General features: G+C 40.5%; 2 protein-coding genes across 15 annotated transcripts in view; one reads left to right on the top strand and one right to left on the bottom strand.

Moving 5' to 3' along the window:
* OTUD4 (OTU deubiquitinase 4) overlaps positions 1-18,735 on the bottom strand; it is a 33,294-nt gene extending 14,559 nt beyond the window's left edge. For 3 of the 11 annotated variants that reach the window (XM_062625717.1, XM_062625719.1, XM_062625724.1), the window contains exons 1-10: positions 15,429-16,222; positions 13,830-13,913; positions 10,991-11,041; positions 9,029-9,075; positions 5,820-5,892; positions 5,337-5,418; positions 4,429-4,573; positions 2,436-2,493; positions 1,947-2,064; positions 1,650-1,714 (exon numbers count right to left, since the gene is read on the bottom strand). In XM_062625717.1, coding sequence (XP_062481701.1) covers positions 1,650-1,714; positions 1,947-2,064; positions 2,436-2,493; positions 4,429-4,573; positions 5,337-5,418; positions 5,820-5,892; positions 9,029-9,075; positions 10,991-11,041; positions 13,830-13,913; positions 15,429-15,593 — 888 coding nt within the window. In that variant the 5' untranslated portion in view covers positions 15,594-16,222. Of the gene's footprint in view, positions 1-1,649; positions 1,715-1,946; positions 2,065-2,435; positions 2,494-4,424; positions 4,574-5,336; positions 5,419-5,819; positions 5,893-9,028; positions 9,076-10,990; positions 11,042-13,829; positions 13,914-14,251; positions 14,693-15,428; positions 16,243-18,439 lie in introns of those variants that run through there. The other 8 variants (XM_062625721.1, XM_062625720.1, XM_062625722.1 and 5 more) reach the window with 5 other exon arrangements.
* Positions 18,736-88,165: 69,430 nt separating this feature from the next.
* Positions 88,166-137,043, top strand: SMAD1 (SMAD family member 1). 4 transcript variants are annotated; one of them, XM_062625737.1, is made up of 7 exons: positions 88,166-88,186; positions 109,188-109,809; positions 122,797-123,054; positions 125,631-125,747; positions 131,141-131,362; positions 133,480-133,736; positions 135,625-137,043. In XM_062625737.1, exons 2-7 carry the CDS (start codon positions 109,410-109,412, stop codon positions 135,766-135,768), a joined length of 1,398 nt encoding a protein of 465 aa, XP_062481721.1. In that variant the 5' UTR covers positions 88,166-88,186; positions 109,188-109,409; the 3' UTR covers positions 135,769-137,043. The 4 variants fall into 4 exon arrangements, with proteins under 4 accessions (XP_062481721.1, XP_062481720.1, XP_062481718.1 ...); XM_062625736.1 differs by lacking the exon at positions 88,166-88,186 and adding an exon at positions 88,254-88,355; XM_062625734.1 differs by lacking the exon at positions 88,166-88,186 and adding an exon at positions 88,441-88,568.
* Positions 137,044-144,179: the final 7,136 nt, after the last annotated feature.

The following is a 144,179-nucleotide window of genomic DNA, read 5'->3' as shown; positions in this document are numbered from 1 at the left end:
TCTTTTAGAATAAAACCCAAGCTGCTTCTTGTCAAAACCCATGTAAAGAAAAGAAAAATTCATTACTAACTTCAGGGAAATTTAGCGTAGTTAAGAACATAAAGAACACCAATTATTTCTGAAGTCACTCTTCAGGAAGTTGCTTTGAAAACAACCAAAAAAAAGTTGTTCAGACACGATCACAGTGTTACTTGTCTGACATTCTATATTCTTAAAAGTCTTCTGCTACACATAAATCTCATAATGTTCTGCTACAATATTTGGCTTTCAAATTGTATTAATTTGGTCAATTTCACTTTTCACCATTTACTTCATCTTTCCTCCTCATGTTTTTATCCCATATATTCACTGACTCGCTACGTACATACAAAATTTGACAGAGTACGTTAGCTACCAGAGATCTTTCTACTAATAATACCTGTACCCTTTAGTAAATACTACACGAAACAGCCTTAGGTTCTTAAATACAAATTTTAAGCCTCTCCCATTAAGCAATAAATAATCAACTCACTCTAGGTTCAGAGATGCATTTTTCCTGAATTTATTCACTATGCTTAATTCCATTACACAAAAAAAAAAAAAAACAACAAAAAACCCACAAACTGAAAGAGCCCCCACGCTGCATAATGAAACTGAGTATTTTCACATTCAGAAGAATAACCTTAAATAGATGGTCAAGTGTCCTAGAAAGCACCATGTTTAGCCAAGCACCAGCAGTTTCGTTAACACACGTAAGGAGATTAATCTAAAATTTGAGCACTCTAGAATTTAATGGTAAATCTTATTTCTTCTTAAGCAGCAATGCATACTCCAAATAGAGTTTAAAGAGCAATTGCATAGCACACTTTGAATACTTCAAGAGGAAGAATCATCCCAAACTTCAGGATCTGCAGTAACTAAAGCAAGCTGTACTCCATTACTTGAAAGTTATGATTTTAGAACAAAGTCAATTTACAAACAGTAATCATTATCTCCAGAGCTGAACACAAATACATGGAACTATGGTGTTGGTTTTGGTCTCTCCAAAGAAAAGCCCAGATGACAGAAAACACTAAAATTTAGTTGTCCATCATGCACATAAATGCATGCAAACACTTCACCATGAAGCAATATAAGAAAGCAAGCGCAGCCACCAGCAAAAGATGCAGGGGAGATTAACAATTAGTTTTATAAAACAGACACACCCCACACTTTCACACATCACAGGAGTAACTACCTAATTTATGGAGCCCATCAGGAGAAAAACAGAGCTTATCTTGAACTGAATAAACCACCCTAAACACACCTGCTTCTCACACACAGGCTAGCATTCTACAAGGCTAAGCAAGGACTCACCCCAGAGGGAAGCCTGAACAAACTTATCTTCATACTTAACATTAAGGTCCTCAGTCATTTTACCAAATATATTCCTGAAGTCAACCTTGTGACTTTTTAATCCAGTAAACTGGCACTGATCATACGTTCTATCACCTGCCTTTTCTAGATGCATGCTGTTAAGTCATGAATACTACCAACAGTTAAATATTGAGCTGAAGACACAAGAATATTTAGAAAGCAGCATATATATATCAAAACAGTAAACGAAGATTTGAAATTGGCATCTTCAGCAAAATGTTAATGTCTTTAACTATAATGCAACTATTACTTACTTTACATTTATCTCCAACTGAGTATTGCATGCCAGCAGCAATAGAAAAATCTTGGTTTTGCTGATCTGTAAATACATGATCAATAACATATCGTTAGTTTAAATACACTGTAAGAGTTACTTTCTTGATGCAGTAGAAGTGCAAACCCCAAGTTCACGCCCTAAACCTGCAGACTGGCCCCTGTGAGAAAGCCCACTGCCTAAACCCAAACCTCCATTTGCACCACTGCTCTTCAAGAGACCTCACTTTACACATCAACATGCAAAAGCTGGAACTTTTAAGTATTTGGTTACTTACCCCATTTGGATTGGAGCCAAACGTCGTATTCAACATTTCTGTAAACTGATGGATTGAGTGCTTTAAGAACTTTTTTAGGTAAGACCAACAAGGCAGGATTCTCATTGCTCTTAAGGTGCTGTAAGAAGCAGAACAAAGTCCTAAATGGTCAAATATATAATGATGTAACAATTCTCCATTTTTCAACCACAATGTTCAGCTTTAAACTAAAATATAAAGCAGCTGAAAATACAAAAAGCATAACATAATTCAATTACCTTTTCAATGCTTTTTCTTCTAACCATATCAGAACAAAAATTAAGAACTAAGTAGTGTTAAAAGGACACTATCCATCTTTTGGCACATGAAAAGCAAAAGTTATTTTTCAAAGTAGTAAGTAGTTTTTTAAGTTATCACATATTAGCAGAACTAGAAACACAAGATTCTCTCAGGAACATTGAACACTGAAAAAATATGGCAGTCAGAAAATAAACCTTAACATATAAATACCTTGTTGTCAGAAAGAGATTTCAATCCATTCGTATCACTAACTGTTGTAGCTTTACTCCTGCAAAAGGACAGAAGTGAACTGTGATACTATAGTATTAACGCCTGAAAAATGGGTAAAGAATTTTCTTGGAAGTGGATAAAAATACCACTTTCTACATAGTTTTTACACAATAAGCATACCACAGAACATCTTTCAAAATGAAAAAGCTGTCTAAAACAAAGAACTACATTTCTGTATCATATAAAGCTAATAATAATATTTTTGGTTTTAAGAACAAGTTTTAGGATGTCTAATTTATGTGTACTGACTTAGCCACCACCTAAATAAAAAAGGTGGGAAGGGAACAGGCAAAGGAAACAAAAAATTCCTCTGAAATTTCTGCAGTTATATAAAGGAAGACATAGCAAAAGCAGACATAAAAAAAATCAAAACCAAAAAACACTCTATTATAGTGAACTGGCATCAGACACTCTAGTTTACTCTTATTTTCTACACCTGACATCAGTGGAAAAATTACTTTCCACAGAGAAAAACCAAGTATTTTTCCCTAAAGCAAGTTGTAAGTATCTGTCAGCATTAACTTCTCCCAAAACCAAAACAAACTACTGGCATTTAATAACAACATAACTGAAAACTTGACATTTATAAAATGCAAAAGACCTTCTGGAAAACTAGGTAATGAAACAAGCTGAAGTCAACTTCAATAAAAGCAGGAAAAATCAAGACTTCATAAACACAGCAAAGTGTTTGTAATTCATGTTAACTAGATCAAGAGTTACACTGGCTCTCGCATCATAAGACATATGGTTTAAATAAAAAATGTTGAGTTTGGTCGTCTCAAGTGAGTTTATGACCTTCATCTACAAAGATTCAATGGAGGTTAGCAGTTTATTTTCTTATGAATCCCAAAGATACAGGATAATGCTACTGCATACAAAGCCCAGGAAAGCTTCAAGAGCAGAAAGGAATGAAGGAGGTTTCCACTGTCTGACATTTAACCACAATAATTGTTCCCCAAGGCAGAAATACTTTGTATTTTAATTGGCAATACTCCCTAGTATTTTTTTTTTCTAAACAAGAAAGGAAGCTAAATCCTTTCCCACAACTTGGTTTTCCTTCTGTGATTTGCATCATCTTTCTGTTGTTTTCCGCTTGAGGTAAAACAAACAAACAATCAGCTTCCAATATCTCAAAGTATTTCTTCTGACACATGCCACACAGACAACAGCAGAGTCCCCAGTAAGGAATTTAATGACATTCAGTGGGAAGAGGGGACATGATGCACTAATGTAACATGATCTCCATGGCTTCAATGGAATTTCACACAGCCAGAGATTTCAGAACAGTATTAAACAGAAGAAAAACTGCCACTATGTAAACGCAAAAATGGCACTGTGGAAGACTTACTGTACAAAAGGAATCAGTAGGTCAAAATCTCAAACCTAGCTAGAGCATTCAGGTCCAGCAAAAAGAATACAAACCCACAAACAGAATCACTTCGTAAAGATCAAAGAACAAAACTGAGCAAGCTATATCTGTATTTCTCCATTTTGATACATCCCAAGCAGGCATTTCAGCCCCCAGATGTGGAAATAACATAAGCTGGAGTAGATTCCTGTAACTGTACTGAGTTGCAAGAGCTGGCCAAGTAACTTTGATGGAGTTTACTATGCCAGACTGACAGCTGTCCCAGGGGATTCTGCTCTTTTAAACAGGGAGAGGGACATGTTGCAATGGCAATATTCCATTATGTAAAGAGATGTGAAGCTAGATACAGGATAAACAGAGGAACGAGAAACCTGTCCTCCGGTACAGGGAAGATGACACATTTCATTCTTTCTAACCTTGTCACTTTGTGTTTCTTTTCTTAGTAATCTGTAAAGGTCTTTCAAACCTAAGTGTTAGAATTCTACTACCCACCAGAAATTCAGAAAACTCATTTAACATGTATTGCTTACAGGAACCTTATATTAACTTTTAAATCCCATTTACCTGTAGCTGTCATCTTCTGAATCTGAAGCAGATACTTCACTGCTACCGTTACTTTCCTCTGTCACACCACCAGCACTAAGTTCCGCTATAATTTTCTTTACATCTGTATCAAATACTTTCTCATAAAGCAACTCATACAGTAGAGCTGGGGAAGAGGAGGAGATAGTGGAAGGGCAAAATCAATTACAAGGCAAATGAGATTTTATACTACCATTACTGATGCATTTCAAATTTCTTCAATGAAAGCAAGCAAGCATTCTGATGCCTTAAACTGTGAAGGCAGAACCAGCTGCAGCTACTATGGGTATACATACTAAAAATTAGGTCAAATTTGCCCTCTGCCATGTAACTCTGCACATAAGCAGAGTTTCCATGAAGAATTAGAATCCTTGTAGAGACTGTCACAGTGACCCATCAAACCTGATTAGGACCTTTGGGCATTCTGCAATCTACTAAAGAAAACAATAATCCATGAAGACAGTTATTTTTCCCACATGCAACCCCTGTAATTTCTGTGACAAGTTACACATGCAAGGATTATTCTAACACAATTAGTTTGCTAACATAGTCTGAAATACAAAATCAACATGAGAATGTTGACCAGACAAAATGCAACAGATCATAAATTAGTACACCAACATTTTCTCTTTACATCAGACCACCCAGATTCAAAGAGGCAGGTAAATATTCTCCTCTTGTCATATAATCTGCTTTGTCAAGAATAAGGACACAGGAAGAATTCGTGCTCTTGCAAAACCATACAGTCATTGACAATTCAAATGGAAAATTAAGCTACTAAAAAAATGACTACAATGAGCTTTCATACAGTGCTTTCCTGAAACCTAAGAGTTATCATTTTAAGATTTTGGTAAAAATACATGCTTTTAGCTAACCAACATAATACTTACACTGGCACAGAGCAGCCTTTTCTGAATACTCTATGGGATAAACAATATCATAGTGGTTTCCATTTGAGAAGCACAGCAATACCTATTAAAAAAACACAGGTATTTTAGGGTTTGCATCTCACTTGACTTTTCATATTAGCACTACCTTTTAAATTCAACTTTATGTACCAACACACACATATCCTTTAAACCAAAAAAGATTTGTCCAAAAGTCAAAAAAACTTTAAGACAGAGGTAGCTATGTGAGTTAGCACTTGTAAATTGCTTTCTTACAGAATTTTAATTACTAGGAAGATATACCCCAAATATCCATTTAAAAATAAGTGCTACATGTATCAACAGAAGCCTTAAATATGTACAAAAAGAAATTGTTAAAATTCTCAGAACATTTCATAGTGTTGAATAATAAAACTCACAAAACTATTTGCTGTTTATATAGTCTTAATTCAGCCTTTCACAATAGCCATCATTAATTTTTTTTACCTTATCAGAAAAGCCATTTTCAGTTACATGTGAAGGAGAAGCATTTGGTTCCCGGTATATTATGAAATCTTTCCTGAGGACAAAAAAATAGCAGTTAAGAATTAATTTAGAAATTAGTATCAATTAAAAAAATGAAATATTCAAATCAAGTTCAAGGAACACACATAACCACAGGAAACACCTACTGGAAAAGAATACTGAAGAAGATGAATACAACTATCACTGATCAAAAAAAAGGCTTTTATGGAAGAATATTCTAGAATAAGAGGTGCTATTACAATGTGGACAGAGCCAATGACAAGTAAAGCATTTTTCCAGACACTGCTTTTTGGAGCAATGTCTAAAAAGATGATGGCTCCCCAGTGCTGGAGAAATTCACTTCACTTTTTGCTATTTGGAAGCCAACCAGAAAAAAAGAGGAGGTTGGTTTTATGAACAGAGACAGGAAACAGTGACCACAGCAATGGTTTAGGCTAAATCTGTTAGCAGACTGATTACATGCACATGACAACCCTCTTGGGCCAGCTAACAGAACAGTCTATGTCTCTTCTCAGAAAATCTTCTCGCCTAACAAACCAAGTTCTTAGGCTCAGAAGGATCCACACAATGTTTCTGCTCCCAAACAGACCACCAGCAGGCATTGCCTGAGGATCATATATTGTAACCAACAAGCACCTCTGCAAATCACGCCCTCTGTGTCTTTTTTTCATGCATTTTAAAAAGCGTAATATGCTAAAAAAAGACATTCAGAGGTTCATTTTCCCTTTTTTAGGGGCTAAGGACTCCACTGAAGTGTGGAGTCTAACACCATTCTGTGTTTGTTAGACTCAAGTTGCTGGATTTGAAGTGTCTCTTCAACTGCTCTCAACAGTAGAGGAAGAAACTTTTTGGGAAACTTGGGCTGAATCAGCAGATAGCATGCCACTGCTGTGTTGGCAGACATTTACCATCAAGGGTGAAAGTCTAGTACAGTCTTTAAACCAGGCTTAGAAAATTGTTATCACTGCAAAGAAAGTTTGGGTATCTCATTACATTTAAAAGGATCGAAAATACCAAAAATGAAGAGTTAAGCTACTACAGTTAAGCAAATTTAGAATTTACATTCCACACTTACAATTCTCTTTTTTGGCTTGTTAGATTAAAAAGCATAAAAAGCTGAACTGGATATAAAGTGACACATACAGGAAAACCCACAACTGATACTGACATGACACGCTGTTTGATTTTCTACTTTCTAAAACCTGAAACAATTGCTACTTTTTTCTTTTTTGCTATCATCAGTCTCTGTCGTGATCTTAATTATTTTCTCTCTCCTTCATCCATAAATCCTCCCCATGAATTCTTTGCTCAGCAACCAATCACTTCCTTGAACTTCTTCCTTGCTCACACAAGCAAAAGCTTTACTAGTCTTGCAAAACAGTGAAATACACTCAGAGATGCTTTTTTTGGATTAAAAAAATCCACAAGATTCTACAACAACTCGGAAAAAGCAATTCTGAGAAGAAAAGAATTTCATAGCTCAGAGACCCACCCGCTTCAGGGCAGCAAGAAAAATTTAATAGATAACCAAATTACACCCGTGATAGATCTGAGGAGTAAAAATGACACAAAACTATTCGTACTGCATTTCTACCCTATGCTTTAAGTCTGAAACTCTCTCATTTCTCTGCTTGACACAGAACAGTAAATTCATACTTCTGCTCCCCCTCAGTCTGCCAGCCTGCAGGAAGAGAAGCAACTATGTCTCCAGCACCATTCCTACTTTTCCAGATCCTCAAAATTGCCTTTTTAATAAAGGCCAGTCTTCCCAAAACAAGTATGGCAGTAGCAATTCTTGCATGTCCGACTCTGCGGCAAAATACTGCCTATAGTTGCAACTATGCCACAATCCTCATGCTTCCAACAGAAATTTTAAAAATGCTATGATCAACCAGAATTTGTCTCTCTATTCATTTAACAGCTGTGGTCCTCGATACCAACATATCACAGCTTCAAAATCAACTGGTTCTATTTCATGACAATACATTTCTCATGACCAGAAATAGAACAAACAGAAGATCACAAACACCCAGGTCCAATGTAAGCAAACATGCAATTTTATTGACTTGAGTTACATCCCTCTTCACCCTGGCTCAATCTAACCATCAGACCTTCTTTCTAAGCCTCTTGAGCCAAACTTTACTCTCCCACCCATGCAGCACATGCAACTCTGAACTGTCCATTAACAAAATGCCAAGATAGTTTCATGCAATTTCCCATCCTTAGCACTCATCTAAGTACCTGAAATATTTTACTAGTTGCTTTCCTCCATCAACTGTCTCATCAAGAGTCAAAGCATAAAAAGTCATTAATTTACAGTAAGCATTTTGAAATACTGACTTCTTCAACAGGTTCACAAACAGCAGAAAGAGAAGATGCTGTACATTGCTCATTCCCTTGCACAGTATATAGACTGTATATATAGTATATAGCTATAAATATTCAGCATATTGTTTCATACTACTTTGTAGAAAGATTAATATAGAGGTTTACATTTAATAAAAAACACATCAACAAAACTGCTCATCACCAAGGAGTGTTTCTATGCACAAATAACAAAACATTTCTGAAGCATAGCTCAAGCTATGGTACTTGACAAACTCGTACTATTTCATCCATACTGATACAGTGGAAAAATTAATGTTTATACAGAAAAGAGACTAAGCAGTACACCAGGTAATCTTATATATATATACCTGGTACACAGAACTTCATAGCAGGGGAGTGGCTTTCTAGCATGCAGTCTACAATACTCATACCACTTTCAAGTTACATCAGAGCATTTGTACAAAGGTAATAAAGAAACAAGTACAGCCCCCAACTTAGCAATACTGTTAATATTAAAGCCTTGTTGAGAAACAGGAAGAAATGCAATTTTAATAGAAACATTAGGATATGAAAATTAACAAGACAAACTATATCACTCTACCCACAATCAGTTGTGCAGGTGAGATGCATGACATTATTGCAAACCTGGATTCAAACCCCCAATTAAATGCCATTTTCAAAGCTCACTTTTCTATTTATTACCTTGAGAGCCATGATTTTCAAAGCATACTTGTAACTTTCTGGAGAGCTACAGTATAACACACAATTACATCTTTGTTATTCCAACTGACTCCCTAACAAAACAACTGATCTCAATAAAACGTATTTAAAAGTTTCCTTACTTGTACATAAGAGAAAGGGCACTTATTTCTACTTGTCCAACCCATTCCTATATTGAAAGAAAAAAGAATAAAATTATCTTCAAACACACAATTATTAAACACAGTTATTATACTTCCTCATGTGTAAGCCAAGAGATGCAAGAAATTACTGTCAAAAAAACAAATATATCAACACGAAGTCTGAAGTTCAGCTGAGACACTTTGATTGTATGTTTTTGTTAATAATAATTATTCCAGTAAGGCAGTTAAGGGGTACAAGCTAGAAGGACATTTCCCCAAACTAGTAATGAATCTATCTGTATGAAAACTGAGAGAATTAAAAATCAATCACAAATTCAAATCTGTCATTAAAGAGTATGATTTTGAAGGGTGATAGAGTTGGGTTGGGGTATTTTTCTGTTAAACAACCAGCAGTCTAGCTTTTCAAAACTGATTTTTGAAAAAAAAACAAGTGTCAGATTTACCAAGTGGGTTTAAAAATGTTACTCTCCACATTCAAAACTGTCTGGGTTTGCGGCCTTGAGCTGTAGTTGAGCAGGAAAAAGAACCCTGAGGCTTAACTCCCCTGCCTAAAACACAGATAACTTCCATACAAATATTTTGACACCATCTTGTGAACTGCTCCAACAAAGTAGACAGTCCACTTCCAAACAGCCAAAATAAACTTGTGATAGCTGCATTTCTCAGACAAGCAGCTATGTATCAACACCTGAAGAAAGATCAAGTCTGTACTTCAAAACTGTTAATCAGTGAAGTGTCAGTAATGCCATAACCCAGACTCAAATCATAAAAAAGTAAAAGCTGTTTCTTCCATTACCAGCCAAAGCAATGTCCTGTGCTCCAGTATGATGGGACCAGACCTTTTTTCTCTCTTTTTGTTGTTGTTGTTGTTGTTCTTACTATATTAAAAAATACTGAAATTGAGTTTGGGGCAGGATTTTGTAGCATTTTTATTTTTTTTTTTAAATTCTCATGACAATTTTCAAATACCGACTAACTTAATACTAACTGCTCTGACCATGTGAAAAAGCTACTGTCTGGTTCATTTTTCCAAAGGATTTCTTTTAAACATTAGTGAACATGTATGAGAAAGAACTTTTCCACAAAGGCAATGCAGGGCTGTAAACTATTCATATTAGCACAGTTTAGGGCAGAATAAGTTCTACTGGGAAACGGCATGGTTTACCATTTAGCAATGCATGTTAACTCAATATCTGACTAACAAAGCTTTGCAGTTAAAAATCCTGGAATGAACAGACAGAAGCAGAGTAGGCCAAACACCCACTTTTTCCCTCCTTACACCATACATTTTGAAAACTGAAAAAGAGAACCATCCGGTTAGCCATTCTAACTAGAGATGCTATAGAAATGTGGGGGGGGGAGAAGTCATGTTTTGATTTTTAGAATCGTAAAATTTAATAAAATTTATGTATGACTGCTTAAAAAAAATTAAAAGATTTTGCAATGTTTTACTAGATAATTCTTTTTCTTTTTTCCCCATCCCCTCAGCTTACACAAATTAACTCCTTAATAAAAATACTAACATTAAATTGGTGGAGAGAAGGGGAATAATAATTTTGTTTTAAATAAGTATCTTCAAAAAAGCCTGTGGCTAGTGTTCATAATATCCCTTATGTAAGTAACTCTCTTTTCATCATGGAAACTTTCAGCCTTTATTCAAGGCTGCCTTCAAGAAAAAAAATAGCTATACTATGTTTCTTGATGTTTTGCAGAAACTAGAAACACCTGGGTACAATCCAAGGACTAACAGGTTTAAATCCAGACCAAAAAAAAAAATCCCCAAATCATTTTACGTTAGAGAGTACACTGATAAAAACATATGTTCACATAATTCAAAAACCTCTTAAATTCAGTCAAAGCATTTGTGAGAGAAAAAAAAATGCAATTATCCATCAACTTCAATACAGTACTGCTTTTTATTATAAGTCAAGTTTAACATACCTGTGGATTTTCCAAACATTTTAAATAGTCTTCAAATGGCCCCTCTATGAACTGTATTTAAAAAAAAAAAAAAAAAGGAAAAATAAAAAAGAAATAATTCGGTTTTATTAGAATAGTGTATGCAATCCCCAGTGTGTGACCCATTCTACCAATGGGAATGTTCCACTAGAAATTTAAGACTACCCTGCTCCCAAAGGGCTTACAATCTAAGTATAAAGTGATGTAAAGATAAGGGAATAAAGGTCAGCATTCCAGAAAATAACCACATAAATAGCCTCTGGAGTCATCATAAAATCCAAACAAAAAAAAAAAAAAAAAAAACTCGAACACCAACAATAAGAAATCCAGCAGCCAAAGGGGGAAATCTGAAAGAAAGCAAAGATGCTGCAAAAGTAGGTGTTTATGGGAAATTCAACCCAGGCATGCAAAACATCACTGGAGAGAGTACGTGTGGGCTTATTCAAGTATCTTGTTAAAAGAAATAGGCAACAATGGACAATCAGAAACAAAAGTCACATTTCTGTAATACCCAAGCAGCAATAAGATATAGTATAGGCAAATCAGAAAGTATTTTAGCTTCATTTCTATATCACTTCAAAAAAACTGCTTTTACTATCAGTGAAATGATGCAAACAAAATGGGCTACCCTGTAAGCACCAGACTAAGAAAGTAACTCTTCAGCTGCACTCTTTAACATGCACATTTCTTAAGACCAGAGAAAGATTCTGCAGTAACAGACATGAGACTCCATTTTTAAAAAATTATATTTAGACACAATCTAATTGCTATTTAGACAATCTGCAGAGTGTGTCTAAAGTAGTAATTCCCATTACGAACTTAAGCTACAAGCTGTACAGCCTTTCTACCCACAGTGATTACAAAACAAGGTGATGAGGAAAACTGATTGAAGTAGTTGAGATTAAAAGTCCTGCTATAGCCATTTTGCACCTGGCTGGACAGTGCTGTTCATGAAAAGAATCAAAAAGTCTAGCCAAACATTTTAATTTAGACAGATGCAATCAGGTATGAATTTAAAAGGTGAATTAGTAAAACATGATCACACATAGCAGGATTTTTGGTGTATCAAAATTAAACGACCTAGAGATAACACACAGCAGAAGAAAGAAAGGGCACCAGAAAGTTCTCATAAGAAACTGAAGAGCTTAAAAAAAAAAAAAACAAAAAAAAAAACATGAAAGTAAAACAGCGGCAATCAAAGATAACACTTCAAGAAAGGATGAGGATAAAAATGAAGACCGTTTCAGTCACCTGAAGCTTTGATTATAGCAGCATCAATGGAATGAGACATAAATCCAGGCTGCAATGGTTACAATAGACAGAAGAGGAACTTCACGGAGTTCTACATGTCAATAGAACACAGCTACTAAGAAGGCAGATAAGTAAATAGTTGAACTAAGAGATCAGGTTGGTTACGCAGTTTGTTTGTATGTTTGGGGTTTTTTTGTTTTAAGAGAGTTACCTTGTTAACAATGCTATGTTACAGACTAAAAACACAAAGCGTAGTAAGAGACATGGGGAGCAAAGGAGATCAGTAGAGCTGAAGTGAGATACCTGAGGGTCTAGGAACACCAGGAAATGAGAACAGATATGAAACCTTGTACATAAAACACCTATTCTGAAAACTGACAAGAAGCTTAAGAGAGACTTTTCAGAAGAACAGCAAAGAGAGGAAACAACACATGTTTAGAGTCAAGAATGTTCAAGTTATTTCCAAAAAGTAAATATTGGAGTAAGTGAAGTAATTCTGGTAAGAAAGGGATTAAAAAGTCAGCAGTGAAAAAATAAGTAAGACGGGAGACAGCTCTAAGAGTTGGTTAAATCCTCAGATGGACAGGAAACAAACAGTCCTGGCAAATGGAAACAGTCAAGTCAGCACTGCATTCTCCCAGGGAGACTCACTGTATTTCATGTCATTCATTCTTGACAACTTCCACACTAACAGTGATCAGCCACATTTGAGCATAGGGCACTTTGAAATTACAGAATACACACACACTTATTCCTGCTTTCCTTCTCTTCCCTTAAGGTGCTAGTGAGCACCTAAACCAGCCTTTTTATTTTGGGTCCAAATAAATTTGGAACAGGAAACAAAAGCTGAAAAATAACCCTCTAGTAACAAATGCTTACACATACTCCTGTTTTGGCTATCTTTGAAGTTTGTTAAACAAGATATACACTAAAACACATACAAACAAACAGGAACACCATTATTTATTATTGTTCTTTTAAAAGGAATGAAAAATAGGATTTTATAACATTAACACTGATGACATTGGTCAAATATAGCTCAACGTCAAAATATTTTATTCCATGGTTGATGGAGAATTTGTGCATGTTTAGAAAAACAACACCACAGTGGTAATGCATAATAGTTTGTAGACCCTGAAAGAAGTTTCACTCTTCTCATCAGTCAATCCCTTATATATTGTAAAAGCAATTAAATAGCACAATAGGAGCATTTTATGACCTTTGTTAAAATAGGCATTATACTAAAATAAAATCCAGATTTTGGTAGCTTCATTACAGACTATTACAGTTTAATTTTAAGTTTGTTTTGTTATTTAATGAGCATTAAAAACAACTCTTCCCACCCCACATGACTCCAGCTCAAGCAGCACACAAGTCTTCCTGCAGGCTTATGAAAATGAGTTACTACCACACATGTGCCAATTATTTTAAAGAGCACTCACTTTAAAAAGCATCAACTGGCATATAGCTGTGATGAATACTGTCACAAACAGCAAAATGTGCTTTAGAAAAGTGGAAGGAACAAAGCAACTTGTTTTTAATTGCTCACGAATAAAACAAAAATACTTACTGCTTCAAATTTCTCCCTATTTTTCCGAAGATAGTCTACACAAGCCATCCTAACATCAATATGCCGAGACTGAGAGTGTAACACCTACAAAGGGAGAAAGAGAAGAAAGTGACATTGGTTCTTAAGAGTTTTAATGACAGGTCACAAATAATTAATGACTGTTGTTTAAATACAGGCTTGGAAATATTCTAATTTTAAGAACATTTAAATACACACTCATTCAGTAACACCTTTATGCAGGTGAAACTTCAGTTACTTAATCAAAAATTAAGTAACTGCAGATTTACGAAATTCAGACATTCAATTTTACAATGATTTACTGAGCAAAATGAATAGCATTTGTTGTTATTCTTTAACCACCTCTTTTGTAAAGGACTTTGAAGAAGTTACTGCACAAGTGAATGAGGAAATTGACTATCAACATGCATTTGTTCAAATGAAATCCAACCAAATCTAAGAGACTGCAGGATTACTTTCTCTTGACTTTAAGAGGTGTATGTCTGTTGCCTGAACACTGATTTGGAAGCCAGGACTTCAGATCCAAATATGACACCTGCATTTTACCTCCTGTTCAAACTTCTACTGGAAAAAAACATTACTTTCATCAGTTATCTCCAACCTCACTTTTTCTGTACCCTCACTACAACGTAGGGAAATTACAGACAATCCAAGCTGCAGCCTCCCTTGCAATCCTTACACACCGCCTTTAATTTAAAACACCTTCAAATTTAGACCAGTGCAGTTTCTCCTGCATGAAGAGCACAGATTAGGCCAAGTTTGTGGATAAACACCTAATAACTTTGAATTAAAGGCCTTCCCTTCAATAAAATACAAATGTGATGTTTTTTAGTTGAAAAAAGTTCTATATACACTGTAGTGTGGGCAAAACCTTATATATATATATGTTAATTAAAAACACCAGAGTATAAATGTATATTCAACATTCCTCTGAAATAAAAAAATACCACCATTCACTTCAGCTCTATAGCTTTTCCTTCCTGAACACAGAAATTGAGAGGGGAAAGTAATGTTTAAAAAGGAAAAAAAAAAGTGAACTGTGTATAATTAGCACAGGAATCTGGGCTCCCACAATCAGAAGCACCAGAGCTCCCACTGCTGTTTGTTTGTGTTTAAAACAAGATGACGCTGTCACTTTTTTTCTTCAATACTGAAATGGGGGAAGGGAATTTAACAGGAAGAACTGAAAATAAATTACTTTCTCTAATTTTATAACAAACTAATTAACAAATCTGAGAGCAAAGTTTTTCCGCTCTTTAAGCCAAATTCCGTTTCCTGAAGAGCCTCATGTGGAAGCAGTTGCACCCAAATGTAGAAATCTTACATTGAAAAAAGCTCTGAGGAGGCGGTGGAAGGCCAAGACAGGTAACAATTTCTTGATGACAGAAAACGGCTGTACACACAGAACTTCTCTCAAGTTGCAAGGCAGAAATTATTCATTCTCACACTCACACACACACAGGCACACGACTGTTAACCTTAACCTATACTTGTCAGCATTTTAACACTAATTATCACCCACTAATGAGATCTACTTCCCATGCTTTCATGAGAGGTAGCTTTGTTTAGGTAGGCAGTTACCTGCTCGGCCACAGCCCTGAAAAGACAAGATCCATCCTTGGCAACTCTCTTTCTGTACAAGCCCTGAGATCGCAGGTAGCAGTCCATAGAAGTGTCCCCAGGGGTGTCCGCGCCGCCGCCTTGATGGCTCTGCTCCCCGCTGTCGGCTCTGCACGCCGCCTCCATGTTTACCGCTTCACCCTGTGGAGAATGGCTGCACCCCTCCTAGCCCCACATGGCAAGGGAAACCCACCGAGCAGCTCCGCGGCCGGGCAAAGGAAACAGCAGCGGCGGGGGCGGGGGGGAGCAGAGTACTGGCCCCCGGCACTCGAGGTAGCAGCAGCGATAAGAAAAGCAGCCGGTCTCACGTTATCAACTTGCATGTGGGAATCGCGGGGAGAAAGAGCCAAGTTTTACTTCGCAGCCTGGACTTCCAGCTCCATAAACCCCGCGGCTTCTATGCTCCTCCGGAGGGCCGGGCAGCAGCTCCCGGGCACCGCTCCGGCGGGATCGCCGTCCCGCTTCTCCCCGCTCAGGGCGGCGAGTCCCGGCCCGGGCGCGCAGCCGGCCTGCCGGGCGGAAAACAAAAGAGAAAGGACATGTGCTACCGCCGCCGGGGAGGGGAAAAGGGAAAAAAAGAGAAGCGTAACCTGGCGTTTATTTTCACTTTCAGCCCGGGCGCTTCTGGGAGCGGTAGTCCCGGAGGAGGGAGCGGCGGGATCCTCCCCCGGCAGGGCGGGAGCGGGGAACAGGGCTCATGTCAGCCAGCGGGAGCTTCTTAGCTTTATAACCAAACATAGTTATAAAACCCAGTCCACAGATAGGTCCGGGTTTAATTTGGTTATGCTTTTTTGTTTTGTTTTCCTCAACACATTAGACTGTAAGATTACTTAACTCCATCCACTTGTAGGAAAGAAGATAGAACAAAAACTGGGACAGAAGAGGAGGCTTACTCAAAAGGAGATTAGAAAAAAAGCCGCAGCCATTAACTACTTTTAATACACTACTTTTTCTGTATACCACTCTTAGTGGTAAGAAGCAGTACACATTTTTATTAGAATTGCATGACTTAGCTTTAGTTTGGCACTGTAAACAGGCTTGACAAGATTTAGGTGCACAAGAAGTGTCAAAAAAAGAAGCTTCCCAAACTTGTAAGGCTTTCTCTTTTTTCTACTGTGGTTGTGCAACTTTCCTAGGAGAAAGAGCTATAAAGCTCTCAGTAGCAATAGTGATAAATAAAATGCTACCAGTTACTTTTTAGCTTAAATGAACAAATTTAGATGCAAGAGACAGAATGAATTAAACCTCTGATTTTTACTTTCAGCCAACATCAGCAAGAACAGGGAGAGCAGTGTCTTGCACTATGACTTGTGTATAACAACAGCAGATTGAATAAGATGAAGTAACAAACCTGGCTAAGCCTAGTGCTCAATCAGCTCTGCACAAGCAGTATCAAACCCTTGTCCCCCAACAGAAGCCCAGGTTCTCTAGAAAGGAGTTAGTCTACTGGAAACAAAAGCCCATTTCCAGGGTTCTCTGTAGGCAAGGAAAATAGAAACTGAAAGAAGTGAATGTAAAGACCTAACAGCATCTGAACCTCCAAGACACATGGAGCTGGTAAGGCAGCACGTGGACAGTTCAGACAAGGAACATGAGGTAAAAATACCAGTGAGGGGCTGGATGAAAAGCTCAGGCTTCTTACTAGAAGATGGGAAAGGTCATCTAACAAGACTGAACTATAAACAGTTGCTGCTTCTGACTCAGCTAACCATGCTCACTTCAGGAACTCAGACTAGTAAAACCCTGCATGGGAGAGGTGCTGCTTCTGCAGCTACAAGCTATTTGGCAATATGTTCCTGAGACTACCAAACTAGTGCCCAGTTACAGAGTTTGAGAATATTCCATTTTTCCTCGCCCTATTTATCACAGCTAAAGACAGAACTATCCTCTAACACGGTCACAAGTCCATCTTCCCTCACATTTCAGCCTTTTTCTCATTGTGATTCTAAAGAATGGTTAGGGGAAGGCCAAATGCCTTTCACCAGATCTGTTAGACTCCAAAATGCCTGTACATACACACGAGGTCATCCGGTATCTGACAGAACGTGAATATACTTCTGACAAGTGAATACACTGAGAAAACTAACAGTCATACACTTGCCAGTTTCCTAAAAGCCTGCTCTTTAGCAGCTAAATCCTGAAGTCAATAAAGCAATGGTGACCCACAGATCTTCCCACGCCCCCCCCCCCATACTGCAAGCAGCAATCTGTTTCTATAAAACAGTGAAGGTCTCATTAAAGAGATCTAGCCTGTACACGCCGAGTATCCAAGGCATTAAGAAACACATCCACCAAAAGACAACTGAAATCACTCAACCCTGTAATAAGTGCTCCATCAAGAACGGCCAAATTGTAACTCATGCGCTGTTACAGATGTTCTAATTAGCAAGTACCTCCACTAACACTTTCAACCAGCTCCTCTACCACAGCAGCTCCAGACACTAGTTCTTCCTCCCCATTAACCTCTATTGCCCACACAAGCGCTTCTGCTGCACATACACTGAATCAGGTCAGGAAGCTGACTCAAGCTAAAAAGAAAGAAAGGGGGAAAAAAAAAAAAACAACAAACAAAAAACAACCCACAAACTCGATGTTTAAACCAAGATTATGTGGTGATTCAGTCTACGGCCTGCCTGTGCCAACACCTGGCCAGCCAAAGCTGGAGGGGGAACAGAACCGGGGGGGGAACAGAACCAGGGGGGGAAGAGAGCCGGGGGGAACCGCCTCTCCTCACCCAACTGCATCCTTGGCCGATGGAGATCCGCTTTCGCCCCGCTCCACGGCCGCCCTTTCTCGCTCCAGTTCAACAGAACCGTCCTCCCAGCCAGCAAACCCAGCATGGGCGACTCAGCACAGGCCGAGCACAGGCAGACGGGCAGGGCGGCGGTCCCCGGGCACGGGAGAGGCCGCCGGGGCCGTCCTCCCCGCCTGAAGGGCTGCGGAGGGGCCCGTACTCGCTGACTGGCACTTACCGGCGGAAGGACGGGCAGCCCCTTCCTCTTTTTCTCCTCCTCCGCCCCCCGCGCAACAGCTGCTGTGGTAGCAGCAGCAGCAGCGGCGGCGGCGGCGGCAGCGCCGCCCCCTCCTCGCCTCACAGCGGCCCCAGCGGTGGCGCAGGCACTTCAATCTCCCGCGGCGGCCTCTCTGCTCGCGTCGCTCCGCGATGATGCGGCCACTGCCAGCTCCAGCCCAGTCCCGGTCTCGCTCTCCCGGTTCGCTGCCTCTCATCACTGTCTGCCGCGCGCGTGAGGAAGGGAAGGAGGGAGAACGCGCCCGCACGGCCACCCCTCTCCCCGCTAGCCGTTGGTTTGTCCCGACGGCCACACCTGCCGCGGCTCGTACCATTTGCCCACAAGGGGAGGCAAAGAAGGGACCGGCCAAAATGGCGAGGTGCGGATGGAGGAAGCGGCGTTTAGAGCGTGGTTGTTTCTCTGAGTTTTGTCTTTCGGCAACTTTAAGCAGCTGGATGGTGCTGAAGCAAGCGGCAGTCGGCTCGCGTCCTCACTCGCAGGGGTACGCAGTGGTACAGCCGGGGAATGTCTTCCTTCCCTTCTAGCGAGCAGGTCCTAGTGCTCGGCCACGTCGCCGCCATGGGCGGGAGCGGTGATCGGGGTTTCTCCCACACCCGCTGCCGTGCAACGCGAAACTTTCAAGAGGTTTTCTGAGAGGTAATTTTGTTTTAATGAGGTTTGCAGCCCTGAAGAACGGGTGTAGGATGGATGAGGGGGGACCCGGCAGTCCCGTCGGCCGGCCTAGCTGCCAGAAGGAAAAAGGTGGCTAAACGATGCCTTCGGTATGTGCCTGCAGATGCAGCTATAGTGTACATTCCCTGTCGCACCACCCTTCCTCAGCAGTGCTGTGACAGACATGGAGAAATACGTAAAATGCCTGTAAGTCATTAGTGGGAAGGCTGTGAGAAGAGCAAGCATGTGTGTAGCAAATTCAGAATTTATTTTTCTTTTCCAAATAATTTTTTTTAAAGGTACTTTTTTTTTCCAAGGGCATACAGCAATAGGACAAGAGAGAATGGCTTTAAAGAAGGGAAGTTCAGGTTAGATACAACTAAGAAGTCCTTCACTGTAATAGTGGTGAGGCCCTGGCATAGGTTGCACAGAGAGGCTGTGGCTGCCCCATCCCTGGCAGTGTTCAAGGCCAGGCTGGATGGGGCTCTGAGCAACCTGGTCTAGTGGAAGGTGCCCCTGCCCGTGGCAGGGGGGTTGGAACTAAATGAGCTTTAAGGTCCCTTCCAACTCAAACCGTTCTGTGATGGTATTGATCAGAAATTATAAAAAGCACATGTTCGTAAAACCTGTTCCTTCTACCTCTGAGGAACACTTCTTCATCAAATGTCTTGACAATACTGGTCTGAAACCGCAGAAACGGACTCAGTCAGAGATCAATGTCAGACAAAAGCCGTTTACTACAAAGCATCTATCCTTTTTATACTATAGTCTGCATCTGCTTACACTAACTTGGTGTATTATGATTGGATACATATTCTTGTAGCACACAGCAACTAGTATGCAATTGGTCAAATAAGAGCATAGGAACCTAACCTTTAAAACTTGCCAACAGTTCACTGTTTTGTATCTTAGCACATTCCCAGTTTCTTCTTATCTTGCTCATACCATAACTCTTGCTGCCTTACCCACGTCCTCCTTCATCCTCAGTTCATGTCGGATTCCGCGTAGGCACTTGCTGACTTGGGAACATGGCCATTCTTTGCTAAAAATCCATCCCCATGAAGTCAGGGTTTATGTAGTTGAGATACTAAGAGGTGAGGCAAGAAAAGTCATTTAAAAGGTTTCAGAAGTCATGAACGGTTATATTCTTAAGCATAGCTCCTGTTGGAGCAACAAACATACTGAACCCTGGTTTCCTACAGTTTTGCATCTTCTGTCTTTACGTCACCTATACCCGTCCTGACACAACAACAGCACAAGCTTCCTGACATGTTTCCTTGTTTCTAGATGCCACACACATTGCTCAGGTACCTCTTGACTCTTTCACGTGCTCTGTAATGCATTCGTCTTCCCTCTGTGATTCCAAAGTGCTAGTCAAAAAAGAGGTAGCAGGTGTCATACCTGATTCTGAAATCTTCTGTGGTTTTGTGCTGAGGCGCTTGATGTGTGCTCAGTTGAAGTACAGGAGACCAAACAGGACAGGTAACTTCAGTGTTGAACAGAGACAGTAATTTGGGTCTTTCTCCTCAACTCGAACATTGATTTTCATTATACTTACAGAATCTTGTCGTCACAGAGACTTCGGTTCCTCTGGCATATTTGTTCACAATTTGTGGTTTGATTCCAAACATGTATGAGGGAGAAGAAGGCAACAGATGATCAAGCAGACAGTATAAACAATCATTTTTTTTCCTTGTTTATGCAAACTAGGGTAAAAGTGTAAGCGGCAAGGAGAAGCAGACAGGCCAACCCAATATGGGTGATAAGCAACTTCTAGTTTATTTGTGACGCAGTTCACACATATATAGGAGTGGTATTCAGCCACTCCTTCTTGGCATAACAGTATTGGTTAGCCCCCACAGCTTCCTCCACATTCTCCTCCCAGGTCCGGTCTCTGCCCACCTGTGGGGGCCACCCCCTGCCTTGCTTGCACAGTCCTCCAGAACTCTATGGTTCTGCTCTTAGAGTCATTCTGCAACAATTCCCCCCTTTTTCTTTGTGCAAGCAAGGCATTATGGGTTATTCTGTTCACCTGTTTTATCACACAACTATAAGCAAGTCTAATAGCTACGATGATTAACCTAACAATGATACATAAGTGCAATACTTCAAACAGCAGTGTTTGACTCAACCTGTAATGCCCCGTGAAGACAACCATCTAGTTATTCTTAGGATATTGCTCATTTACTATGCTGGGTAAGCTGAGCCAGGGTTCTCAGCTGTGCGTGCATCAAATTAGCATAATCAGAGAGACTCATACAACACATTCCATCAAACTCTTCACATCCATGTCCCTGTTCCAACAACAAAAGGTGTTGCATGTCTCACAGAGTCAACATTAAAACAAATCAGAAATTGCCTTCGATGTAGAATTGTCTGCTTAGCAACTCAGCAACCCAGTCTGCTTAGTTGAGCCAAGGCCCCGGCTGAAGCACTTACAGTGATTTGGCATATTATGATTGGATACATGTTTTGAAGACCCTTAGTGACTAACATATAATTGGTTACACACAGGTGTGAGAACTCAACCTTGAAAGCTTGCCAACAGTCCACAGTTCTCATTAACTTGGTGAATTCCAGCCTCTTATCTTGCTTGCTTAAGCTTCTTCAGGCCTCTCATGGCTTTGCTGTATCTTTCAGGACTATTCAAAGTTTATGTACCACTTATGCATTCTCCTGTGAGAACACTGTCTCCACATCTCCCCCCTTTTGTTTTATCCAGTAACAAGTCGCTACTACAGCAAGGCACACACAAATTTACATTAGCAGAGTAACTATTACAGGGTGCAGCAGCATGTTGAAGATGCTGATGGCAGTGAAGGACTAGCCAAAGAAATTTCTTACCAGTGGAATTCTCCCACACTCTTAATTTGTTCCATCACCTGCTTTATAACACTACCATTGTATTAAAATTTTTCTAGCTTTTGCCTTAGCATTTTCTAGCAGCTACTGCAAATTTCCATACTCTAACATCTCTTTTACAAGTGACAAATCTATACAATACAAGGTGCAGTTTCTTATTAGCAACTAGCTAGTAAATACAGGTGGTTTTATACACAAAATCACAACCTCTAATATAGCTACTTTACAAGCACACATATTCAGGATGTTACTTTTCAGTTGCCCCCAAGTGATGTTTTGCAGTTATTTGTTCTTTCTCTTCCTCTATCTCATTCTGCTTGGGGTAATCATGGTCAGCTCCTGTAGCTGAGGCATCAGGTTTATCCATTCGTCTGTCCAGCTCATGGCAGGGCTTCACAAACTTTGCAGGCAGTCGCCATGGACCTGTAGGCAGGAGGGCACAAATATAACCCCTCCCCCAGGTTATCAGTTCTTCAGTTCTTGAGAAGTAGACAGGTTAGGTTAAAGTTAAATGTAACATCATTACTCTCTCTCTCCCCCCTTTTTTTTTTTCTTTTCTTTTTTTTTTCTTTTTGAGTCCCTGCAAAAGCCATCATTACTCCCACTACAGTCCCACGTACAGAACGTGGCACAAGGACCCTGTGGAGACTAACAGCAAACCAGCTCCGAGAAGCATCATTGCAGTGCGAGGTGGCAGGCTCAACCTTAGCAGGCGTCCCCGCAGAGGCTCTGCCTCCCCCACATGGCATGAGGCTTGGGCTTTTATACTGACCAAAATGCACACTCATTCCGACACAGGTGGCCAGCCTGTGCTGGAAGAAGTGGCCAGCAGTATCTACAGAGGTCTCCAAGGGTTGACAGAAACCTGGACATACTTATATTTACCAACTTCTAGTACATGAGTATCACAGAGAAACTGTATGGGCTCCCCCTGTCAATTGCAAGAAAAAATCATATACAGCTTAAGTATAAGAGGATTTTAACGCATACGTGGTCACTGTTTGTCAGGCCTCCTTAACTATTTTTTGAGATCAAGAGCTTCCCACTCTTTAGCCCCCTGCTGTGTAGTAAACACAGGATATGCAGAAATGCCCATTGCAGAAAATTCCCCAGTAATGATCACATCTTTGGTTACCCATTGTTACAACTGAGCGTCTCCAGGGCCAGCAAGTCTGAGCAGACCGACCCGGGAGACAAAGAGTCAGGGTCTGGAAGCAGAGGATATAAATCTGGCTCGGATTCAGGGGATTCGGGGGCTGATCCTGCGCCGAACTCGGGGTCTCCGTTGCTCGCAGCTGTGTCTTTCTTATCAGATGTCTCCCGTTCGGTATGTAGCCATCTGCAGACCTGGCTCCTCCGTGACTGAGTTAAACATTTTTTCACTCTAGGGCGTAGTGGGTTGGAGAGGCTCGCGGTTCCTTTAAATCTCCCGCTAGCGCATGATCCCTATTTTTTACTGCGTGCTTCACAGTGGCGCCGCAATCGATCCGGCGCCGAGGCACCGCCCTCTTTCTTTCGGATTCCTCGACATTTATCATACGTATACGTTCTAATATACTTTCTCTGTCCTTTTCAAAGTCCCTACTTTCGGAACTGGGGTGGTGGGGGAGCACCTCCTCCGCGGCACCTTCTGATGGAGGGGGAGAAAAGGAAGGGGGGGGTGGGGGGGGGTGGGAAACCCTGTGCTCCCGCGAGTTGGGGGGGGGGGGGGGGAGACGAGTTGTAATCTTCCCCCGGTTTCAACCGACCGGAGACGTCTGTTCCTAGTTTCTCCGTTGCTACCGCGGCAGTTTTCTTTTCTGCCTTGTATCTTTTTATACAGTTCATTACTTCCCTCCGTGGTTTACCGAGTTTCTTTGCCTTTTTATAATCATTAAGCACACAGTCAAATAGTTCATCACCAAACTTTTGCCAGTCACTCTTCTCAAATATTGTATTAGGATCTGCAAAAAAAAAAAATCCCTTAGCCTTCCCTAGCCACTAGACCTGCTAGCTGCTTTAGAGTTTCAGGCTTAAGTCCCCGCTTTTATAAAAAGCACTGTAAAAAGTTCAGGGCTCAGTTCCCCGCTTTTATAAAAAGCACTGTAATAAGTCCAGGGCTACCTCTCGGTCCATTTTCATGGCCAGCCTTTTCCGGATCGTCTTCTTCTGGGTCGTCCTGTAATCTCGGTCTCCGGATCGGCCTCCCGACGCAGCAGTGTCTGGTTCACCCCAGCGGCGGACTTTTTCGGCTAGTTGCAGCACCCGGGTCCGTCACGCCACCGCAGCAGCATTGCCCGCGCTGCCCGGCCGCTGCCGCCGGCGCCGCTCTCTCGCCGTTCCGGGTCCCCGTCGACCGGGGCCCTGTATCCCGGGTCCCCGCTAGTCGGAGCCCTGTATCCCGGATCCCCGCTAGTCGGGGCCCTGTATCCCGGGTCCCCGTTAAACCGGGGCCCTGTATCCCGGGTCCCCGTTAAACCGGGTCCCTGTATCCCGGGTCCCCGTCGGCCGGGGCCCTTTATCCGGGTCCCCGTCGACCGGGGCCCTGTATCCCGGGTCCCCGCTAGTTGGGGCCCTTTATCCCGGGTCCCCGTCGACCGGGGCCCTGTATCCCGGGTCCCCGCTAGTCGGGGCCCTATATCCCGGGTCCCCGCTAGTCGGGGCCCTATATCCCGGGTCCCCGTCGGCCGGGGCCCTTTATCCGGGTCCCCGTCGACCGGGGCCCTGTATCCCGGGTCCCCGCTAGTCGGGGCCCTATATCCTGGGTCCCCGCTAGTCGGAGCCCTATAATCCGGGTCCCCAGCGACCAGGGCCCTGTAATCCGCGTCCCTGTTCGGGCGCCATTTGTAAGCGGCGAGGAGAAGCAGACAGGCCAACCCAATATGGGTGATAAGCAACTTCTAGTTTATTTGTGACGCAGTTCACACATATATAGGAGTGGTAGTATTCAGCCACTCCTTGTTGGCATAACAGTATTGGTTAGCCCCCACAGCTTCCTCCACATTCTCCTCCCAGGTCCGGTCTCCGGCCACCTGTGGGGGCCACCCCCTGCCTTGCTTGCACAGTCCTCCAGAACTCTATGGTTCTGCTCTTAGAGTCATTCTGCAACATAAAAGTGATAGTCTTAACATTAAAAATTAATTAAAGAGTTTGTCTTTATGAGTTTAGAATGTCTTTCACATTCAGGTTTTGACTCCAAAGTAGGAATACATGTCTATCTGTAAACCTGCAATTAATTCAAAGTCACATTTGTTACTTGAGGTATTGAGTGATCAGGAAAGAACGTTAGACCACAGGGAGAAATTTGTACGTATGCATTAATATAGGATTCTAGTATAGCCATGGAATTAGATGAGTGGTCCAGAGTGCTGTGTGATATCAAAGTATGCTCTTAGGCCAAGAAAACTGATAAAAAAAGGAAGATGGCAGAGTTACATCCGTTGAAAGAATGTCCTTAGTTGTTTTCTGACTGGACACAAGTGGAAAATTTTTCACAGTGAGAGCAATCAGCCATTGGAATAATCTTCCCAAAGAAGTGGTGGATTCCCCAACACTGGACATATAAGAGCCAGCTGGACAGTCTGGGTCATCCTTTGCCTAGAAAGGCTGGACCAGTTGATCCTTTAAGTCCCTTCCAGCTTGGTATGCTATGAAGATAAAACATGAATAGTTGGGTTCAAATTCCCGTAGGATATGTGAACAGTTGCATTATACCCCAAAAGTGTACTTTTTCCCAGTTTCTTTATAGTAACATAGACTTATGTTGGGTTTGGATGTTTGGTAAAGGGAAGGAGGCTATAGGGGTGGCTTCTGTGAGTAGCTGCTAGAAGTTTCCCCCTTTTCCGATAAAGCCAATGCCAGCTGGCTTCAAGATGGACCCTTCACTGACCAAGGCTGAGCCTATCAGCAGTGGTGATAGCACCTCTGGGATAACATATTTAAGAAGGGGAGGGAAAGGTTACTGCGCAGGAGCAATTGGAGGCGAAGAGTGAGAATATCTGAAGGGGGCTTATAGGGATGCTGGGGAGGGACTCTTCATTAGGGACTGTAATGACAGGACAAGGGCTCACGGGTTAAAACTTAAACAGGGGAAGTTTAGATTGGATATAAGGAGGAAAATCTTTCCTGTTAGGGTGGTGAGGCACTGGAATGGGTTGCCCAGGGAGGTTGTGAATGCTCCGTCCCTGGCAGTGTTCAAGACCAGGTTGGACAGAGCCTTGGGTGATACGGTTTAGTGTCAGGTGTCCCTGCCCGTGGCAGGGGGGTTGGAACTTGATGATCTTAAGGTCCTTTCCAACCCTAACTATTCTATGGTTCTATAATATGTGACAGAAACAACTCTGCAGACACGAGGGTCAGTGAAGGAGGGGAGGAGGTAGTTCAGGTGCCAGAGCAGATTCCAACCCCCCGGCTCATAGTGCAGGCCATGGTGAAGCAGGCTGAGACCCTGCAGCACATGGAGGTCCATGGTGGAGCAGATACTGACTTGCAGCCAGGGGAGGACCCAGCGTCCGAGGATTGGGATGCCTGAAGGCGGATGTGACCCCCTGGGAAGCCTGCATTGGAGCAGGGTCCTGGAAGGACCCGTGGCCCTGTTGAGAGAGAAGCCCGTGTTGGAGCATGTTTGCTGGCTGGACTTGTGACCCATGGGGGACCCACGCTGGAGCCGTCTGTTCCTCTGGAGCTGCACTCCATGAAAGGAACCCATGCTGGAGCAGTTCTTCATGAAGAACAGCATGTGGGAAGCACTCATGCTGGAGAAACTGGTGGAAGACTGCCTGCCATGGGAGGGACCCCATGCTGAAGCAGAGGAAGTGTGAGGAGTCTTCCCCTGTGGAAGGCATGGCAGTGAAAACCGTCATTCCCTGTCCCCTGTCCCCTCCATCATTCCCTGCTGCTGTGGGGGAGGAGATAGAGAATTGAGGACTAAAGTTAAATGTATTAAACTAATTAGTTAATAAATAAAACTAATTTCTGCAAGTTGAGTCTGTTTTGCCCATGATGGTAATTATTGAGTGATCTTGCCCTGTCCTTATCTCAATCCACAAGCCTTTTGTTGTATTTTTTCTCCCTTGTCCAGCTGAGGAAGGGAATGACAGAAGGGCTTTGGTGGGCACCTAGTGTCCAGCCAGGGTCAACCCACCATGAGACTCTTCCAGAGAAAAAGTTGCCTTTTCCACAGGCTCGTTCCAGCTCCTTCCTCTTGTGCTCAGACTGTTCTTCATAAAAAGTAATTCACTGATGTTTTCAACAAGTTTGTTTCATCTGAATCAAGGAACTGATGAAGCTGGCTGCTTGACTGCAAGTACATTGACCTCAGTAAAAGCTGGATAGAGGGAGTCCATGGTTAGGGTTAGGAAGTGAATACTCCCTGGTTGCCCAGGGAGGTTGTGAATGCTCCATCCCTGGCAGTGTTCAGGACCAGGTTGGATGAAGCCTTGGGTGATACGGTTTAGTGTGAGGTGTCCCTGCCCATGGCAGGGGGGTTGGAACTTGATGATCTTAAGGTCCTTTCCAACCCTAACTGATTCAATGATTCTATGAATATAGCATCACTGTTTTCTTTCAAAAGCAGAAAAAATACTTTCTGTAACTCAGAGTGTGTAAGCAGTAGCATATATTAGAGGAGTGGTTCAAATCAACCACCATGAAAATGAATCAAGTCAGTGAACAGAAAACCCCAGTTTAAATGATCGCTTTTCATCTTGAATTACAGTAGTATTTTTTCTCAAAGACTGATTTTTCTCTGATAGGTAACCATTAAAATGTGCTGATTATAGTTGTTATGCATAATTTAGTATTTCTTTTTGCTAACAAAGAAGGCATGATATATCTACATACATCTGAGACATTTCAGACTTTAACATACCGTTTATATAGATTCTTAATTTTTATGTACATTTTGCTATTTTAGAAGATGAGGACTTTAATTTCTTATTTTACTAGATAATTATTTTCTGTTACTTGTGATTCATATCAAACTTCTCTTGAATAAATATGGGAATAAAAAAAACCAACCTCTTTGTAGTTGCTTTTACTTGATTACTATAAGTGTATTTGAACCTTCTTAAGAAGATTGAAGTATGTTTTGCACTGAAATAGGGTTTGCTAAAAAAAATGGAAGTATACTTGTAGGAAGATAGCTCAACTGGCTTTATCCCTCAGTCTGAAGTGTGTGGAACTAGTAGAGGTCATCCTGTCCTTTCTATCTGTTTTTTTTTTTATTTGTGTATGGAAATAATGGGAAAAAAAAACCAGTCCACCTGGGATAATTCATTTAAGTGAGCTAGCAGAATAAACAGAAAAGAAGAAAATACTGCCACCTTGCTTGCAGGAAAAGATGTTTGTCAAAAACTGGTTTAACACCAGCAAACCAAGATGAATTGTTCAGCAGCTTAACTTTCCTTGCAGCTTGAACAGAAAGTTAAGTATTATTGCTTAATAATACTACTTCCAGTATTTGTTTCGTAAAGCAAACATGTTTAAAACTGAATTTTAAATTAACCAACCTGATTGATCTTACTGTTATTTTATTAGAGACTCAGAGGAGTTACCAGGGAAGAATCATATTTTAGCTTTATACTTAAATTGAGCACAAAGTCAGGATCTTCTAGAAACCAGGTACTTTTCTTCATTTTAAAAGGCTGTGCATGATTGGAGGAGCCTGTCTTTTAGCAAAGTTATGAAAAATATCATTCAAATATATAAATCTGTAATATTGCTGCAGAATATTCATTCTTTGACTTGTGTTTTGAAAGGAGCAGCAGTTCACACTATCATCAGCTTTGCTTAAAGTAAGTGCAAGTGCAGTGGAATAATACTCAAAATCAGGGTAAGTCATGTTACTAATAAAGCTATAGTGATAAAAAAGTAATATAAAAGGAGATGGACTTTTGTCTTTTTGGACTTTGTATAACACAATCTTGCTGAGGTTGTTTTTACATTCCAGCTGAAGCCAGTGCTGTCCTCAGCAACAGAACATGTGAAAGTCTGTGACAGATTCAGTGGGGTTCCTTATCTGTTAAGGCTGGTGGCCATATATTGTAGTTCAGTTTCTTAGTCTTTAGATGGCATTAGCTGCTTGAACATTACAGGTTTTAATTTTTCTAATGTGTCCCAAGTGGGAGATGAGGGAACAACACAGCAGTAACTTCTAAACTGATATTTTTGTAAGGGAGACACAGTACACTCAATGTCTGCTGCCTCACCCCTCAGAAAAAAAAAAAAAAAAAGAAAAAAATGGTATTTTGGACTGAAGACATTAAGGATGTGGCCCAGCTCCAGGCCACAGGGCTGAGAAAAGTCTACATCTGAGGTCAGTCTGTCCCCAGGCATTGTACTACAACTCTGAGGGCAAATAAAGCAGCAGGGGGTCTGTCAGGTTGTTTTCCCATCTATTCTGTCTCTGCCAGCTGTATAAAGGCACAGAAATAAACTGTTTTGTTGGCTTGATACCATGAGAGGCTGTTTGTATGCTGCAGTGATCCATTCGTGGCTCCTTGTGCTGTGACTAGGTCTAATTCTGTTGTTGGTGTGTGAAATGACAATACTGCAGTATGTAGTTCTGATTAAGGTTATGAAAAGAAGTATAACCGATAGCACACTGCTTTGCTGAAAGTGCCATTCTATTCCTAGGTTTGGTGATCCACTGCAAGTAAAGTTGTTTGAAATTATAGATTTTCCACATGCTGTGTTGCATTTCTGTAAGACACAGGGCTTCTGTACGTTTTTAAGTACAAAATTAATGCGCATTCTGTGTAACATAGTATTGATTCAGCTGATGGTGACATACAAGGGCAATTAAGGTGTGTATGCCTTTACTGCAGAATGTTTTCAATTATATGCCAAATTAACTGAATGATGCATTAACCAAAAAGGAATTGAGTACTGCTGCTATAGTTAGCAATGTGCAATTCCTCCTTAACTGCAGACTTTTTAAGCCTTGTTTTCATCTCAAAACACAGAACAAGTGCTGCTAGATCCATTTTGTCGATGAGGAAACTAGAACATCAAAATTGGACAATATGCACATGATCATGCAGGAAGTGTCTGACATATCTGGAAATGGAACCTGGGTGGGTTCCTAATCTCTATTCTTGTGCCTTCACTGCCTGATTAATTTCCTATTTGCTGTACATCTTTATATGACAATAGTGTAGCTGTTTTCCACAAGGTAGTCTGAGCTAGCATCCAGGTTAGAACAATGGCTATGACAACTGTTTTCTCTTTGATGGGGTACCATAAAAATGAACAGTGCTTTAAAGTAAGCATATGTGTCAACAAAGAACATGAAGTACTGAATGCTGCCAGTGCCTGCTTCCTTTAGTTAAAGTGTTGTCTTCTGTTTGAGTGTCGTTGTCTGTGTGTGTTTGGACTTAGAAAGGTTGCTAAAGGACTGTCTTGTTTTCATGCCATGTTTGTCTTGCTCTTTTTTGTTATTTATTTACTTTGGAAAACTGACCCAGACTTAAGCATCTGTTTCTCAATTAGTTGGTTTTGTTGTTGTTTTGTTTTTTTTTTTGGGGGGAGGGGGTGGCTTGTATTTTGACCCAGTATTACACATGGTTTCACTAAAGAACATAATAGTTAAGTGATTATCCCAAGGTAATTCAGTGAATGGCTCAGTTTTCCTGAAAATGTTCCTGGCTCCTTGTCTTTTAAACTAACACAGCTGGTAAATCATACTGACTCCCATACAAAATGCAACTTTAAGAACTGGAAGTCACTTTTCTTACTAATTGCCCATCTTACGGAAAAAAAGTCTGTAAAAATCCTGCCTGAGAATCCTACCAACATCATTTTTAATAATGTTTAAGCAAAGCTTTTTGCATCGAATAGTTTATTGTCTGTTGACATTAATTCATGGGGAGCATACATACATAAAGTTGAATCCATGTTTTACCAGAGTAAAGCAAGAGCGCACAGCACCTGTGAGGTGAGTGTATCTGTGATCTGCACAGCAGAAAATAGATGCTATTTAAGAAAAAGATGACAGTTTCTGCTGTAGCCAGTATAAAAAAGAAAGGGAAAAACATTATCTCAGAAAGCATCTTTTCTTGTATAGTGATTTTTAAAAGACAAACATTTCCACTTACTCAATTTTTTTTTCTTCCAAGTGTTTCTTACTTTACTGTTCTCCCTTTCCCATTGTTTTTAATTTTGTTCCAGCCTGGATAGTATTATGATGACCATGACAATTTTAGGCAGTGAGGAAAGATTTGTGAGGTGAAGCTGTTATTAGGAAGTGTGGTAAAAAATGGCCATACTTTAAGGCACAGGTGTGATGTGGGGAAAGACTTCTTTGTTCAGTACCTTATCTGTATTTGTTACTGTGTCTATTGGTTTAATAATGATAATAAAAAAAGACCCTTGGCTCTTATTTTCATTTGCCAGTCCAGTTTCCCCTGTCCATTCCTGTTTCAATTGTGAAAACAATTTGTGAAAACAAAGTGAGCCAAAATATGGAGAAAATTGAATAGAAATGCATGCTAAAAGTTTTTCTTTTTGTCTTTTTTAACTTATTCACAGTGCAGTTTGTTTGCTTTTGGGAGATGGAGATGTCGTCTAGTAGGAAAACATTACTTAAATCAGTAAATGCTACAGTATAAAAAAATTGTGCATATGAATTAGTATAAAACAAAAATTCTTAAGATACACACCGTATTATTTTAGAGTGCAACTTGTATCTTTATATATTTCTAAACATGCAATTTTATTTTGCATATCATCTCTATAAACAAAGTACGTGCATCCTTAAGTTCTGTGGCTAACAATGTCATATTACCTGCTGCTGTAAAGGTGTTTTGCCCACATTAAATCCCAATTTATACTTCTTTTAACATTCTTAAAATACAAATTATTTTATGTAAGTAGTTCTCTACATAAAAATCCATCCTGATGTGCTAATAAGGTGAAGCTGGAGATATATACACCTATGTATACCTAGAATAACATGAACAAAATTGTAGAAGATAAAAATGTTTCCAATCTGGGAGAAATCAATGTTTGAATGTTATGGTTTTACGTATTTTTAGAATTGGATTGGCATAGCTGTTGCATAATCAGATATTCCAGGATGATGCCTTTTGCTTGGATAGGCTCTTCCATAACAAAAATAAGAATTCTTTTCCAAAATAATCAATCTTTTTCCAAAATAGAATTACTCTTCAATGATTGGACTACTGTATGCTGAGATAAAATACTCACCTGAGAAGAGCTCGTTCAACCAAATAGTACTTTGTAACAAATATTTTTGTTAGTTTCTGTGGGGCAGCTAGGGGAAGGTGTTGGTATCTTGAGATTTTCAAACAAGGGGAATTTAGGTAAATTTTCACTGAAACCAGAACCTAGCTCATTGTAAGACTCCTAACTCATGAAGGCATATAGTATGAAATTTCAGAAGAACAATATTTGGGAGCTTTTTCTCTAAACCAAAATGTTATGATTTGGGTGGGTATTACTTGATTTTTCATTGTGTAAGTTAACATTCACATTCAGTTCTCTTCAACACTGTCACCCTTACTCGGGCAACAAACTGAGCTGATGTGTTTGGCTGACAGTGTTCACCTCTGCTCTGAGTTTAGGCCACTGGAATTCTTGACATTTCCAAAAGGGTTTCCATGGGTTGTTATGGATTAAGAGCTCTTTCTGCTGTGATAGCAGACTGTCGTCTCATGCATATACTAGACTAATGATGAGCCAGCAGAGTGGTGACTGAGTGAGACAGATAGCATCTTCTACTAGATTAATCACATAATTGTCTGTCAAATTACTCAACTTTCCTCCATTGGCAGTGGAACTGAGACTGTCTATTCTTACCAAAGCTTTCCCCTATCTTTGGTATATTTTAAGAATTTCCAACTTGTGCAGGCTATCTCTGCCTATTATTTTTCTGACATCATACATTTTGCTGTCAGTAATCCAGCAACACACAAATAATTTGGTTTTTATGTGTCTAATTTATGCTCTAGAGTTGAGTAAATTGCTGCACTTCAGACCCAATCCAAAGTCTAATGAAGTCATTGGAAACATTCCAGTTGACTTCACTAGGCTTTACATCAGGCCCATAAGTAGTACTTGCCTGCCACTGAGTCAGAATTTATAAAAGACAAACAAAGCAGAAAGTTGTTTGCCATCCTTACCTAGTCATGGTAAGGAAAAAATAGCAAACAAGAATCAGAATACAGTTTAAATTGTAACTACATCCGCTGCTAGTCCTAAATAGTGCTTCATTCAAATACGTAATTTGACAATAAAAACTACTTAAGCATCACGGCATTAAAGGATTTGTGAAGAGATTTCTTTTATTTATTTCTGATTTTTTAATTGTATTTTAATTGGTTATTTAGTGGATTCTGCATCATGCTAACATGGGTAGAGCTCTTGTGATTGCTAAGTGTTACTTTTATTTTCAATATCTCCTTTTTATGTGCTATAAGGAGCAAAGTGCTGCTGCTGACACCAAATGTGTGAATCGCTTGGTGGAAAAGAGAAATTAAATGGAGGAGAAAAGTAAAGAGTATTTCTTTTTTCTTCTACTGATAGCTCTGTGAGCAAGGGGGACTTTTTCTCCTCCTAGTAATGCTAAAAACTGCATAAACTGATAAACTTTTCTTGAAGGAACTTGAAATGTTAAAGGGAAAAAGCTCACCACACTATGACTTGCAGCAGGCTTTGCAAGGTAAACAAGCGGTAGCACTGTGCTATGGGAGCAGGTGACTAATTAGTGCTCTTCACCATCCTTAATCCTAGGGGAAGGGAGAAAACCTTTTAAATCTCTCTATCAAAAATGGAGGTAGTCAGGATGCAAAGGAAGCCATGACAAGCTGACTGTGTAGAAGCTGTGTTGACAGTTAATTCAATTAGGTGTTTAATGCAAATATGTTTGGTATATTGTTGTATTTACATATCCCTCAGCAAGGGCTTAAGTCAACATTTTAGTACCTCTATTGAAATTAAATTTGTGAAATATTAAAATTATATTGAAATAAAAGTTGTGAAACTTCAGCAGCTAGAAAACAGCAGATTAAAGTATCATTCATTTACTAAATGAAAAAAGATAAACTGAGTTTTAGGGTGCTAGAGAAGAATCTGGCAGAATCTGAGAATCTGGTGAAACCTGGCAGAATCGCAAGATTGGATTCTCACAATTCTAAACAGGTCATATAAGCTTGGATTCCCAGATTTAATTAGGTATCTTTTTTTTTTTGGCTTCAGTGTTATTAACGATCTGGTCCCTCATTTTGCAGGTCTTGGTTCTGTGGATGTTTCCTTCTCAACAGCGTATCCTCAAAACTAGAAAAAAAAGGGGGGGGAGGAGCACTTTTGAGGTTGGATCAGCTCTCTGTTCTGGTTTGTTATTCAGCTACACAGAGAATCACATTAGAACAAACAGGGTGTAAGCACAGGTGTGGAAATGATCAGCAGTGAGGAAAGGGAGCTGGAAGCACTTAGCTAGCTTTGTTAGTGTGAGAAGTGTCCTTGGAACCAGAAAGCCTCATTTCCCCAGGCCTCATCTACACTACAAAGTTTTCTAAGTTACCTTGTGTTCCCACACAAGTTTGTAAGCTGGCAAAGCATAACCCTTCATTTGAAAGAAACTTGTCCATACCATACCAGCCCTCAGCCACCACACTGCTAATGACATAACAGTACTAGCACCTAGAGGCTTCTACCACCATACATAACAATCTTTTTTTAACCAATAACATTTCATATGTTACGTTTACCAGCTTTAGAGTTTTTAGCAGGGGCTGTTGCAATAGGTTGAGGGGCAATAGTTTTAAACTGCAAGAAAGGAGATTCAGGCTGGATGTGAGGAAGACATTCTTTACAATCAGGGTGGTAAAATACTGGAACTGGTTGCCCGGAGAGGTGGTAGATGCCACATCCGTGGAGATATTCAAGGGCAGGCTGGATGTGGTTCAGGCAACCTGATCTAGTTGAGGAAACCAGACTGTCTTTATTGCACAACTAACTGAATTGTCTTGGTCCCTGCAAACCATTTTCTGAGACTACTGGTCTGCAAGTGTACCTACATTCATGAAATGTAGACTCTTAGGGCATCATCATGCTTTAGATCAGGAAAACTTTACATTTAAAGACAACTTATTAATCATAGTTCTCACACATGGTGAGAGTTTAAAAAAGAGAAAACATTTGCTATTCTATTCATATCTTGGAACCATAGGAATGAGAAGAAAAGGAATTTTGTATTTATGAGCGAGTTTCCAGAATTTCATTTAATTGTATTTGAGATACTTGTCTATTGGTGTTGCAACATTTACACTGCATGGTGACTGACACTGCACTGTCTGGTAAATGTTTAGGCAGGAAAACCAATATAGTGCAAAAGTAGAACCACATGTAATAAACCAGCTTGGTGCACACAACAGCAGGATATCCTTGTGAAGACAAGTGCATGAGGTAGACACCATAGCAAAGAAGCCAAAACCAGGATAAATATTCTGTGATGATTACTTTAAAATACTTGGATCAGTTGTACTCTTGTATGATTCAAACAACGTTTCTTTTAATAGTGACAGTGGCAAGTGATTATGCAAAGAGGTGTATGCCGGTGAAAGCAGCAGAACTGAAACAAAAGTCTGTTCTACAGCTCAGTAGTCAAAAAAATACATTAAATGGAGCAAATGGGTTTATTTTAAAAACTTTATTGTAGCAATTGTCCAAAGAATGTCTGCAACACAAATAGGACTACTGTTTGCATTTTGAAACTGGCATTTCTTTCGGCTAAATTAATTTAGTTCTAAAAATGCTACACAAGATTTGTACATAAACATTCCACATCCTCACAACATCCTTATTTAGTGGAAACTCAGTATGAAAAACTAGGCCGTGATATACAAATGTGTTTTGTCTGTACTAATCTAGTCTAGGCAAAGGCTTTTATGTACTGTTGGTAATAATTCTCATTCTGATGGCAGGTGCTGAGAACATTGTGGAACAGCAGTCTGATATGGGAAAGTAAGACCAAAATATGCATAATTTAGAAATTATGAATGCCACAGTCTCAAAATTAGGAGGGCTTCTGCTGTTGGTTTACATTATTCCCTCTCTTATGCTGTAGTATCTGTAAATACATTTTGTCATGATAAATTCCACCCTAATTATAATGAATGTGGCTTTCTCCTCATCATTGAATACAGGAATATAAACCTTTGTTACCAAAAACCCAGAAAAAGCCAAGAAGTCTTTTTTCATGTTTCTTCATTGACTCTACCCTCATTGAAACATGTTATTGCTGTAATCTGAATATAGATTTCCCTGAGTTTGTAACTTCTAGCAATTTTCTTTTGAGTTTAATATAAACACCTCTTTATACTAATCGGATTGTTCTTATCTTTCAGTCAAAAGCCTGTGAATCTGTGGTTATATAGATTCAAAATATTGTTTAAAATAGCTAGTGTTAGTAGATGTAGGATGTAATACTATGGAGTAACTTTTAAGAAAACAGATACTGAATAAGTAATTCAACACTGCAGCATTAGCTCTTCTTTTAGTTATCAAATGTAACTTAAAGTACATATACTTTCAAATGCCACTTTTATGTAGACTCTGCAAAATTTGAAAAGAATGTAACTTAAAACTGAGAAATGTTTTCCCTGTCAGCTGCAGTGAGAATAATGTACTGGAAAAGGTGATGTAATGATCATATCACTTACATTATTCTCTCCCTAATGAATAATCTTCCACACTAAGGATGAGCTCACTTTCTATTATTGGAGTCACATCTGTAGGCCACAGCGTACTGCTGAATGTTCTGGAGTTTTAATGCTGTACAAACTGCCTGTAGCTAACACTTTTCATTAGCATTGCAAAACCATTACATGTACTACATATGGAGTAAATGTTCCTCATGAGGCATCCAACTGAAAAAAAAGAAACAAAGCTTTTATTTGCAGCAGTTGTGCTTGAGATTCACACCCTTCTGAAGCACAGCTGTATCTTTCTTTGAAAACCAGTCTGGACTATTATTAGTTTGGGACATCTAAAACATGTGATGAATGTTTTCTGTTCTTCTTTCAGCCAGAGCTCACATGATTGATACAGTAGTCTAAGTTTAATTTCAAACTAAGGATAGAAAATCCTCTCCATTTCTATTCCTATTTGTAGCTTCAATGCAGACAGTGTGCTCAGTTGTGAAACCATGTAACTTATGTAATTTGCTTTCTGTAAATGATGAATCATATTCTTATTTAGACCTGGTAAAATGAGTAACGCTGAGAGTCCATTTAGAATTCAAGAAATAACATAATTAGAGCCACTGAGTAATGTAATTCAGTATTATAAATGTCTTGAATACACAAGCTTTGATTAATATCAATGAAGCAAGAATGGACAGAGAAAAATATAGCATGTGTAGAAAGTCTAAAAGAAAGAATCTCTCCCTTAGAATAGGCATGCTCCCTTAGGCTGTTCACTTTCCATGCATCTAATCCAGTAATTGTACTATCCTGGAAAGAATATGAGGAATATTTTAGGCCTCAGTTCAGGAAAGGGTTAAGCATAGGCTTAAAATTACACGTTTCTGTGTGTTTGGCTGAGAGCCGTACTGGGAGCTACATAGCAGACCAGATTCCCTTCTTGTGATAGTGTGTATTTGTAGCAGCGGTGATTCTACGGCTAACTGTAAGATTCTCATTTCAGTAGGAATAAAGTTTTCTCATTTCAGTGCTCTGTCTCTGTATGTATAAAAAGAAATCAATTTTCATAAAAAAATTCTGAACTAAAAAATATCAAGGATTGCAAAAGAAATGTAAAAATCATTCCTTTTCCAGATATGGTCCTAACACTGTAATTTTCACCATTAGCTAAACAACCTGTCATTACAAATCCAAAACTAGATGTGTATATATACCCCCATGTACACAGACATACCCTTATATAAGCAGCAGCTATGCAGTTTCAGATTCAAGACCTTTTCATATTTTACAGACCATTAGGAAGAAAATTATTTCCCTCTCATTCATCAGTCTTCATGCACAGCAAAGGAAGCCCTGTGATTTCTATTCTTTTACTCTTTTCCCACCTTTTTTCCCTTCTGTTTCTGCTCCTCATGTCGCCACATGTTGTTACGCTTAGGTGGGACAGACTGAGAAGTTGGGAGCTCTGCTGCCCAGGCCTTATACACGTCAGACACCTCCTCCATCTCTGCTTCATCTCGGCTGTGCTCTGCATTTCTTTAGCTAGCCAGTAAGTTAACCTGCAGGTGTTACCTGGGTTCCTGCAGAATTCTTGCTCATGTAAATTCAATGTTTTTTTCTGGTTAGTAGGCAGTTCATAGTCGCTCTCAGCTGTGAAGCTACTTTTTTAACTTGTGATTTTTAAAAGAAATGAGTTAATAAAAGCAAGCAAAAGCAAATAGGTTAGCATATGAATGATGCAGACTGAACTTTTGAACACATTAGGTGACATTTCCATACATCCTGGCTATGGGAGTAGGAATGCTCAGTTGTACATGTGGAATAATTGATAAGTTTACCTCCCCAGGTAGTATTTACCCACTCAGGCTCCCCCACGCTGATATTCTGATGCCCATGTGCTTACAATAACTGAGTTACCTCCTAATCCTGCTTTGTCTGCTTCATAGGATTCTGGCTGTCAGTGTCCCACAGCAGAATTAGTCAGTGCTGTCTCTACATATGAAGATGAAGCGGGTGAGTTGGTGGGGTGATCTGTGGTCCAGATATGCTGCTCTGTGGAAAGTTGTTTCCAAGTGACTCTAGCTGTCAGCTGGAACAACTTGTCAAATTTGTGCTGAGGTCTGCATTGGTCCCAGGACCTGCCCAACTGGGCTGTGCAGAAAAGTTTCCAGTTTAGATATAGCCTAAAAGGTACCACATCTCCTTGATGACTGCATGACATCTATGCTTATCGTTGTCTGTAGAAATCAGTATCACCTACAACTGGAAATAGCGGAAGCTCGTCATTTATAGAGATTTTCACTTATTTATTAAGATCTGAAGTGGACTCATTGCAGTGCAGTGACACATTGTCTTCCTCACTTACGCTTGACTGCACATCTTTCTTCCATCCATCTTGAACTTTCATTCTGGGGATTTGTATGTTTCTTCTAGATTCACTAATTAGAGCCTACAGTGCTTGACACATTTTGTGAACATTTAAGTTCTATTTCTACCAGTTGTCTTTCTCCCAGCTGCTACCATACCTTGTCCTTTGAGAGACATCAGGATTGTTCCCTTGCCTCATTTCAAGACCTGAATAATTCTGCAAAATTAATGCATGATGTCACCTATGGGTAGAAATAAGCCATTCTGTCCCTCATCATGATACTAATCACTGAATTATTCAGTTCACTGTCAACCTTCATACAAATATACCATATTTTATAAAGTTTCTGTCAGTTGATATTTTTAGTGGATAAACATCACCCAGCATTTCCATTTCATAGTATGAGATAGAAAGTAGAGAAATATATTCAATTCATCATATTAATTTCAGTTGTCTAAGTATTTTTTCTCAGAGCTTGTGTTTAGTCTTTGCGGGGTAGCCGTATTTCTGTAAAGCCTAGAACAAATCAGTCTTGTTCTGCCCAGTGCAATACCAAGTGAAACCATCAGCTCCTAAACTGACAAGCCAGTGAGTAACTTTCCTCTCTCTCAGACTGCAAAATATTCAGAAGTATACATGTGTATTTTTTAAACTACAAAATATTTCTTCAGGAAGTGTAAATTTTCTCTAATTGCATCATCGGGCACAGAGTAGAGTAAAACAAGAGTACAGATGATTACAGTTTGCACAAAGTGAATGCAAGTTTGTTTCCCCATAGTGCAGCAGGTAAGGAAAATACATAAAACCTCTTTGTTGAAAAGAGACAATGTTTTGCATAAATGCACAGCATTTACTTTTACAAAAAGCTCTTGTGTCATCGATATTCTTATTTAGCTTCACTTAAAAAAACATCAGACACAAGAAGAGTGAAATGAATGGAAAACAGAAATAAAACTGTTTTTGTAAAGAAAACAGTGAAGGAATAGAAGCTTTTCAGAGACACTGATCAGGCTGCCTTTTCACTCCTGCTTCAGCATTTGCTACCATGCTTTGTTTCATATCTCAAAGCTGAATTCTAGTCTACAACAATCCTTGAAAGGGATTTTTTTTTCCTTTATTTGAACATTTTTGAGTCAAGTGGTACCTCACAAGAACCATGTAATGAGAAAGTGCCTCCTTGATAGGAGTATCTGACATCAAAGTATCTGACGTACAACCTGGAGTAACTTGTTTGTTTAGAAGATTGCTTTCCCTTACGGCATATTATAAAGGACAGACCAAATAAGAAGTGAAATCTGTGGAAGTCTGGTATTGCTGAAAGAGAACAAAAGTTGTTTCACGTGTAAGGATTATGGGTTCAGGTATTATTCCAGTAAGAGTCCAGAAGATGGAATCAGTTTCTGAAGTAAATCTAAATGGTTTAGTTCAAAAATCAGATTGAAAACCTCAGCCTTTTGTATGATTTAAGTTTTTTCTTTTTTCATTTGGGTTTGGCATACCACAAGAGTCAGACACTTCTGTGTTCACAGTCAGTGCAAATAGTACCCAGTATAAATTAGTACATACACATGAATTGTCTTCACAGTCAATGTTAAAGGCAGCTCCTTCTGGGTTTAATCATAGTTACTGATTATCAGTGCAGAGCAAAACTATGGGAGAACTACAAGAGAAATGACAGTCAGCTCAATGGAATGCAGTTCTCCATATCAGTATTTCCCTATTCATCTTTCATTTAATCATATGCACTGGATTCCAGTTTTATATCTTGTTCAAGGAATGTCATTTCTAGGAGCACAAAACTTGAGTGTTCATGTGGTGCTACTCACTACATAATCCACTGTATGAGAGCTTAATATTTAGAGTTCTTCTTGGCACCATGTCAAAATTAAAGTTTTCATTTAACAGGTTAGTTTCTTCCTAATAGTTGCTAATAAAGGCATAAAAGCATGACTTAGATGTGCCTCCTCCCATGATATCTGCTTTCCAGACAAAGCAAAACTGCTACAAGATAAATCCAGTGCCAGTATTCTGGGAGTTGTACATAATGTGGGTGAGAATTTTACAAGCAGCTCAGCCTGCAAAGTATGCAGATACATACTTCAGCATTTTCATTAAACAGTAAAAAATCTATGAAGGATTAACTAGTGCTGTTTCCTCTTGCTTTCTATGGGGGTCTGTGGTGTCCTGTCAGCCACTCAAAATGGGAGTAATTCCACACTGGCAAGCAAAACCGTGAAAGCCTCATGTGCTACTGTGCCCAAGACTTTTGACACGTGGAGTCTATCTGTGTAGCCACAATTACATAGTGCTACAAGATTTCTCCTTTCCTAGTGTGGGACCAGTTGTGTCTTGCTTACGTACATGAAATCCACTGGGCCAGAAGACAAGGGATATAGTGTCCAGCTCAATCATGCACTGATACTCACCATAAGAAAATTAAAACTCATCACTGAGACAATATTTTCTTAACAATCTCTCAAAGTTTCCTAAGAATTTTCCAGGTTATGCTGTCTGCTTTTCTCTGTACAAGATAGACTTCTTGACCTGACTTCACTAATATAAATGTACAAGATACGTGTTAAGAAGCAAAATAACAAATAGCTAATGTGATACTTAATAAAACCAAAACAACCCACTGCTTAAAGTACTACAAGCTAAAAAATATTATAGTTTAAATGTTTATTAATTGTGCAATAATACACAAGTAGATTTAGTTTCTAAATGAAGTAGCTTGTTAGAACAGGTGGTTTCACACACACAAGCTGTGAGTGAATATTATCTTTAAGTTCTACGTTTTTCAAGTGCTTTCAGATACATTGTCTCTAATAGATGACTAATATGTGAATTGCAGAAAGCAAGCTTTATAGATTGTATTTAGACTAATGTATAAATTTATGCCAGATTTTTAAGGTCACTACAGGTAAACATTTATTTGCCAACTCTGAGAACATATGTTTCAAGTATTAGAAAATTAGCTGTAATTTTAGCTGTATGGTAAACAGCTAAACCTGATACACCAAAACCAAAACATGATAACTACTGTTAAAATTTTCCTGTATTACAGATAAGTAGTCTGGTGTGCTTTTGTATTTATATTATATATTCTGATTAATGGAAACTTAAATATTTAGATTTCAGTCATCTTTTTCATTTCATATTCCTTTTGTTGTAACTCCTGACCTCTGGCTGAGAAGGGGTTTTTGAAGCTTTCCCCAGCCTCAGCTGATAGGACAGCACTAAAATCCATGCAGCTATTGAAACTGTCCTCCTGTCTCTAGCTGCAGAAGCTAATCCCAGAGAACTAGTAAATCATGTAAAACACAGTTAAGGAACTCCTGGACATTTTAGGAAGCACTGTCAGCCTTTCCCTCTGCCCTTGGGTTCCCTACTGATGTCTGCTCCAGAGGCCTATCTCAAGACTCTCACCAGATGTGATCAGCTGGGTTTCACACTCAGGGCAGTAGTGACACAGAGAGCCTATTCATCGTGCTAGAGAGTGCATGGGCAACTCTAAACCCCCAGGTGGAATCTCCAGGCAGCTCAGAACTCCATCTGGTAGCCATTCAGACTATGTGAACCCAACCTGTGTTTGAAACAACTTTCTTCTTCTTTCTCTATGCCCCATTGTTGTGATGAGACATCATGACTGATCTGAAGCCCAAAGCTTATATCAGGTTATAGCATTAGCAGCAGTTTTATGAACTTCTCCCAGTCTTCTCAGAAGCTTGAAGGATGCTTGAATGTGGAAACTTTTAATCAAAAGTTTAGCTAAATGCATAGATGGATGTGTTTAAGCATCTGTAAGGCAATTTATTTCAAAAACATCTAGGAAAGCAACTGGGTTACTTACCATTAATTTGTTACCATCACTGAATGTAGCTGGCAGTGAAAGGCATCTAAATCATCGTTATGTCCTGGTGTTTGATGATTTATACCAGAATGGGAAAGGAAGAAATATTTCTATCACCATGTAGTAGTATCTTTCAGCTTTCATTTTAAAAGTCAATACTGTATTATAGAATACAACAAATCAGAGGAACTCATGATTTTCTAGATTCTTCTCTTACTGTCATTTCTTGTAAGGTATTTTGCATTATGTAGTATTTAAGCTTATTCATGTGATGCCCAAATTTTAATCAGTTTGTCAATTGGATTGCTATAGAAATAGGTCTCATATCAGGGAAAAATATGATATAATCAGAACAGAAATGAGTCGTATTTACTGCCCTAAGGTCTAGACTGACCTAGTGCATGCCATTGTACACTCAAAGGTCTTAGTATGCACGATGGGCAATGGCATGTGAGTAGATTTGTATTTTGAGAATATTGTGGCAATATGTATTTGTTTTATACATTGTAAAGTGCACGTCTTGTTACACCTGGAGTCTTCCAGCTGTGTGCACAAAAGTATTAGGTCAGTCTAAGTTGGTTGTGAAACCAAAAGGTAAGGTTTTTAACTAAAAAAATTAAAGTTTAACTGAAGTGGCTTGGATAAAAAAAGAGACTTTGTAAATACAGACAAAATTACCACAGTGCTATGTGAAGCTTGAGAAACAAATGCCTTCTTTAAAAAGGTGGAGGACCAGAAACTGGGGTTTACCAGTTCAGAATTTATTTACTTGAAATCTTGTATCTAAACACAGGAAAATCTTCAGAGCCATTGGTCCGTTATGGGACCCATAGGCAATAGTAGTCTCCTTACAGACAAAGAAAGCCTTAGTCTACCTGCATAAATACCAAGAAAAGGTCCTGAAATGTGTAACTTGAAATCAGAGCTGTCACCACCAAGTTTCTTCAGGAAAACACCTGACTTAAATTCATTCCCTGAATACAAGCTTCACAAGTATGCTTTTCACCATGAGGCAGACCTTGAGCTAGAAGTAGTCTGTTATCAGACACAGTTCAGGTATATTTCACTGCAGTAGAAATCCACTAAAGGATGTACAGGGTTTACATAAAAATTAACATAAAAGCTCTTAGGATGATATTCTAGTATAGCCAACTCTTTCCTACCTCAATTTTGATGTCAAATTTCGTTAATTCAACCCTATCCTAATACTAAACTGTATACACCTTCCCATGGTGCCTCAGTAGAGTGTGTGTCATATATGAAACACTCTTGCATATTTAAAGGCCCAAGAGCCAGGAATTAGAACCATTTGGCTCTTAGTCCTTTAAATATACAAGAGTGTTTCAAAGCACTCCGCTGAACTGCTGCAAAACTTCAAGTACAACTAAACCCTGTTATGCTTCACCACTGCTGGTGCACTTAACAATAGGCCACCAGAATCCTCAGGTGTGGTGCAAGCATCATTTACACTAACCTAAGCTCAGGGGCAGTGCAAAAAGGGAAGATCGTACTTGGCCCCAAGGAGTGCTTTTCCACAGCCTCCCTCAGTGGCATTTGGGCAGGCCAGAAGTAAAATTGATATGGCTAAAAACCATGTCACCAGAAGAAAATAATCTATCTCAGAAAAATGGGCTGGGGTAGAGCCCTTTCTTTAAAACTTTAAATCATTTTTAGCACAGTAATGGTCCCCTAGGATGGACCTTCTGTGCTTAATGGATAATCACATCCTGCCTGATTTTTAAGCAGAAGACCTACATATTGAACAAGAGAGCTGTCTAATTACTGCAGGAATGAAAGGGCAGCTACAGTGCACAACATACTATACAGTAAGTATTTTTAAGCTAGTCATGTGCTGGAAATTTGCAAAAGGAAGAGGATTCTCATGTGAAAGAGGATTTAAGATTCATGTGCTGGAAATTTGCAAAAGGAAAAGGATTCTCATGTGAAAGAGGATTTAAGATTTTAATTCAGGTGGTCAAAGCTAATGAATCTTTTTCTCTGGCTACTGGAGTCTCCTAAATGTGTGAAACAATAAGCAATGGCATGTGAGTAGATTCTTCTTTTGAGAATGTTGTTGCAACATAAATTATTTTATATAAAAGGTACTGCCTAGAGAGCTTTTTAGCTATAAATAAAAGAGCATTATGCAGGGGCCTATAAAAACATAATTCACAGGACTAATATTTCATTTGAACTAATGCAAAAAAAAATCTGCTATATTAGGTCATAAATGTAAATGAATATATATAGTCTCTTGTCTCTGACTATTCCCCTCAGCAGAATATGAGATACTTTGGCAGAGGCCTATGCAAAGAATAATCTCTCCTCAAAAAGGCTTTGGATAGTGATAGTGGGAATCTTACAAGCCAACAGTGGGAATAGACTCATCAGTATTTGTGTGGGCACACACAAAGTCTGTCTGTGCTAAGCTTGGCTAAAGCCACTGCGGTGAGTCACTCACAGATTTAAACAAAAAGTGTTGTGGAAGATTAAACAGAGACTGAATAAGGGGTTCTCAGTCTTTACTATGTGTATTTAAGATCCTGTTAATTTTACAACAGATTCACAAAGTTAACAAAACAGTGGAGCATTTAACAGGTGTTGAACTCAAGTGTCTTCAGTGTTCCCAGGTTTTTCCTCATTCTCCCTTCTACTCCCTACAGCAATTTGAAGACATCTAAAATAATTTATTTTAAAAGTACTTTGAATAAGTACTTTCTCACCAAAAGTCTTTTCACCTTTCAGTACAGCTAGCTGAGCTGTGTTGGTGTAGTAGAGATCAAAATTTAAGGTGAGTTGTTTTGAATGTTTATTGACACATGTTTTGAAAATCTCTTTCTGTCTAAGGAAAGCAAAGAATTTTGAGAAGGGATGTCTTTAGATCTGCAGGTGGAAAGACAGCAAGATGGGGCATTTCTGTCAGCTTTACATAAAACAAATAGGTAGAAAGCAATAACAAGTGATATAATAGCTGTGTTACTCTGCTACTCTGCAAGTACTGGTAGTTTTTGAAGGGTGTTGAAAGAAAGGGGTTGATTCTTCACTATACCTGTTTTGGTTTTTTTTTATAGATCTCTCATATTGAAGGCCTAAATATTCATTTCTCAGAAATAAAGGCTTTCTAGAGATCTTAAAAAAATAGACATAGTTTAAGATGCTGTGAAAAAGATCACGTCTAATTTGCCTTTTAGGTGGCTATCTAGCTAAGTCAGTGCTTACACTGTGGATATGTTTGCCAGCTGCCCCTCTGGAAGTAACAAATGCAGAAGAGTGTTCCACTATTTTGTAAATGAAATTACATACTAGTTAGCTGAGGTGCAACACTGCCAGTGTACTGCAGCACATAATTCAATCTGATTTAATTTTTCTCTTCATTCTGTGCCACTCGTACAATCCAGCTCTACTGCCAAGCTCTTCAAACACATTTCCAGCAGCGGCAGGAGCTGAACAAGAGCCTCTCATTCTCTGACAGGCTCCTCGGGCAGCTGTGTGGGTGGCTTTGGAGTTTTTGTGGTCTTTCATGTGGTTGAGTTGCTGATGGGCTGTTTTGTCTGCTTTGCCCTCCTGGGTATCAGTTCCCTTTGATTTTGAGGAATTTACACATCTTTATCCATCTGAGAGTATGGTTCTGTATAAAAATCTCCTGAATTATGCAAAATGCACTTCTTCATAAGAAAAATGTATCTTCTAAATCCATGACCTGGATTCCAGTTGGATTGTGTAAAAAACTCAAAATATGATACTGAACATTTTATTTTTTTTATTTCCCTGTTTATAATACAGGGAGTCCTTAGAAAGCACAACCTGATTATAGTTTATTGACTATCAATAGAGAAACAAAAATACAAGTTATATGTTTTTCTGCAAAATTTCTCAAACTAAATTTTGTGACTTTTGCAGACAAATCATATGCAAAGATACAGTTGAGTAGAAGCAGTGGCACCAAATTGTGGTTTTAAACATAATTTCAAATATTTCAAATGATAGCAAGATTTCAAGAGTCCTCTTGTTCTTCCTTCTCTTTGATCAGCTGCAACGCCAGTCTGTGCTCCCAAGGGTTTACAGGCACTGATCATTTTTACGTGGTTGCAAAATGGTACCATGTATAACCACATTAGCTCTCATATTTGCTTGGAAAGAAAAAGGTATATTACTTCCCTGCAGATAATAGAAAATACAGGGTTAAACTGCATAGCTAATATGTTAATGAAGATCTAAAAAATAGTTCAGATCAGTCCTATGCTCCTGAAAATCTTTATTTTTATCTTTATAATATTGAACTGCCAATGTATGATAAGCTGCTAGATGGAAAAATCTTTGAGGGCTTGTTACCACTTGTTACTGAGCTGCGGACACTGTTTTTCCCTAAGGGTGGCGGTTTGTTAAAGGGAAGCTTTATCGCAGTAGGGTTCCTGACATAACAATGTTTACCATATAGCAAGAACACATAAGTGCTTATGGCATCTGCAGATAAACACAGAGAATGTGGACAGTGATGACAGGAGGAGAATATATTTATGATTGTTCAGCTAATTAGTATGATTAAATTAGAGACAGATGGGATAAACTGCAGCATATAGTAATTTTTTTGACTCAGTTGGTTTAGTTCAAATGGGCTTCTAAGGGGTATGGAAGAAGCCTCTAGACGGAACAAAACACACTGCTGTAGTAAATAGGATGACTTAATAAATCTTTTTACCACTGTCTGACTCCTAGGCTACATTGTTCTAAGTCTTTATGATCTAGGGATTTAGGAAGCTCCCTAACAGTACAAATGGTAGTATTGAGCTTGAGAATATGTTTATTTTTCCCTGACAGACTTGCTCTTGTCTACCAGCAAATCTTAGTTTTGGAGGTCTGTTGAAATTATGATCCCATAAAGTGGTTTATATTCCAAGTATAAATTTTTGACATGCTGTTTAAAAAGGATGAACTCATGGTGAATTAAAAAGTCCTAAAGAACTGAACTTGTAAATGCACGTTTAACAAAGCTCTATCATAGTAATGAGACTCTTCAGAGCTAGTTCTGTCCAGCCATAAACTATGTAAACTGGGATTTGTTAAAAGGGTTGCAGCAAAAAGGTGGGTTTCAGGGCTGCTTTGATATGCCATTGAAACCAACACCTATCCCTCTCCAACCTCTGAAATGTTTGTCTGGTTAAGGTGAGTACAGGTGAGAGCTATCTAAAGGGAAGTTGGAGGTGATGCTAGTCCACTAGAAGCAGACATAAGTAAGGTGAGAATTGTATTTGTTTCTTTTATGGATGGCATATAGCATATAGCTGCCACTTGTGTTCTTCAACTGCATGGTTTTAGTTCCTCAATGGCAGTAAAGCAACGGCATTCATTTCCAAAAAGGCTTCTGTTCTGTCTGTATTTAGTCATAAAATAGGAATCAGCATGGGCCTGTAAATCTTTAACATTATCTACTAATGGATAGATTATTGAAATATACAATACTGGAGCTTATTTAATATATCAACACAGAAAAGAAGAACTGGTACAGAAATTGCTTGCACTGTGTTTGGTTAGGATACCTAAGCCTTTAACTCAGGTCTGAATTAAAGCTACAACAATTATTGAATGCTATTTCTTCTCTGGCTGTCAGCAAGCAGACGAGCAGAGAGGGGAAATAAAATGAATGCCAGTTCTGCCTTCTGACCAGATGCATACCAAATCTGTCAGTGAGAACTGTTAAACTGTGCATGGTTATTCTAACTCGGTGCTTCATAGGCATGGTCTCTTTTCCTTTCATGAAGCAATGAAGAGAACAGGGAGGAAAACTGGGGTCCAGAACTCATATCTCTGAGTGGAAGGGCCTCTCAGTGCTTCCTCTGACAAATAAATCAGTTTCTACTCCTCCCACCCACCTTGTTAAAAGGAGGTGCCTTAAGCCACTTACTGGGCCTAAAATAGGCAAGGCGTGGATGAGAGTAACAAATGCATCAGCTGCTGCATCACAAAATAAGAAGGAATTAGTAGTAATGTTATACTCTAGTAGTTCTGTCTGCATTGATGATAGCTTCACCGTATAACAGACAGACTATAAAGAGAACACTTTTTCAGTAATGGTGCCTGTGCAATTGGATTTAGATCTGTCAAATTATGGCAACATGAGATGTTCAGACACACCATCTGAGGCTGCATTTTTCAGTTTGTTGTGGTATTTTTTTCAGGCAGATGTTATAAATTAACTATCAAAATATTGAAAGCAGGCAAAATCCTTTCTGGTAGTGTTCAAGTGTGATGTGGAATCCACACAGACACTGAAACTGATATGACTCAGCAAAGATCCTGAAGTGACTTCAAATGATTTTCTGCTGCCATTTGCCCATTTCTTGGCATGCATCATCAACCACGCATCTTTTTAGCTTCCCAGAAATCTGTGAAGTGTTGAGCTCTGATGCTTTCCGTCAGCCACAAAGGGATGTGAGTACTTTAACCATTAGTCTCCTTTTGCACAGCCACATAAATACAGTCTAGTGAATGTAACAGGAAACTTGTCAATATAGAGTTGCACCACCATGGCAGCTACAGTTTAGAAGTCAGATTTCTATGATGCTTATCAAGTAACTTTAAGGTAGCCAAACTTTTGCTCCATCTTTTACATAAATATGACTAATTTACCTGGTAATTCACCAGTGAGTTCTCAGGCATTGCTTATTGAATACATAAAAGATTGTCTCCAGTTATGGTAAAATATGCACACTATTTTAATCAATATTGAAAGTAGTTATGGAAAGGTTTTTAACTGTATCTGCTGACAGATAAATGTACATGAATAATGTACACAGGTAAGCTTTTATCTGTTCTGTAAGCATAGATACAAGTAATACCAAGCAGCTTGACCATAAGCAGGTTTTTGCTCCTATTACCCTGAATTGCTTGTCTAGTAACAAAAAACAGTTAATAAGCCCAGTCCAAATCATGGTCTTCTATTCAGAAGCTACATCAGTGTGGCCATGTTGTTAAGCAACTGAGTTTGAGCTCTGTGATAATGTGACAGAAATTTGTTTCAGCCTTTTGCCTTACAGAACATTAAGTGTGTGATAGCTGGTGATATTCTGATATGAACAATTAAATTTCCCTCCCTTCTGTCCTCACAGTAAATTGCTTTCTTAAAAGGCTTTCCTGATGGACTCTTTAAAGTAGGAGAGATGCAAGTATTTTAAAAATACTTATTCTTAAGGGAAAATAGAGTCTGAAAAGCAGGGACTCCATGAGCATAAAGCTACTACTTGAAAGCACTTTGTCTCACCATCTGTGTCAGTCCCCAGAGTGTCAGAAGAGGCAGACTGTTATGTGTAAGCAGTTTGCCTCATCAGAACCCAAATGGTAGTGGCTATTTATTTGCCTTACTTTCAGAGGAGTGATCAGAACATGAGCCTCAGCACTTTTTATGGTTGTGGGTGAAATGACAGAGCTGCTGCTGTGAGGGAAGCCCAGTAAGTATCTCTGAAATACCTTAGTGTCTCTTAAAGTGTCTCTTAAATCTTAAATTTTAATTAAATTGGGACTTTTAAACATTAACACAAATTAATTTAAGTTTTTTTCCTAGCATCAGGGGACAGATTATGTTAGGTTATGCATGTAACTGTGCTCTAGGACAGTGCTAAGTGCTTTTCTCTTTATAATTGAGAACTACTGGTTAGGAGAAAGGAAGTAGTGGTAGTGCTACGAACTAAATGTGGCACCCTCAATGATAATCAGTCAAGTCTCTGTCTTCAAAATTTGCTTGTTTGCTGCTGTATTTATGACACGCTTTCCAGATCTCCTTAACATCACAGACAATTTCCCTGCTTTCCCATTCAAGTGTGATAATTACTGAGATTTAAACATGGCTAGAGATGAAGTTTATTCATTTACTTGGAGCAGATTATCCTTGGAGAAAATGACAATGTTTGAGCTAACTAGCAAGTATGTTATTGTTGCTTGTACCAGACCTGCTTAATGGTCAAACTGTAAACTATACCAGTGTGGGCTACTACATTCCTTATTGTATGTTGCTGCTCTTATAAATGACTGTAAAAATATGTCTTGAAGGAATCCCATAATAAAAGTAAAAATTTGCAAGAAGTCAATTTCAGGAAGAAATCAAAAGCTTACTTTAGTTACTGAGACAACTGGAATTCGTAACACAAGAACCATTTCTGTTAAGCCAGAGTTTGCTGAATATACATGCCACTCAGAAGAGATGCTTAAATAAACTTCCTGACAGTGTTTCTTTCTTCTTCTTACCAAACAGTCTGTTATATATTAAGTGATGTCTATTTAGCCATGAAGGCCTAGCTTAGCATTTACAACATCTAAAAAGCAGGTATTTAGCCCACCAGAATGGCTCAGAATACCCGTGTCAGTCACCCAGACCCTAGGTAGTGTCTGTGGGGAATCAGAACTATTTCTGGACCTAAAGGTTACTTTGGTGATAGTCTAAGCATAGAATCGTAGAATCACAGCAATACAGAATGGTTTGGGTTGGAAGGGACCTTAAAGCTCATCCACTTCCAACACCCAGCCAAGAACAGGGACACCTTCCACTAGAGCAGGTTCCTCCAAGCCCCATCAGCCTGGTCTTGAACACTGCCAGGGACAGGGCAGCCGCAGCTTCTCTGGGCACCCTGTGCCAATGTCTCACCACCCTCACAGGGAAGAATATTTTTACCTGTGCTTTGGCTATGCAATGGGGAGCATTTGCTTAACAAACACTACTGTTGCTTTGTCAAGTCCTAAAAAGTCCTATGGTTAGAAATATCATCTTTTCTATACCTATTTCCACATCTATGTGGGGCAGCTGCCATGGCCATTAAAGGCCATAAACATCTCTTCCTCTGTATTCTTGCTAGACCCCCAATAAAATGCGTTTGTTAAATCCCTACTTTTTTAACATCCTGCAGGCTGCTGTTGATGTGTAGTCCCAGAATTGAAATGCTCTCCTTTTTTTAACTACATTTTTCTTTCTCTCTTGGCTTTTTGGTACTTCGCTTGCATCTCTTAGATACTGATTTTTCCACAGAGCTTCTCTATCTTGCAAACACAATTCCAGCAATTACAGTGGCTTTTTAGGTATATGTTGTTTATGGTTGTAAAACTTATTTTGTCAGTATAGGTACTACTATGTTTTGGGTTTGTTTTTTTTTATTCTAAATAGAGTAGTATATGTTCCTTCATCTTGTATGTTATATGTATTCTATGATTCTATGTATGCTGTATACATAAGTTCTCAGTTTTTTTCAAAGCGACTACCTTTTCCAATGCTTCATGTGTTAAAAGAAGTAGGGAGAAATGAAGGTTGATGAGTTATACAAGATGCAGTAACATTTCTTTCCAGCTCTTCTTTTAGTGGCTTCCAACTCTATCCAGGTAATCCATGGATAACAAAATTTGTACAAGTACTAGCACTGTAGTGCCTTTTTTCAGATTCAGAGCCAGTACTCAGCCTAGGATGGCTCAAGGCAGTAGTACACACAATTTCTTAGTTACTCTTCCCAGTTATAAGTATCCTTTATTATTGTTAATTTTTACATAATTGTTAAACAACAACAATATGCTTGCCATAAAATAAAGATCTGAAGTGTTCATTACATTAAAAGAAATACACTGAGGATATAGGTGCATTGGCAAGTCTGGAAACAACTAAAATAGAGAGGACTGTTTCATATTATGGTTGTTTTCTTTATAAGCAAAATAGCTAGGAATTTTCTGAAAACAGTATCTAAGTTCTGTAGAGACTGAAATACCACAAGGTGGCTGCAAGATTTTACTATATTATTAGCAATTGTTATTATATTTCTGTGGTTGCATGAAACTGGAAACAAAGTCCAGTGGCTTTTTAAATTGGTTGGAAACAGAAGTGCCAAGGCATTAACAGGACTGTTTCTTCTTATCCACAAACAGACAATTTTAAGGAATGTTTATCAGTGTGAAAATGTCTGTGTGTGTATATACAAGTTCTGCATGACAGAGCTAAATGACTTGACGGCTATTTCTGTCTCTCAGTGTGTTTCTGATACCACAGCTCACTTTCAATAAATGCACAAATAAGGCTTGGATTATTCTGCAGTGTACTCAGTTCAGTGGAAGGTAAGCTGCAGACAGGATTTACATCCATGAAGATTGTATGAACTGTTTGTTCTCTCCTTTTTTAAACAAACTCCCTCATTATCAAAGATGCCAATTCAGAAAACAATATGAATCTGAGTATAAAGTTCAGCATTTTAAATATCATTAGCTCCAGTAAATCTCATACAGGCTTTTTAAATGATTTGCTGAATAGGAGACAGAGTTTCAGCTACATTAGGGTTAATATGTTTCTCAATTTTAGCCTTTCTAAGCAGTTAATCTTGTGCAAAATCCACCTTCAGTCTTCTGATAGCTCTCTATTTGTTTTATTTTTCTCTTGTTTATGAGAGCTTGCTGAGATTTTTTTTGGTTTTAATTTATTTGTGCATCTGAAAATATCGGGATATCTGCTTGGCTATCACACGTTTAACCTTACTGCTGAGGCTTGGTTATGTGTCATGGGTAATGGAGAAAATGTAACTATTGTACAGTGCTTTAAAGCTTAATACCTTTGAATGTGCACCCAGCTGCAGAGGAGTTTATACCTAGCTGTTGTAGTAGCATCTACTACTACTTTTTCTGTTTATCTCATTTTTTCAAAACCAGTTAAGAAAAATATATGTGCATATTTATGAAAGAGATGAAACCTGTTTGTCACAGAAATTCTCGTATAAATACAGCTGTGGCCTCTGAGAAGAATATAAATCTAGAACAACAGATACGTTGTTCATCACGGGTATTTTTCTGTTTGTTTTATTGCTTCACTCTTAACTTCACCACATGACTTTTAAAGCTTGTTGCCTGTGTGGTGTTAGAAGTTATGAAGTATAAACCCTTTAGCTTAAAGTCTGGCATGTTCATTTTCCTGAAAAAGCAGTAAACACTAAGGAATTTTTTACATCCCAGCTGGAACTGATAACTGTAGTCTTGAAAACTTTTCAACAATATTGATATTTCAATCTGTACAGATAGGATTCAAGGCTAACAGACAACAGTGGCCTTGCAAACTTCTCCAGATGTTTCTGTACATGGACTTTGTACAGGCACAGCTGACTCCTCTCTAACTGTTGATAACAGTCCATATCAGCCTCCCTATTTGCAAAGTCAGAAAACATCTCTTACAGCTGTGCAGCTATCAGGCTAGCAAACTTGCATTATTTTTCTTTCTTATCTTTCTGTGACCCCCTGGAAGCAGTCCAGGGACTTCTTGAATTCCACAAGTTCCCACAGTTCTGTGGCTCACCAGATGAAAATTGCTCTAGGCTCTAGGCCTATTCACAGATCTGCTTTAAAAAAATGGTCAGAAAGATTAAGTTATCTTGAAACTCCTTACTGTTTCATACATGCATAGACACAATAACTTTTGTTTTCAGTATAAAATGTTAACTGACCTTTATCAAAATTCAGTTAATTTTTTAGCTAGTCAAAATATGAGGAGGAAAACTTAGGAAAGTTTTCCAGTTCATTTTCTCTTGGTTTTAATCTGCATTTAAACCTTAATAGGTTTTAAGAAGGGAGTTTATGTTTTTAAATAAGCTGAAATAAAATACTGCTAAGATAAATTTTAACACTTCAGACTGCCCTAGCTACAGTCCTGAGCCTTTGTGCTGAGATTTAAGAGATTTAAACCACAATCTTCCCACAGATTTTGAAGGGAGTCAGACAACAGTAAAACTGCATATGGCTCTGAAAATCACTCCATGCTTGCCCACCTAGCATTGTTGGCCAGAGTTATTCAGGGTAATTGTGCATATGTGTACTGTCTTCCAAAATATATCAATGATTTTGTGGAATAAAAATGTCACAGTGGGGAGTCATTCCAGGCTTCCACCACCAAAACCATTCCAGAATTGCTGCACTATTTGCTTTTCCCCTGCAGCCCTGCAGTGATATCCATGCTTTGTCCATGTTTTGTTGGCTCATCTGATTAACAGCTTCTACTTGTTCACATAAACTAGATTTTATGCTAACAACAAATAGCTGCAATCAAAGGCTAGGACATTTAAAGCCAGTGACATTATGAAAAGGTGCTTCTCTTTTAATCTACACCATTATATACAGTGACACTTTTTCCCTAGCATGTATCAATTAAGTATTTCAGGTTGCATGTTCAATAAGCAAAAGGTGACCTTGCACAAACAACACTGACAATGTGATTTGAGCATAATTCTTTGCTCAAAGCTAAAAATATAATCTCACATTATAAAAACTGCAGGTATTTCCACCTTGTATAATTTCAGTATGTGAATGTTTTTTTTAAAGTGTTAATAGAAAAGCAGGACTATGTCCCAATATAGAAGCTGCAGAAAGCAACAGGTATGGCATGGCTTATGATACTATCTCTGGACAGTGACACTAAAAGAATAGGCTGATGAAGACCTAGAGGGTAATCATGGAATCACATGTATCATAGAATGGTTTCAGTTGGAAAGGACCTTAAAGATCATGCGGTTCAGCCCTCCCGCTATGGATGGGGACACCTTCCACTAGACCAGGTTGCTCCAAGCCCCATCCAGCCTGGCCTTGAACACTGCCAGGGGCAGCCACAGCTTCTCCTACTCCCATGAACACAGACTAATGCATGTAGTGTAACTTCCATTTTGGAGCAACAGTGGCCAGTCCTAAATGCTTAGGATAAAGACAATAAGAATAAGCAAACACACAGTGATATCTGCTCGTTAATCCTCTGAGCTAGTTTGTCATCACATTCAAAACAAGCTGGAAATTCAGGTGACCCTTGCAGCTGTGTGCTAGAACATTCTACATAGTTTACCAAATTTGCCCCATTAAGATGATAGGTCAGGGTATGATGTGCTAGTACAGACAGTCATTGCATACTTGATTTGGAAATTAATTCAGAAAGCTGGTATGCCAAGGCTAAAGGGAACCCAGTAAGATAAACCTGACTATTCAAGGTCAAAACCTAGGAAAATAATGACTGTGTTATTCAGGCCAAGTGCTGGAATGAGATGTGCTGGTCTGTGGGTGTGTTTAGCTAAATGCTGGGATTAGTTTTCCCATTGGTTTGCTCTTGTTGTTGTTTGACATAGTGTCCAAGAATGTGCAAGATCTGACTGAGGTTTGTTTTTCTCATAACTGACGCAAAGTGTCAGAACAAGGTCAACAAAGGGGGACTCTGTGGATTCCAGGATATTTAATAATTTTGTGCTTCAGCCTTTCCCCAATACCTACCTGACTGATAAGCATACACACAGAGATACTTTCAGGGTCTTTGTGCTTTGTGCATTCCCTTTCTGCATAAAACTTGTAGGAATGTAATTGCCTTGAGACCTCTATGCTTTCTCAAATCTATGTGCAGCTGCCACAGGGATGCAAAAGCTTGGGAGAAAGATATGTGTAGAGACACTGTGATCATAATGATTTTGTTTCCATGAGGACAAAGAATAAAGAGAAATTTTATAAGTAATTCTTAACAAGTTCAAGAACTACTCAGCTTTCTGAAACTCTTTCGTGATAAAGGAGATATTTCTTATGTATTAATGCAACGTGCCTATCTTCACCTTCTCTGTAATGGGTCTTGTTGCAACATAATTGCAGCTGACATAAGGGCAGTGGTTCAGCCTAAAAACAGAATTTTATCAGTGTGATAAAACCAAAAAAGCTCATTCTCAGACTGTGCATTTATCTTAGTAACCACAAGGAGGGGAGAGATACATTAGTGTTGAAGTGGGAGGTACCAAAATTCTATCAAGTAGCTGCTCATCTGGAGTATGCATCAAATTGTTTCCTCTGTTGTGCTCAAATCATAAGTCATCTAGACAATGGATCTACAGTTAACAAAGAGGGTATGTACACACTATGAGTGGTATATACGGGTGCTGGTAGTGCCTTTCCAGAAGGCAAGGTATCACTATGAGTTTACTGCATGTTTACTGTATTTAAGAGAAATGGCTACTTAGCATGATCTTACACACTAATTTGGGAACGAAAAAATACAGTCTGGGACATGTCTCTAGAAAGCTGTCAATCTTCAGCTTCTTTTAGCCATGTAGGTATCTTTTTCATATATTATTGATTAGATTAGATTGGTCTGCAATCTGGATGTGCTGCTGTGGAAGATTTTTTGGTCTGGCAGCAAAATCATTATAAATACCACCGCAGTTACCTTTGCTAGTAGTCAGAGTAGGGAGATAAAAGTGTCAGCTTGAAGTAGAGGCTAGCATTTTGTAGCTTCCCAAAGCCTGTGACTGCCTATCCTCTCCAATTTTTGAGGCCTGGAAGATAAAAGAGATTTTAGAATGTTTCTCATCTTTCTCCTTACAAAGAGAACCTTGAAAATATGGCATGATTCAAAACCAAGAAATCACTGAGGTGGCAAAGCAGCCAAGATTTTTCTGAGAGCTAACAGGTTATTTGCGGTTCTTAGAAACTCAGTTCTGGAAAGAAGAACATAGCTATATGCTACAGGATTGCAGGGAAGGCAGCATGTGATGCTATCAACTGGAGCATGAGGTTACAGCAAGCTCCATAATAGGTAGCAGGAAGGAACATCTCATCTCAGTAACACAAGATGCGGTTTGGATCAGGTGGAGCAGACAGCACTGATAGTAACTACCTGGCTGACCTAATATAGGCCAAACATTCAAAGGAACTAAAATTGCATTATGTACGGTATTACAGTAGTACCGATTACAAGATTTTCTTGTTCCAAACAGCATTACAGGATAGGAAAGCTGGATTTTTTCCTATTACGGAAGACAAATTAAGGTTTCAGAAGCTGCTTTATGAAGCAGTGTTGACAAGTTTTGTAGGCATTACACCTTTGGAAGATTTAGGATGAAAATGAAAAGTGCTTCTTTCTGGCAATAGGGAGAACACTTTCAATCCTGCGCTCTTATTCTGAAACCAGGTATAAACAGATATATTAAGAACAGCTCATAGTTTGTGCCTTACAGGCTCCTTTTTTTACAGAGAGGTATCTTTGTCTTTGCCTGAACAACTTTTTCCTGTGGGCACTGACCAACTCCACATTGCTGCTTGTGGCATTACACGATTCTCTCAGCTGAAACTCCACTGTAGTTTCTTCTGAGCTGGCATATCTGCAGCCACTAAATGTGTATTGACTGGCTATCCTGCTCTGAGGTTAGGGTTAGGATTAGGGTTAGGGTTGCCATCAGTCTCATTGTTGTCACTGCATCTTTATTTGTCTGACTGCTTCTACAAAAGGTGCTCTTTAATTGTGGTGGCAGCTAGTTTTTGGGAATTTGATAGCCAGGCACTGAGATGCCAAAACAAAATAGGTGTGTTTGTAAATTTAGGCTTTCCATCTTAATCCCATGCCAATATCCTGGCATCAGTGTAATAGCGATGTTTCTGAAAGTCCTGGATCTTTGTTACTGTTCATACTTTATTGTTTCTTGTATTTCTTTCAAGTGCTGCTTATGGTTTTCTGCTAGTTACTCTTCATGATGTACTTTTCCCATTAGCAAGGCAACCATATGTGTACTCCTGCCTGTCTTAGGAGTGAAGATACGCAGTAGCGTGGAGTTGAAGCTATTCCACTAGCCTCTGCCTGACATGACTGAGAAGCAACAGCATGAGCTACATGTGTTACTACCCATGTTAAATCAAAACTACACATAGAGGCAGCACTGAAGACATTTGGGGCTTATTTTGAAACATTTGTGGTCAAATGGCAGGGAAAGTGTATGGCAGAGAAAGTGTATGGCAGAGAAATTTCCTTTCACATCTAAGCAACAGATGAAGTTAGATACCAATACATGCTGTGGAACTGGAAAAACTGAAGGTAGAGGAATGCACTTCTGTTGTGGACAACATCAGCTATAAATCTTCATTGTCTGCAGCATTTAATAACCTAGAATTCAGCTAAATACGTAGACAGCTACTTTTCACCTTTCACTGCTAGTAGCTCAGGCCCTGGCTTGTTTGGAGAATTGTCATTTGAAAATATTATGTATGCCAGCAATTACGCTAAACTGTTCTGTCAGTAGAATGCATCAAGTAGTCAAAATGATGCACCATTTACAAAGTGCCTAGTTCCTCATTTGCTTACAACAGCGTATGAATAAACATCAAGCCGTGGTCTACACTGCAGAAAAACTTTCCCACAAATTCTTAACACATCTAACCTGTATTTGTGAAACAGATTTTAAAATCGCTGGTGGTGTGTCGTTTCAGTTCTGGGGACACACTGTGCTTGCAAAGCTTTTATGGGGTTAGGAGACCCTTCTTCAGTCTGTTTCTATTTCAGGAGACTAATGTCTCTCAGGCTGTGGTAACAAAAGGGTTTCCTTTCAACAGCACTGTGGGAAAAACACAAGTACATTTGAATATTGTCTGTATGACAGCTTCCTCAGGCTCTACAGCTGACAGCTATACTGACTGAGAGCTACACATTCAAAAAACCTCACAGTAGGCAAAGCTCTGCTGACTTTAATAGGAGTTACTCACATGATGACTACAAAATCAACAGTTGTTATTTTTCCCATAAAGACTTGTTTGAGAAAACAGGTCTTCAGGAAGACTTGTTTAAATACAAACCAAGTATTGGACCCTCTTAAGAAGCTGCCCGATTCACACTAGTACAAGTCAGAATCATTCATTCACGGATTATTTCTTTGTCACTAAAACATTAGGTAGATTAGCAAAACAAAAGCATTCGTAGCTCAAGGTCCTTTCTGCCTGTATAGCTTTTAAACAAACCCATTTCTGAGTTTTCCCTTTGCACCTTCTCCCTAGACTGATTAGCCAATGTTTGTTGTCTGTAGTTTTGCAATTTCCACTTCTTGGAAGATATGCAAATTAAGGAAACTTTATTATCTCAGAGCTTTGTGCTTCCTTGAAAAAAGCAAAAGGTTTACTGTTAAGATTATGTGTGAAAAGTCACCTTCTCATATGTAAAGAGCTCAGCCGTCTGTCTTTGTTTTGATGTGGGTGCGGATTAACCGTTGAACAAAAAGTGTTGGTAAAGTTCACACTACTTAATGCTTTTGTGAAGACTTGCTTAAATACAAACTTTCTAAAATGAAATGTAATTCAAGTCTTCTCAATAAACAAACATATTTTAATTCCTTCTTTAGCTCATTGATACTCACCTGGGAGCCTTTGCTAAGTTTAAATACTGTCTACATCAAAAAGGAGTTCTGACTTTTATATTTGAAAGCTTGGGTGTTTTTCCCATCTCTAACATTTGTTCTAATAAAAGACATTATCTCTTCCTGCAAACCTTGCTTCATTATACTGTAAAATGTAGCAGAACTAGAAGGAATCCAAGAGGTTATTATGGAGAGATTTCTGAAAGATGGACCAAAAAGAACACAACTTTTTTTAGAGAAGGAGCCAAATACCTGACAGAGGTTTAACAAATAATAATAATAAAAAAAAAAAGCGGAAAGGAAATAAATCGAACACACCTGATGACCTCTGGCACTCTCAGGATGCCAGAACAAAGGTTTTGCAACTAAACTGAAGAGCAAAACTAAAAATGCTTGTTTTCACTGGAGAAAAACAAATATATTTCTATGTCTTCACTAAAAACGCCCCGTCCTTATTGACTGTTAGCTTCTGATCTCTCTTGCAAGAAAAGATGAATTTTAATACTCATCTTTTTGCAATGAATTTGATTCATTGATTGCAATGAACTGCAATGAATTTGATAACTCAGTATATTTATCACTCAACATAGTCTCCCGACTGGGTGCTGATTTGTCTTTCAGCCATTCCCTAACGTTTGCACATGAATATAGTTCAACAGCAATCACTTCAGAAGCTGGTTAAGAAGCAGCATGGAGACGCCATCACCAGCCCCATCTGTTGAGAGGAGGTTCGCCGTGGGATTTAATATGAATGTTCTCTTCTAACGACCGGCTGCCTCTCTGGGGAGTGGCATATCAGACTGCACATCAGAGTGTGAAAAGAGACATCATCCAGTACTCCTCTTTGGTGCTAGTAGTCCTACCTCTATTTTTAGATACGTGCTTCTTACCTTGTGCTCTGTTAATTTTTTTATATAGACTGTGGGGTTTATACTAGGTAATGAGTGGCAGAAGAAGCAAAGAAGCAATTAGTTTGCCCGTTCAGAAAGCAAGGAAGTAGCCAAAAAATGAAAGCCTTGTGCACCTAATTGCCCTGGAGACACATCTATCAAGGACATTGCAAATGCAAATCTATGTAGATTCTTCAGGGTAAACTACCGTCAACTGTACTGATACCTGACAAGTTCTTTGATCTATTTTAATTGCACCAGTTTGTAGCCTGGTAAACAGATTAAGGTTTGAGTTCACCATTTTTCTGTTGCAGTTTGGAAATGCAGTTTGTTTTAATTTAATCATGATATCGTAAAGGCGGTATGCAGCATTTTCTTTGAAATATGAGGGATTAAGAGTTTCACCCAGAAGCTTACATGATTTGAAAACTTCTTGGAGAAAGGTTGGCTTCCATTTCTTTTGCAGTCAAATTATCACTTCCTCTGTCTGCATGGCTGTATCATTCATATATAATGTACACAGGTCATCATGATTTGTCATTTAGACACGTTTTGGGGACCCAGGATGGTCTCACTTTCCAACATCAGCTCTGCCACTGATTTCATGAATAATGGCGGGTGAGTCATTTTGTCTTTCAACTTCAGTTGCTGTATTTATGAACAGGAATAACATCTGATGAAGTTGTGCATGAGGATTAATTTAGGAAGGCAGGCAAAATTCCCCTTATGTTAAAAAATAAAGTTTGTCTGATAGCTGTTACAGGCAAAATCATTATAGACTATGAACGTCTTAGAATATCAAGGTACAATGGGAATATCTTCTGAACTATAACAGTAAGGGGATTTTGCTGTGGGGTTTTTGTCTTTAATAGGAGGGAGAGCCAAGCTTGTCTTACTCACAGTTTTGATGCCAATGTGACTGATATCTTGTGGGATGGAACTGGTGACTCACAGATTAAAAGCAGCAAAGTGATGCCCTGTGAGGATAACTTTCTGCAGGATGCAAAAGAATTTTGTGGTTTCTTGCAATGCTAATGGCAGATGGCAGTCATGGGGTGAAAAATATTGCAGATATTAATTTTGACTCACATTTTTTAAGTTAACATCCATTATTTCTAACAAGAATTATATCCATAGTTCTTTGCATTAAAAATGGATTTGTAGGGGAAATAGGAATGACCTGTTCAGGTTTTTCATTTTCACCAGGCTAAACCTATCTGCCTAATTGCATAACTCAGCATCCAAACTGTAGAATTGTTTAAAACAAAACAAAACTAACAACAAACTTATCATTGCAACCAGCTTATCCTGTGGCATTTGAAATGTATCTTTGCATAGCCTAGTAAAGCAAACACTTCAACCCTTTAGCAGTTATCGTGAGTAATTAACTGTTAACAGTGTTCTCAGGAAAAGCGTGACATTTTGTTAATGTTCTACAGAAACATAAATATAACCAAGGGAGAAGTTTGTTGTGAGCATCACAAAGACAGCTGACACAGAACTGGGCTAGACTGTAATGGGAAAGAAAAGGAAGGAAGATTAATTACTAATACATCTCCTGACATTCACCTTTATAGTCTCAAATCCTGTGGTAGCATCTCTTCTCCAACCTGTGAAGAAATATAAGGGTCTGACTCCCTTAAATTTAGTGAGTTTATACCAAAGATGTGTTCTGTGGCTGGCATCTTATGTGAAAATGAAGGAATATTTCTCTGGAGTTTTCAGAAGCAATTGCCTTTTCCAGGTGGATGATTTCCATTTGACCTACCCAGGTCAAATTCTTATTTTGCTAGCTTAGTGCAAACTCTAGCAACTGAAGGTAATAATCCCATTTCGGTTTCCTCATACTGACTGTGGCCTTTTTAAGAGGATATTCTGCCAAGCGGAGGAAAAGGCTTATGACAAACTGATACAAATCTCATAGACAGCTTTTAAGTGCCAGGCCACTGTCTCATAAGGACAACACTGCATATTCGCAGCAGGACACTGATGTTATGTGTATTTCAGTCTTGCACTTCTGCTGAGTGAGGATAGCACATCCTCAGGGAGATCTGCCTAATATTTGAAGAAGCTTGAAAGAGGGAGAGAAAATAATATGCGTACCCTGGGAGATGAGAAAAGACGAGTGGGAAAAGAGAAGAGGGAAAGGCAGCTGACTGGAGAGAATATAACAGTAGGTAGCATAGGAAGTTGAAATTGGGGCATAACATGGCTCATGGAAAAAAACTTTGCTTTCAAGTGGCTGGAGTCAGAGAAAATGGTGACAAACATCAAATATGATGTTAAAATGATAAACAGAAAGCTCTATTGTTACTCTGCCTGTGATGCTAGCAGGTGCTCACATCTGATGGAGTGGGAAGGAATGGCTCACCCAATAAGGATGCAAGAAGGCCATGAATATTCAGCTTTTCTCTCTCATTCTCCAAATCCCCACCCCTTTTAACCCGCCACCCCCCCCCCCACCCCCACCCCCCCACCCCCAAAATTTCCTTCTTTTCAGCAGTTTTGCAGAGAGTGTGACATTTCTACCAGCCCCCTCAGGATGGCTGGAAAGTAGCTGAATGGGCAGGGTGGAAGAAGGGTGGAAATTAGGGCTGAGCTGCTCTCTGTGCATGCCGCCGTGCTAATGGACTGGGGAGAAACGGCCTCTTCTGCCTCTGTGCTTTTTCCTCTCCTGACCCATGGCAAGCCATGCTGGTGCCGTGGTGCTGCAGGCCCAGAGGTGCTTCCTCTTCTGCTAGAGCCGGCTTACCAGTTTGGGCATGGCAGTGGTGGAATGGAGCTATGAAGGGCAAGGCTGTAGGGCAAGAGGCAGTTGTCTCAGGAGGTGCCTTTGCAAGCAGAAGATGCAGGTATTAGGGAAATCAGGGGAAGGCCCTGGAGGCAGTGCTTTGATGAGGCTCTGAGAGGTGCAGAGAGCCAGCTACCAGGTACAAAGGGCCCCTGCTGTAACACAGGCTACAGGATTTGAACAGCTTTGCCTGGATGGAGCCTGCACATACTTTGCTGTATACTTGTACATGCAAAGACTTGGGGCAAGGAGAACAGAAGGTGTGAGCCATTTCACCTAGAAAACTGGGACACCGGGGTTGGGGCAGGCAAGAAAGTGGAGGTGTGAATAAACAGGAACAGAAAAAAGAAAGATGACAAAAGCACTGAAAAAGTGAACAGTATTTTTCCAGAGCAAACGGGAGTTGGAAAGCTTCCCAAAGCTGAACTGTGAAGGATATATAAGCCTTGGACTCCTTGGTTTTTTTCTTGCTTTCAACGACAAATGAAGACTGTTTTGAGAAGCAAAGCTGGAGGTAAAGAAACCGCTGGTCATTAGCTAGCTGAGCGGAACAGCTTTCTGGATAGCTAGGGATGGAAGAAGCAATTTTCTTTGTTCATTGTTTCCCCACAAATGATGTTTGGTCATTTTAAAGTACTTTGACATAAAACCTTTTATGTAAGCAACACACCACTGTGACCTGCTGTCCAACATTAGTGATGACTTTGTCTTGATTGCGCAGTTGTCTTTTTGTGATACAGAGTGGTTAGGAAATACACCTGCATCCTTGTGAGGCAGCTCAGTGAAAAAATGCAGGGTTTTGGAATACCTTACATTTGTGTTACTTAAATTAGATCAAATGTCCCACCTCCCTCAACGGGCTGCTATGGGAACAACAGTCCCATGGCAGGAGCAGAGGAATACTTTATGCCAATGTTTCTGTGAAATCCACGTAGTTCACTGTATCATTTAGGATCCGAAACTGTACTTCCACAGTGGCTATATTAGAATATTTGCAAATTCCTCAAAATCTTTCCTTCTTACTGACATCAGTTTCTTTTGAATTTGCAAATTGCTTTTCCTGCAGTCATTGATCTCTTGCTAATACTGTCTTTCTCATTGACCGTACCTGAAAATGCAAAAGCATGATACAGTGGATTATCAGCTGTTTATTGGTAAAATCAGTATATGAGCCTGTGGAATTTCTCACTCTTTAGATGTGAATATCTAGGCTTGGGTAAAAGATGAATTTTTGAGAACATGTTAGCTAGCTTCAACCTACTTCTCTAATCCCATGAACATGCTAATGAAGTTTGCCTTGTCAATATCAGACCATGTTAGTATTAGACCACGTTAGAGTTTACTCACAAACAAGTAATAAAATAACCACTTTGTTATTGCACCAAGGCAAAACTGGACTAGTTTGGGGCAGGTGATACAAAGGAAAGAGAGGAATCTTGAATCTTTATGGGCTCTCCGTAGTAGGAAGATAATTATTGAAAACTAACTACTTCCACTGCTTTCAGCTGTGTGTGTTCTCCCACCACCTTTGAATCACTTCTGATATATGTTGTATGCTTTTAAACTCTGTTCAGATCCCTTGCCTAGTGAAAGACTAGACACCACCTTTTTTTTCCTGGATCACTTTTCTCCTGGATTTCTCTTGGAAACTAAGCTAAGGTACATGGAAAATAAAGAGGTTATTGGTAACAGCCAACATGGCTTCACTAAGGGCAAATCATGACAAATTTGGTGACCTTTTATGATGGGGTTACAGCATTGGTGGGTAATGGACAAGTGACGTATGTTATCTACCTGGGCAAGGTATTCAACACTGTCCCACATGACTTCCTTGTCTCTAAGTTGTAGAGGCATGGATTTGACAGACGGGTCACTCAGTAGATAAGAATGGCTGGATGGTTGAACTCAAAGAGTTGTGGTCAACAACTTGGTGTCCAAGAGGAGACCAGAGCCTGACGGTGTTTCTCAGGGGTCGGTATTGGCACCAGCACTGTTAAACATCGTAGCAACAGGGACAGTAGGACTGAGTGCATCCTCTGTAAGTTTGCCAATGACACCAAGCTGTGCAGTGCAGTCAGTACTCTGGAGGGAACATAAGACAGATGTGGACCTGTTGGAGCAAGTCCACAGGAGGCCACAAAGATGATCAGGGGGCTGGAGCACCTCTCCTATGAAGACAGGCTGAGAGAGCTGGGCTTGTTCGGCCTGGAGAAGAGAAGGCTCCGGGGAGACCTTGGAGCAGCTTCCAGTGCCTACAGGGGGGCTAAAGAAATCTGAAGAAGGACTTTCTCCAAGGGCATGTAGTGATAGGAGAAGGGGGAATGGCTTTAAACTGGAAGAGGAGAGATGCAGATTAGAGATTTGGAAGATCTTCACTGTGAGTGTGGTGAGACATTGGCACAGGTTGCCCAGAGGAGCTGTGGCTGCCCTGTCCCTGGCAGTGCTCAAGGCCAGGTCAGACAGGGTTTGGAGCAACCTGGTCTAGTGGAAGGTGTCCCTGCCCATAGCAGAGGGCTGAAACTGGATGAGCTTTAAAGTCCTTTCCAAACCAAACCATTCTGTAATTCTATCATTCTGTGATTAGTGATTTGAACTGTCTGAAGAAACAGGTCTGACAGGTTCTGAGAACAGCAGCAGGTAGACAGAATAATCACACTGCTTGGAGAAGGGCAGGGAGACAAGGTGAGCAGCTGTGGTGAGCTGTGAGCTGCTGGCTCCTCTGGCCCCGTCTTGTGTAACTTCATTTTTACAAAGAAATTGAACATTTTTGGAAGGGTGAACAAAGGGTGAACAAAGCAAAGCAGTGGAGTTCAGAGACAAGTTGACCACTCTCTTTAAAGTCCCACTCACAAATGAGCCCTTTTCACATGGGTCATGAAAAGGTAGCAGGCTGTGATGCTGCTTTTATTGCCTGGACATCTTGATTTGACTTGAATATGTTTTGAGTTCCACTGAGCTTCTTTCTTGGGAGGCACAGAAATCAGATCAGATATCATTTAACCCTGGCACCAAAAGGAGACATTGCTCACAGTTAATTGAGCAGACCTATGACTTTATCTCCTCCCTACTGCTGAAACAGTTAACGGTGTTGACATGTAAATTATCCTTACTGTTTGTTTAATAAAGAGCAGAAATTGTTTCTCCCAATCAAGTACAGTCCACCCAAGGAGCTATTACACAAATGCCCCAGGACTTGCTCCCAGCTACTTGGTTGGTAAATTACATGGTTAATATGTGCCCCACCTCTTCCTTATCAGACTAGGAACCCTATTTCATCATCAGGAAAACTACCACTGATGCAACATAGCCAGCAGTGTTTATAAAATAACTGCAATCCCTACACCTGACATGCACTGTCAAAACCCTGTTGGCCAACTCATCATCAGAGTACACCAACTGCCATACTCCCTGTGGACAGATCAGTGCTGTGCAGAACCTGCCACTTGCAGATTTCACCTGGGGTGTAATATTTGGACATACCAGAATTACCATCTCCACAGCTCACATACTTCCCAGTTGTACTTGTCAGCTTAGCGACACTGGCAATCAAAAATACAATAGGAATGGGAAAAAAACCCTCTGACACTGTTTGTAGCTTCTGTATCCATCCCAGTCAGATGAACAGGTACCTGCCTTTGGGCTCCTGCGGTACTTCTGGAGCCAGTTTAACTGGTTCATATATGGCTCATCTGCTCTGCCAAAGCCAATAATGCCTGGGGCACCCAGGGTAGCCTGTTGTGCCTGTTGGTAGTGCCAAGGGTGCTTCACTCTTGCTAGGTAGCTTTTCTTTTCCAGGCTGGATGATTTTAAGAAGATCACTACAGACTCTGATGCCGTTGATTGTTTTGTGGCTGAGGGAGCTCTGAAACTGTTTTGAACCACAGCTTGTTTAAAAATACAAAACAAGCATTATACGAAATGCCTGCATAAATAACAAGGTGTGTAATGCATTTCTGTTTCTCACAGCTATCTGACATTATGGACCTTAACACAGAAATCTAATTGCCTGTTTTCTGGCACAGTGCAAAAAGAAGCTTAAGGATGAGAATATGCCACTGGGGAAGTGAAAGGAACAGTAGGGATCTCCGCAAGTCAAATGCTTATAGATACCTGTTTAACCATGGCCTCAGTCATACCAGCATATCACACTACCTGTGTACCTTTGCTGTGAATCAGAGAAGGGAATTAAGTACCTTTAGCTCTTTTTCTTTTCTAGACTACATTACAGCTTGATAGGTCCTTTATTCCCATTCCCAGTTCAGACGTGCACGCTGACGCAAGGGAAAGGGTGTTTGTTATAAGTGAAATGTGGGCACGTATAAACTGTGTGTGCATGCAGGGGGGAAATTATGGTGTTTGGCTATACAATAAGCCAGTATTACTGCTGAAACTACAGCCTGAGGCACTGCCTTCCCCCAGAATAATACATAAAAGGGGGCAGCTGGAATATTTTTATTGTGTCTGAGTTTGGTTATGCGCTTTGCAGTGTAGCCCCACAGAGTGGCCATGCTGAAAGAGACAGGATGCAGCAGCATGAGGTCAGGACAACACAGAAGTTTGGGGGAGTTCCTGCAGCTGGCAGTGCCTGCATGGGGAACCACAGCTGTGGACCTCTGGCGAGCTGATGAAGTAATTTACATGAAGGCTTGGACAGTAACTCAGCATAAATGAAGCCATAGGTGTAATGATGTTTTGAATCAAAACAAACCAGTCCAAAATTTAAATCAATAACAAGTGCTTAAAGCTATCATCAAGGAGAGAATTACCACTGACACAATGGTCCACAGTTTTGTAAGGCAGACCAGTGAACTTCTCTGAAGGCCATTTTATGGGGCTTCCTGTGAAATTACATGTGGCTCCTGAGATAGTGCTTTAATGCAAAATGTGTATCAGCATATTCTTAACTGTAGGTATGTGAATTGCTCATTGAAGTCTTGCTTACCTACATGGCTGAAATGAGACATAGGATGTGGTTTCACAATACTTTTAGCTGACATAAGCCAACGCTGCTGCCCAGAACAGCTCTCGGGTGAAGTTAGAAGATCCAGTTGAGCCAAACTAACAGGCAATTGCTGCTGAAAGGAGGTGTTTTTTCCTGTCTGCCCTTCTGACCTGCCTCCCTGCTGCTGGCCCTGCCCTCCTTATACTTCTGCTGCCCTGGCTCTGCTATTCCTCTGACCCTTCAATGAGCCATTCCAGCTCCCATGCAGTTAAAACACCGCAACAGTTGTCCCATGGTTTAATGAGCTGAGCTGGCTCACGACAAGGTCACTCAGGCTTTAGGGCTGCACAAAGAAGAAGGACCTGGATCCACAGCTGCAGACAGGTGTTGAGGAGAGGGGAAGGAGGGTGTTGGACTGATGTTTTTGGCAGCAACAAGCTATTAAATTGGCTCTGCTGCATCTTCCAGCTGCACCCAGAGCTAGCCCTGCTGCAGTCCCACCTGGCTCTTGTGTTTTGTTTCCCCACCACCTAGCTCCTTGTGCCAGCACCAGCGTTTGCACAGTCAGCTATTGAATTGTGCCAGGCATCAGAGCCAAAGCAGCAAAGACATTGTTTAGCTTTAACCAAGATCAGCTTTTCAGATGAGTGGCAAGGGGGCAGGAAGGAGTGGGGTATGGGAGCAGAGGAAAAGGGTTTTATTTTTCAGGCGCACTGACTGCTTGAGGTATTAGTGAAAGTACATCCCTGGAGGTCTGGTACTGTGGTTGAGTCCTAGAAAATGAGACATACCGGATTTCCAGAGCATATTTGCATGAAGCTCAAAGGGGAAAGGCAGTGGATTTCTCTGTTTCACATTTTGTTTGCTGACTTCTTCCAAAGGGTAACTTGACCCAGTTACACATCTCAGGCAACCCCAGATTTCCTATTAAAGTCACCCTGAGATTTAGTAAGGAGTGCGTAAATGAATCACCTACACTGACTTCCTCTTTTGAAATACATCTGACCTGTTTGTTTGGTAGATATTTGGTTTAAAACATAATAATTGTTATTACTGCTGAGACAAATGCAACACAGTGCCAAAACCTAAACTGGATCAGCTCTCAGTTTTGCATTTTCAAGTTCCAGTTACCCAGGCTGTCTGTTTTTAGTTCCAAATCATCACAAAACAACCAGATTTAACTTCTCAAGAAATGCTGGATTTACTTGAAAGAACTTTGTAGATATTAAGAGATTGCTGGATGTGTTTTAGTGTTGGCTGTAATGGCTGATGTTTAAAAGCTTAAATTTTAGATTACACAAGACTAAAGAGCATAGAGCCAAAAACAGAAAAGCTGGACTGATAATGTGAGTGTAGCCCACACATCAGCTGCAGAATAGAGTTCACAAACACAGTTTTCCTTAAAAATAGCCCTGATAATCTGCTGCACAAAGAGTTGTCATGACAGGACTGAGGAGGGAGCAGAGGGCAGGAATGAGGTGGTGAGGTTGGAGGAGGAATGGGATAACAGCCAGGCCCCTGAAAGAAATGTCTGTATGGTTGTAACCTGTGGAGATGTCCTGGTGGGCATCAGTCAGAAAGAGAGAGTAAGTGGAGGGGTGCAAGCAGGAGCAGTGACACACTACACCTGCTACCAAACACCATGCTCAGGGAAACCTCATAGCAGCCATGGGCTTGTTTGCAAGTATTTAGAATAACTATTTTTCTGTCTGTGGTTGGGAAAAGCCCCCACTTTGCCACATTGCAAACTCTTTACTGCACTTGAGTGCAAAGTTCATTGGCCAGGTATACTATTTTAACATGGAGGTATTTTTCCTTCCATACCTGTCCTTGGATGTGAAAAGAAATTGAGCTTCTCCTGCCGTTCCTGCAGGACACTGAAATTGCTCTCAGTATATATGTATACAAGAGCAGCTTCAGTGTTTGTGAGGAAAAAAAGAAGGGTCAAAAAAAAAAAAAAGAATGAGGAAAATTAATTTTAAAATTTAAATTCACTTTAGATTTGTAATATTTTTTCTGCAGTAATCACACTTCTGTGTTCCCTTGCTCTAAGTAATCCATTCCATTAATTTAATGTGTTAGTTTTCAAATTAACCCTTGGAATCACAGATTAGATGAGTTCAGGTTAATTTAAAGATGTATTTTATGAGACTCAGAGCTATAGATGTCACCAAATGACATGCAAGAAGTTATTATAAGTCAGTCAAAACTTGGGCCAAGTAAGCCCAAATCCCAAGCATTCATTCCACAAGCAGACCTCATCCTTAACATCACCTTAAACCAGGTTGGCCGTGTACATATATTTTTAGCATGATATAAAATGCCTTTAGGAACAGACCATCTTTGGGCAAAGTCCATTATCTTATAAGAAACAAGAAGAGAAGAACATTTTCACCGAAGAAAGAAATATCGAGAGGTAGGCTCATGTTACCACATTACTAATGATAAGATGGAGAGATACTGCATGGTATTAGAGCTATTTAGAAAGCCTATCCTCAGTCAAAACCAGCTTGCTGGTTTCCTTTAACAAAGCTGTTGGATTCCTCCAGGTTCTTTTCAGTTGTCTAAACTGATATCTTGCTGCTGCAGCTCTTCTTTTGCACTAGTGCTGCCATTTGTCTGAGCTCATCCTTTCTGGTAATCCAGCAGAAAATAAATTCAGTAGAAAATAGTTTTCTGCCACGAAAGAAATATCTTTATTACCTTTCACATATGTCACTACTACTTTTGTTAAGCTTGTGCCTACAATCCTTTTCTCTATTCTTTATTCTTCTGTATAAAATTGTTGTTTGCTTCCTGTAAGATACAAGTTATATTGGTGGCTCTCTGGAAGAAATCACATGAAATTTCTTCACCTTGCCTAATGAGTATAAATTGAAGTTGACTTTTATGTCTGTGCATGCATAGATGTTTGATTTTGGTTACGTGTTTATGGCTTATCTCTTAGTACATTAAAATTCCATCAATTTGCATTACCCATTTGAAATTTCACCTTTTTTTTTTGACCTAAAATGTTTGTTCTATGAAGATATAAAGAATACAAAATTTTTACAAATTAAAAGTTCAGCTGCTCAAAATGAGGGCAAAAAACTATTGCATTTTGGCTTGGTTAAGGTTTTTATATAAGCGCAGAACATAATTTAAGAACAAGCCCCGTATTTTGCAAGCATGTGGCAATAACATATAAATATCCCACTGACACCTGAAGATTTAGAACCATATTACTGAAGACTGTTATAGTTTAGGGATTTTAATATTTTGTGTCATGCAAGCTGCTGAAATAAAGGCATGTTACACCTATGCAATTTCATCACCTTGTCGTTTAGACTGGACCATAACATAACCTGAGATGATGCAGGCAGCGGAAATACAACATACCACTCATTTCACTAACTCAAATGCTACATGCTGAAAAAAGTTGTTACTCCTGTTAAATAACCCTCTTGTGCCCATTTCTATTAAGGCTTCACAGTTTAATCTTTGAAAGCTGCTAGTGATGTTGAAAATTGTGAAGAATTATGAAAATACTGTGCAAACTAAACTGCGGGTCTGTCCTCTCCCAGTCTGTTCCCACTGTTGCTTTCACTCACACATGGTGCTGTAAGGCAATTAATATGAATTTAGTTTATTCATTTTGCTCATCCCAGAAGTATGAAGTTTCATGCATGTATGCCAAACTCACTGTTTCATATACTGTAGTTCTGTTTACCCATGTTTGGAAGTTTCAGAAAGCTCACTACAGGAAAACAGATGAAGTTTTTCCATTGCACAGTGGAAGAGGCATAATGGTAGGCCAATATTATACCTGTCACAAAGAGAATATTATACGTGTGTCCCATTGTAATATCTGTGTTAGTTTAAAGACCCCAAGTCCCTCAGGGAGCACCACAAATCCATATAATATCCCTTTGTGCCAGAGTTTTGTATTTCTATCTCTGATTTAGTAGACAGATGTGAAAAACCATATGAAGCCAGATAACTCCCTAGTAACTACACAGCTGCAAATGTTGAAGAGAGCAACTTATTCTGGCTAAGGTCAGTATTAATTTATGCTCAAAACTTTCCTTCCAGACATGACATTTTTTGATGGTATAATATATCTTTCTGTTATTTTGGGCTGATCCCTCCCACATTGATCAAGCTGCTTCCCCATCTGCGGCCTCTTCTAGCATAAAGTTGTAAAGCATTCGAATCCCAGTATTTGCTTTTCCTGGGCAAGGGAAATAGTCTTAACTCACAGACTAGGTTAAAAAAGTCTCAAGACAGCGGAATTTCAAGGCTTTATGATATCTTACATCTATGAGAGTTTGCAAAAACACTTTCTTCTCTTCTTTCATCTTGTTATTTCTGCTCAGGAGGGCAACACAACAGAAAAAAGTTCTAGTTTGCTTTTGTCACTGGCCAAATTCTGAATGTTCATGTCTTTTTTTCCTCCCTTTGATCTGCCTAAAACCCCTACCAAATTCCTATTCTGCTATGACCCCAGGTTTGGCAGAACCACTATATGTACTCTGTATAATATAAACAGATAGAACAAAATAAAGTGCTCCTTTATAGACAATTGGCATTAGCTAGTGGTCATTCATGGCAGGGTAACATGGTTGCCTAATGCTTTAAAATTTGAAGTGGATTGAATAACCACACAGTTTTAGAAGGTATTTTAATGATGAACTGATCTGATTTAGCTTGGACACCTGCCTTTCCCATAAAGGAGAACATTAGTTTTATTTTTTTCTTAAGTATATTTGGAAAGATACTAGGTTAAAGAAGGTCATTCAGAAGTTTTAAAACCTCTTATGTCATCCCTCTGTGTTTAGTTAGGAGTCTTTCCCCTTTCTTTAAACATTAGTGAATCAGTTCTTGAAAAAGAACAAGCAGCTGGCCTTCAATGGGAGGCTTCGAACACAGCTTGATGTATTGTAGACATATGCCTTTTTGCTGTCAACCAGACAATAAAGTTATAGGTCTGTCCTAACTTGGCACTTTCAGCAGTTCTGTCTAGTTTCAGCCCAGCACGATGCTTATGAGGCTGAAGGGCTTTAGGTCAGCTTGGAGCATAAGTGGGAACAAACTGTCATCTGCACAAAATACGTTGTTTAGATATACCTACAAAAGATTACCCCACATACACACTGTCCAATGCTAAATGAATCTATCACATTTTGACAGCATCCCAGCAAATGATCTTATTGACTCTGGGAGTAGAGCAAGGGGAATTAATGTGGAAAGGAAATGATTCAGGTTCGGAAAAGTATTGCAAAAGAAATGTTGTAACCTACTGAAGTAGGTGACGCATGGTATGAATGCTACAGTTCTCCTTGGTATTATTTCATAGAAATTAATTATGCCTTGAGAAAAACACCTGTCTGTGTAACATATCTTTTAACTCTTCCAACCCATGGTACAGAAATACCAGATTCCTCACTGGAGAATCTCAGACAATCTCAGTACAGGTCCAAGATCATGACTGGGAACAGACTTTTTAGCAGGGCCTGTAGCAAGAGGACAATGTGTAATAGCTTTAAACTGAAAGAGGGTAGATTTAGATCAGATATTAAGAAGACATTTTTTATGATGAACATGGTGAAACACTGGAAAAAATTGTAGATGTAGATGTTATAGATGCACCATCCCTGGCAGTGTTCAAGGCCAGATTGGACGGGGCTTTGAGCAACCTGGTCTAGTGGAAGGTGTCCCTGCCCATAGGAGGGGGGGTGAACTAAATGAGCTTTAAAGGTCCTTTCCAACCCAAACCGTTCTATGATTCTCTGATTCTATGACTTGTGTCACAACACACAGTGTTGTGGTGTTCATGCCTGGTTTTGGAAATAGCTATTTTATTTCTGCTAATTACCGATTTTGCCTGCAGGATTTCCTCCATATGCACAAAGGTGCAGTGTTTGCATATAAGGCAACATAAGAGGATTTGTTTTTTTTCTTGTAGCCACTTGCACTGGAAATTAAAAAGTCATAGGAAAAGCATATGGTCTCAGAAAAAAAAATGAATAAAGATGCTTGCATTTGCAAAATTCAGATCTGGGGTAAATACAAATAGACTGTTACCTGTCAGAATTTAGGGAGTATGCTTATTTTGGTCTGGGTCATCACGATGTGAACCCAAAGTATTTACTTCTTTCTGAAATGAAAAATTTCACCTCTGAGAAAGCTTTAGGTTATCTTGAAAAAAGATAGCATAGCTCTAAAATTGAGATATCCAGCAATTCTAAAGGATCTAAACCCTATAAAAGTCACTAGGACAATTTCCATTGATGCCCACTGAATTAGTGTCCAGTCTTAAGAAACAACGACTTTAGTTAGCTTAACCTTTAAATATTCCCTTGATAGAAAGTGCCATGTAGTGTTGAGCAAATAGTAAATAGAAGTTACTAAAGTGAAAAGGCCTTAGATGACAATCGTGCTCTTGGTCTCCCAGCCGTCTAGACCAGAGGCCTAGCCAAAGAATGCCATGGCTCCTTCTGAGCTAACATGCCTGTTTCTCTACCTGTAGTGAAAGCCAAAGTGGGGGCCTGATGAATGGGTGTGTCTCTGCTATGAGCTTATGACATAGCTGGGATGCACATCCAGGAGTTTGGGGGTATTCTGAGTGCTCAAGTTAAGGTATAGTTACTGTGATCTTTGAATACAATAAACCAGCAAGTTAACTGAGTGGGTTTAGTATGGTCGTAGCCTTTTGCATTCTTTGGACTTTGTTGTTTAAACTAGTATTTTTGCTATTAGAGATACTTTCAAGACACTCCCTACGTCCTTCTCAGTTTTATTAGTGTCTCTCTACTGCTTATGCTGGTGGTTGTATTCTATTCTTAGAGATGTTACTTCACCAATATACACTGCCCCTTAAAATCACTCTTATTTATTGCCTACAGCATACATGTAATATCCATCTCTAGTAATTTGCAGATGATCTCTCAAAAATGCTGCCAAAATTCCAGGAAGCTTCAGGATGGTCCCCCTTATGTGTTGGATATAGTGTTTAATGGCAAACCCATTTCAGAAATGCTTGTCATGTTTTTTCAGCTGTGCACCTGCTTTGGAAAGGAATCTGAAGTGGAGACTGATGTTGCCTTCACAAGATAGAGCATCCTAACTCCAGGCACAGTATATCACTCAGCAAGCAGAGTCAGCAGCAGAAATTCCAGTTACTGTGTTTTGTAGATGCCAGATGTTAAGCTTCAGCTCTGTAGCACTAAACTGCAAAGTGCCACGGATCTCACGCCAGAATTAAGGTTGCCTGTTCATAGTACAGACATGTCTTTCATCTAAGGAAGAACCAGAGATAAGACAGATACTGGCAAAGGGAGAGAGGAGAAGGGAATTTCTACATTTATTAGTCATGTTGTTAAAGAAAGAGGAAAGATTTTATCATGCCTGCCTTGCTGTAAGCAAGGCTCTGGGTTCACAAGATCGGCTGGTAAGTGTGTAATTGAGTCTTGTTTCGTACATGATAATGCTAGAAGGCTGACATCACTTTTCTTACAGTAAAGAGGAAGAAAGTTGTGTCATCAAGGTGCTTGCTGCACGTATACCTCTGTATGCATGATCAGTAGGTGAGCATTAAGCTGCCAATTGCTCTAGCCATTAATAAAATGTGACTGGGCATAAGACAGCGGTAATCTAAACAGGGAGGGGAGGAAAGCTACGTCATGGACACTCCACTGGCCCAGCCTGATGAAAGGGCCAAAGTCCTCGTAGCTACTACCCACTGCTTCATAAATGTGTACCTGGTAATTAAAGCACTTAGCATGAACGAACTAAAAGCTAATAATGTGAATGGAATGATAGCATTCTACTTATGGTAAGCCCTTTAATGGAAAATAGACTTATTTACTAATGGGTTTTGTTTCACTGGTAAGAGGAGCATGGTCCCTTTAAAAGCCTTGGCCTCCTTTTCTAAACGTTGTTGCTGAGCTGCGCCCCACCCCTGCATAAGCAACACCTGCATACCTGCAGGGTACTTTCTTCTCCATAGCTTGTACACCTTGATAATGTATGCTGGTGGAGTGGTCTATGTTCGCAATGCTTTGCCATCTGTTTTATTAATATAAGGACATTGATCTAACATTTGCCAGATTCCCAGTGATGTAACAACTTTAAGCGCTTCTAATATCCTTTCTGCTGCATTTGTGTTCTTGGTAGCCACTGGGCTGATGAGTTTTAAAAGGAAAAAAAGGCACACACACACACAATACAAAACAATTCCGTATGGCTTGGCACTGCAGGAGCTGTGTACCACAGTCTTATCAGCAAACTGATAGAGTTTCAGAGTGGTTTCTTAGTGTTGACTGACTGCTTCTGACATATGTTAAGCTGAATTGGGGGTTTATGCAATTGCTGTGGATACAGAAATGTGTAACATGTCCAGGAATCCTCACAGTACAGATGCTATGAGGTCTGAAGAAGCATGTTGGATTTTAAGGAGGAGCGAGGCACTTGGGATTGATACAGTATTCAAAGCTTCCAGAAACCTTTCTTCACCAACCTGTACATATGTGTATCGCTCTAAGAAGAAATCATTAGCTCGCAGAAAAATATGCAGAGGATCGTGTTCTTTGACTCGTGACGTGCATGCTGCTGAAGTTCTGCAAGGGACCAGGCTGCTGCTTTGAGGAGCAGTGGGTTTACTAACAGGCTTAAGGCTACTTTCAGCCATTTCCTTTTCTCACCAGTAGTGTGGAGCGGAGCATTACTGCAGCACTCTGATGGTTATCTGCTTTTGGTAGGGCTCACCAGAGTAGAGCAGACATCCTCCAACAGGTATTTTGGGTCTCCAGCACACTCAACACACAGGCAGCGTATTTATAGATTTAGGTCACATTTTCCTTGTTCAGTGGAGGAATAGGCGAATAGGGAGCTCCAAGAGTGTATGTAAAATGTAAATGGACTAAATAAGATACTCCTTTGAAACAATGTGATCTTCATTCTGTGAGAAGGAGGGAGAGAGAGAGAACAAAATGTTAGGAGTGAGACCAGGGAGGTAAATACATGGAGGAGAATAATAATCATAGAGCACAGGCACAGTGTAAACTGCAGAAAGAGGCAGAGGAGAAACAAATGTGGGGTTTACTGGGTTAGCACAGCAGGAGATAGAGAGATGGTTATCAAATAACAAAAATGAAGGCATGTGCATGCCCACCAGCCGGAGCTGCACAAATATCAGCTGGGGAGGAGCTCTCTGCCCATGCTTTACAGGATCAAAGAGCAAGTGCAGTGTTTTGGTGTATGTACAGTGTATAACACAATGCAGTTGCAGGCCTGATTACCATTAAAAGATAGTGTAGACACAATCAAAAATTACCACCCCAGTAGGAAAGGCAAGACAAGGGCTTGGCAAACCACTGGCTGACCTAGTCTGTCACTCTTTGTTTTGTTCCCAGTTATTCATTGTAGAGCTAATTAGTGGCATGTTGAAGAACTGAGCTCATTACAACTTAGACTTCTTTGCATCTTCTTCAGCTAATCTTCAAACCAACTACAGAGTTTTGGTGCATTTCATTTTTGTAGACAATGCCACTGTATTCAAACCCCGTTGTGCTTTCTTTTGGCATTTGCACATTGTCACTGCCATTAGTAGGGCTTCTTTCAATGCAATGGCTGGAGATTGCCTAGTGTAGAAATGCTGCTGTTCTTTTTTCTGGACTATAGTCCTTGCCTGGAGTAGGTGGGAGCAGTATACAGATTTTGCCCCACACACTTCATATCACAAGGACCTCACTGGTGTGTAGATGGAGAACTGAGCTGCACTAGAGAGAACTTCCAGGTTGACAGACAGCTCTGGAAAATCAAATCAGATTTAAAGAGAAACACAGCATATAAGCGCTCTGCACTGATAACAAACATTTACAACCACTAGATCATGACAACTGCAGCACGCAGGGATAATTGTCTGTTATAAATGGCACTCTAGTAAGGAGGAGACCAGTGATCTGTCTTTAACATGATTATATACCACAAATCAACGATAAGGCAGGCATTGCTTCTGTGATTCACTTTTGCCAAAGATGAATGACCATAAAGCAAAGAAAAACAAAAGTCAAAACAAAGCATATAATATGTGGATGCTTTTCAGCCTAAAAAAATCTAGAAATTAATTCTCTTGTAGACTGATAGACTCGTATATCTAAGCAATACAATCATAGAAAGAATGTGAGGTTTATGAATTCATTTTGGCCTTAGCATTCACTCTGCAGCATCCTGCACCATGCAGCACACAGGAGCTGTTACACTGGGGAGACAGGAGAGTAGAGTCCTGACAACTTGCAAGTCCCAGAATCCTTGTGTGCACATTCTTCGTGAGCCAGTGGTGCCATTTCACGGCTAAATTTCAGGTTAATTAGTTACACTCTATTGTATTTCCCCAAAAGCATAACTGTCATTGTCTTTAATTATTTGGAGATAAAAATTTGCATTTTTTTTTGAGTATGATAGTTACATATAAAATTCTGCATGCATACTGTGTTTTTCAAGCAAAGAAAAAGATACAGTATTTGAAGCAAGGAGCTTAATATCCACATAAGGATGAAACCACATTAGAACAGCATCTGGGGAAATGAGCTGAGGTAAAGGTTGGTAACTGGAAGAGTGAATGGATGGGAAATGTGAATGTAAAGGAAAATAAGTGTATTTGTAAAGCAATAGATTATATAATTTATTTTGCATGTGTCTGGCTAGAAAGTTCTCATGATGTTTGCAGTCTTAATGGAATTAAAATTTCTTGCTTTTGGTGCCCTAATATTGAAAAGCTTTCAAACGGGATTTTGCAGAGACAGCAGGCAGGTTGTACCAGGATCACAGAAACCAAACAAGCTGCTTTTCTCTGTTTAATGTTGCCTCTGCAAATGCCATGTCCGCAAAGACAAGAATGATTTATTTAATTAATCACAAGGCATGACTGTAATTTTATTTCACATCTGAAAAATGAGGAATATGGTTACAGCAGTACAGTGCCCCGTCTCCATGACAGACCAGGGACCTTTGGGACTCTAGCCTAAAACTGGGACAGTGCCTTAGCAGTTTTGTCAGCTGAATCCTAAACCTGAATCCTAAACTGTTTCTTAGAGTCTCTGTGTTTTCCCTGGAGTGTATCTCATCTAAACACTGACCAAGCTTGACCTATTTTGTTCAAGATTTGATGAGATCACAGTGCAAGCCTGTCTAACTGCAGGCCATAAATTGTTGTAATCCTCCATCTGGTTGCTCTCTGACAAGCATAAACTTTGCTCAGCCAGGTTGATAAAGTCTGCCAGTGCTGTCTTCTATGTGCCTTAGGCATATGAACAGGGTGGGGTAGCAAGAGGGTTCCCCAGGCTGTAGGGCTTATATACTGTGTGGCTGGACTTTGCAGGAGCTGGACCAACTGTTCACTCACTGTAAGTCCACTTCTAGATTGCAGTTTTTGAGACAGAATAAGGCAGCATTGCTATCTCTTATGATTTGCAGTTTTCTGGGGACCTTCTGTGGTGATGTCCATGCTGAGTGTTTGATCCTTCTCTATAAAGAGGATACTTTTAGACAACCAGATAAAATGCTTTACACTGAAAACTACTTTATACCTTATTGTCTGAAGAGGAAATGGGTGCCTTAATCTTGCCTTTTTTTTTTTGTCCTTCCCCATTTTAAAGGAACATTGACTGTGGTATTTAGAAAACCATTTAGTTTTCTTAAGTGCTGGTAACCTGTGTAGTCCTTTACCTTCTCTCCGATACCTCCACCACCAGCAGAATCTCTAGTATGTGTAGCATGCTTTGGTCCTTTAACTGTATTATTAGTAGACTGAGATCGTCACTTGTAATTCAGGTTGCCCAGTACTTCCTACATTGAGACTATATTGATTTTATGTGTTCAGAACTTCATCAAACATTAATTGTCCTCCCTGTGTACTTCAGGCAGGATATGTGTAGAAAATGTCAGCTAAAAGTTCAGGTATTTCTGAAAACAGGATAAAGAATAACAAATTGATTTGCCAAAGCTGAATGTATTAGAGAACCCTTTTTTCAGAGAGAGAGGGTCTAGTGCTCCTGTCCACTCAGGAAGAGAAATGAAATCTGGCAGGCAAAGGAAAGATGAATTTTGTGTCAAGAGATCAGCTATGAATTGTAAGCCAATCTCAGTTTTGCAACTAAATATTGCAAAAACAGTTTTCATAATGGCTACCTGCAGCATGAACCTGGGGAGAAAGCAAAATCACTCTCCATTATTTGACCTATTTGTTCTGTTCACTGAATGAGACAGGGGTCTTTAGGAAGGAACATATATGAGCATGAAATTAAAGATGCACCCAAACTACTGGTAAGATTATATCAGCAACAATAATTTTGATCAGTCACAACTTTTAGGTGCTTTTTTTTTGTTTTACAATTTTTACTTGTAAGAGGGTTTACAGATGTGATTTATCCAATAGTGTATGAAGTGTGGAGGTGGTTGCTTTTAAAACTAAAGCTTTTAAAGCTGCTCAAACTTGTTTGTAAAAAATTTGGTTCTTCTTGGTCAAGCAAGAAAACAGTGGAGTTTAAAACTGGTCTAAACGTTCTTGTATTGTGTGCAACCTTGTTCAACACTTGGCATGACTACCAGGATGTTTGAAACCTACAAGGTAAATTCCTCCTGCAGGTGCAAATGGAAACTGATACAATACTGTACATTTATTATCAAGGCTGGCTGTGACTGAGAACTCGCAGAGAACCCATTGTTTTGGGATGACTAATCAAATACTGATTTGCTTACTCTCTGGAGTTCAGTTTCTTCCATACCTTATGCAAAGAACAAAGAAAAACTCTGGAACTGGAGAATATAAAAGAAAAAAACATGGGAATGCAGGCGTACGCACTTGCCCAGCTACTGGCTTCTTTAAGCCAGCTGAGCACAGTTCTGCCTTTTGAAGAGTCAGTTAATGATTTTTGATGGGACCCTTGTGATTCTTTGGCCTCTCTTGGTTTATGAACAGCAGAGGGGCAACAGGTTTCTGCTTTTTACTATATAAAGCAGTGTCCAGCAGTTGCTTTTTCTAATATGCAGTAATCATACCAGCACACTAAATTCCTCAGTACTACCATGCTTTCTCCTAGCTGCCTGTTATTCACCAGTGAGCACTGCTCCTATGCTTAGTATAGTTCTTCTCTAAGCATGTTTGCAGAATTGTTCAACATTTTTTCCTTGTTTAAAAAAGAAAGTTCACAAAGTCTACCACAAATAACCACTTTAAACTGGCTGAAGCCAACAACATTATCAAAAAGATAAGTTTTGCCCTTTCTCCCACCTCAGTCCTGCACCTGCACAAGATCAGCACAAGGATTTGGACAGCCACACAATGAACCAGATCAGGGAATTGTTCCAAATTAAAAATGTGCTTGGCCCCCAAAACATTTGTTTTCCCCAGCCAGATCAGTTCCCTGGGCCTGCTCAGCTCGCAGCTGCACCAACAACTCTGCCAGCACAAAGGGGATGGGTGACATGGGGTTAGGGATGAGCAGCTGTTGTGGAGGAGGAGGAAGGGTGGGACTGTTTTACTACTGACTTATACAGCCAAGAGTGACACTGAACTTGGGCACCATGACTTAGACTTGCACCATTTCAGACAAATTGAAAAGAGGTTTCTAAATTACTCAAGATAAGTACCATTTATATGGGGAATTAAAATAAGACATGGTGCCTTTTTATTTTAAGCTTTTGATCATTATATAAAATGGGCTCAGTATTTTGTCACAAAATATCAACAAAATGTGGAAGTAAAGGGATGCATTTAGGTGCAGTGTGTGGGGCTGTTCAGCCTGGAGAAGGCTCAGGGGAAACCTTGTAACAGTCTTCCACTACCTTAAGCAGAGCCTACAAGAAATATGGAGAGGGACTTTTTACAAGGGCAGGTAGTGCTGGACAAGGGGTAATTAATGGCTTTAAACTGACAGAGGAGAGATTTAGATTAGATGTTAGGAAGAGGTTCTTCCCTATGAGGGTGGTGAGGCCCTGGCACAGGGCCCAGAGAAGTTGTGGCTGCCCCATCCCTGCCAGTGTTCAAGGCCATGCTGTATGGGGCTTTAAGCAACCTGGTCTAGTGGAAGGTGTCCCTGCCCATGGCAGGGGGTTGGAACTGGGTGAGCTTTAAGGTCCCCCCCAACCCAAACCATTCTGTGATTCTATGATTTTGCTAGTCTTCAATGGTGTAATATAGTTGTGTCCTCTTCAGGTATAAAGGAGGTAAGAGCCCTGCATGCCAACAATCGTCATGGTTTTCCCAGCCTTCATCCATTGCCATGATCCAGTCCTCCCTATGGCTTCTTTAGCCTGTGGATGCTAATGCAGCTACTGACCATGGCACTCCCTAGCCCTGCATAGCCACTTGCACAGTACTGGTCATTAGTACGCTAGTAGTGCAGCCAGTGCAACCAAGTGACCATGGTGTAAGAGCTCAGGATAGCCAAACCACCTTTGATTCCTTTTCTCATAGAGTTATTAGTTTTCATTTTATATCTGCCACTTGTCTGAATAAATTTTAATATATCGTTCTCTGGCAGTTTCTGCAACAAGATATAACTGGGACAAGGACTGTAAGAACTTGAAAACAGTAATTAAAATAGGAGATAAGATTACTTTTAGTGGTGTCTTCCAAGAAACCAGTAACAGAGCTAGGTTATTCCAGTTAAGCTGAGTGACTGAAGAGGAATTTAGTTTTAAAAGACCTACTACATGGTGTCCATTATCTCTTGCTGAAGTGATAGCCAGGAGAAAGTGAAACTACCTTTAGAAGCTTCTACCTGGATGCAGGCAAGATCAAAAGGGACAATTTTGTTCTTTAGAAAGTACAGTACTGGTGCGGTACAGTGGGCAGGAGTACTGCGCTTCGTGGCAGCATGTGATTAGGCATCAGAACAGAGTGCAAACTCCCTTCTTTACCAGCAATATATTGCCGGAACAAAGTCCTTACATCAAAGTCTATAGACAAAACAACCAATAAAGGAGATAAGGGAGGGCCCTGCTTATTACTTTGTTTTGGCCCAAAACTTTTGGATTCATAACTTTTAATAAAGATCTTGGCAGCTTTAGCTGGGTACATTAATCTTCAGAAAGTAGCAAATTTTGGTCTGAATCCCATCATCTCAAGGGTGGAAAAGATGAACGACTGCTCATTCTGATCAAAGACCTTTCTGGTATCTGCAGATTTATGGCAGGAGCCTTATTTAATGTAACAGAGGGAAATACATGTCATAACCTTGTAAACTTATCAGTTCTACATTTATTCTATATGAATACCACTTAATCACAGTGGGCCATTTTAGGAAGAACTTCTAAAGGCAAAATGGGTTCTTTGTTCTTTTGCATATGAGAGTGAGCCAGGAAACTAAGGCAGGTCCCAAGCAGACATTTGACTCTACAGAGACAAACTCATGAAGGGTTCGTTCTAGAAAATAAACAGATACACCAAAGCAGGAGTATAGAGAGACCTCATGTCACAGCTTCTGTCTTCAAGGCCTTTCACAACTTAGTTCCTTTTTATGTGTGATCTACACAGTGCCAGCTCAAAGCTTCTCTTCCATGAGGTAAAACTGAATCTTGGCCCTCAAGGATGAGAACAGATCAACTTATGTAATAAAATGGCTTACTTTGTCTTCCACTGGGGGATGCAGAAGTAATTTTTGTGAGGATGGCACCAGAACAGTTCCTCCAAGCACCAGTCTCCTTAAACAGCTCAAAGTAGCAATATTTCTGCATGCCCATTACAGTGCTGGTGATGGGCCTCTGTGCTCAGCCCCACTCAGCCAGCCTTAGGCAGGTGCTTAGGGTGGCTGAGGCTGCTGGGGAGCAGAGGAGTTGGTAGGGAGAGAGGTGGATGGGAAGGAGAGGAGTCCCAACAGCCCCTTCACTCCAGCTGTGCACAGAGGCCAGTGGTGACAGGAAGGCCACTGACCCCTCTTTAATGGGGTCAGGATGTCAGATGAGAAGCTTTGCTGCTGCTGTCATTTTGCTGCCCTGTTCAGTCTGTGTCTGGAGGCCCATCCCACCATACTTGCATGGGCTGAACACTTCTGCAGTGGTGCAGGACTGAAGTATTCAAACTAACTCAAACCCAAGTGCCTTTCTCGGCAGTGGAAATCAGCTATGAACTCTGTGCTGCTGTGGCTAGAGAGCTCCTTCTATCCAGATGGGTGTGGAAAACAATATGCAGCTTTGCACAGTTACGATGACCTCCTAAAAATACTCCTTACCTTCTCCCACATGCTGTCTTCTGCCCGAGGCATCTTTCCCAAACACATGTGTGTTGTTGCTAAACAGTCTGCATATCCTATTTTAATAATGCTGAGGTGGGAGGCTTGCTTAATACCTCACCTATGCAAAGAAGAGGCAGACAAGCCATGAAGGATAGGGGTTGATAAACTTTACCAGCCAGGCCAGGTAGCAAGGAAATAATGAAATAAAATATCCTTAGAAAGCTGTTATACTTCTTGGCAGAACTGCCTCTTCTCTCTGAAAATATTGTTGGTATTTTCCCACACCAGTGCGACACTGTAATGGCTAAAAAGTACTGCAGTGATTTTAATGTAAATAATAGTGTTTGATACAACTTAATTATCCATGAAACTGCTTTCTTGCAGAAAGCTGGTGTACATAAAGTTGAAGCAAAGTTACTGAGTTTGGAGCTAAACTGTCTCCAGAAGGCATTCTATCCCTGGAAGCTCCTGAATAAGCCAGAAGAAGCCTGGCTGAGGCTAACAAGAAATACTAAATCATAATCTGCATATGACCTCTAAATTTAGAGGAAATTGAAAGCTAATAGTAGTAGTAGCAGTATTAGTAGCAGTATTTCTTACATATTTGTTACATAATACAGTAGTATAAAATATGCAGCATAATTAATATCTTTTTAGCACTTTGCCTTCTGATATGCTGATTCTGAGACAGATTTTAAAGGTGATTAGGCAGGTGCTTGGTGGTGCCTGGTGAGATGTCAAAAAGTGCCTATGAGGTTAAACTTCCCTTTGAGAATCTTGTTAGAAGTTTAGCTGCATAAGTGCCCCAGGTCCGTTAAAATACAGGTTCACAGGCCTTATGACTGATGGGGTCATTGGATTGTACACCTGATCTGTTGAAAAGTCAGGCTGTTTACAGAAGGGATAGTTCATCTTTTTCTTCATTTCCCCAGCCTCATGGCCTGTTTTCCTTGCACCAGTCTGAATGATCATGTAGTTGCAGAGGAAAAAGAGGAAAAAACCACAAGTTCTCTGTCACCTCTTGATATAGCACAGTTATTCAGGCCAATGCAGAGGAGGAACGCTGTTACAGAAGCAGCATCAAGCAAGACACCCAGGTGTATGTGCCCCTCTCCTTTCCTTTTTTCATCTTCCTCATGTTTTTCAGAATACCTAGGCAGATGCTAATGATGTTTAATTAAAGTATATTAAAATAGCCAATGGAGTTAGAAGTGGTGAACGTACAAGTAAGACACTCCTGATACTACTCACACACAGAGTAATGGGCTTGGACAGTTAGCTACGAGTTGGACATCTTAACCTGAAGTTTTGACTCAGCTATGTACCAAAACAGACCAGCCAGGGAAGCCTTATGGCAGATTTGACCATGGAACACTGCTTCTGCTTGCCCTCTGGTCTTCTCACGCAACAAGAACCCATTTCTAACCAGCTCTCTCCTGAACAACCATTCTGGTTGTTAAACATCGGCAAAAGGCCATACTTAGCTGTTTTAGAGCCCTTTTTAGGTAAAGGAGCATATTAATGTGATTCTCTCCAAGCCTCAATGTAAGTAGAAAATAATTTGATTCTCTTATGCCAAAGCAAACCAACCAGTCAACCCTAACAACAGCAAAAGCCATAAAAATGCAGTTCTAACAAGACACCTGACAAACTGCAGTGCTTCCCTAATTATCTGCTTGTCATATCTGTTTAGTGTGAATCATGCACTAAGATACTCAAGTAGTGAGGATCCAGCGGATGGAGCTTGATGCCACCCATGGTCCTGCCAAGTCAGGCTGCAAAGCACAGCAGACCTCAGGCACATGTAAGGCCTTTCCTGTGTATTTCTCTCTGTGAAACTGTATCACCGAGACTGCCAAGCTCTTGGGGCAGACACTACTGCTGCATTCATCACTCTTTACCCAGGACACGTGGCCCTGATTTAAGCATTGCCATAGTAGAAAACCCAGAAGCAATCTCATGTTTTTCATACCTTGCTTGCAAATATCCCCATTACATTGACAAAATTTAAAGGCATTTTAGTTTGTCTTGAGATAAACCCTTATCAGTTATACCTGCAGCCCAGTGTTGTACTGTATCTGTGCATGACTGCATGTAAAAAGTATACTTGCTAACTGTAATTGCATACAGTACCACCCCAAAATACGAGTTAAAACTGATTACCAAAGCTCACTCATCTTGAATCACTTAAGGCTCAAAACTTAAGCAGTAAAATACTAATTTTATTCCAGACTTCCCCCATCAATATTATGGCATCATTCTTTGTGGGAGTTCCTCACTGTGCTTCTGTTGTAGCATGCTGCTTAGCAATGTAGTACAATTTACCTGTTTGCAATTTATGTAGTATTTCCACAAAGCAATTGATGAATTTTAGATTATGAAGTTAAAAAGAAGTGCTAACATCACAGCCATAACACTGGGTGTTTTTTAGTGCTGCTGTCATGATTCTTCTGTGACCTTGGGCAGGCCATTCCAGTTCTGCATCTTAAGACTTCTAATGAACCTGGGTGGGAAGGTGGGTGACTCCAGGACTACTGGTCATCCTGTAAAAAACTCAGCCTTAGCTTTTCTGGGCCTCAGTTCTGATAGGTTTTAAAGAGAAGTTAATACGTACCTAGAACTTCATATACATGTGAAAATTCACTGGCGTAAGTACAAGGTGTAATTACACCAGTGTATTGTAATATTTTGCCATGTGGAAATATCTCGCACATGTTACTTCATATCTCCTTCCAGGAACGATGACTTGGTAAAAGCCAAAGGAATTGTTAAATAATCAGTTTCAGTTCAGCCCAGCTCGCACTGTGCTCACCCAATTACTGTAAGCATTCCTGTAAGCACAGCAGGTAAGAGAGGCTTTACTGTTCCTCAGATGGGCTGTGAACTTCCAGGTAGGTCCACTTTCGACCAGACACTTGCATAGAGTTCAGGTTTTCACTTCAGAGGGCCACCAGGGCGAGACCTCATTGCTGTATATCTGATTGCACAAGAAGCCTCAAGCACTTTAATAGTTTCACTTGCATAAAGCAGGAGTAACCATAGCAGTACCTATGGCCAGGTTGAGGTCCACACGTAAAGCACGTGGGGACAGTGACCTGGTACTGGAAGGTGTTACAGCAGCTCCTGCAGTATTAAGCACTGACCAACCTAGGGGCTGAATCACCTGTAAGCAAGAGACAGGATGGATTCCAGCTCCATCGGAGCCTTTCAGGACTGAACTCTAATAGCCAGTGTCGCGGCCCTTGGAGCTTTCCCTCACCCTCGGCCGCCACAACATCACGGGCGGATCCATGAGCGCCTTTTTGACCTCCATAGGCCCCGAGGGCGGCCGCGCTAACACGGGTTGACACCGGGACGGAAGGAGCGTGGGTGACAGGGGCTGAACCCACCCGAGCTCCTTCCCGCCTCCACCTCACCCTCCCCTCCCCTCAGGACGGCCGCTGTCCGGCGGCGCGCGCAGCGCTCCTAGCGGGGCCCGGCGGTAGTTTGGAGAGGATCCCTTGCCGGGCCGGTGCAAGCGGGGGGGGGAGCTGGGGAGGGAGGGAGGGAGGGAGCGAAGGAGCGAAGGAGCGCAGCAGCGCGCGCGTGTGCGCGCGCGTGTGCTGGGGAGCTACGCGCTGGTGGCGCGGCGCGCGGCGGGGCTGGGCGGCTCCGACTGCCTGACGCCAGCGAGACCGGATCGAGCCAGGCGCTGAGGCAGGGCGAGCGAGACCCCGCGCCGCCGGTAACGGCAACTTCGCGTTACCCACCCCGCTCCCATAACCAGCCCCTTGCTCCTCTCCCCGTTTATCGCGCCGGGCGGCACAGCCTGCGGCGCTCTCCCCCTTTCTCCTTCCCGGCGGGCCGAGAGAGGTTGCTCCGCGCCGTGAAGGGAGCGCGGCTCCGCTCGTTTCCGCGGCATGATGGCGTCCCTCCGGCAGCCTGGGGGAGACCCAGGGCCGCTTGCCAGCCGGCCGTTCCCGGCTCGAAGTTTGTGGGTAGGTGCCGCGTCGGGCCCGGCGGGAGGGAGAGCCCGGCTCCACTGGGAAGCCGCCCTTCTGCCCCTTGGTGAACGCGGGGTTGCTCCCGCGGCGCAGCCCCGGCCGTCCGGAGCAAGCTCTCCTTTGTGTTTGTGAGGAAAAGCCTGCCCCGGCCGGCCCGTGTCCCTGACCGCTGAAGGTGGGGGTTCTTTCCTCCTTCCTTTCTTTCCACAGCCCCTTCCCCTCCTTTTTCTTATTTTAACCTCCCCCCTTTAATGACAAATCTGTGCTTAGAGGTCAAGGTAAGTTCAGTAATTTTTTTCCTCCTCCCTGTTATAAGGTCTGAATGCTGGAGATTTTCCTGTCCCCAGTGTAGTTTCTTCATATACTCGGACTCTACAGCCAAGCTGAATGTAGATCTTTAAAGCCTATTATAACTTACTGGTGTGGAAATATTCAGTCATGCCTTCAAAAGGATCTTGGCCAAATCTTGACTTTTTATTTTTTTAATAAACTGAAGTCATTTGGAGTCCTGAGTGAGAAAGGGTTGCCGTGCTTGCTCTTTTTTTTAGTAGATCAGTCTGACGAAGATGCATGGTCAGACCTTACAGTTTGCTTTTACGGTGTCTGAATAATTGGAGTTTATTCTGAGCAATAAGACTTATTTGGGTGTATTTTGGGAAAAAATGCTGCTTGCTGCATGTTAAAACGTAAAAATTTTATTCAGGGAAGAAGTATTGTTAGATCCAGGTGGGGAGGAATAAAAATAGATAATGTGTATTTCAGATACAAGCAAATGGAAAAGCTCATCGCATGAAGCATGTCAGTGTTTAATGGATGTAAGCGTTTAAGGATATGACATCTTGAAACTAATGTGCTTAGGAAAAAGCTGTATTTCAGACATGTTATAGCAGATAGTTCAGATCTCTTTTGCACCCAGAAGTCAACTTTGTATTTTCTTCCCCAACAGTTATATGTGATTTTAAGCAGTGTTTGAGAATAAGAGTGAAAACTGCAGCTAGCACAGCCGACAGAGACTACGTTTCTTTGCTGGCATGTGTCTGTAATTCTGCTTAGGCTTCATGTGGCTAACAGTGTGCACCTTGTCCTGTCAAACAATAGGAGCTAGTCATGTGAGGGAACCTGAGGTGTTAACATTGACTTAATTTTTTTTCTTTTATTTGTCAGTAACTGCTGAATTATGGGAGATGAATTTCTATTTGCAACTGATTAATACTTACTTTATTTTCCATAGAACCAGCGAACAGTGCTGTGATGCTTTTTAGAGGTTCTCATTGGATTTTAGTGCAAGTTTTGTGTGATCACTTCTTTACTATGACAGGAAGAGCATCATTATAAAAATGAAAGATACCTAGCCCTTTCTGAAGTTCTTGCTGTGTTCTTACTGATGAAATCTTGCAATTTACTTCAGGCTGTAATTAGGCCCTTGAGAGAAATTTCTCTTGATTTGGGTGATCCAGAAACCTTCACAGCTACCAGAGAAGATTTGTTCAAGGCATGATCAGGTTACCCTAAGGGTAGGGATTTGTCCTTCCTTTGGTTTTGATCCCATCAACTGTTGGATATGTAATCAAATACATTTTTTTCCTACTCTGTTCTGTTTGGTTTGTCTTTTTGTGTACCCTTGAAGATGTGATGATCCAATACATTTGAGAAAAGGTGACTGAGTAAGCAGATGGAGATGTTTCTGTATAAATATGAACTATCAAATGTTTGAAAGCTGATGAATGTTTGCTTTTCCTCTGTTGTTTGAACACTAAAGAGTTGAACATAAAGAAAAGCAATACAGAGGTTAATAAAAGTGCTGCTAGTGTTTCTGTATATTGGGAAATTACTCAGATTAAATGATGAGGTTTTGCTTAGTATAAAGATTTAAATTTTAAAAAATGAAGGGGTTATGACCTTTTCCTTTTATTGAAGCGTGAATGCTTCAATATTACAATGCATATTACATATAGCCAGTGTTCTGCTCTATGAAGCCCAAGCTGTGTGTGTAGAATAAAAGCTCATTTGAGTAGTCTTGCAAGCCTAATGGAGGCATCATCTCAGCTTTATAAATAATGTAAGTTGTGTATAATGTGGAGTCCCCAGAGGCTGCAGAGAAAGCATCATTACCAGCCTTTTCAACCTGCTGGAGATCTTAAATTGATTTGCAGCACTAAACTGGTGCAAAATGATACATCAGGATGACACAGGGTCAACCTGTAAAAGTCTATGATGTGAGCCCGTTAGTTCAGTCATCATAATTAAACTGTATTATGAGGGCAGCGAAGCAAGTGTCTGTGACATGTCCCATTGTGCTTCAGATATGGGTGGCTGAAGAATCAAATACAGAGAGCACGGTATTACTTAACTTATGCAGGAAGTGGTTGAAATTAAAGCTTGCGGCCCTGTCAAGAATAAATGCTGAACTCGTTTAGGTTGACTCTTAACCTCTTTCTTGCAGTCACTGGCAACTGGAATAGATGAAGGCATGTACAGGTTGGAGGTGTATGTGGGGGAAGTGGTTGTGAGTGAATCTCTCTGCATTTTGTATACCTTTCCAGGCCTGAAAATCAGCTAGACTGTACCTGCAGACTGTGCTAGCTCGTATTAAAGGGAGAAACAGGCATTTCCTAGTATTTTATTCTACTGAAGTTTGTAACAGCCTGTTGAAGTGTTCCTGCTGATCTGAGTTCTTGTATAAGACAGAATTTTAGTCATATCTTGAGCTATATGACCAATTTTATTTTGGAACAGAGACTGTAATTTTGAATATGGGTTGGCATAGGTCACTGCTCTTCTTAGTGAAGGTATCTGTGGCCTTGGATTCATGTTTCATCTCTAAGTAGCTTAGGAATTTGCATGCCACAGATAGTAAAACCTTTATTATATACCAAACAGATCTTGTTCCTGCTGATAAAATCACCGTGCAGTGTGTTAGGAAAGTTTAGAGATTTAAGCAGAGAAAATAAATGGTCAGTAATGGCAAGAGGTGTGCTGCTCACCAAGTTCAGTTGCATCTTGATAGCATGCCCTTTAGCTTAGGTGCTTTCTGAGTGGCAGATAAAAGAAAGCTCGCTTTCAGTTGCAGCGTCTTGCAGAATTTGTATATGGAGCTCTCTTTTGCTGTATGAATGCAGATGAATAAATGGAGCTACCTTATTGAAGAGAGAGCGATAAAATCAGATTTCACAAATTGCCTTCTAGTTAATAGATTCTACTAATTTTTGTTTGGTTTTAATTTCTGGTTCAGGTTTTGATGACAAACTCACCCAGTTGTGCCTTCGGAGTGGGGAAAGGTGTGTTCTGCACATAAAAACTTCACTTGTTTTCCTCCAGTAGCTGCAGACTGGTATACTTCCACAGGCCTTTCCTCTGTGTGTAGCAGTGTCTCAAAAAATTGAATGCATACAAGTCTTAAAAGGTGATAACGCAGTTCCTAGAAGTTTACATTTGAAGTTACTGAATAGAAAATTTGAGTTTGAAACATAAACACCAAGTTGGCAAGTGTGGCTTGAAATGCTGGTGACTTAAAGGATTTCTGCGCAGGCATCTTGGACTTCTGTAGCTATTTTGCCCAAGCTACGATGGTGTAACTTTAGAACAGCACAGAGGATTTTTGTGTTAGAACAGTGTTTTTAATTTGGGATGGGAAACAAGTTATTTTAAATTGATACTTTCTAATTGCTAGAGTTGAATCCCTGCAGGCTGCCCTATAACTGTTTCCTTTAGAATGTCACTATTTCTCAAGATTCAAAATAAGCAGAGAATATGTTAGATTGGGCCTTTTGTGAAGGGCTTTGCAGAGGGTGGATTCTGGGGTGAGGAGGAGAACATTTTTGGCAGCTAATGGCTGCCACAAAGATCCCTATCCTCCTCAGAGGACAAATGTTAATTTGCATTACAGAAGGTTTTGGGGTTTGTGTGTATTTGAGTGGGAGATGTCTTTGTTTTTTAACTGAGAAGCCAAACATTTCATAAAATAAACAGGCTAATTTCAAGGAACTTAAAACGTTCTTCAAAGTGAACCCAGGTCGTACAGGATTTCTCCCTCCTTCAGCTTTATGCCTGTATGTATTGGCTTTGAGAAGTGCCTTCTGGCCGAATAGGAACAAAGATTGAGCACACTACCTCTAATTAGACTGTGTGAGGTCAAGCATTCAGTGCAAGTAAGGCTGAACTCTGCTGAACTGTGTGAATGGGTCTGCGTTTATTTATGTTTTATTCTGGGGGAGGAGGGAGGATGTGTATCAGGTACTGTGGCACTGGGATTATGATGGTGGAAGTGTTGCACAGCTGTGTGACCACGGTGCTGCCCTCTTATAGCACTAGTGTGTGAGACACAGTTGCTGGGTTGAGCTGTCGTTAAGTTACAAAAGCTTTTCTGCAAGTACAGATTCCTTTACTCAGTTGTACTCTTCTTGCGGGTGCTGTCTCTTGCGAAACTGCATAAAAGCTGAGTTCAGATCAAGAGTTGAAACTTTTTTTCCCCTCTAGACTTGCAAATGCAGGGAACTTGACCAGTACAGCTATTCTAGTCACTTGGGCAGTTCAGTCATTCAAACATAGATCTGTAATTGTTCTAGACTATATATCACTTGTATTTCAAAATGAGATACCCACTTGGGAGACTGATACTAGATGTCACCGGTCTTTCTCATTTTAATCTTTCCCACTTTTTCCCCCAGCATGCACAGGCAAAGTCTAGGGAGTAGGGAGGGAAAAAAATTATTTTAAAACATGCATTTTTATAAGTAATTATATTTAGGCACTGTTCAAAGCAATATCATCTGATACTGCTGGCATGTAAGCAAATCATTAACGTGGCTCACCAGTGATTTCTGAAGCATTATTTCATATTTCTGTGCTTACAAAGGGAACACTCATCCCAATATGGCAGCAGATGAGACTGAGAGCAATATAGACAGTCTGAATTCTAGCACTTAATGGTATTCAGAAGCATTTAATTTGCAAGTTTTTGTCATTGAAATCATTAAAATGCCAATCCACATCAAACTGATGTATGGACTATTGGTCCGGTATTGGGTAACTTGGAAGCAAGATACCCATTAAAAATTTTTGTACAATGCTGAAGTGATTATAGACAGAATTGCAAGTTTTCACTGTCTCCTTGCTGCTGTCCCGAGCATGAGTGTAGGGTAACATCTGCCCTCCAGCTTTGACTGGTGGACCTTCACTCAGTACTTGGTCTGATGCACTGTTTGAGGAGAAGCTGAAAATGTATCCTCTAAATACAGATTTTGTGCAAGAGTAGAAGTTGAATTTTAGGATTTACAGCATTACAGTTTCTTCCGCAGAGGTTGCAAGACTGATGTATAGTTTAAAAATTTGTGTAGGTAAGTGAAAGCAAAAAAGTGTGTGCACACAGGGCTAATATCTTGACACTGATACAGCAGGTCAAAAAGTCTTCGATGAATTCAGAGAATTCTTTATGTTCAAATTGCTTGGGGCAAGCAGTGACCATCATTGATCATACTTCTGCTTGCTTTTCTTTGTCACGTTGTTAAGTACTGAGAATTACTGTCCCATTTGTCTGTGTTTACATGAAAGACTGACTTACTGAGGATATTTTTCTTAAAAATAATTTCATATTTTTGATTTCAGGCATTTTAAGGCATTGACAATAATAGCAGCATTCTGTCTGGTGTTGTGTGATGAAACCAGGGCATGAGACTCTTGAGGACACCTTATTCTTATGCTGGTATGTATATAGGGTTATTCACACTTGATAGCTGTGCTGTATGTCCTTGTGCACCTATGGGTGCCTAAAATAACATTCACTGCTGTTGCAAGTTAAGTTACTTGGATCAGATAAAAGTAGACTAAACCTATATATAGTTGGGAAAAGCTTGTAAATTCATCAAGGTGTGTCTGTGTAATACTATTTATACATAAATATTTAAATATTGTTTAAATGCTTAAAAGCATAAAATCAGTTTTAGTTAAAGATGAATTAAATAACTAGAAATTCATGTTGCAACAAATTGTGGCTTCCACTTAACTATGTTTCTACGGGAGATAGGAGGAGGAAACATCTGCTGTTTGGTTAGATGCTGTTAATGAGCTGCATGGTTGACTTTATTCTACCAACACATTTCACCTTTGTACCTGTTAGGTTTCATTTGAATATTGACATAAGAGGAATTAATCAAATGTCTTTGTGGATTTACATGTACCTTACTAATAAGGACTTTCAGCTGACATGCTGGGAGCAAAATACATGGCTTGTAACTAGTCGTATTTCCAAGACAGGTGAAAGAGAGCTCTCAAAAATTTTCTCCAAGACAAATTCGGAAGAGTGTGTGTGTGAGAGAGAGAATGGAAGATAGTGTGAAACTGACACATCTCATGTTATTTCACTTGATGGCTTAATTCTCTGTGGTGTCCATGTAAATTAGAAAGCTAAAGAATAGCAAAAGTGCATGGGTTGGGGTTTTTGTGGTTGTTCTTGTCTGTTGTTTTTTAATTCTGTCCTTTTCTTTCTAGCTCCCTCAAGGTGTTACAGAACAAACTGCTAGTGTTCTGGTAGGACAGAAAAGTTGGCACCTTTGCTCACTTGGCCAGTTTTTTTTTTTTTTTTCCAAGGGCTTCTGAGCTGCATGCCATGAGGCAAGTAAGTTATTTCCAAGTTAGGCTACTAGTGCCGACTTAGGAGTGTAGATTCTGCTTATAGGTCCTGGGAGACAAACATGACAAGGGTTAGTCATGGTTACTTAAGTTACCTGGTGCTATAGTGGTCAGGATGGTATAGGAACCTCTATAGATCAGTAGCTTTCAGTAGCTCACAAGCAGTGAAAAAAGGGGTGGAAAAGCGTCTTCATACCAGGGCTGTATGTGAAGCAAGGTGGCAGTGGTGAGGACTTGCATTTGAATGGAATGAAGCCATGTGTGAAGCCAAACTTCGAGGTTACAAGCAGTGGAGGAAGGATGAGCGAGGCAACTCAGACTTCTGGATGCTTTGAAAATATTCTAAAATATTCTAAAAGTTACGTAAAATTTGGAGAGGGATTATTTCTTGTGGTATTGTCCTCTGCTTTGCCTTCTGCTCCCCCTTGTTTGGATTTGAAATTCTTAAAAGTAGTACTTGCTTAAGTATAGTTCTTACTGTTAAGTTGGAGGGCAGTTTTTAATAGGACTTGGTGAAGTGGTCAAAATCAGAGAAACAGTGGTCTGATTGAGATTTTTATCATTATTTATGAGAGTCTATTATTTGTTGAATTACTTTAGAATTACTAGAATATTACTTTAGAAAGCAGTTCTTCTGTGACTCTGCCTGTGAATGGCAAATAGAGCTTGGGCCCTACCTCTACCTGGTAGCAGTTGATGTGATTCTATATTTGTGTCAAGACAAGCAGAGTTCTCTCCAGTTTTCCTGGAACAGTTGTTTTTTTGATGTGGACCAAATTCTTGCTTTCAAATGATTAGCACATGGTTGTGTTGAGAGGTTGACAGAATCACAGGCACAGGGTGGTTGAGATTGGAAAGGTCATCTGGTCCAGCCCTCTGCTCAAGCGTAGTCACCTAGCTTGCCCAGGACCATGTCCAGATGACTCCTTTTTATCCAGTTGTATAACAACAGCATTATTGTTTTATCACAACAGTAATGAAAGTTGATTTGAAATTTACCCAACCTTCTCATAGATACGATGGCTTCAGGGATTGTTAAATGCCTAATGTGATTACAGTGATTTAATTTCAAATGTGTAGTTTTGGGGAATTTCAAACACATCTAAAGTGTGTGCTTCCCTGCACAGGTTGGAAAGAGATAAGGAGCACAGACTCAACTTGTGTGGCTCTACTGAGGTCTCACCATGGATCTCCAACATTTAGGAGCAAAGTTTCATCTCCCATCACACAATCTTTTGGTCTTTCCTCTTGCTGTCAGATGCTTCTGCCTTTTTATCACTGAGGAGACAGGTAGATAGCTAGCGTGCACAGACATTGGTTATGTCTTTGTCTGTGTTCTGCTAATTACCTGGTGAATGTTGTGATTTTGAAAAATGTGAATTTTGACCTTGCTGAATGTCTTGGAAAACTTGGCTTATGTCCAGGTTGCCATCTTGGGTATTGCAGGTTCCTGTTTTGCATTTTTTGCCCACTACTGGCTTTACGGTCTGCCATACTTAATAATAGGCCCTTTATTATCCGTGCTAGTTATTGTCAGTGTTAAATGCTTCCACTTGGATGTGGTAGCCAAATACAAAATCTTTGTCTTTATTAACTTAAAACCTTAAGATAATGTAATTATAGCTTCTGTAATGTGTCATATTAGATTTCGTCTGGGAAATATTTTAGAAATACTCTCAGAACTCTGTGGTGTGTGGTATTTTTTTGACAGATGAATAGGGGATAATTTTTCTTTTTGCTGTAGTTTGCTGTCTGGTTACCTAGAACAGAAGGCACTGTTAGCAGCATGGGGGGGTGAAGTGCTTCCTAGGGTGGTTATTCAGGACCAGCTGGGGCAGAGCTCATTGCTCTGGGGATGAGATGAGGTTTTGCAAATCGACTGAAGTACTCATGTCTGAGTGTGAGCTAATCTTTGTCTGTGTATCATGTAAAATCAGAGGGGTGGCAGCTCTACAAGACAGAGAGAACTCTTAACAGTTTGGCTCCTCTCAGCCTCAGCCACAGGTTTCTTTGCATATGCTGGCTGGTGACTTGGGTGCTCATCCTGCTCTGAGCTGTTCCAGCTGTTCTGCTGGACCACAGCAGTGGTTTTTGTTGTTGTTTTTGCTAGGTTAGGAAGGTGAATTGGCCAACAGAATGTAAGCAGATGGGAAATTATGTTGGGAGTACCAAAGCTGGCACAAGAGAGTTAAGGGAAACCTTTTCTCTTTTGGTAGGAGCAGGCTGTTGAGCTGCTCATCTGCTTGTGGACCTGTGACCTTGCTGGCCCAAGGCAGCTGTTGGAGGTAGCCAGTTATAAACGAGCACTGTAGTACTCCCAGATGAAGACTTCCTTAATACGCTTGCCAAGCAAAGGTCTAATTTACAGTTTTTTTTCCCAGATACTTAGGTTGGTGATTAGCATGGTGAGGTTAGACTGCCAACAGTTACATCAGCCACAAAGCCCCAGTGTAGTTACATTGGCAGCAGAACGACAGTGATTAATGATACAGTATATTTTATGGGAGTGAGGGAGGATGGATGGGAAGGAGCATTTGAACAAGCTTTTCTGTTGAAGTACTGTTCTGCTAGTATAAACTGCAAGCTATATTAGAAATGTTTTTCTGGTTTAATAAAACTGTATGAGCAGAGCACATCTAGTGCATGTATGAGACAGGACCAGTGTTTTTCCTCATGGGAAAAGAGTGTCCTCAAACTTTTAACTTCTTAGTAGTGGAAACCTCTTTTTCCTCTTTAGAGGATGAAAATAAATTGAAACAACTGGCCAACCAGGTACTGTTAGCAGCATTATCAAGAAAGTAAAGAAAAGCTAAATATTAAATCCATTAGAAACTCTTCTGTAAAAGCAGACTGATATTTCCAGAAATCACTGCCAGTGAAGACAGTTAGGGCACCTGAAGCTGATACGTTATGTCAACTAGTGCACTGCTTGTGCATCTTCTGGGTTTTGCACCACTGTGTAAGTCACTTTAAAATTTTTGGCTTTCAATCCGTTTTTCTCAAAAAAAAAAATATAGAAAGCACTTGTTTTAACAAGATAGAGTAGATATATTTAAACCCCCTTTTTCTTGTTACTGCTAGCTATTTAACATCTTCACACACTGCACCTTTGTAATATATTTCTTCAAGGAATCAGACTATGTAGAAATTTAAAATAGAAACTTAAGTTTTTTTTTTCTCTAGAGGCAGTGCTGGAGTGATTGATGTTCTTGCTGAATTCCCTTGTAACCTTCTGTTATGTGGGAAGTTTTTTTTACTCTGACTTGGCTACAGGCTTCTTTGAAATTTTGTTCTATGCAGAAAGCATCAGCTAACTTAACTGGCTGGCATAAGCACTCCAGAGCTGTTTACTACGGTTTACTGGATAACTGTTCCCTTTGCCTTTGTCCCCACTAGTTTATCAGCTGTGACTGTTGCTCATGGTCAGACCCAATGTATTTCCTGTGATTTGTGAATTGAGAGCATTGGTGGCAGGCTGCTTTAGCTGAAGTCTTGTATTTGTGAATGCAGGCAGGTTTCCATCACACCTTTGCCTGGCTTCTTGCCTTCCCTGACTTGGGACACAAGGGCTCTCAGTCTTCTAGGCCAGCAGTCAGGGTTATTTGAGCCTAAAGGCTTGTTATCTCAGGAACTGGGGAGTACTGGTTTTATTCCCAGAATTAAAGGCTTAATTTAGATTGCTTAAAGCCAAGTAATCTGAAATCTTCATGTGCTCTTTTTGTGCGCTGGCTTTCAGCCTGGAAGTAAGTAGTCATGGAGAGTTATAAGTTCTCGAAGTTCATCCTTGCAATCTGACTCAGCAGCGTGTTTGGGGCTTGGAGTCCTGTCCTCTGTAGTAGGATGGCTGTAACTGTTCAGTAGCATAATGTAGTGGAAAATTTAGAAACTTTATGGCTGTTTTAGCTTTCCTACTGACAACCTCACAGAACCTGTCTGTGGTGTTTGGGAATTACTGTGTCTTCTTGTCTCAGCTGTAAGGTTGCAGTACTGTAACTTTGCAAAACCTGAATTTTGAAACTTGAAACTGGTCTTGGAAAACTGTTGTGGAATGAATAACAAGTTGCCTTAATTCCATATGCAGAATCATATAGACTGTTATTAAAAAAAGGTTGCAGATAAAGAAAGGGTACGGAGTAATTCTTTATGTGGCTCGATTCCTTTTCCAAAGTCATAAAAAGCTTACAGATAACCAGGGGATGAGATAGATAAATTACAGCCATTTTCTAGTATTGTAAAACTTGCGTATTTTCAGTAAGCAATGTAGGAGGATGTCTCCCACTTCCTTTCAAGTTATGCAGTTTCCAAGTGCTGTATGAATTATCAGTTCCTATCTGTGGGTTGAGGCCTTTGTACAAAACCCTCCAAAGCCTTGATCTCAGGAATATGAGAAAACAGTTTGACGTGAGATTCTGCAGATGTTCTGGCACAGGGCTGTGGCAGCTGCTTTTGCCTCATCCCACAGTTTTCTTGGAGCTTTCTGGCTTCTCACATATGGTCACTCCCTTGTTTTGCCCTTTCAGAAGAGTGACTTTTGGATCTGTGCTCAGCCGTTCCCTGTTGGCAGTAGTTTGGAGGCACTTTTGTTGGCTGTGGTGAGTGTGATAGTGCTGGTATGTACTTCAGCCTCAGTCCTGGTGCCTTTGCCCTCAGGCCCCTCGATGCAGTGGTCCCTTCAAGATCTGATGTTCTTGCTCAGGGCAAGCTGCCTCTGGCTGAATGACTTGCTGCCCTCTTCCTCTGTGGTGTGAAGGCGTTGCCTGGGGGAATGGCATGTGCTCTCACAGAGCTGTCTCGATGCTGCACTGCTAACAAATGTTTTGTGCCCATGGTCGCCTCTGTGGCTTTCTTTGTCTAAGACTTGCCTCTCAGTCAATAGCTTTCAAGAGGTTCATTCTCTGTTTGTTAGCAGGAGAAGCTAAGTCTTGACATGAGAAAGTGGCATGCCCAAGGGAAATGGGAGCTAAGGATCCTGAGCAGCAGCCCAATGCCCTTCATGACAGTACTCCTGCTGATAGAGTTTTACAGGCTCAGGTATGGCAGGAAGAAATTGCATTGATAGCAAAACCAGTTGCAGTCAGTAGACTTGTTTGGATTAAAATGATCCTGAGAACAGAGCTTTTGGGCTTTGGACTTCATTGGTGAAACGACTGTCATCTGGAAGGTTGCTGGCCTCCAACCACAATAACATGAGATGCCTGTTTTGTTCCAAGTGTGCCTGCAGGTTCAGGGGAAAGCTAGTGCTCTTAATGCCTGATGTACAGGTGAACCAAGAATTGTTCCTTTGGTTCTATAGAGATAATTGTCTGATGGAAAACATTTGTAAAAGTAAGAGACCATGTAGATCCTTTCATTCTAGTGTGTCCATAACTTTATTCTTTCACAAGTATAGGTTTTAGTATTGATGAAATGGTACCTTGATCTAGGATTACACTGGGGTGTAGTTGAAGGCAATTCAAGTTTTTAGCATAGGCTCAGACTTGTACCTCACATGCCAGTAAAGGCCTTGATCAGCCTAGATCTGGGCTTGCTGGTGTATTTTAAACATAAACGTGAAGTTTCCTTGACCTGATCGTCAGGAGGATCCCTACAAATTTGTATTTGGCTGGAAATCGTAATATTTAAAGAGTCTCATTTTCTTGTGTGTAAGTGGCATCTTGAAATACTGTGATCTTGGCTGCTTCCATTTGTAAAGGGTCTGTTGAGTTCAGGTGGCTTGATGCATACCAAGATACTCAAGGGAATCTGCTGTGATGTGGTAGTGCAGCTCTGCTCACAGGGACCAGAAACAGACTGGGTTTTGTGTCATCTGAAGTCCAGTCCCTGTTTTCAGCAGGCCACTAGTCATATGCTGCAATGATTGAAATCTGGCAGATCTTCATGTTTGTTTCTGGGTTGTACTAACTTGGTTTTGAAAGCTGTATCATCTTTAAACACTTACTCTGTCCAGAATGGTATTTGTGAATTGCAGGACACTTCACAAAATTTAACCTATATATTTCGCTCTGCCTCTTGACATTTTAAAGACATGATAAAGGTACAGTGCTTTAAAGGTCTGTCTAAGGGAAAAAATAGCTCCTTAGTTTTTGCAAATAAGGCAAAAAATAGGAAAGCTAGAGAGATCCTTTTAAAGAAGTAAAGCATGCACCTCATGAAATGCATTGAAATATCTTCAGTATTGGCAAACTGAAGAGGCTGTTCTTATTTCAAGTACATAAACGGTGGGTGGGGGACTAATGTATAAGAAGATTAACTGATTTATTTTAATGATGTTCCTTTTTGGTTTAATTTTCATCAGTTTTTTTCTGCTTTGTTGAGGCTTGACCTTATAGTGTTTCTATTACTGGAAAAGTAATTTTTTTCTCAGCTTTTGTTGTCTCTTGCTTTGGTGAAACATTCTGCTCTAAAGCTGGGGATCTTGAGCTGTAATTTAACATCTTTACTTAATCTCTGATAAATGAGGTCTGGGTCACAGTCTTTAGAAGTGGTTTAATGCAGCTGACGTAACTGTATTGGCGCATGCTCTTGGTAAAATGAGTCATTTGTAGGAGCAGCGGCTTGCATAAGCTGAGCATAACTGGAGTGCATCTAGTGGGGTTCCCTTAAAAAATACCCTGTTGTGGCACTACTGTGGTTGGGGCTGACAAATCCCTTTCTAAATCTGTGCAGCCTGTGCTAGGCTTTGCTGTTCTGTGAAGACAAAAATGTATCTTGCATTTTATGAGCTTTACTCAAAAAATCTCGATGCCTGGGTGGTGAGGGGCTTTTCTTTATTGTTTTAAAAGGTTTTTCTTTATGCTGCAAGTAGATGTTTTAACTACTGTAAAAAAAACTCCACAACCTGAATCCCTGAAAGTGACATCAGTAAATTTTCCCCATCTCACCTGTGAAGGAAGTTCCTCCCGCCCTGTGCTGATGAATTGGAGGGAAATGCTTTTTTCAGCTGATAAAAAGAAATAAAATTCCATGCCCTTCCCAAAGGAGGAATTCAACAATTGGACAAGTGGCGTGGGACCATGTGTTGGTTTGTAAAAGGATATAGTTTGTAAAGATGTTTCCTTTGATGCCTGTGATGAATATAGATGTGTTTCCGTTGGAGAGGGTTTTGATTAAATTATGCAATTAGAGCTGACCAGACAGATCTAAATATAGGAAGAGGTTTCAGTTATCCTGCCTTTGTGTGTATTAACACACCCACACAGATGTGTGTTTGTTATTGTTGTAAACAACACCTGTTTTCTAAAGACAGTTCAAAAAGTCAGGAAAGGGAATGGTCTTTGTGGAAAAAGGGAGTTATGCAGGAGTTTTGTGATTAAAGGGAAAAAACCTCCACTGTTTTCCTCAGCTTTTTGACCTTTTAGAAAAGGACTTCCAACTTTAATAGCTAGAATAGTCATGGCATCTTTGCAGATATCTCATGTTCACAAAGCTGTAGTCAGTTCTCCAAAGCTGGCTGTCAGTTGTCCTGCATTTGTCAGGATATTTCCTGTGTCATCTAACAATGCTTGACCAAGCTCCTTGCACACTTCTGTACTCCATAGTGCTCCTCATGCCTGGTGGGACAATGTGTGGAGTTAAATACCGACCAGCACAAGAGGATAAACCTGCCCCAAATTTCACAGTGAAATACCCACTAGGATGGCTGGTAACTCTGTCTCATAACAACTGTTCATATAACTTTTTCTTTGTAATGTTTTGTCTTAATTCAAGAATTTCTTTGAGCTCTTCAGCTTGGAGAGAGTGTGAAAAATGAAGATCATTTTCTTCATAGTATTTGGGGGTGGGGAAGCACACCTCATGAACACCAATCTGGCAAGTTTTGTAGTTCATAGCGTTTTATTCATTTTATAGGTTATTTTAGTGAAGCTCATGGTTTTGTAATCCCACCTGTGCTGGAGTTTTGACTGAATCATCAAATTACAGTTCCTTCCTGACTTCAGTCAAAATATTAAATTGCTGTTTTAGAGTTATCTTTGATAACACATTCGATTTAGTCCCAACTGCTTGCCAACACCAGAAGGGATTTGTCCACACCTGGGTGTACCTTTTGATGTATCCTACTTGTACTAACCCTGGTGTGCAATAGGCTTATCCATCTTCCTGACCAAGTAATTTGGCAAAGTTGGCGTTAGATTTTTTTTCTGTAGTCTTGGCAAGTCAAACTAGCATGGCAAGGAGACAAGTGGGTGTTGGAGGAAGAGCTGGCAGTTTGTGACTTTGTGGAGTCGTTCATCTGAACACAGGAATGCATAAAATTCAGCAGTGCAAGCTAGAAATCTACCATTGTTTCTCAACTCTGGTGAGAACTGCATGATTTGAGGATCTGGTGATCATTTAAGAGGCTGTATGTGTTAAGTGTTTTTTGTAAACAGGCAGGAGCTGTGCTTTAATGAAGGTGTAGGTAAGACTCTTGCGAGATGTGTTCAAATTCGTTTCCAGTACAGTTTTTAATACATCAAAACAGTTGCAAAGGCATTGTGAAGAAGTAATCTTGATCAGAAAAAGGGCAGATTTAATTCTTGATGCATCTCTTAACTGGGAAAGCACCTTTGCTATGTTCTTCACTCACAATTACGCATTTGCTTACAAAGACTTATGCCATTTTAGTGGAATTGTAACACAGGATTCAGTTTCTAATGTATATGGAAACTTGGTATTTTCTCTGGAGATGCAATAGTGAAGACAAAAATAAATCTTTCATATCTAGTAACTTCAATTTGAGAAGGCAAAGTACAAATCCAGAAAACCTATAAGAAGAATTTGCTGCTGTTTTACTCTTGTAATTGGCATAATGGAGACTTCAAGGGCAAGGAGGACCTTGCCTGCCAGGAGCTGAGTGGTGTAGATGGAGGAAAAGCTGTGCTTCATTGTAGAAACTGGCTGGACATTGTGTACTTGGTTTGAACTGTGGTGAGCATTGGGAAGGAGCTGTCAGATAATGATAGTATGAAGTTATTTCTTCATGCTCTGAAGTAATTGGGCAGTAGGGGTTTTATTGTTTGGGTCACTGTTACCCCACTCGTCTCTCTCAGTAAAACATACGCTGGCATTACTCCCTCATTTTGACCAAGTGGTGAATCTGCTCTTTGGTGTTCAGGTCACACTTGGAACTCATGGATTTGATTTGTCTTATCAAGTAAGTTAGAAGTTGTACAAGTCCTTCTTCTAAAGTCAAATGTTACTGCCCTGTTGGGAACATGTAGGTGTTTCTTACAAGAAGCTCTACGAGCTGCTGTTACAGTTAGCTGGGGTGCAGTCAGCACCTGCTCTTTACATAACACTCTTGCTTTCCTACTGCCTGCTGAACTAAAGGGTGCATGTAGGTACCTGAAAGGATTTTCTCTGTGGGCTGAAAAATGGTATATGGGAGGTTTTCTTGGAAGGGAATCCCTCAGGCAAGTAGCATGAGCAGTGGGCCTAGAGGAGGTTTCACAGACCTGGGTTTTTGGTTTCTCAGAATCCAAGGCAGAGGCTGCTTCACCGAACAGGCTGGAAATACCCTCCCTGCCGTTACTGGGCATAAGTAAGGGAGGTCTAATGCAGCTTGAGGGGAAAAAAGCTGCCAACTTCCAATAAAGATGTTAAAAGTGTTTCAGCACCAGTATGCTCCTCTTTCCTCAAATAATATGATATGTGTCAGAAATTAACACAGAATCACATATTTGTTTTCTTTAATTCTTTCTGCCATGCCAAGAAGACACGTAAAAAAGTTTTGGTTTTCTTCTTTTCCTATTTCAGAAATACAAGGGGAGCCAAGTCAGGTGCTGTATAAACTCTCTAATGAGTTTTGCAGTACTTTGAAATGAAACTTGCTTTCTTTTGCATGTGTATTGTAATGCCACTGAGTCTTCTACTGGATTTCTGTGCATTTTTCTAAGATGAGCAAGATCTGATCTTCTACTATAAGAAAGTGCAAAGAAAGAACTTTTTGATTAAAACCAGAGTAATTCAGCAGAAGACTCTGGACTTTTGTTTTACAAGTCACATCTCTTGAAGAAAGAAATCAAAGCGTTTTGCTGTTTGCTCTAGAGAATAGAGAGTCAGAGGAAGTTAGTGCACAAGCTTTGTAACACATTCTAGCATTACAGCTGCTTAGACTGTGTGCTTAGTAAGACATAGAAATCATTCTTGCAGGAGTAAAGTGACAGCTCCCTGGCTTCTATGCCAAAATCTGATCTTTTTTTTCTGTTTGTAAAAAAAAGCTCTAAATACTGTACTGAGTACATGAGTTGCTGAAAAGATGTGTCTTTCAGAGAAGGTAAGTTACTAAATATTTTTGAGAAGCAAATTAAAAATCTCTCTGCTTGTTTTTCCTTTATATTGTCAGTAAATAATGGACTCTAGGAAGAGGTACATTGAATAAGTAAGATAAATTAAATTTTTATACTGTAGTCAAAGGCTAGGCAGTTTTCTCTCTTACAGTTATGTAGATTCTCTTCACTGTGGTTCCTGCCACTTACGTCAAACTGCTGAGTGTATATTAAAAATATTTAAAAGGATACTTTTTGCCTGCATCACTGAGCCTGTAATACAAACAATGAAATTAGTAGAAAAGTTAGAACTGCTTCTTGTTTGCCTGAAACTTGGGCTAGGATTTGTTTCACTTCCCATCCTCCAGGAGAGGATCATCTAATTGTCCTAACCCTTTCTCCACCCACCAAAAGCAGTCATTTATGCAAAGTGAGACAGTTTCCTATGGGCTCTCCTTTGGGAATTTGAAAACATTCTCTTTGAATATTTTACTGTCTGCTTAGTATTGCTGACAGAATTAACTATCCCTTCTTTCAGGGCTAGAAAAATAGAACATTCCATGACATTTTGCCTAAATGCATTTGTTTAAATACAAGGCTGGCAAAACAGCTATATCTGTAATGCTCACCTTTTTTTCTTTTTTTTTTTTTTTATTAGCTTCTCACAGGCTTCGTACAGGTTTGTATGTAGTCCAAAGACTACACAAGAGACGGCAGCAGTGAAGGAAGACAAATAAAGCAACATTGGCATTTAAAATAAATTTATTGATTTCAACTCATCTATCACCAGACAGAACATGTAATAAAAAGTGCATGGGTTTTGATATGTAAAGAGTGGCAGATAAGTGGGTAACAACTCGATTTCCTTTAAACTGACTCCAGGCTGCCGTTTGGGGGGTGTCCTGTCACTTGGTTTAGGCTTCTGTTTCACCCATACCTTGTGAATAAACATACCCTTCAAGGGCTGGTGGTCCTTCAGTTACTGGAAATACTAACTCCCACTCTTCCAGAAGGGCACAACATATTTGGGGAAGAAGCATGCAGGCTGTGTCATCTGCTGACTTGTGGTTTAATCTTTATTTTGCACTTCTAGCTGATAAGACCACTTTGTGCAAAAGTTAATACAGGAAATGATGCCCTGCAAAAACCAAGAGTGACAGAAAGGGAAACGGAATGTACTGGCAAGAGCTCAGCCCTCTGGATGTGCTCTCTGCTTCTTGGAAATGAAAAACTCCACCTACACTGCCTTTTAAACTTTTTTAGCTTAATGCTGGTATTGGAGTTTAGTGTGTGGAGTGTACAGTAGCCTGTGGGTTTTCTCCCCTTTTACTTTATCTTGTGGCTTGTTCAGGGTTTGCAGTGTGCTTAGATTTTGTTCAGGCAGGCAGGACTTCAGCAGGAGTCCCTGAGCTGGAGGCCTGTGGCCAGCTAGGTCCTGCTGAGCTGCATTACTTCCAAGCATATCCACAGTACCTAATACTGCTCCTTCTGCTCCTATTGGATTTCTTGCCATGGTTGTTGCGACAGATGCCAGCTGTTAAGATAATACCTTTGATTGTGATGGTGAAATAGTTTTATGAATTTGGGAGTGTGATGTGTGTATGTTGGGGGGATTTGATCCAAAAACTTTGGAAAATCTGTTCCTACAGCCTGACTACTCAGGGCTGCAGCTGAATGTCATCTTAGTCTTTGCTGAGTTTGTGTGCTACTAGCTCATGTTAGGGTTGCATTTTCAGGCTAGTATAAGCACAGTCTTACTAGACAGGCAAGTAGGTTGGCCACTTATTTTTAAAGTAGTTTGGTGAAAATGGGTCAGGCCTAGGTAGAACCATGTCTGCAGTCATTGTTAATGTTGACAGAAGTTTGGATCAAGATTTATACTTCATACTTCCTTTTTGATTAGAACTTCAATCAATTCAAGTCTCTTAAATATTTTTTTTTGTTTAATTTGAATAAATGTGAAGTAGAAAGCTCGGCTTGATTTCTTCACGATACACCACTGGAATTTCTAACTTTTGTGTGTGGAACCTGTACATTTTGTGTGAAATAACATGATTTTAAGAGCAGCAATCTTTTCTTAGTATTACTATGGAATTGTGTCTGATGTGGGTGTGCTGCCTCCTATTCTCTGTGTGTGTGTAGGTTGCTGGTTGTTTAGGGGTTTTTGTGTCTTTCTGATGGCAACGAAAACATTCATATCCTTTTCCCCTTCTCCCTTCCTCTGCAACCTGTTGGTATCCAGTCCAGGATGCGTTTCCTGTCTGTCTTCATGCTCTGTTTGAAAATTGGTGGGTTAGTGCTCTTTGTCTCATTTTCTCCTCCCTGACAGTGCAGGGTCTCTCTTGCTTCCCTTGGCAGAGCCTTTTGGCTGATCCCAGCCTGGACAAGTGTGAAATTTGCTGCTCACAACAGGGACTTCTTCATACGTGGTGTTCCTCTCCTTCTTCACCCATTGCTGCATTCCATTTCATGTTTCCCAAGTCGAGGACCACTGTGCTGCCTGAAATCTTCTTATCAGGACTTCCTTGTCCTTCCCACTCTTTCATATGTCCGTGAGTGCACTGGGCAGGCAATGTGCTCAGCTTGCAGTGGGAAGGGTCAGGATGTAATCAGTAAAAGTTCATGGTATCTTTCCCTCACAGTCTGCTTATGAGCTATGTGAGGGATTTTTAGTGTGATGAGAAAGTGTAGTTTTCTTTCTTATGTGAGATGAGTGAGGGTGAAGAACTTTCTAGTTTTTTTTCTTCCTTTTGGTTTGTTCCTCAAAGCAAGTCAACTGCTTTGAGCTCAACTGGTTTTGTTTCAGATCGTAGTATGTGCAAGTCTGGTGCAGTGATTTTTAAGATGCATCACTGGTATTTATATATATATGGTATATATATATAAAATAAATAAGTAAAGCACCAGTGATCTTGCACAGGTTCCTTGGGACATTTTGCTCTTTAAGGTCACAACAGGTAATTGGTAGACGTGAGTGCCCTTCACACTGAACAGTGAAAGATGAAATCTGAGGAGCTTGGTTTAATGCGAACTGCATTTCTAATATAGGACTAGATGATCTCCAGAGGTCCCTTCCAACCCTAACTATTCTGTGCCCTTTTGTGGAGTATGTGTGGAAACATAGCCATGTCTTCTTGTGTTTTAGCTTTTTTTTATCATGCCTTTTGTGGTACTAACTGAGGCCATGCTCAGACATCAAGCAGAAGTATTGTTCGAAGTTGGCAAATGCAGTTGCTCTCCCTCTTGCTGCCTGGCACAAAAATCCAGGGTGACCTGGGGAGAAGGATATACAGGGTTCAGCAACAGGCCCTGTGGCTTAAAGGTCTTCATCAGGTGTGACTTGAGTACAGTTCTGGAGGCTGTCAACCCCCTTTTTTTTTTTTTTTGTTGGTTGGTTTTGGTCACTTTTGTGGGTGGGTGGTGGATGTTTTAATTGTTGTTATGTTAATTTAGTATTTTTTCTATCCCTCTGATATTCTCCTGTAGGTTGTTTGCCAGAAGGGTTTAGAGTCATGAGGAGGTTGTGCCTGTCAAGGGGGGATGTCAGCCCCGCCTTCCTGGGACTGGAGGACTGAAAAGGGGGAAGGACCAGAATTATTTCATACAGGCTGCTTTTAACTACTGACACAATCTGCTGTACCCTAGTGGTGGTGGAAGAACAGGAGAATCTGCTGCTTGGTTCTGTGGTACCATCACAGTGGGGTCACCATGAATGTGACAAGTTTATTCTCCTTCACCAGCCCAGCAGTGAAGAGGCTGTTGGGATGGAAGCAGGGGGATGAAGAAGAAAAATGGGCAGAAAAGGCTGTTGATGCATTAGTGAAAAAACTGAAGAAGAAAAAAGGTGCTATGGAGGAACTGGAAAAAGCATTAAGCTGTCCTGGTCAGCCCAGCAACTGTGTCACAATTCCTCGTTCCTTGGATGGTAGGCTTCAGGTTTCGCACCGAAAAGGGCTACCACATGTAATTTACTGTAGAGTGTGGCGCTGGCCGGACCTTCAAAGCCATCATGAACTGAAACCACTGGAATGCTGCGAATTTCCCTTTGGTTCAAAACAGAAGGAGGTTTGCATCAATCCCTACCACTACAAGCGGGTAGAGAGTCCTGGTAAGTTCTTCCTTGTCTGTACCTTTACACCTTATCTGAACAATGCAAAGTATGGCAATTAATCCTGTGACTGCCATCTTAAATAAGCAGAAGTGGTTGTTTGCACATGTCAGATTCTTCCTCTGCAGTTTATCTGGATGTAAGCATTAATAAGCAGTTCTCTGTTTCACGTGGCAAATGCTTCACTTGTGTAAATGTTTTATCACTGTACAGAGGCATAGTCTTAATATATGCCTTAGGCTGCTAGGCTTGGTATCACCTGGTTTTGTTGGTGACCACTATCCCTCAATTAGTTTGGTTTTTACTGTGCGGACCAATCTGTATAAAACACTGCAAGCTAATGTAAAGGATTAATGCATTCTGTGCATGAAAGCCATTCTAACATATTGCAGTAGTGGTATTATTTCCAAATTACTGTTATCTTCAGTCACTTCTGTTTCTTCAGACCCCTGAAGAAAATATTGTCTTTAGGATGTCCCAATTTTGTCCTTTTGAAAAGACTGTAATTTTAGACAGCAGAATATAATTCCATCAGTTTAAAGCTTTGATAGCAGTGTTTCATTGTATGTGAAGTTCTACCATCAGCCTTTCTGTAAGCACAGTTTGTTTATCTGTTACCCACTTTTTCAAGTTGTAACCCATTCTCGCTGTCTCCTCTTAAAAGGCCAAATCTCTTTTTGATAAATCTGTGCTAAACTTATGCAAGTTTGTTATCAGGGAATACTTACTCCCAGGGACTAAGATGAAATGTGCTTGGACACATCTACACTAGTTTCCAGCTACTGAGGTTGTACAGGGACATCTGCAGAAATGCAGTGCAGGCATGGGTGGACTTCCCTGCTTTAAATGCATTAGGCATTCCATAAACTGCAAAGCTGCCTCTCCAGACTCGCATGGACACTTTGAGAACTACACTGAAAATCAGGTTGTTGCAAGGTTGTTTTTCTGGGGATGGACATTGCATTTGTCTTGGATCTACAACAAATAATGCATATCGAGATGTTAAATATTTCGCTTTGGTGTGTTAGTATTAACTTGGAAAGCATGTGAATTGCAGAATACCCATAATGTATGTATTTATGCAGCAGAAGCTTGAACAAAGGAACTCTGCACTGGAAAAACAGTTCTTAAAAAGTTTAAAATAAAAAAAGGTTAAAATTCCTAACAATTCAATGTTAGGCAGAAGTAGGATAGTAGAATAGTTATGTCCTTTTACTGCTGGCTGTTTGCATATCTCTGTGCTAGTTGTTTACATTCAGTGTTCCAAAATATTGAAAATTAAAATTCCTGAAAGAGATTTATTCCTGTCAGATTGAGCAACAGTTGGGCTTTGTTATTGTAATGTCAAATGGCATGGTCTAACTCATTTTGCTGTAATCTTGAAAACAATTACTCAGTTTCAGAACATTCTCATTTGAACCATCTATACCATATTTAAAAATAGGTATTTGTAAACCTGTTGTCATTTTAATAAGATATGTAAAATAAAAATAGATTAAAGTTTTCAAAAGATGGCTGAAATACGCATTTTAGCTGAGTGCTGCTAAGTAGCTTAAGTGGTTAGAAAGCTGGGGTTTGCATGTTAAGTCATCTTACGAATTTTGTGTTTGGGAAATGAAGCAAAAGTTATTAACTGTAAGCTTAAATTCTGGGTTGCTCTTTAATTGTTTTTGGATGAGATAAAAATCTCTACATTCATGTAGCTACAGAATTTTTGTTGGGGAAAAAAAAATTCTAAACCAGTAACTGAAGTTGGAGATGGTAGAAATAAAATGCTTTCTGTTTTGTCCAGAGAAACACCCTTCTTCCAGAAAAGCTAGATATGTTGCCTAAAGGGCAGCTGGGCAGTTTTCCTGTAAGCATGCTGGTTATAGTCAGTTTGACAGAGCTGGCAGAAGTATTCAGTCTTCCACAAGCTAAATGTGTTGCTTTAACCACTTAAAATATCCTGGAGGTAGCTGCTGACCAAGAGCTACTGTTGACTTCTGCTGAGGTGCCCTGTTAAATCCAGGTCTGGAGGTACAGTGTTACATGCATGATGAAGTTATGTCTTGAACTTTATAAACAGCTTGTGTGAGTGAGAGTGGGGTTGAAGCCCATTGTGGCTTTACTGAGTTCTCTGGCTGGCTGTGTAAAGGAAGAAGGGTATATATTTAGTCATCCACAGGCCTGCTGTTGTTTGGGAGGATACTACATGGGGATGGTGGGAAAGCATGGCTTTTGGAAAACGGTGGTAGCTGAACTCCTGTTTGGCTTGGAGAGCTGTGCTTCATACCTTTATGACTTCTTTTCCTGCCCCTTCCCTGTCCTTGCTGTCCTCCAAATGTCATCTTTATCTTCATTTCCTGACAGTCACTCCCAAATTCTGCTAACCATTTTTTCCCATTTTTGCCAGGACATTAAAACACCATTATTGCTGCATAAGTGCTTACACTTTGAGATTAATGGGTAGTGGGAATTCATGCATGAGCCACTGTTTCCAGCAGTGTATGGGCACGAGCAGATATCAAGGTTTGCATTTCCAAGGCCATCATCACAGGAGGGTTTGAAATGTACTGTCTCTTGACAAAATAAAATTGAAGCTCATATTGCATATGATGCACATTTTGTGTGCAAGGTACATCATGAAATTCTGGTCTGATAGTGTGGTCTGTATTTAAAACTCCTTTGTGCAGATCCAGTTACTGGAGAACTGAAGCGTACAGTGCATGCATTGGGTGGCATCTATGTTAACTCTTCTGGTTGTGTGTGGTTTGTTTCAGTGTTGTGTAAGTTTTGAGGAACAGATTAGCAGTAAATCCTCAAATTCATAAAATCAGGTAAAGCTCTGTGTTTGGAAGTTAGTGCTATGGACGCATCACTTTTTCTCCTTGTGCCAGAGGGATGCATGGATTTTCTATCTTTATACTTTAATTCATCCTTGCTGTTCAACTTGAAGATAAGCTTGGAAAACACGAGAATTGGCATGCTGTGGTGTCTGCAAGCTGCAAATCTAAACCTGAATGCAAACAGGAGATTTTTCTGTTAGTAGGGTAGATAGGAACCGGTTGTAAACAGTCAAAGGAGGTGGAAAACTATCAGCAGTCTCAAATAGGGAGCCTCCCAGTGTCCCTGAGCACAGGCTGTGCTGCTGCATCTGTGCAAAGGGGGATGTGGCATCTGGCAGGGTAAGGTGTGGTGGTACATATGAATGCCTAACCTGACCTGGAGGTTCTGTGCAGGCATGGATGCCTATCTGATCCTGCAGATCAAGAAAACTAAACAGAAAACTGCATTTTGTCACGGTTAGCTTGGCAAGCTTGGTGCCCTTGGCTCACTCTCTGTGGGGTCAGTTGGGGCAAGGCAACATGGGGGCATGGGGTGAAGGCGAGGAAGGGTGGCTTTCCTGTCATGGTCAGCTTGGTATCAGCAAGCCCCCCAGGCGATAAAGACCTGGTCCATAACTGGGTGCATAAACAGCTCCTGCTCACTGTGTTGTGCCAGCACAGCTATTTGTGTGGCCTTTGCTGAACCGGCTCAAAGTCACTTTTTCCCTCCCTGGCTGTGTTGTCTTCCAGGATGATCAGAGCAGCGCAGGGGCTTGCTGTGTGACTGGGGGAACATCAGTACTAACACAGCCCTGCGGATGATGTGGGGAGGAGTGGAGGTAATGGAAAATGTGAGGAGAAAGTAGAGGCTGCTTTGTTGCTGGGGATGGGAATACAACCTTGTACTTGACTCTCGGGAAGAAGTATTTCCTTGAGGTGTGTTATGGTAGCTCACTGGTGCTGTTTCATATGTCTCTTGTGTGCAAAATTATTTCTGGTGCAGGGTAGTTAATGGCTGTCAAATTTCTCCTTTGGCAAGGCAAAGCAAAGCTTTTAATTAAGGAGGGCAGGGTCTAAATTTGATGCCTTTTATAAACTGGCACGCTCAGCCTAACTGGTGTGCTCACTTGGCTGAATCTGCGTTTTCTCCTCAGTGTTTTTTACTTTTGTTTTGAGATATCTGGAATTCAGGGTCATACCTGGCTTGGGACTATCCTTAAGCATGATCAAGACTTGACAAATAATTAGGTGTAGAGTGTAGGTAGGGAGTGTGAGAAAAAAGTGAACACGATGTTCTTCATCTCTCAAAAAATGCCCCAAATAATCTCTCAGGTTTTGCTGGCGAACGTGTGAAATGACACTTGGAAGTTCTTCCTGGGATACTCCCTTCCCTTCTTTTATTCCTTTGGTTTCTGTGGAGAAACAGCCTCTGTCACTTGCCTCTCTCCTCAGTTATGTCAATAGGATCAGGTGAAAGATGTCATCCAGAATTTAGGGGGGCAGAATGGGATTTGTCTTTTAAATCTTGATCCTGTTTGCTCTAACAGCAGAACAAAAGGAATGGGATAGGGAGCGTGGAAGATGAAAGGTGCTTAAATTGACACTGCTATTAAAGATGTAAAAATAAATCAGACCTATAATGTGACTTTAGGGGACGTAGTTAAGTTCTTTTGCCTTAGCTAACAGGAAGGACGGAAGATGAAGAAACTGAATATTTCAGTTTATTAAAATACTAGTGAACACTAGCTGTTGGGTCCATCTGGTGCAGAATTGTGTTCATTTGCATCTTGCTCATCAGCCTCCTAGGAGGCTAAAGAGGATTTGAGTTTATAATACGTAACAAAGGAGGAAAAAGAGGAATTAATTTCACTTCTGTGCTTTATATGTGGAAGTAGTTGAAGGTGCAGAGTGTTTATGTAAACCCTTACATGCTGCCGCACAGCTGCATGATGTCTCTTCAGAGTGTCCAGAATCTGCTGATGCCTCCTCAGGGGTCAGGCTTGGGAAGAAACTGTGTTCATTGATCTGAGTGAGCTTAAACCTCCCTTGGGAAATGCAGTTGTTAACTTTTCAGTATTCATTTCTGGAGGTGCCTCTGATGGTCTGCTGTGCTTGCAAGATGCAGTGCTGGGGGTACTAAAACCAGTCAGTCTAGAAGCAGCCAGTCTGTCCTCTGAAATATTCTAGTTCCATGGATCAGCCTGTCAGCACAGACACTTGGAGGTAGAAGATAACTACAGTGGTTCAGGTGTTTTTGCAATTACCAGTAAAGTATAGATAAATAAGGTTGGATGTTTTCTTCTGTTAAGCATCTCCTCTTTGGGAAGGCTGGCTGCAGTCTGCTCTACATCATGGGGCTTTATGAAGCCGATGGTGACCGTGTTCCACCCCAGTCAGGCAATGAGCAGCAGTTGCTTTTTCATGACACAGGCAAATACAGTTGAATTGTCAGTTCTGCTTAAAGGTCATGATGTTCCTTTACATTATAACCAAGAATTCAAAGTGGACATGTGCTCCAGCAAGCTTGTTGTTGGCAAGGAATGTTTTACCTTATGTACAGCTGTTTTTTGCCACAAGAAGAGGCCAGGTCCCCAGGCTCTGCAGGAGCGGTAGGTGTCATGCTGTTTTTTGCTCCCGGTGTGGACTACTTGCCTGTGACTTTAACCTGATTGTTTTCATATTTGTCTTTGATCTCCTCTGCTGTTTGCTCTAAGCAAGACTCCATGAGGCTGCACACTTACTGCAGGCACCAGGGGTGCAGAAAGAAACTTGAAATGGTGGAAATCCTGGGTAAGGCAGGTTTAGACTCATGTGGTCCTGGAAGTAAATGTTCCTTGAATGCTCCACTGTACAGTGTTGCAGCTGTGGTCCTCAGTGCAAGAAAAATAAGGCATGTTTAAAGGACCTTTTTAATGCTATTTGAAATAAACAGATTTCTGTTTGTGTATATTGGTCTGGTCATGCTTTTGAGTTCTCTTTTTTTCAGTACTTTACAGAAAAACGGAATGAGTTAGTCTGCTTTATCTGCCTGTATTCAATTGTCCTAGGATCACTGCATAAAAAAAGGATATTCCTAAGCTAGTTCTTGACTTGGATCAAGAAATGAGAAGAGGATCTTTAAAACCTGTCATGGCATACTCCCTCTGTGCTTCCAACCTGACTCAGCCTGTTGCAGCAAGTCACCTCTCAGATTGCTCACACCTGCAAACAGCAGGGTTCAAATGTGGCTCCTGGGACTGTCAGATTGAGTCTGTCCAGATCAAATTTGGAACCAAGAGAGAAAAATTGGGAGTAAGAAGCAAGTCCCTTTGGGTCTGCAAGCTTGTCTGGCTGAGCTCTTTGGGGTCCTGGCACTTGCTTGCTGTCTCCCACCACCCAGCACCTGGGAAACCAGGGCTCGACATGAGAGCCTCCATGCCACTTCCAGCAAGATGGAAGAGCTTTGATGGCCCAGGCCAGAGGGAGCCCAGTGGAGCAGCTCCTGTCAGCACCAGGCCTGATGGAGGATAATGGCATCAGTGCCAGGCATTGGAGAGAGAATGGCCAGGAGACCAAAGGCAAAGAAGAAGGTGCTGTGGGGGATGTAAGGGAGGGGCATCCCTTTGGAGTTAATATGTAGAACGCAGTTAGAAAAATCCTTGTTCCCTCATGGGAACAGCAGGATTTGTGCACCTCTGCAGGCTGCGCCTGAGTTTTGCTGTATTGCTGTGTAAGGCTGCTTGGTGTAACTTTAAAAATAGCATGCTACAACAGGTGGGCACAATTACAGGGCGGTTTCCCAAAATAGCAAGCAACTGTCAGTGTGCTTGGCAAGCAGGGTAAAACTTTCTTCTCTTCACTTTTGCAGGATTCAGTTCTAAAATTTTCTACCGGAACTATGGGTGGTGACATGGGAAGCAGGATTTGAAATCAGGAGGCAGAAAGGAGGGAATAGTCTTAACAGCAGGGTTTTCTTGTCTAACCTCACCCCATGTCAGAAAAATGAGCTGCAATAAAGGAATAAAAGTTGTCAAGAAGGATATGTTTGTGTCTTTTTTTTTTTCTTTAAAATGAATCAGATTCAGAAGTTTCTTCTGACTAAAAGACCAGACTTCCAAGTTTTAACCTACTTGGTAGGATAGTGACCATGACTTTCATACAGGTAATTTGAACCCTGATCTGTGTAAATGTCGAAGTTAACATACAATATCACTGTAACTTCTTCCTGTATCAGGACTGCTTCTCCCCCAGATCTGCTTACAAGAACTCCTTTTGTGCATACAATTAGTACTAAATTCTGAAATTTGCCTTGACAAATGTCAGTTTAATCAAAATATTAGCTTATCAGAGCATCTGCAAATAAAATCTAATGTTAGCTGAATATTGTAATGCAGGAAATGTACTAATATTACTTGCCAAGTGCATTTAGACCAGATGTCTGATGTAAAAGTAAAGTCAGTAAAAAGCAACAACTGTTTTGTCTTTTTAAGTGCAGTCTTCAGTGGTAACTATGTGAAATGACAAATCAAGCCATGGGGTCTATTGAAACTGTAAAATAAAGAGTTGAGAAAACAAGAGAGTTTTCAGCTTTCTCCTGGAAAAGGAAGTCTGGCATGTTTGTTACCCAGAACAGGCTGCTGAATAGCTATTATTGAGCCTTTTCACTGGCAATTATTAGAACATAGGTTTGGAGCAAAAGTTCAAAAGGCTGGCATTTCTGCCTTTTTGAGAGAACAGTAAAGCAAAGTTGTGCTACCACAGTCAGTAGCACAGCCTTGCTTAAGCCAGGTGGTATTGGAACAACCTAAAGTAGTTAGATCCTCAGAGACTGCTTTTGCCAGAACACTATTAATCTTTTTTTTTAACCAAGAGTAAACTCTATCCTAAGTATAGCCATGTAAATGTCTTTGTATGTGAGAACTTGTCCTCTGGTGAAATAATACTTAATTTTGCCAGGTCTTGTTTTAGGCAGCATGGGGAAAACCTAATGACATCAAAACTTTTCTTTCTACTTGGCGCTTTCTTGTTTACAAGCAAGATGTTGAAAGTCCCATTTCAGTCAGCATGCTTTGGTGACTCTCTGCTGCAGGCAGAGAGCAAAACTAAGCGTGCTGAGCTGAGCATACGGTGGTACTTGTTCTGTTCCCACTGTGGGACTGGGCTGCTCACCAGGATGCCACAGCCCACTTCAGCTGTTGTGGCCTCAAAGCCAGGAAAATAAGCTGTCTTTCAGAGGGATGAAATTCATTAGGTTAACTGCTGCTGTGTTTTGTTTCCCTTTCTCCTACTAACACTTCATTTTTCTTACTACTTCATTTTCGCAGTATTTTGTATCTAGTGTGGAGTGCAATCCTCAAGCTTCTCCCCCGTGCGTGTTTTTGTACCCATTTCAAGGTAGCACAGACTGGTGTGTGAGGATTTTCCTCCTTCCCAACACACAGTTCTATTTTCCTACTAAAACAGAAGTGGCTTTGCATAGATTCATATGAAAACACAGCTATATGGTGCTAGGAAATTAAAGCATGCTGTCTAACAGTAGTGACCTCAGGTCTTCACTAGGGCTGAGGGCCCTGTTGTGATAAGAAGCTTGTATAAACACTTCTACAAACATACTTCGACCAAGTTGTCATGATTTTTAAGAGCAGAAAGTGCAGCAGCAATTGCTTATCTTTTTCTTTCTTTTATTTTGTAAAGCTCACAGAAGAAATGGAATCTACTTCAGCAATGAAAGGTGATCAAAGTCTGCTTTCTTATGTATGTGGCCCCTTGGTGTATTTCATTACTTGGTCTTTCAATTGCCAGATGTGCAGACAGATGTACCTTTGCAAATCTTCATGTAACATGCAAAGGGGGAACAAAAATGAGCCCTCAAGGGAAACTAGCTGTCATCTGGGCTTCTGCATCTGTGTAGAAAATATGCTACTTTGAAAGTACAGTAGGTCCTTCGGCTTGGATTAGGTGTGGAGTTCAGGTTTTGTTTTAATAGAGAAACTTAAAAAGTTATAATAATAAATTGCAGACTTTCTAATTTATTTCTAAAATTATCTCTGGAATGTGAAAACAGAACAAAAAAAAAATCTTCACTCTAGGACAGCACACCTGTTAGTTTTCTGAAGAACAGCATGATGTGCTAAGAGATTAAAAAGAGCAGAGATCAGTAGTTTTCTTCAAAGGCCACAATTACATTTTCATAAAAGCACTTCTTTCTTGGTGTGGTTAGTTGGAACATTTATCTGAACAGTCAGATTGTCTTAGATCTATCGTCTATATTTTTGGCATTCTTGGCTCTTAGATGGAATAGCCCTGTGGGTGAAGTTGCCCTGTAGCTGTAATTTCTTGAATACAGCTGCACTTGCTTGGTGCTGGCATACTCTGGGTATTATTTGCATGGTAAAAACAAGCTGCCCAGTTCCCAGGCTGTCTTGATAGATGCAGGATTTCTTCGTAGCTAGAGTTCCACAGACATACCCATCCAGGCAGCTTATGTTCCAGGTGGTTTATCTTCCTCTTCAGTACTAGTAATATTACTGCTGGTAATCACATATTAACTCTCAACTCCAGGTCCACATTGACACAAAATCTTGGAGCAAAATTTAGCCATGGTATAGCCCATAAAACCTTTAAATCTGGTGTTTGAGAGTACAGAAATCAAGGTGTCTGATGACTTGTAGTTCTATTCCATTAACTGGTTTTCACCATTCTAATGAGGTTGAATTTGCAAATCTGTTGCTGGAGCTTTTTAAGCAAATGGTGTATTCGATAGTATGTTTCCCTTAAATATATGCATCCCTACTGAATATAGAAACAATTATCTTTAAGAACAGATCTTACTGTCTTTTTTTTTGATATCCGTGTTCTGTTCCGTTGAAGAAGGTAAAGAGGAAGGGAAAATTCTGTCTGCAAACTGTTAGGGCAGCACCCTGCAGAGATCAACACAACAAAGATGTGTGTGGCTTGATTATTCTATAGCAACAGGTGTGTTGGCTTAGCACAGTATAACTCTCGCATGCTTTCTCCACTTCAATTATACCTCTTCCTGGAGCTGGCAACTGCAGCAGAGATCAGCCTTCTCCCCTGCTGAACTGAGCCTCAGTAATTTGTTATTCCATATGGTTGAGGTCTACAGCCTGACCAGAAGCTCAGCGCCTTACACAGGGGAGTGGGGAGTAAGAAGGGTATGTATCCCCGGTTAGGTTTTGAACTCCTGGCATCCTTCCATACTTGATAAGGTCCCAGTCCGTGCTCATGTCTTCACTCCTGAGTGAGCAGGATTCACATTAATCCTTCTGTGACTCCAGTAGGAGCACCTAGCCTGCGAAGAAGCCTGAGAGCTGCAGGGAGATCAGGTTACTGTAGCAAGTGACTGTCTTGAACTAGAGTGCTGTAGTCTCTGTTTTACCTGACTTGGCCTTTCAGGGCTATTGCTCCTCATTTAAGGTTGTATACAGAGGGAGGGTGTGAATTAGGGGCAGCTCTCAAAGTAAATTATGCAATGGTGTTTTTGAGACTGTGGTGTATCAGTAACAGTTGTATTCTTCCCCTCTTCCCTTTCCACCCTTTCCATGTGCATTTTGAAGTTGGCATTTAAACATTTGAGGTAGTTGGAGAAGAAGTGTAGGTATGTGTGAAGGAGAGCTGGGAAGAGACTTGTTCTAATTTTGAGTCCTTCTAAATGTCACCAGTGATTCTGCTCAACAGGAGAAAATATGTGTATATACCATGGGAAAATTTGGCACTGCTTTATTTTAATTACAGAAAACATACAGAAGATATCCTGTTCTGCTATTTTAAAATGCTATAAATTGTGTGGCTTCCTGTGATGTCATATGTGTCATTGTTTAATGTGAGGTAGGGGGTGGGAAAGGTAGGTGATGTACTTTCTGCACAAATTAACTTCAGCAAAGTAATGGTTTGACCTTCATCCACAGGAAAGGAAGAGATAGGAAAGCTGTGTTTTTAATGCTTGGAAAAGTAAGGAAGAATCATAAAAGCAGGAAAGGGAAAATACTTTTTAACACATGATCTCATTGTTACTTTTTTCACTGGTAATTTATTAGCCCAGCAAATGTTGACTATGACAGTTAAATAGGGCTTAGCCTCACTGCAAAAGGACTGTGAGGTTTAACAGAATGAGCTTATGTCTGAGAGATCCTAATATTCAGAGAGATTGGGTTTGACGTTTCCCACATTGTGAATGAGGGGTTTTGCGATCCTCCCTGAATGTTGAGTAACTTTTGTTTTGTTTTAATATTTTTTCTCTGTTTTTTTTCCCAGTGACATATAAAAATGAATGGCTACATTGGAGGCAAGGGACAGTCTGCACAGCCAAGGGAGGTGCAGCTTCTCCTTGGGTGTTTTGCAATTGAGAACTTCTGTAGGATGGCAGATGGTTTGGATGTTTTGTTTCAGAAAATGTTGTAATTACAAACTTCATATATTCCTTGTAAAGTGGGGTTAGTTAAAATTTTCACATCTAAATAAATCCACTTAGGCTGACACCTCCCTCAAATACTTGAGATCTGTTGGAATCTCAGTGAAGCCGCTCTAAGAAGTGAGACATGAGACATCAGAATAAATCTTTAAAACCTGCTCCTGACTTTTAACAGGCAGCCTTAATTTCAGTAGTGAGGGATTTGTTTGTTTTTTTTTTTTCCCTCAGTATATGTTCAGTGAAGATTTCTGGGATCAGGTTTTGAATGCATTAATGCCACTAGTGGGCAAAAATCAAGTGACTTAATTTCTCTCTTAGGCATATGCTGGGAAAAAAAAGGGTAAGGCAAACCTGCCTTTTTTGTTGTTAATCTATGACTTCCTTTAGGAATAAAGGGCAGGTTTAATGTGGCAACTTTTTGTATCCATTTTAAACATAGATCTAGACCTCAGGCCTGGTGCACTGAGCAGTGTCCTGGCACTGTCAGACTCCAGGACATTCACATAAATATCTGAATGCTTTTGGACAAGTAAAGATGCCCCATTGTCTTGGAAGAAGCTGTTTTGGCAAGATGTAGCAGCAGATGTCTGGGAAACACCTTTCTTAATCTGAGTGATGATTATGTCTGTATAGCATGGTTCTGAATACATGCTCCTCTTCTGTGTGCCCACCATGTGTTGAGGACAGGGCAGGGGCCTGGCTTGCTTCCACAGGTTTTTGTGGATTTTTGGCACCCTGTCTTGAAGGCAGACTATCCCAGGGGGTTTCTTCTGGTTGCCCTTAGCCACAGAGCTGGGAAATGAAGGTGCTGAAAGGAGGCAGGTGTGGAAAGGAGTAACTTCATTATTTCATTTCTGCTACTTTGTGCATGGATCTCCCTCTCCCCAAAATCTCAATCTATAACAAGACTAGATTTTAGTCCTTTGAGTTGCTTGGACTTTGCTGTGAAACATTCAAGGATAGAAGCTGAGGCACTGGAAAAAGAGCTGATTCTTTTATCTTAGTGTATCTGGTATCATGTTCATATTCCAAGTTAAAGAGAGAGCTTTGTTTCTCTGCTGGTGAGGAGGCTTTTGGAGTGTGGTGAGACTAGACTAGTAGTTTCTGATGTGTGTTTCTCTGATCCCACAGTAGTATATGGTTGGAGCTCAATTGCTGTTCAGTTGTGTTTTTTGAACTACGTAATTTTGTTTAAATTGTACATTTTGTAAACTGACTTGAAGAATTAATAACTGTTTTAATACTAACTTGTAAGAACATAGTCCATGTTAAAAATAAAATTACAGCTGTTGGGACCAGCCTGAGTTCAAGGCCTATTAGTATTGTCTTCAGGAAAAAATATGTGTCCTTATTAGCAAGGGTTTGGGTTACAGGCCATTACGTGATTAGCAGAATCACAACTGCAGCAGAATGAACTGCATGTCAGCATGGTAGTGTGCTTACTTCCCAGCATTTCTGTGTGCGAATAAGACTAGACTGCAGAACTGTGGTTTGTTCTTGGCTCTTCTTCCCTGGCCTTCTGTGAAAACAAGCTCCCATCTGGCAAACCAGGTAGCTAGCACAATTGCTATGAATTCAGGCTGTGCAGTAACTGGATGTAAGGAAAAGAATTCTTGCTTAGACAAGCACTCCTAGATTTGACTACCTTGTTTTTAAGGCAGATGTGAATATGCCCTAGAGGAGGAAGAATGTGTTTTTTTTCCCCTGTATAACCTAGTCCTTCAGAACTGAGTGTCTAATGCTGTGCCTTTTCTCTTTTTCCCTTTCCAGTCCTTCCTCCAGTGCTGGTTCCAAGGCACAGTGAGTACAACCCTCAGCACAGCCTCTTGGCCCAGTTCCGCAACCTGGGACAAAACGAGCCCCACATGCCGCACAACGCTACTTTCCCGGACTCTTTTCAGCAACCCAGTAATCATCCGTTCCCCCACTCGCCCAATAGCAGCTATCCAAACTCGCCTGGAAGCAGCAGCAGCACCTACCCACATTCTCCAGCCAGCTCAGACCCTGGAAGTCCTTTTCAAATGCCAGGTACAGTCAACTTCGGTTCTCCTTCAGAAGGAAGAAGGTGGTTGGCCATCTCTGGTATTGTGATTTTTTTGTTTAATAATAGCAAATTATCAGCCAACAGTTGTGTTCAATAGTGAGCTGAGAGATGCAAGGTAATAATGACTAAGTAAGTGCTTTCTAAGTATTTTAATATCGTGACACAATTAAAACATTACAGTAAAACTTACGGGACAGGGGGAGAGATTCAGAATGTTGGGGGCCAGTTGAACAATTTAGCCCACAAAACATAGTGTTTAATGAACAAGAAGTGTAATGCTAGAGAGAATCGTTGCTTAGGAAAGAGATCATCATAAATTTGGCACAAGGCTTTATTTCTGCTGAAGAAGGATGTTTCTCAAGGACATCATGCTGTTGCTACTTGAGAAAAGTTCTTCACATAAATGTAATTTCAAGAAACAAATACACTTCAACTGAAAACCAGGCCTTTAAGGCCCTGGAAAGAAATCTTCAGGCTGCTTTACTTCCTAAATTCAAAGAAGTAACAATCTTTCTTTGTTGACTGATGTCCATAGAAAATTCTGTGAAGCTGTCTTTTTTTAGTCTTTGCGCGTGGGTGGGTTAAAGTACTACAGAAGCAGTCTGAGACAGATTTCTTTATCAAAATGCTAGGAGAAGGATGCCATACAAATACTTAACTGATGTTCTGTTTGCATGTTTTATTCGAGGGCTGAGGGAAGGTGTGCGTAATCAAGGCGACAGACCTGTGAAAATCTGTTTCCTATTACATGAAGTTAACATCCTTAGATGTCTGCCGCTGATAGTTGTTTCTCTTTAAAATTTTTCTCTTGTGAGTGGAGACTACTGAATTTGCAGAGGCAGGAGGGAAGGAAAGTTTGGGTTGGCTTTCTAACAAATGTGAAAAGTTGTTGCAAAATCAGCTGCCTTTCCTTCCTTTCTTTCTTAATATGATTGGTGTGGTTGGGGCTCATCCAGCAGAGATAAAGGCTTCTCTAAGAAGGTCTTCCTGAGCACTGGCTTGTAGAAGTTCTCTTGATCTTTTGAGGGTCTGTACTGCCTACATGCCCATAAAGACAAGTCAGCAGCTGCAGTGAAGAAATTGAATTAGGGGGGAGGTGAAGATACTGATGTCTTTGATGCTTAGCTCTGTACAATTGTTAGTCTTGTATTAGTAGGGAAGGAGGCTGAGTTTTGGCAAATACAAAAAAAAGGAGCAGCACAGTTACCCAGAGATCTTGAAAACTTTCTAGATAGTGCCTGATTTGTTGCCTGTGGCCTTACAATTTTGTTTCCGTGCCTGTGCATCACTAACAGTATGTTTGAACACACACCAACATTTAAGGCTTAGTGAAGCAAAAGACTTAAACTCCAATGCAGGTTGTTAAGCTTTTAATGCAGCCTTGGTATCATCTCCATCTTTCTCTGCTGCTCATCATCCAATTGAGAGTATACACATAAGGGAATTAGCAAGGTACCTGCCAGCATTAGATGTAAAGCTCTCAACAGATTATCTGCTAAACAATAAGTAGTTAATAGATTTAAATAAAAACTAAAAAAATCCCACACAAAACCCCTGCCACCCTACAAAACCCAGTGCTTACATAGCAGTGATTCTCCTGCCTTTTGTTGATTGCTAATTTGATTTTCAGGGTTTTGGAGGCCCATGTGATTATTTGCTGTGGTAGTTTGCCATCAATGCTCTCAGTAATGGAAGTTAATGTGGGGTGAGCAGCAGCCTTGTTTGCCAGAGATAGTACAGTGGTAATCTAATCTCCCTTTGCATGAACCTCTCTGCAGTTGATTTGGAGGAGAGTGTCCTCTGGTGTATTGGAAAATGGTGACATTGGCAACTTCCTGCAACTTCTAAGAAGCCATTTGGGAAGCTTTCCCAGAAGTGAATAGGCCGCTGAAGAGCAACTTGAGTACCTGTCTGGGAAGCTTCAAATAGGGCAGTGTGTTAGTGAGTATAGTCATTGTGCATGGGCTGGTTTTATGCTAGTGATTCAATCCTGAACAGGTCAGTAAAACCAGTAAGAGACACTAACAGATAAATTCCAGACCAGGGTGGCTACTTCTGTAGAATTTGGGTTCCTGAACGCTACTGTTGCCAATGTAGGGAAATAGAGCTAACACTTTGCAATGACAATAATAAGGGATGTTTGCACACTTTTCTAATGAAAACATCTTGGCAACAGGAAAGTTCAAACTGGAGGTTTTCTGCTCTGACTTCTGTTCACATTTACCATATCTACTTCTGTCCTGGTGCTGAGACCTTTGCGCCTTAATGTCTATATGTCACTTTCAACCAAAAACTGTGGGTTGGAAACACAGCTGAGCTTTCTTTTGTGTCTTGGCAGGGGTGAAGTGATTTGTTTTTATTTCAGTTGTGCTTAATATGCACAGTAATTCTTTGCTTTCCTGATTCAAGGTCTGTGATTGCTTTCTCAGATTTCTGGTGGGTGGAAGTTTATAGCTGAGTCAGGCTGGAAGCGTTTCCAGGCTTAAACTGTTTATGTAGGTATGTAACTATACTTTAAAGAGAGGAAGGACTCGTGTATCTCTGTCTTTTCTATATTTAGCTGATACACCACCTCCTGCTTACCTGCCTCCGGAAGATCAGATGACACACGATACCTCCCAGCCAATGGATACCAACATGATGGCACCTGCAATTCCCCCTGACATACACAGAGGAGGTAAAAACACTTCCTTCTTGTCTTTTGCTTTACTTCTTAAAAGTAAAGAATTATCAGAGCTTACTTTTAATAACTGAGTTTCAGTTTTGGATGTGTGTTATGAAAATTTTTATCTTTATTAAAAAACAGTCGTAATTATTTCTGTTGCTGTAAGGGATGAAACAGTGAATCTGGAGATAAAAAATTGTAAATATTAATTTAGGACAAGTCGCTATCACATGACTCTTTGAAAATGTAAACTGTATGGGGCTTATTACTTCCTTACTCCCAACCAATTCAATGACCGAGGTCATTTTATGTTTTGTACCTGGAACTTCCACTAATCCCCAAACAGAAGGAATCCTATGATGCTGCACGTTTCTGCATGTGATGCTGAAACTACAGGTGTGCAAGGAAAGGAATCTCTTCCTCTGTTATGATTACATTGATTTATTGGGATAATGCAGTTAATACTCTATAAAGCCTGCTGAATTGTGGATGACAGTTGATATGGTCATGTATAACTCTCCAAGCAAAGATTAGATGGATGCTGATACTGTCAGTTATGTAAACTCTCAGAGATATTTTACATGGGCAGCTGGAGTATCTGTATTTTTATCTGTGAGACAGTAAATCTTATAAAATTGCCTTTTCTTACTAAGTTTTTATCCTGAATTCCAAACTTCAGTAAGCTGTGCTTTTAACAATTTACCCTTCTGGTCATAAGAGCATTGGAGGGTTGTGGGTTTGGTTTTGTTGTTTTTTTTTTTTTTTGTATTTTGTGTTGTTCCATGCTATCTTCCCATTTTTGTTCCATCTTTGAGTCATGCAGTGATGGTACTTGGTTCAGAATTCAGAGCTGTTGGCCTGTGGTGTGGCATTGCCATAGACTTCAAAATTTGTATTAAAACCCTGTTGCTTTATGTGCTATCACACAGATATCGTTTACACATTGCTTTCTAAAGCCTTTGCAGCCAACCATGACTGCTGACTAAAGGGTTTAGTGCATTTATCACATGATCACAAGTATATGAAAAATTTAATTGTTGTTTGGATTTTTTTTTTTTTTAATTTTTAGTTTTTCTTTCAACTTGCTTTGTTGCGAAGCTTAATGTCTGGTTTCAGGAAGTATATTTGCCCTCTTAGAACAATTTGGATAACTTTTGTATAAGCCTGTTTACTCTTTGCATGGAGTGAGTTTTGCATGTGATAAAACCCATCTCTAGCATTTCCACTTTTCCTTGGCCCCTTACACTCTATGTGTAGTCCTTGCTGGCCTGAAGTACATTTATCACCGTTTATGCCTAACTGCAGTCCTTTGCATGTTTGTCCCTTAAACAAAATATACAAGTACTGTAGAATTCCTCTAATACATGACAGTTGATGAGAAGGGTTTGCATTTTTCTTCTTGCTTTTTAACATTTCACCCTCTAAAAATAAAACCTGTGTCTATTAGCATTTTTCCCTCCTAGTAGTTTAGTAAATGGATTTTCATCTCTGTTCCGTCATTTAAACAAACTGACCAACCCTTACATCTCTGTGCCTTAATGTGTTTATTATTCATGTATTTCTGCTGGAATAGCGCTACTTTAAAAAAATCTGCTGCAGGTTGTACAAGAAGAGCTTTTACTGTGAATTTATTGCAGCATTTTAGTTGCAGACTTTTTAGAAGCATGTTCTTCATGGTGATTTGTTAGTCTTAGGAGATTTGATTTAATAAGCTGCATCCTGTCAATGAAGTTGGGTGATTTCCATTGCTGGCCCATGCTGGGAATAGAGAGACTGAACACACCTGCTCTGCGTGACTTAAAGCAAATATAAGGAAGTTAGTATGAAATCTGTGTGAGAGAGATATGATTAATTCTGTAAGAACGGCCAGCTGGCAAGATTTCTTTCTGACTTTGAGAAGTGGGACAAAGCTGCAGCTTTGATAATGTGATAATCTTCGTGGGAATTAAAAGGGTAGTAACATCTTAGTAATAATAAATTAGTGGTAGGGGTTTTTCTATTTTTTTTTTTTACAGTGACATGAAATTATAGACAACGCAAGGGTATCAGGAAAGATCAGCTCATTTCTACCAGGGTTTTAAGGAAGTTATTGGTCAGCAGTACACACTATGCTCAGAAGTTTGGCAGTGATAACACAGTGTGTTATCCTGCTCTTGATTGTTTGCCACCTTTGTATCTGCTGGGTTGGGGGGGGTCTTTTTGGTTTTTGTTTTGCGTGTGTCAGAAAACTCATAGTGGTGTGATCTGTGAACAGAGGAAAATATGAACTCTAGTCTTAGTTTGCTGATTTCAGTAAAGATTTGGGGCTTGGAGAAGAAAACCTGTGGCCAGAGAAACAAGTTTTCCTGTAATACCAATCTGGTTTACATTTTAGCACTTCAGCCTCTAGTTGGAACTTTAATCTGCAAAGTATCTTCAGCATCAAGTCCAACTGTGCTAGGCTTAGCAGTGAAATAGTCTCTTTCATTTAAAGAAAACCACATAAAGCAACTGCATCCCTTTACTAGCCTCCTTTTATTTGGATGCAGTTTAGTAATTTGTAGCTGTATTTGTCACTTGAAAGAATGTGCACTGGGTGGAGATGTCCGAAGAAACCTATGCCGTTGTTGGACACCCACAGGGAAAGAAACTCTTTGGTAGACCTTTGGTATCATCTGGAGAAATCGTTCCCTGTCCACAGTCTCAAGTGTTACCTCAAGACTTAATGTGTTTCTAGAGCTTGATGGGTGGAAGTTGTGAACCAGGAATTTCCTGTTGGCATTCTGCGTAATTCCCAGCTTCAGTGAGGAGCTGCTTGGTTTTAGGGTAGAAAACCATGTTCCAGGAAATCCTTGCTATTGCTCAACGAGTAGTTCTTTTGATGATGAACAGTTGCAGATTTTGGGTTTGGTAGCACTTGATGAATAAAAGATTCTAATTAAATAATGTCTTACTCTATTTCATCAGCTCTTCAGCCCAGCACAATTGTTAGGGTCCTGCACATTATACCCTTTTTCATCCTTCAGTCCCAAGCATTATCTGTTCGTACTGAAGATGTGCTTCATGCGTGTTCTGCAGACAAATGTCTCTCTCTCTTGGTTTTTGAAGTCTCCTACCCTTCCCTCGAGAAGCTCAGGAGAAAGATTTGTGCACACCCTGAATGCCGAAAGATTGATCTGCCAGCTATATGTATTTAACTTACCTTGCTATGCTTCTTGGTACCCAAGGTTATAAATGGTCTTTTGTGCAATGGTGTGATGTTGTTTCTCTCTGACACTATGCAACTTGCTGAGGAAACTTGGAAGGAAAAAAGAGGCTTATAAAAGGTGGAAACAAGGACAGGCGGCCTGGAAAGAATAGAGGGATGTTGTCTGGGAATCTAGGAACCAGGTTAGGAAAGCTAAGGCCCAGTTAGAATTAAACTTGGCTATGAATGTGAAAGATAACAGGAAGGGATTCTACAGTTACATTGCAAATAAAAGACTAGCGACAGCATAGGCCCCCTCCAGAAGCTATCGGGAGAACTGGCTACCCTGGATTTGGAGAAGGCTGAGCTTCTTACTGACTTCAATCTTCACTCTCAAATGCTCTGAGCACACCACCCAAGTCTTGAAAGGCAAATGCAGAAACTGTGAGAATGAAGACCTTAGGCCCACTGTAGGAGAGGAGCTGGTTCAAGACCATCTTAAGAAGCTGAACATACACAAGTCCATGGGACCTGATGAAATCCATCTGCAGGTCCTGAAGGAGCTGGCAAATGAAGTTGCTAAGCCACTGTCCGTCATATTTGAAAAATCATGGCAATCAGGTGAAGTTCCCAATGACTGGAAAAAGGGAAATATAACCCCCATTTTCAAGAAGGAGGAAATGGATGACCCAGGGAATTACAGACCAGTCAGTCTCACATCTGTGCCTGGCAAAACCTTGGAGCAGATTCTCCTGGAAGGCATGCTAAGGCACATGAAAAACAATAAGGTGCTTGGTGACAGCCAGCATGGCTTCACTAAGGGGAAATCCTGCCTGACCAATTTGGTGGCCTTCTGTGATGGGGCTACAGAACTGATGGACAGGGGTAGAGCAGTTGATATCACCTACCTGGATTTGTGCAAAGCGTTTGACACTGTCCCACATGACATCCTTGTCTCTAAATCGGAGAGACATCAATTTGATAGGTGGACCACTTGGTGGATAAAGAACTGGCTGGATGGTCGCATGCAAAGAGTTGTGGTTAATGGCAAAATGTCCAGCTGGAGACCAGTAACGAGTGGTGTCCTTCAGGGATCGGTGTTGGGACAGGTCTTTGTTGATGAGAAACTTAACATGAGCCGGCTTCAGTGTGGGTTTGCAGCCCAGAAAGCCAACCGCATCCTGGCCTGCATCAAAGGAGCGTGACCAGCAGGTCGAAGGAGGTGCTCCTCTCCTGCCCCTCTCCTCTGCTCTTGTGAGACCTCACCTGGAGTATTGTGTGCAGTTCTGGTGTCCTCAACATAAAAAGGGCATGGAACTGTTGGAACAAGTGCAGAGGAGGGCCATGAGGATGATCGGGGGACTGGATCAACTCTTGTATGAAGATAGGCTGAGAAAGCTGGGACTGTTCAGCCTGTAGAAGAGAAGGCTGCATGGAGACCTCATAGCAGCCTTTCGGTAACTGAAGGGGGGCTATAGGGATGCTGGGGAGGGACTCTAGCAATAGGACAAGGGGTAACGGGTTAAACGGGTTAAAACAGGGGATCTTTAGATTGGAGGTAAGGAAGGAATTCTTTACTGTAAGGGTGGTGAGGCAGTGGAATGGGTTGCCCAGGGAAGTTGTGAATGCTCCATCCCTGACAGTGTTCAAGGCCATGTTGGGCAGAGCCTTGAGTGACATGGTTTAGTGTGAGATGTCCCTGCCCATGGCATGGAGGTTGGAACTTGATGATCTTAAGGTCCTTTCCAACCCTAACTATTCTATGATTCTATGAACTTTGCAGTAAGCACCGAGGTGGTAATTTGGTAGCTGTTTAAAATAAAGTAGAAGTTCATTTACTAAATTAGAAAGGAAGCTGAGTTACATAATCACAGCATTTTCTGCTGTTCAGGGCCGCATCATAATGTGGTGTGGAAAACTGAGCAGGGATATTGGGGCCCTGTTTTTTGTGTGCCCAGAAAAGTGCTTCCTGCACTTTTCTGTTGATCCTTCATGCCAACCCTTGTCTTTTGTGAGTATTGTGCAGGTAAAGGTATGGTGAAATATTCTGTTGTATGTCTGTGGCTACGAAAAGTTCAAATATAATTGATAATACAAAAGCCTTCATTTAGCTGCAGTTGCTTATCCAGCTCATCTTTCAGTGATCTGCAGCCAAAATCTGAAGCTTTGTTAATCTTTACAACCTGAGCCTGTATTCCAGTGCCATTAGATTGTAACATTTTCTGTCGTTGCTTTACAGATGTTCAGGCAGTTGCTTATGAAGAGCCAAAGCATTGGTGCTCCATTGTCTACTATGAGCTGAATAATCGTGTTGGAGAGGCGTTCCATGCTTCTTCCACCAGTGTCCTGGTGGATGGCTTTACTGATCCTTCCAACAACAAGAACCGATTTTGTCTGGGACTGCTCTCGAATGTTAACCGCAACTCCACCATTGAGAATACAAGGCGGCATATTGGCAAAGGTAAGGTTTGGATCTTTCCATCTATTTTTGGGTTTGGGAGAGGGTGGGCATTTCCCCTAGACATGTGACAGCCTAGGTCACTTGTCTGAAGATGAAACTGGTCTTCCCAAGTACATGGACTAAGTGCTTTTGTTGGTAAGTATATAATTTTCTGGCCAGTTCTTATGAGCAAAGTATTGTTCTTACCTGGTGTGTAATTACAGGAACCTTTTACACTTAATCAATTTTTAATTGCCAGAAGGCTTATGGTCTTAATTAGAAGGAGAGCTTAAGGAAGTTTGTCTAATTAAATGTCTTGACTTACCTTGATTATTGGTGTATATTGTAACTTCTAGTTCTTGGCATGAGATCTTCAGCTAGCCCTAGTTCCAACATAAATTAACTATCCTAACACGCATTTAGAGAAACAAACTGATAAAACAGTTTTTCCAGTGCATTTTTCTCAGGATGGTGATTCTTTCAGTGAGAATTTTGTGCTTCCTTTCTATGGCTGTGACAGTGTTCCATGTATGAGAAAAGTTTCTGGGTTAATACAGTTTTATAAGAACTTGCCATACAAATGACACACAAAGCTTGACATTGCCTTCTGCAATGGAGCATTCCTGTGATACATTTTTTAAGGTGTTTACACTAGTAGTAAACTCTAAAACTCCTGAGACAGTTGAAGGTTCAGCGTGCCCTAGACAGTGAGGTGTGTTGTTGAGCATGTCCCAGGCAGTGGGATGTATTCTTGTAAGTGCCAATTAATGAAGTATCTTCCTCCTTCTTAGAGGAGGAAAGAATTGAAACTGAAGAGAACTGTTGGGTCTTCCAAGTTTGAGCCCTTGATCTGAAGAGCTTTACTGTACATGAGGACTTGTGCAGCTCTCATGCAGTACACCAGACCTGTGTTATGCCACTCAAGTCCTAATATTTCTTTCTTCTTTTCCTCCCCATCCATCTTAGCAAGTATCAGGATATTTATTTAACACCTCATTCATTTTCCTGTTAAAAATAACCCAGCTGCAAGCAGAGTTCTGCCTATGTACTGAAGCAGAGTGTGGAAGAGACACACTTGAATAAGTAAATGTATGCAGCTAATGATGATGTAGAACTGTTAGTCTTTGAGGAAGGAGGGAGGAGTAAATCCCAAACTTGAAGACATAGGCGTAAATGTTATTGCAGATCAGGTGGAAGTATATATGTACTCACACAAGTACACGCGTAGTAAGTGGCAAAATCTTACATGATGGAGCGCATCATGTAAGACTGGACCTTGGTTTAGTTTTTAAATTCTGTCTGTTCACTTCTCTGACTTGTGACATTGTGGGAGGTTAAAGATCTAACTAGCAAATAGTCATTTTTGAACGTGAAAGGCAAATTTTCTTGCTTTCTCAAAGCCTTCGGAACTGAGTCCTATTGACAGCAAATCTCCACAAAGGTTCCATGTATGTTGCTCTTCTGGGGCTTGCTGCCATCAGTGGCAGGTGAGGGAGCAGACAGTAGAAGGGGAAGGGCCTATAAGATTTGTGTATATGCCTATTTGGTGGCTAAATCTGAGGAATGTAAAGGCCAGACTTTTTCCCCAGTTTTCTAGAATTAAACCAAGCTGAAAAAACTCATGCTACCCAAAATAGCATTGAGGACATTTCCAGAGAGAATCCAGCTTGGGGCTGGTTTAGTATCTACAGATTATGCAGTAGGTTGCTGCTCTCTCCACCTGCATTCCCAATTATTGTTTTATATAAATATAATGGGAAAAAGTTCAGGTGGTCAAGCCATCCAGTGTACTGCATCAGAACTACTGCTTGTTCGTTTCTGTTGAATATGCAACATGTTAAAATGCAGGAATTGCCGATTCTCCTTACATATACATACGTACACACCCTCCTTTCAAGTTGTCTGCTGATGAAACAAAAGTAAAGATGAAATTTAAAGACAGATGATGCCCATGGCAGGGGGGCTGGAACTAGATGACCTTTAAAGTCCCTTCCAGCCCAAACCGTTCTATGATTCTGTGGTCTGATATGCAATTGTTTGTCTCTAAGCAGAAATATATCTCTGTTGAGGCAGAGCATTAAAAGTAGATACACAGTGTGAATTTGTCTAACCTCTTTATGTCAACCTTCTTCTCTCAGGTGTTCATCTCTATTATGTTGGTGGGGAAGTATATGCTGAATGTCTTAGCGACAGCAGTATTTTTGTGCAAAGTCGCAACTGCAACTACCATCACGGGTTCCATCCCACAACGGTCTGCAAAATCCCCAGTGGCTGCAGTTTGAAGATTTTCAATAATCAAGAGTTTGCTCAGCTTTTGGCTCAGTCGGTGAACCATGGCTTTGAGACAGTGTATGAGCTTACAAAGATGTGCACGCTCCGTATGAGTTTTGTAAAGGTATGTGAAAATTTGCTTGAGATTATTTTGTAAGCAAAACACATTGTTTTTTCTTAATGACATGATTCTGAATGGACCAGTGTCTCCCTCAATTGACCTGTTAGTAAATTCTGAGTCTTAGGTACAGAATAATTATTGTTAAGTGTAAGACCATACAGATTGTCATGAAACAAAGTTGCCTTTCTGGACAGAAATCTGTCTTGATGCACATACTTTGAAAGCTTGAGGTGACTTGCAGAAGGTGTTCACATAAGTCTGTAGTCACTTGTGAATCATTTCTGTCATGTCTGTTGGCTGTTTTAATTTCCTTGAATTGCCACTTGTAAATTTTTAGTGTTTCAGTTGAATTCTTGCATTTAATACGTGTATAAATTGTATGTATGTAGAATTGTTTGCATAATTACTCTGGAATTATGGGGCTTGTCTTTTTAATTTGTGGGATATGGCAAGATACAGTACAAGTAAGTTTTGAAAAGAATTGAGTCATTATTATGTGGCCTGAAAGTGGAAAAAACACCAATTCATTATGTAGCATCATCTTTTGTCCCTTTTTTTGTCCATTGTTACTGTCCACGCCATCTCCTGCTCTTTAAGAGGCCCATTGGAACTTCATGCTCCTGTTCCTGGGGATAGTGTTTTTGGATACTTGAGCTGGGACTGCATTGTATGCCATTACAGTTGTGGAATTGTAGATAGAATAGCCCTCTAAATCGGTCTTGACCAGCAGCTGCCAAATATATATAACTTTCAACTCCCAAAATATACAGAACTTTCTATTTTAGGGGGGCATGCAAGGTCAAGATTAGTGATGTGGCTGTGTCAGCATAGGCAGTGATATAAAAGGGCTGGTCACATATGTAAAAGTAGTCAAATGAAGATGGTAATACGCTGAAGTGTTCTGCTTGACAGGAGGATAAAAATTTTCAGATCTGTTAGGACAGGGGTTCCTAAAACAGAGTGAATTGTTTAGAGCTCTACATCCTTAAGAGTTGTGTGGCAGTGTTGCCTGAACAGTTGCATAGGACTTTGTGTGTGTTGGATGTTGTGCTGCACAGTTTAGAGCTGCTGACACCTGTGTTGGAGTTGGGGAATTCCTTCATTAGGGGTTAAAGCAGAGCAGAGCAAAGTGTACCTGTGGCTGTTTTAGTCTTGTCTCCAGACCTACCCCCAAAATGTTTCACTGAAAAAAAGATTTTGCATGCTGTTTAAATATCTGCTCATATCTGTGGTAATTACTGCAACTGAATCAGGTATGAGCTGAAACAAGACCTGTTTTCTCTTAATTTGAAGAAATAGCCTACTGGGGAATGATCATGCACTCTATCTCCAAAGAGAAATATTTCTCATTTATCTCTCTGTTTATCATGTCCATCCTGCGAATAATGCTTTGGTTCTTGTCAGACAGATGCCTCACCCCCACTTCCATGATGTCAGTTTATGACCCCTTTTTTTAATTTACTGATCTGTTTGGCAGCATTACCCCCCCAGTTTGTTCTGGTTTTGGTCTTGGCAGAGAAGACTTGATTATCCTCCTCCTCAGAGGCTTTACTGGGACATCATGCAGCTGGCAGTGAGATATGGAGAAATTTTGCACTGCCACAGGTTATGTCTTCAAGAATTCAAGACTTCCATTCTATGAGATGAAAAGATCTCAAAATGACACTTTCTCCAAATTTAATTATTTAAAAAAGAACCAACCCTTCAGGTTTGTTGAAATGTGTTAATAGTTGGTGCCTGAAGGGTATTATGCTACTCTGCTGATAATGACTGTTAAAGCTAGATTATTTTGGTAAGAAGGAGGATGATCGAAGTATGCTTGTAGCATGTTTGATATTATAAAATAAGATGATAATTTTCCTTTCCCTGCTTACTACCATTCTGTTTACAGGGTTGGGGAGCTGAATATCATCGCCAAGATGTGACAAGCACTCCATGCTGGATAGAGATACATCTTCATGGTCCCCTTCAGTGGCTGGATAAAGTACTTACTCAGATGGGCTCTCCTCATAATCCTATTTCTTCAGTGTCTTAAAAGGTCCCAAGCTCCTGCCTTTTGGAAACAATTGAGCCTTGCGTATACTTGAAAGATGTATGAGTCAGACACACACATTTTTATTCCCCCTCTCTTCTCACCCCAAACTGGCAACAGCTGAATAAGAGCCATGAAAAGACTTGACTTCTGTGACCAACTGTTGGATTCAGAAAAAAAAAAAAATCCCTTTGACATACTGTTCCTATCAAGAATTTTAGCTTACATTGTAATGTACTATTGCAAAGTTGATTTGCGGGGCTTAGTGGAACGGGGATGACCGAGCCAAAACCACAATCTGTCAGACCAATCTCCAGAAAGATCTTCCAGTAGCTGGCACTCTGAGATTCTCTTTCAATTTCCTGTTGTTATCCCCTTGTCCTCTGGCGTGATGTTGGTGAAGCCTGCTCTTTGCAGGCTCTCTGCAGTACATTTTAAAACCATTTGTCTCAGCTGATGGTTGCTTTTCTCTCTAAAAGAAAAAAAAAAACAAACAAAAAACAACTCATAAGGTTTAATCTCAGTAACTGTGTAATAACCTTTGAAACTGTGTCCTGACCATACTGCTGTAAGAATGTTAGGTATGTTTTTTGCTAAATGTATGTACGGTGTATTTGAAAGTTTAGAAATTAACTAGATTTAGACCATAAAGGAATTAGGAATATTTGAAGGGGGGGAGGTGGGAGTGGGAAGGCAAAATGACAACTGAAATGTAGGATATATTGTAAACATAGCTTGTTAGTTTAAACTAAGGTCTGAGTTTTGCTGTGCATTTCATTTTTAGAGTGGCTTCATCTTGTTAATTCTAACTAATTTTGCCTCTTCATTTTCCCCCCAGAAATCATGCAGCTGGCTAATTCTTTTAACCATGAAGAGGGCAAAATGATTAATTCCTGCTGTTTGTGAGATGCAGCTCTATGTATTTCAAGACAAAATTGTATAGAGTGCTCTTAAACTATTGAGTGGTTTTATACAGTTTATGTAACAGAAGTAGGCTTTTAATTTTGTAAGATAATCTTATTTTGCCAAACCTAGTAACTGTTGATTGTTTGGAGGACTTAAAAATCCCTGTGTGGGTCTATTTCAAACTTTAAAGAAAACATATATTTTTAATTATTTTTTTTTTTTTTTTTTACTGCTTGGTTTATTTTCTTCTCATTGATCTTTTATATTCATGTAAGCTGTAGTACTTCAAGTACCTTTATTCCAAAACTGGTGGGTCCTCTTTACTGGAAGTTTTGAATAAAACCTGTTGTTACTGCTTACATTTGATTAAAACCTTGTCTTGTCCACTTCTTAGTAGACTCTTAACAAATAACATAAAGATACGGTCTTGGAGAAGGAACAACTAAAAATGAAGATATGCTGAGCTTAGACACTTATGATCAGTACAGGTTAGTAACCCTGCTAAACTCAGTATATGAGATAAATGGGTACTCTAAAGGGGTACTCTAGAGAAAGATTTGTTAGCCAGGAAAGATTAGAATGGTTGCAGTACCACTAAAGTATTCTGGCCACTTAATTAAATGTCTGTGAGTTTTCAACGCACAATATTTGTATGAGAGGAGATTTTGCTGAGGTTGCATGGTCAGTGGGCTCTCACTGCTCCTTGCCATGGTTGTGGTGGAGAGCCTCCATGCTCCTTTTCCCATGCCTCTGCCTTTGCTCAGGGGAGGTGACGGAAGGACTGTCCCTTTACAGCTGCCAAGTGGCTGTCAAGTGCTGGATGATGGGAGTTTGAGAGAACTGGGGTTTGGTTAGAGATCCAGTGTCTGTGCCTGGCTATAATGGTCCATGCAGTGCTTGAGCATGAGGGAAGGCTGAAGAGCAGAGATGAATGTGTGTCCAGCCACATGTATGTATGTATGTTTATGTCACTGTACTGAGTAATAAATAGCCCTTTTGGGAGAGTCAGTCCCTGTTTTGTTGTTTTGTTTTTTTTTTATAAAGTTAATTCCTTTGCTTCGTTCAGTATACATACATACATTTTTTAAACTAACCCTCTTTTCTCTGCTGAAGGAGAAAAAAGTCCATAATGTTCAAGTTCCCTTTTTAGGAGAACATGGTTAGTGACTTTTTTTGTATTTATAAGTTCCATGAACAGATCTATTTGTTTTTTTTTAATTCAGTTTAACACATATTTTTCATAAAGAAGCATTCATAGCACAAATGTAAGTCTTAAACATAAGTAGAATTTAAAGATGACCAAAAAGAGAAAAAATGCTCTTTGCTGTTCAGTCAGTGTCTTTGTTTTTTCCATTTTCATTAACTTCCAGTTGTTCCCAGCCACTTTCCTTTCTTTAGCTGGAATGCAGCACTGAGGGAGTTACTTTTTTTTATATCAGTGCTGTAACTATCCATCATGCAAGTTTTAAGAGCATTTCTATTTGGATGGTTTCATATTTGGATGATTCTGTGCAGGTTTGAAATAGCTTTGGAGTAAGAAAAGACAGCTTTACACTGTGACTGCTTTTGAATGCGAGTGTCTTCTATGTTTTAGGCTGCAATACCTCTCTGGTTTTCCTAAACAGGGATTAAAATTAGAAGATACTATCTCTGCAGTGTCTCAGAAACCTTCAGTGGTAATATTTCTGATAATACTTTCCAGTCTTTGTAGCTGTTGATACTGTTGAAGTGTACATTCCAATTTCTTTCTTTGTTACCCTGCTTTTTGTTTGTGGTGAGGAGGCATTAGATGCAAGGAAAAAGTGTGTCTTCATGTAATGGCACAGCTGCACAGTATTAAACCAGTTGATTGGATTGGAGTAGCACCTGAGACTGTGTGCTGGTTATGGCTGGGGTAGATTAGGTTAATTTTCTTCACAGTAGCTGGTATGGAGCTATGTTTTGGATTTGTGCTGAAAAAAGTACTGGTAACACAGGGATGTTTTTGTTACTGCTGAGCAGGGCTTACACAGAGCCAAGGCCTTTTCTAACCTTCACCCCACCCCACAAGCAAGTAGGCGGGGGGTGCACAGGAAGCTGGGAGGAGACACAGCCAGGACAACTGACCCCAACTGACCAAAGGGATATTCTAGACTATATAGCATCATGCTCAGCATATAAAACTGGGGAAGAAGAAGGAAGCAGGAGTGTGCATTGGGAGTGATGGCATTTGTCTTTCCAAGTTACTATCAAATGTGATGGAGCCCTGCTTTCCTGGAGATGGTTGAAGACCTGCCTGTCAATGTGAAGTGGTGAATGAATTCCTTTTTTTGATCTGCTTGTGTGTGTGGCATTTGTTTTACCAGCTGAACTGTTTTTGTCTCAACCCACAAGTTTTTTCACTTAACTATTCCAATTTTCTCCCCCTTCCCTGCAGGGGGGAGTGAGCAAGCAGCTGTGTGGTGCTTAAGTGCCAGCTGGCGTTAAACCACAGCAGACTAATAGCCAGAAAAATAGGAGGTAGGACAGAAGTTACCTTGGAGGAGGTAGCTGCTAGCCTGGTGCTTTTGTGAAGACTTTTGGAGTGCCTTGGATAAATTTTCTTACTGATTTTCTCCGCTTTGTATAGTTGGAATCAGAAAGGACTGAGAGAAGGACAAGACAGAAGGAAAAGTGTCTTGCTGACTTCTCACAAAGCAGAGAATTATGAGAGCTAGAAACTCAGTCTGCAGTGTCAGTTCTGTAACCAGGTGAGTTCCTGCTACCTATTTGGTTTTCTTTCCCCATAATGTCCTGGGTCTAGTCTTCTGAACAGCAGTGTTAAACACAAGACACTACTTCAGGTTGAAAACCCAACATGGTCCCTATTAGGAGAAACTGATAAGGTATGGATAAGTGCTTTAGAAAAAGAATTTGGGGAAAAGCAGGGAACATATGTGCAAACAAATACTTCCATGGAGCTAAATGTGTTTTGAAATCTGTGCTTTGGCTTTTAACTGCTGGAAAGAAAATAATTCTACCCAGGTGGAGATGGCTTTTTAACCATTTAAGTCTCTAGTGAATCTTTAAAAGACTTGTTGAAAGCTAAGAGAGCTAGTCATAGTTACTTGTGTGGTTTTAGGAAGATACGGAGAGAAATAATTAATGTTTTAACATATCGTGTATCTGAGTTCTGGACCTGATTTTATAATGCTCACTAACTTTGTATTGCTGCCTAGTTTGATAAAGCTACTTTCTTATTAAATCACTTTTCTTGCTACTGTAGGTATGTTTCCACAACTGCAGTTGTATTTTTTAGCCTCAGAGTGCAGTTCTGTGTTTGTTGTCAATTGAAGACAATAAATCAGTGCAGACATGTATGAAATTTATATGGTCCTTTTTTAGTGTGCCTATCTCAATTTTTCCTCCGTCTTGCCACACTAAACCTTTGAATTGACATTATGGAAGTTAGCTGTGTTTTGATGGTCTCTTTGTTAATTGCTGCTGGTTGGTTCTGTTCAGCACACTGTAGCCTCTTATTCTGCTCTTAAAATTCATGATTCATAACTGTGAACTGGCAGTCACCTTTTTTTGGATGTATGCCTAAATATACAACATAACTCTACCATCACCAGTCATGGCAGAGCAATGTATCTTTTACATGTATCATCTCACAGTTCATTTTCTTCAAATACATTTATAATTCTGTGCAGAAGAGAAGTGAAAGTGAAAGAAAGTGTCTTTACTCTGTCTCCTTCTGTCCTTGACTTAAACAGTTTGACCTGGGTACAAAGATGAGCAGGTCTGTTGCAATGAATGGACAAGATGGGTATCATTTTCAATATGGTCTGATAAATGCTTTACAGTTAAAAATGACATGTGGAAACTTGGTGTATGTTTACTTGTCATGTGCAGCTGAAGTCATCAACAGTAATGTCAAGCAAACCCCCAGATTTTACCGAGTCTAAAACTCTGAATTTGATTCAGTCATTTTTCAGGAATACAAGAATTCTTATTCCAATGGGTGCAGATTCCTAGTTTTCTCTTGGAAACTGGTTTGTGATTTCCCCTTTTCATCCTGCTGCTAAGGTGTGAATTGAAAAATTGATACCATCTCTTCATGATTCTGCCAGCTCATCTGAGACTTTAAATCCATAAAGTTCAGATGAGGCTACTGTGGAGAGAGCATTTTGAAGAAATGAGCATCTTCATATGCTTCAGATGGTAAACAGGACTTAAGATCTCTCATTGCAGTGATAAAAACTCCCACTTACGACTGTATTGCAGTATATGTAAAATGAGCTATAATTGTATTACAGAGGGGATTCTGCCAAACGGGCTGTTCTTGCTCAAAGAGTTTGGTTTAAGTAGACAGGTCGCTTGCTTAGATGTGATAGTGACAACACAGTTTGCCTTTGTAAAGAATATTCTAATTTTCCCTTTGCAGCTTCTTCCCCCCCCGCCATCCGTGTGACATGTAAAAACATTCCTTTATATGAAGATACGTTTTCGGCATTCTCCAGAAGCTATCGGGAGAACTGGCTTTGAAGAAGGCTGAGGTTCTTAATGATTTCTTTGCCTCTCAATCTTCACTGGCAACTGCTCTGACCACACCACCCAAGTCTTGGAAGGCAGACGCAGGGACTGTGAGAATGAAGACCTGAAGACCTTAGGCCTACTGTTGGAGAGGATCTGGTTCGAGACCGTCTTAAGAACCTGAACATACACAAGTCCATGGGACCTGATGAAATCCATCTGCGGGTCCTGAAGGAGCTGGCAAATGGAGTTGCTAAGCCACTGTCCATCATATCTGAAAAATCATGGCAGTCAGGTGAAGTTCCCGATGACTGGCCAGTGTAGGCACCCAGACAGAGCAGATGAGAGGGGAGGCTGCAGTGCAGAGCTTGGAGTGTAGAGAGTGCCTGCACTGGTCTTGGGAGGTGAGGGTGCACAATGGGCAGGGCTGCACATGGTGGTCCCTGGTGGAGGTCCTCCTGCAGCAGGTGGCCGAGCTGCGGGACGCTGTCAGTAGACTAAAAGATGTCAGGGAAGCTGAGAGGAAGCAGGACTGCTTGCTGCAGGCCCAAACTGTGCAGGGGCCTCAAGCATCCCATGTATTTAGGGTAAAGAGCTGCTGATGAAAATTTGAAGGAAAGAAGAGGCTTATAAAAGGTGGAAACAAGGACAGGCGGCCTGGGAAGAATACAGGGATTTTGTCCGGGAACCTAGGGACCAGGTTAAGAAAGCTAAGGCACAGTTAGAATTAAACTTGGCTGGGGATGTGAAAAATAACAGGAAGGGATTCTATAGGTACGTAGCGAATAAAAGACAGACTAGGGACAACATAGGCCCCCTCTGGAAGCTATCCCTGGATTTGGAGAAGGCTGAGCTTCTTACTGACTTCTTTGCCTCGATCTTCACTCTCAAATGCTCTGAGCACACCACCCAAGTCTTGAAAGGCAAATGCAGAAACTGTGAGAATGAAGACCCTAGGCCCACTGTAGGAGAGGATCTGGTTCAAGACCATCTTAAGAAGCTGAATGTACACAGGTCTGTTCATGGCCGTCAAGTGAAGTTCCCGACGACTGGGAAAAGGGAAATATAATCCCCATTTTCAAGAAGGGGAAAATGGATGACCCAGGGAACTACAGACCAGTCAGTCTCACCTCTGTGCCTGGCAAAATCTTGGAGCAGATTCTCCTGGAAGGCATGCTAAGGCACATGAAAAACAACAAGGTGCTTGGTGACAGCCAGCATGGCTTCACTAAGGGGAAATCCTGCCTGACCAATTTGGTGGCCTTCTATGATGGGGCTACAGAACTGATGGACAGGGGTAGAGCAGTTGATATCACCTACCTGGATTTGTGCAAAGCGTTCGACACTGTCCCACATGACATCCTTGTCTCTAAATTGGAGAGACATCAATTTGATAGGAGGACCACTTGAAGGATAACTGGCTGGATGGCCACACGCAAAGAGTTGTGGTCAATGGCGAAATGTCCAGCTGGAGACCAGTAACGAGTGGTGTCCCTCGTTGTTGGGTCCGGTCTTGTTTATCATCTTTGCTGGTTACATGGACAGTGGGATTGAGTGCGCCCTCAGCAAGTTTGCCGATGACACCAAGCTGTGTGGTTTGGTTGATACCCTGGAGGGAAGGAATGCCATCCAGAGGGACCCTGACACGCTTGTGAGGTGGGCTGGTGCTGACCTTATGAAGTTTAACGACGGCAAGTGCAAGGTCCTACACCTGGGTCGGAGCAATCCCAGGCAGAGCTACAGGTTGGGCAGAGAAGAAATTCAGAGCAGCCCTGCAGGGGACTTGGGGGCGCTGGTCGATGAGAAACTTAACATGAGCAGGCAGTGCACACGCGCAGTCCAGAAAGCCAACCGTGGACATGGAGCTGTTGGAACAAGTCCAGAGGAGGGCCATGAGGATGATCAGGGGACTGGAGCACCTCCTGTATGAAGCTAGGCTGAGAAAGTTGGGGCTGTTCAGCCTGGAGAAGGGAAGGCTGCGTGGAGACCTCATAGCAGCCTTCCAGGATCTGAAGGGGGCCTATAGGGATGCTGGAGAGGGACTCTTCATTATTGACTGTAGCGATAGGACAAGGGGTATCGGGTTAAAACTTAAACCGGGGAAGTTAAGATTGCATATAAGGAGGAAGTTCTCTACTGTAAGGGTGGTGAGGCACTTGAATGGGTTGCCCAGGGAAGCTGTGTATGCTCCATCCCTGGTGGTGTTCAAGGCCAGGTTGGACAGGGTGACATGGTTTAGTGGGAGGTGTCCCTGTCCATGGCATGGGGGTTGGAACTAGGTGCTCTTAAGGTCCTTTCCAACCCTAACTATTCTATGATTCTAAAATCCCATTGTCCTTATGTAGAGTAAGTGACAGGAACAGATAGGGATGTTCAGAAAAACACAAGCTGTGAAATGACAGGTCTAGGAAAAACTCAAAGAATAATGAGCAACCCACCCTCAGTGGCTCTATGAGCTCTCGGAGCAAGAGCAGGCATAGAGCCAACTACAGCAAAGTTCAGTCCAGGCTTAGAGACCAGTAACTGTACCTCTATGGAGCTCACGGGTCCAGGAGTAAAGCACGTGTGTGGAAGGCCCAGGTGTGAGGCTTTTCAGGGCAGATGGAGCTTATTGGTGCAGGGGGCACTCAGGTCCCAGAAAACTCCTTTTAAGACAGCCCTTGACACTTTGTTTCCGTTCTTTGCGCGCAAGGGCTGCTGTCTATGTTCTCAGTGTGATGAGACAGACCTTGGTGGAGCTGGGAAGTCTAAGAGTTATTTTTCACCAAGGAATAACAGAAAGAAACTCTATTCATGAGTTCTCGGCTGTGTAACCAGTTGCTCAGAACAGGATAGATCTCTACTGAAAACCCAGCTGCTGAGGTGTGAATTGCACAGCTCTGAGAAATACATCTGAGAGAAAGAGCAACAATGAGACAAATAATGATACATGTTTCAAGAAAGGATCCCAAGTTAAGAAGCTTATGGATGTGAACAAAGGAGTCGTCTTCCAGTACTTGACTTCTTCCATCCCA

This window comes from Pezoporus occidentalis, unplaced genomic scaffold (assembly GCF_034315485.1).
Source record: "Pezoporus occidentalis ecotype Australia unplaced genomic scaffold, CSIRO_AGI_Poc_V1 ctg281, whole genome shotgun sequence".
NCBI lineage: Eukaryota > Metazoa > Chordata > Aves > Psittaciformes > Psittacidae > Pezoporus > Pezoporus occidentalis.
Note: the sequence above shows the minus strand (reverse complement) of the source record. Positions and strands in the feature narration are given on the sequence as shown.

Bases quoted from the DNA above. Each gene is read 5' to 3' on its own strand.
- SMAD1 (XM_062625737.1), top strand. From the start codon at position 109,410: ATGAATGTGACAAGTTTATTCTCCTTCACCAGCCCAGCAGTGAAGAGG. The intron at 109,810-122,796 runs GTAAGTTCTTCC...TTCCCTTTCCAG, and splicing joins CAAGCGGGTAGAGAGTCCTG to TCCTTCCTCCAGTGCTGGTT. The intron at 125,748-131,140 runs GTAAAAACACTT...GTTGCTTTACAG, and splicing joins CCCTGACATACACAGAGGAG to ATGTTCAGGCAGTTGCTTAT.